Source organism: Myotis myotis, unplaced genomic scaffold (assembly GCF_014108235.1).
Source record: "Myotis myotis isolate mMyoMyo1 unplaced genomic scaffold, mMyoMyo1.p scaffold_m19_p_4, whole genome shotgun sequence".
NCBI classification, from domain to species: Eukaryota; Metazoa; Chordata; class Mammalia; order Chiroptera; family Vespertilionidae; genus Myotis; species Myotis myotis.
In genome coordinates, this window is record NW_023416346.1 from 28,490,457 (window position 1) to 28,634,635 (window position 144,179).

A 144,179-nucleotide genomic window follows, 5' to 3' on the forward strand; every position below is an offset into this window, starting at 1 on the left:
AGCTCTGCCTTGGACATCTCCACATAGGCTACGCAGACAAGGTCAACTGCGGTCTGACCCAAGTTTCAGAGGAATGCCCTGTGACCCTCCCAGGAACATGGCAAGATAAGCAGCCTTGTGAGGAACTTCCATTTGTCATCCACCTCCCAATCTTGTAGGGGCTACCATGGAGCAGTTTCTCACCTGCCTCCCTGGTGCCGGTAAGGCAGGAGACTTTCAACCTTGCCTCCTCACTTCAAATATAAAATCATTTAGCTGGAGTGCGGAGCCAGCTCCTTCTGAACAGGACAACCCACCACTTGTGTCATCTGTCCTTTCTGGTTTGGGGTCATCCTGTGGGACTGGGGATGAGGGAAGCTGACATCAGGATCTTGCTTATACTAAGTAATAAACTATCTGTATTCACTTGGGCTGTTTCCTTCCTAGCAGAATCTATGACAAATCCAACCTAGCAGCTGTAGTAGTTGTCATTTAGGGACTGCTTGATCACTTAACAGTGCTAAAAACCATGAGGAAACTAAAATAGAGGTAATGTAATGGGGAGTGACTTTGAGGCAGTTAAGGGAGATCAGGGAAAGGTTCACCAGGGTGATATGTGAGCCAACCAGGGGGACCTGGGGGGATGGAGTGATAGGCAGAAAGAACAGCAATTACAGAGACCCTAAGGCAAAGGTGAGATGATTGGCAGGTTTGAGGCACTGAAAGAACAGCAGTGTGCTTGAAGTGAGCAAGGTGGAGAAGGATAAATGAAGTTAGACAGGTGAGCAGTGGCTAGTTTACAAATGGGCCAAAGGACAGACTGAGTTTTCAAGTGTTAAGCAGGCAAGTGATATAATCTGAAATATATTTTTCAAAGATAATCATCCAAAAAGAGAAAAGAAAAAGATTATAGTGTCAACAATACAAAATTTAAAACAAAATCCTTAACTGCAGTGTGGGGACAAGAGGGGAAGCAGGGAGAGCAGTTAGGAGGCTCCAGAAGCAAGCAGTCCCAGTGTTCTTGCTAAGGTGATGGAACACAGAAGGGGAGTGGTTCTGGAGCTTGCTCAGCATGCTTGCGGTACAGTGGCAGCCAAGGTGCTTGAGGCATTGAGGTGGGAAAAGAGTACATTATTTGCCATTGTAAGGACTTTGGTTTTCATTCCAAATATGGGAGCCACAGGAAGGATTTGAGCCAAAGAGTGACTCATTCTGACTAATGTTTTAGTTAGGATCACTTTGGCGGCTGTGTTAAAACTGTGTGTCAGGGGAAGGGGAGCAGAACTAGAGATCTGGTAAGAGGCTACCGCAATAATCCAAAGAAATGCTGGCCAATTTATCATGGTAGCCTTCCCTCCACTAATTTAACCATTGAACCTCTAAAATGGTCTCTTATGTGAAATGTGTTATGAATAAATAAAAATAATGTACCAGTCTATAAAGCACTTAGCACAGCATCTGACACACATTAAAAGTATTTTAAATAGTGGTTACTACTGGCATTGTCAATTTTATTCCTGAACCCCTGCAACTACTTGCAGAATGGCTTAGAGGTGCTTATGTCTTTAAAAATGCAAAGAAAATCTTTTCACTCCTTACTTTATTTTTATTTCAATTTTATTAAATTTATTTTTATAAATTGTTTATTTTTAATTTTTTATTGAATTTATTGGGGTGACATTGGTTAGTAAAATTATATAGGTTTCAAGTATACCATCCTATCTAATAAAGAGGTAATATGCAAACCGACCCTCACTCCAACACACAAGATGGCCACCCCCATGTGGTCAAAGATGGCCACCACAAGATGGCCAGCAGGGGAGGGCAGTTGTGGGTGATCAGGCCAGCAGGGGAGGGTAGTTGGGAGGGACCAGGCCTGAAAGGGAGGGTAGTTGAGGGGGACCCAGGCCTGCAGGGGAGGGCAGTTGGAAGGGACCAGGCCTGCAGGGGAGGGCAGTTGGGGGTGACTAAGGCCTACAGGGGAGGGCAGTTGGGAGGGACCAGGCCTGCAGGGGAGGGCAGTTGGGGGGGAACAGGCCTGCAGGGTAGGGCAGTTGGGGGCGACCAGGCAAGCAGGCAGAGGCAGTTAGGGGACAATCAGGCAGGTAGGCAGTGGTAGTTAGGGGCGATCAGGCAGGCAAGCAGGTGAGCGGTTAGGAGCCAGCAGTCCCGGATTGCGAGAGGATGTCTGACTGCTGGTTTAGGCCCGATCCCGCAGGCAGTCAGACATCCCCCGAGGGGTCCCAGATTGGAGAGGGTGCAGGCTGGGCTGAGGGACACCTCCCCATGCACAAATTTTGTGCACTGGGCCTCTAGTTGTTTAGAATTAACATCACTATGTTTATGTTGTCTCTTGATATAATTGTTCCTCTTCCCTTTCTCATAAACATCACTGTCTTTGTATCCTAATTGGAACATTATTTGGGTTTCTGCCTGAATCAGTGCTTCCCAAATAGCTATTCTTTGATCTCAAATAAATGCTTGCTGCTTCTCACTTTGAACTGCTTTTTATTTTTAGGTTAACAGTTACCATCTCAGCACCTTTTGCATTTGTATTCCTACTGCAAGGAACTGTCTACACCTAGCCCTTCATGTGACTGGTTTCTTTTCCATTCAGTTGAAGCTCAAGCAAGACCTTCCCTAACCACCTAACATATGGTGCCTACTCCTCATCCCTACCCCCATCCTGTTACATTGCTGTTTTAGGTTCTGCACAGCCTGCCACTATTTGAAATTCTTATTTACTATCCCTTTGCCCAACTAGAATGAAATCTTCATGAAACCACCTTTCCCTGTCTTCCCCAGTACCTGGCCCATGGAGGATGCTCAGTGTGTTTCTAGAATCTCAAATGTAGGAAAGGACATTAATTGATTAGCTTTCCAAGCTAATTAATTAGAGCAGTAGCCAGATTATCTATAAATCCTTTATACATGGAATTAAAATGGGGACCTACCTATATTTATAGGTATAGTACACATATAATATTCTAAGCATTCACCGTACAAGAAAACATGATGGGTTCAATACATATGAATTTTCCAGGTCACCACCTCTTCTTTAATCACCAACATTCCCTTGGATAGTAACATTCCTAAAACAGATCCCAAGCTTCCCTATCTCTTATAATCAAGCAAATTTCATTTTCTTTTCCTTACGAGCATCCCTTATTATACAGAGCTGTAATGAAAGTATAGCCCTTAGGGGTTACTGAGGTGTGACATTTATGACCATTTGCTCCTATGCTAAATGAAAAAATGGCCCCAAGAGGCTACAACTTTTTTCATTGTAATATCTTTTTCTACCTTTGACAGACAGTTCTCCTGAAAATTACTGCTGTTGCTGTCAGCATCTCCCTTCCCCCATCTTATAAAGGGACTATATTCTGTTCAACATTGGTTAAACAAATAAAATATTAGAGTTGTATGCCCAAAAATAAGGTTAAAGAAGGTCTGAGGAACATTCTTATTAGAAAAGTACATGAGCTTTAGGCGGTTCCTTCCTAGCTGTTAGCTAGATTTCTTGTTGGGTTTGCCAACCAGCTAAAACATTACTTAACCAGAAACTAAAGAGCTTACATGAGTCAGAAGGAGAAACAGTTCAGCTTCTTCATGATACTGAAGCAGGAATCAGACAGATTTTGGGTTAAATCTCTGCCTCTTACTAGCTGTGCACCTAACATCTCAAAACATTCATTTTTGAAGTAGCAACTAATGTTTATGAAATACTTGGTATGTCCCAGGCCACTGTCCTATTTTACCTGTGCTATCTAATCTAATTAATTCTCACAATAAGTCTGTGAAGGAGACAGCATTATCCCCATTAGTCAGTGGAGTAAACTAGTCCCAAAGTTAAGTAACCCAATGTCACATAACTATATAAGCCACGGTCAGGACAGTCTAAAACCAAGCTCTTAGCTATTCATTATTTCAACAACAATTTGAGCTTCTACTATCTTTGAGAGACTAGGTAAACATACATCAGTGAACAAGACATACAAATTCTTGCCTTCCTTATGGAGCTTACATTTTAAGATGTGGGTTGGGGGGGGAGACAGTGAGCAATAAATACAAATGTAAATTATACAGCATGTTATTAGGTTACACCACTCAAAATTGCCAATACCCAAATACCTTTACCTACAAAAATGATAATTTCATATGGTTCAACCTAATAAAGATGGTGAGTGCAACTGAAGAGATTGGGTAAGGAAGATTAGCAATGGGAGGAAGATTAGTTGTAAATTACTTCAGTGAGGTGACATATTGGAACAAGGGTGGGGGCAGAATCAGGAGTTATATTGAATACTACACTCACATGTGGTAACACTGACCTCAACTTCATAGGGTTATGAAGATCAAATGAGGTAACAAAAATGAAAAAGTTTTATTAACTAGAAAGTTATAGGGCAATAACAAATTATTATTTAAAGTTCCCTACTTTGCTGCTGGGAGTTGTAGCAAAAATTTTAAGCTATAAATATAGCTAGATGGCTCACAAGTTGCTAGTTCATACCTTACCTGGAACAGAGAAGCAATTAAGAGGTGTTTTTTTTGTTTGTTTTAAAACTTTTCTTCCTCCTCCCAGAAAACAAAAGGTATTGTTGTTATTATTCTTTAGTCTATACCAGTGGTCGGCGAGCCACATGTGGCTCTTTGGCCCCTTGAGTGTGGCTCTTCCACAAAATACCGACTTCTGCGCATGGGCCACGAAGTTTCAATCGCACTGTACATGCGCGCCCACACATGGTATTTTGTGGAAGAGCCACACTCAAGGGGCTAAAGAGCCGCATGTGGCTCGCGAGCCGCAGTTTGCCGACCACTGGTCTATACAAAGAAGGTAATCGTACATGTCTGAAAACAAATTGTTGTGATGCAGATGAGATTACAATCTAAACAATTTCCAACAGAATTCCAAGAGAAAGTCATATCATTTTAGCATAGTAAAATGTAGTAAGGTATACCATTTGTATGAAAGTTAATGTCTCTGAAGCAGGTAAGAATTTTGCCAGTTCCACCTATCCATTCTATCAGACAATCATCATTCGCCATGCTTGGTAAAGATTACAATTAAACTGGTTACTAAAACTTAACAGACAAGGAAAAGGAAACCAAAAGAAAACTACACTAGGTTAATTTGTAGAGAAATGATAGGTATGCATAGTTTCTTTTAAAGAGACAGCCTTTATTTTAAGGATTTTTACACTGATGAATTCAAAAAGTGGTAATGTTATTCTGGAATTTATTGATTTGTATTTAAAAGGAACTGTTGACAAAGATTCACTGAAAATAATGTGAACAAGCGGGAAAATAAAGTTAATAATACTGAAATACTACTTAAATAATTCCAGGACATATGGTTTATCTGATATAACAATATCTCTTAGGTGCTGTCTTAGATATAAAACCTGACTGCTTTTTATTCTTCTAAACACACAGTGGTATAATTAACAATATTCAATCACTTCTGTACTTTCCTGAATATATAAAAATCAAAATACCAATTAAAAACTAATATATCTTCTCTTTAAATGTTTCTTACAGATACAATTTCAATATTTTTATTCAATAGTGGTGTGGTTTAAGAGATTTTTCATTCACAAGTCAAATAACAATCCACCCAAAGGAAACTGATAGTCTTTAGGTTCATAGTGCAAATAAAGAGTTCAGGAATGCAGCAACTGACATTTCTAAATTACAAAACATATAAAATTCTTAGAAGATACATGCAATAAGCTCTACTAAGCAGCTGGCCACAGAACTAGAACATTTGATAACTTTACTGGTGATTTCAATAGGACTCCAGATGTTTCCAAACTCAACTTGAACTCTCATCTTAGGCTTTGTATTTTGCTTTTCCAGTTTCACTAATAACACAAACATGCTAAAAAATAAAAATCCAGAAATTCACATTAGAAAAGTGTGTTCTGAAGTGAAAGGCAAGAACAGCAATTTGCATACCTTATAAGAATAGTATTATGCTGCAGGCATTTTTATTAAACAAACAGAGGTTTGTGTAGTCTTACTAATCTTCCTCACTTATGCTCATAAATTTATTCTCAGAACTCCTGCCTCGATAGTAGGAGGCGGGTATTTGAAGGAGAGTGAATTAAAAGACTTAAACTAGTTCATTTACTTCTTACTTATGAGCACATCTATCATCTGAAATAATAATGGGACAGTTAGTGTATATTAAAGCTGTTCAACTATTTCATCCAGAAAGAAGTGTCACCCTAGCCTGGCCAAGTTCCAGCTCTAAGGACGTCTTTACTTGACTTCAGCTTTATGTGACTAATGGGAACCATCAGTCTGTTCAAATTATGAGGTGCTGGAAAGAGAAAACAATTCTCTTTCGTAAATTTTTATATGGGTTCTGAAAAATGATAGTGAGAAAAAGAAGTTTTACTTACGTTCAAATCCCTGAAGTATTCATTATAGTCAAGGGCATATCCTACAACAAACTTGTCTGGAATTTCAAATCCAACAACTAAAAGGAATCATAATTCATCATTTAGATACAGAAAATATCACTTTTTTAAAAAATATTTTTAAATTTTACTTGAGATAGAGAGAGAGGGGAGGGGGAAGGAGGGGAGAAGGAGGAAGAAAGAAAGAAAGAAAGAAAGAAAGAAAGGGGGGGAGAGGGGGAGAAAAACAGAGAAACATGCAGCCATTGTTCCATTGTTCCACTTATTTATGCATTCATTGGTTAACCACTGTATGTGCCCTAACTATGGATTAAACCCACAACCTTGGAGCATCAGGATAATGCATCAACCAATTGAGCTACCCGGCAAGGGTCAGAAAACATCGTTTTCATATCAAATGTGCCTTCTCTACAAATATTCTCTAATGTAACTCTAAACCATCCTATCCTACATAATAAAAGGCTAACATGCAAATCGACTGAATGGCAGAATGACCGGTCACTATGACACGCACTGACCACCAAGGGGCAGATGCTCAACACAGGAGCTGCACCCTGGTGGTCAGTATGCTCCCACAGGCTCATGGCTGGCGAGGGCAGTGGAGGTGGCAGGAACCTCTCCCACCTCTGTGGCAGCGCTAAGGATGTCTGACTGATGGCTTAGGCCTGCTCCCTGCAGGGACATCCCCCAAGGGTGTAGGCCGGGCTGAGGGACTCTCCCCGAGTGCACAAATTTTGCGCACTGGGCCTTTAGTTTCTTTTATAAAATTAGTTTGGGTTAAAGATAGCTAAATGATTGACAATAAGTAATTCACTTACAGTCTGGTCTATATCCAACACTTCGAGGGGTCCTTTTCACCAACAAGCTGTTAATTAAAAAATGTGACATGTGACATATATAGACACTACAGAGCATTACAAAAGAGAACATTAATGTTCTGAAACATGGTTTCATCTGAAATTAGCATACCATGATCAGTTTTAACATACCCAAAGAAAGTCTATGAAACACAGAGCTAAATAAATCAGAGGGATCACTGGGCAGGGGCAGCGATGAGTTCACACTACAGATGAGGCCTTTGATTGATTTCCACCTGGAACATGATGGACTGTTCTGAGAGCTGCACCCCAACTACCCACGCACCCATCGTAAGACAGCTAATCAGGAAGATAAATGGGTGGGGAGTGCCAATGAGCAGAGAAAAGATAAGTGCTCTCAGTCCAGAATCCCTAGAAATACAATCCCTAAGCCACAAAGAATGTAGGAGTGGTGAGCATCACCTTTCAAGACTTTTAATAGTTTGCTTACAAAGAGGAATTCTAGGTTAAAAAGTAACTAGCATGCTAAAGGAGGTAGTATTTATCTTTGAGAGCAAAAACTGCAGGTAGGATGAGTCAACTCTAACAAAAGCTAATTTTGTAACTCAAGTGCTGCATGCTGAAATTTTTAGCCATTAAAAAAAGTGGTAGATGGTACTTTGAAAGCCTCGTTGTGTGTTAAAGGAAGTCCCAATAAAACTTATGACTTCATACCTTCCTAGATAAATATATTTAAAGAGCTGGAGAGGACCTAAAGTGATTCTCAACCTTAGTTGCACCTGAGAACTTAAAAAAAAAACACAAAACCTCAACTACCCAGGCCACACCCCTGACCAATGACATCAGAATCATTGGGGATGGGACACAGACATCGGTTGTGGGTTTTTTGTTGTTGTTTGTTTTGTTTTTAACTCTTAGGTAATTTCAATGTGCAGCTGAATGAGAATCACTAGCCTAAGCCTTAGCCTCCAAGGGATCATCTATTCAAGTCCTTCATGATTCTCTTCCAGTCATTAAATAGAGGGTATGTCTGAACTCAATTTCCATATAGAAATTTTAAAAAAGTCATTCACAGAAAAACCCATCCCTCTAACTACACTCACTCGGGAACACTCCAGAAATGATATCAGCAAACTCAGTGCCAGCTATACTAAGAGTTCAGTGGAAGTTGGCACTTCATATGCCTATATATCTGAATGTTTAATAAAGGTCCATCTGTAAGGCATGACTGTAGCTCGTTTTTTAAGTAATTTCCATGCTTTAAATGGATAACCACTCCAGAGAAGATACTCAAAGAGCCAATAAGCAAATGAAAAGAATCTCAAGATCATTAGTCATAAGAGAAATGCACAATTATTTACAAAGGATACTGAGTTTGAGATTACATTACTTTTTGAAGATAAAACGGCCGTTGAGAACATTTACCCTAACACAGGAGCAATTCCTTAATCCTCTTTCAAATGAAGAAAATATCCTATGACAAAATGTTATATATACCTTGCAACCTTGACCATCTTCGGATTATGCTGCTTGACCAAGGACAGCAAGGTTTGCATTGTTTTGCCAGTGTCAATTATATCCTTAAAAAAAAGACATTTATATGGTAAATAAAACCATCATAACTTTAAATTCAGTCATTCTATAAATACAACATACCCAAACTTCATGTATAATTGGAACAATGCCAATTTTTTCAGTGCAGTAATTCTCTCCACAATTCATACACTAGATATTCTAGAATCTGTAAATAACCTGGCTCTCAGCAAGCAGTAGGAATGCCAGTCCTCAGGACTGGATTTTTGTAGGCACCAAGAGGTCAATGAAACTAATCTTATGTGTGTGTGTGTGTGTGTGTGTGTGTGTGTGTGTACATGCATGTGTTATTTGAGAATTATGCTCTGCCTTCCATTATAAAAAGTATTTCAGATTTTTTTCATTAATTCAAGATTGGGATGCTCTCCCCTCTAACTCTCAGATGCACACTTTCGGAAATTCTGCTTTATACCATCTTAAAAGTATCCAAATTAATAAGGTTTTACTATATAAAATGTCTTTATGTGAAAGTCAATCTTAGTAAGTTAATCAAAAGTAGGACATTATTCAAAACAAGCCCATCTCTAATTGGGAAAATATTTATTTATTTATTTATTTATTTATTTATTATTTTAAATATATTTTTATTGATTTCAGAGAGCAAGGGTGAGGGAGAGAGAGATAGAAACATCAATGATTAGAGAGAATCATTAATCGGCTGCCTCCTGCACACCCACCACTGGGTACTGAGCCCCCAACCCGGGCATGTGCCCTTGACCAGAATCGAACCTGGGACCTTTCAGTCACCAGGCTGACACTCTAACTACTGAGCCAAACTGGTTAGGGATATTATTTTTTAATCCTCAGCTGAGGATATTTTTCCACTGATTTTTAGAGAGAGTGGAAGAGAGAGGGAAAGACAGAGAAAAATATTGAAAAATCGATGTGAGCGAAACACAACGCTTGGTTGCCTCTTGCATGCACCCCAACCAGGGCCTGGGAAGGGAGAAGCCTGAAATCAAGGTACATGCTCTGGACCAAAATTGAATCCGGGACCCTTCAGTCCGCAGGTCGACACTCTATCCACTGAGCCAAACCGGCTAGGGCTGGGAAAGTATTTCTTAAACCATACCTTAATGCTCTTCAATGAAAATACTCTACAAATGGTATAAAGCAGTGCTTCACAAAGTGGGGTCTGTGAGACATCAGAAATATCATGGCTGGAGACTAGTAAAAATGCAGATTTTTGAGCTGTAGCAGACAGAATTCTGTTCTGATGGTCTCCAAGACACTCCTGCCCCAGGTGTACACACCAGGAATAATTCCCTCACAAAAGAGGGAACTGTGAAAATGACAGGATGGTCACTCCCCTGATTAGGTTATATTGTGCAAGATAACTGTAAGAGACTGGAGAGCGATTCTCCTGCTGGTTTTGAAGAAGTCAACTGCCATGTGAGAGGACCATGTGCTACGACATGAAGATAGCCTTTAGGAGCTGAGAACAACTTCTGCTCAGCAAAAAAAATGGAGCCCAGTCCTGCAACCACAGGTACTAAATTCTGCCAACAACCTGAATGAACATGGAAGAGAACCAAAAGCCACAGGAGCCCCAGCATTGATTCAGCATGGTGAGACCCCGAGCAGAGGACCCAGCTAACCTGTACTTGTACCCCTGACCCACGTAAACTGATATAATAAATTTGTGTTGTTTAAATCTGCTAAATTTGTGGTAATTTATTAGGCAGCATTATCCCAGAGAAAATAAATCAATCTCAAGTGGAATTAATGAATCTACATTTTAAGAAAGCAACCCATTCCCAGGGATATTCATGTACACAAAACCTTTCAAAAGAGTTATCATTTGTTTATCTTTTAATCTATAAGCTAAAGTTTCTAAATAATCTTAAAAACAACAGAAATAAATTCAGGTTTACAGTTGCTCTTAAGCCTTAAACTATTTTACATAAAAGAATGAGAATTCATTCCATTGGTGGGAGTATAAAGTATATACCACTTTGATAAGTAATTTGGCTATCTACATATATAAAAGCCTAAGTGACCGGCCAATTGGCCAGTAGCTATGATGCACACTGACCACTAGGGGGAAGACACTCAACGCAGGAGCTGCTAAGCTGTGCTGACTTGGCAGCTGAGGTTCTCAGGTGACGCTCCAGAACCAGAGAGGAGGGAGCCTGATTCCAGGGTGCGTCACCCAAGAACCTCCCTCTCGCAATCTGGGACCTCTCGGGGGATGTCAGAGAGCCAGTTTCGGCACGATCCCTGCAGGCCAGGCCGAAGGACTACACAGGTGCATGAATCCATGCACCAGGCCTCTAGTAATAGTATAATTGAAAATGTACAAATTCTACAACCCAGTCATTCTACTTTTAAGTGCCTGTATCTAGAAGGAACTCACACAAATGTGCACTGGGACATGAAAAGGGCACTCATAGCAGCCCTGTTGTAGAAGGAAAAACTGCAAGCAATCTTGCTATTTGTAGGGCATAAATTGGTTGATTCATACACTGCAATGCTATGTGGCATTTTTACGGACAACTGACTCTATATATGTAAAAATGAATAACCTCAAAACCAATTTTGAGTGAAAATAACAAGTTGTAAGAGAGAATATGTATAATGTGGCACTATATAAATTTTTTAATCAAATATATATTGTAGCCCTGGCTGGTGTGGTCCAGTGGTTGGGTGTTATCCACAGGTTGCCAGTTTGATTTCCAGTCAGGGCTCATGCCTGGCTTGCAGGCTAAATCCATGGTACGGGGCATGCAGGAGGCAGCCCATCGATGTTTCACTCTCACATCAATGTTTCTCTCTCTCTCCCCCCCCTTCCCTTCTCTAAAAGTCAATTAAATATATATATATATATATATATGTGTGTGTGTGTGTGTATCTAGATACATGTATGCAATAGAAGCATTAAAAACATTCATGTGAATAATATACATTAACTTTATTTATTCTTTAAGAGAGAAGAAAGATGAAAGGAGAGAGAGAGAAATAGAAACATTGATTGGCTGCCTCCTGCACGCACCCTACTGGGAATCAAACCCTCAACCTGGGGAAGTGGCCTGACCTGAAATGAACTGGCTACCTTTCAGTGCATGGGATTATGCTCAACCAATTGAACCCCAAGGGCCAGGGCTAATATACATTAACTTTAAAAGAAAAAAAAGCCCAGCCAGTGTGGCTCAGTGGTTGAGCATCAACCTATGAACCAGGAGGTCAACAGTTCGTTCGATTCCCAATCAGGGCACATGCCTGGGTTGCAGGCTTTGGTCTCCAGTCGGTTGGGGGAGGGGGTGCGCGTGCAGGAGGCAGCCAATCAATGATTCTCTCTCATCATTGATGCTTCTATCTCTCTTTCCTTCACCCTTCCTCTCTGAAATCAATAATCAATAAAAATATATTAAATATATACATACACACACACACACACACACACACACATATGCAGTGAGTGGCCAGATTATTAGGACCGGCCAGATTATTATGACCACCTCATCAGTACTTCGTTGGGCCACCTTTTGCCTTCAATACTGCAGCGATTCTTCTTGACACTGACTCCATGAGATGTTGAAAGGTGATGCGAGGAATCTGACACCATGCCTGATGAATAGCACTGTCCAGTTCTGTGAGATTTGATGGTTGTAGAACCAGTTGCCTGATGGCTCTTTTAACTTCGTCCCACAAATGCTCAGTTGAATTGAGATCTGGTGATTGTGGGGGCCACCTAAGCAAGGTAAAGTCTCCCTCATGTTCTTGAAACCACTCCTGCACAATACGACATGGCGTACTGTCTTGTTGGAAGAAGCCATCTCCATTGGGATACGCCATCAACATGATAGGATGAACTTGATCAGCAACGATACTTAGGTATGTTGTGCTATTCAGACGTTTATAATGGTCTGGCCCTCTAGCAACTTCAGCGCGAAATTATAGCTAATTTGCCTACAAACATCAGGTGGTCATAATAATCTGGCCATTCAGTGTATGTGTGTGTGTGTGTATTTAAAAATAAATAAAAGGAAAAAATTCAAGCCAAAAGAGAAATATACCAAAACTTTCCATTATCCAGTACAAATTTGACAAGAAAAAAAAATCTTATTTTCTTATAACACAAGCCTACCATCAAAATTGATGAAGAGGAATTTCTTTCCCTAGCTTACCTTTAGGACTGTGCATACTAAGTTAGAAAACATAAACACTATATTAAAAGTATGTAGAACTTACTTCAACAATCAAGACATTCTAGAAGAAAAAGAGAAATGAAAATCAGTACAATGAATCAGACAGTGTTTCTAATTATAACTCAAATCACATCATAACAAATTCCATCTGTTGGGATTTAGAACTCTTTAATATGAAATTTTCACTGCAATAGAATTTTTAAAAATAAAATTTGACCCATATGTTCATTTTTTAAAAGTTTGTACTGCTTAAACAGAGGTCTAATCTTGGGAAAGTCATAACATTTTTCAGATCATCAGTTTCCTATGTGTAAAATGAGGGACTTGAATGAGTATGTATATAACTCTAAAATTCAAGAACTATAATTTAGAAAATAACTCCAAAATCATGCATTTAACTTACCATATGGAATCCAATTCAAAATCTATTTACTCATTAAACTAAAATTGTTCTGCATTTTCTGGATAAGTTCTTATTATTAGATTAAACTAAAAAGGGTACCAATCTTTGCTTACTCCCACCAAAAACCTTCACCCCAATTTCTATGCCTCAGAATTTTATAGCTGAAAGAACCCTTAGAGAAAATACCATCTAACTACTTCCAATGTATAGAATAGTCCTATTTGTTCTTGTGTTAGTTATAGGAATAAAGTAGCATTTCACATACTGGTTATAATCACTGTCATAAGATCCATACTATATTGTTTATTTTCGTTCTCATTTCTCTGTCATATATATATATAGCACTAGAATTTTAATGTTCTATATATTCTTTTAAGTCAGTGGTTGCCAAAGTAGGGCACACAAGATACATTGGGTTGCAAGAAATAAATATTAGAACTTTTAAAAAACCTCACTTTGTATAATCAATAACTTTGCATATACTTTACAATATATATTACTACCAAAGTTCATATTTATTCATCTCTTCATGTCACAACTAATTTGTCTTTCAATAGATACTTCAATCCAAATATTTAATAAAATTGAATATAATAATTAACTGACTAATCATTGTTTCACTACCTACTCTGTGGTTCTTTCTCAAGATTTACATTACCATAGCTAGCACATCTGAAGGATAATATTTTCCTATCAGTAACTGGCTCACTGTGGCAGCAATGAGCACCACTGGATGAAGTTGTAGTTTGAAAACATCACTGAATTTGGAGACAGAGAAACTGGATTCTAGTCTTGGCTCCAATACTAAGTAGCTACGGAACCTTGGTTAAGTCATAATTATAGACTTTAACTGGTATGAGACATTTTATACAAATAAAAGTCCAGAGACATCAATACTGTTTTAAAAAAATAAAAAAATAAGTAAAATAATGAGAATTGCTATCATTGAGAGCTGATTTTGTGTCAAATAGCTACATCCTTACTTATTAAATGAAAAATTTGAAGCTCAGAGATCAATGAGTTGCCTAAAGTCACAAAAATAGTCAGAGAGTAGAGATTTGAAGAGGTGTTTTCACATATTTTAATCCATTAAGTGCACAAAGGGGGTTGTGGAATACGTATCTGCACACACTATGTTCCAAAGAGATAAACTAAAATAGAAAGTCTAAATAACCCATAATCTAACCACCAAGAAATAACTTCATCCAATTTATATCTTGATTTTTTCCACAATAAATGTGCTTTAGTGTGACTATCATGAAAAGAAAGTTATTTTAGATACGTTTTAAGATCACAGAGTTACATAGTGGGACAGAGCCATTAAGTGGGAAAGGCAAGGTCAAATAAAAGCACAGAATGTGAAGGCTAGACCCCTTCCAGCACTAAAAATTGACTGCAGAAGTAAGGGATTCAATTGACTTCAAAATATGGGCAAAGCATGCTGAAAAGGAAGGAGAATAGGTCTGGCAGTGGTGTATTGGATGGACAGAGAGGAGAAGGGATCAAAAGATTAAAATTTCTCCTTTAAGAGTTTTCCAAAGATGTTGAAGAGGATTTCAGTTTGGCATGACTCTGATATGGGACCACAGAATTTTTTAAATATGTTTTTATTGATATCAGAGAGGAAAGGAGAGGGAGAAATAGGAACATCAATGAGAAAGAAACATTGATCGGCTGCCTCCTGTACTGCACGCTCCTCACTTAAGATCGAGCCTGCAACACGGGCATGTGCACTGACCGGGAATCAAACCTGACCTCCTGGTTCATGGGACGACACTCAACCAAACTGAGCCACACCTGCAGGGTGGGACCACAGAATTTGACACAAGTGCTGTATGCTAAAGTTTCCTTATAGATACTCAGTCAAATAAGCTGTGAACATTAAAATGTAAAAGCCACCTGGCTGGTATAGCTCAGTGGTTGACCACTGACCCATGCACCAAGAGGTTACAAGATTCCTGATCAAGGCACATGCCCAGGTTGTGGGCTCGATCCCTGAGAGGGGTGTGCAGGAGGCAGCCGATCAATGTTCATGCTCATCGATGTTTCTATCTCTCTCTTCCTCTCCCCTTCCTCTCTCAAAAAAAACAATGAAAACATATTTTTTTAAAAATGTAAAAGCCAGATGACAAAAGTATTTTGGAGAATGAAAGATCTAGATTCAAAAACAAGCTCTACCACTTACTGACAGTGTGACTTTGAGTAAGTCCTTCAATTTTGCTGAGTCTTATTTTCCTGATCTGTAAAATGGAGCTAATAATATACACCTCACAGAAACACTGTGAAATGTTTGAGATTATGCCTTTATATTAGGCACAGGGTCTATAAGTAAAAAAATAAATGGCAGCTTAAAAACGCAGCACTCCATTATTGGTTACTCAAAAATCATGTCATGTATTAGAAGAAAAATGTTCAAATATCTTAAGATCTCTATTAGTTCAGCCAATTGTTTATACTGCAAGAATTTTGATGTTTAAAAAACTCTTTGAAGTTTCTTAAAATAATAGTTATGTTTGAATTTACTGAGTGTTCTAACTCCAGAAATTGTTGTAAGAACTCTACATGCATTATTTCACTTAGTCTTCTTAACTCTATGACGTGCCTGCTGTTATCATCCCCAGCTTACATATGGGAGACAGAGAGATTAAATAAACTGCCCCAGGTCACATGTTAGGAAGTACTGAGCCAGGCTTTGAATCAAGGCTGTCCAGCTCCAGAACCCACACTTTCAGCCACTACATTTTGCTGCTCCTCTACCTTTTCAGAAACTATGCGTGCGCTGGCTGGATAGCTCAGTTGGTTAGAACATTGTCCCAATATGCCAAGGTCTTGGCTTTGATCCCCAGTCAGGCACATACAAGAATCACCCAATGAATACATGGATAAGTGGAACAAATTAATGTTTCTTTCTCTTTTTCTCTTCCTCTCTACTTCCCTTCTCTCTCTCCAATCAATTTTAAATAGATGGGGGGGGGGGGGACCTGTGACTATTTTTTAAAAAGACTGCTTTTCCCCATATATATATTTTTTTAAGGATCCCAAATTAGATCACCACAGTGGCAGATAGCAGTACTTGGCAACATGAACTTTTAAATTTAATGTTGGATTCCGCTGTCTCTTTGCTATATGACCTAGAGAAAGATACCTATGTGCATAAATAACTATGTAAACTGCCTCTTAGTGATTGATTGGCAGCATAGTGTTACTAATTGACTCTTGGTATAAGGGCTTTCTTCTCCTTCAAGATACATACCTTTCCAGTTAAAGTTGAGAGATCATCTCCACCAATCACTTTTATGTCCCCTGTTGATTGGTCATTCTAGAAAAAAAAAGATATATATATATATATATATATATATGCATATATATGTATATATGTGTGTGTGTGTGTGTGTGTGTGCGCGCACACACACACATATATATACACACACACATATCTATATTTCATATTACCGAACAGGAACTAGAAGATTTAAGAAGTTAGCTATCTAATGTCATAGCATTATGAAATTCTAAATGAACACAGTGTACAAATTATGTTTCTAGAAATGAACGACTAGATAACTTTTAATTAGAGATTAGTAAAAATTAAAAAGTCTTAATTGGCCATTACTGACTTGATGCTTTAGGAGCCCTAAAAATATGGTGTACCCATGTTCAGGTGGGCAGTATTATAGCAACTACCCATCTTCAGTCACAGTAAGTTCTGAACCACGAGGGAAGTTATTAGCATGGCAGGTGTCTGGTTCTGGCCCTGAACCATTCCCATGAGTCAAGCAAGCTAAAGGGTCGGTCTGTATCACACTCAACCCCAAAGATATTTCCCTGAAAAGTCTAGCCCAGGTCCAATTCATTGTCAGCAAAGTCTGGGAAATGAGGTCTGATCAGTAGTCCTTTAAGGTATACCTCTTTAGGCTCCCAGTTTTCTGATATCACAGAATCAGTAGAAACTCTTATAGGAATTTCAAAAGAGAATGTTCTACACCCACTGTAGTGGATGGTGATAATGATTATAATTTGGCTGCACTGGATTCAAGACAGAAAACTAGGTTGAAAGAGCAGGTGAACAAAACAGATTGGACTTTCCCTACCAGACAGCAAACCATATCAAAGCTACAGCAATTACAATGGTGCTGTATCAGTACAGTAACAGACAAAGAAATCAAGGAACAAAACAGAGCCCAGAAGCAGATCCAGAAATATATGAGAATTTAGTATATGATAAAGATGGTATTTTAAGTCAGTAAACAAAAGATTAATTATTCAATAAATGGTGCTTGATCAACTAGTTATCCACTTGGGAATAAAGTAAAGTTTTATCCCTACCTCACAGCATACACAAAAATAAATTCCAGATGGATTAAAATCTAAATGTAAAAAATAAAGCCATAAGCAGAATGGAAGAAAACAGAATATTTTCACATTCTTAAGAAAAGGTAAAAACCTAGGCATGATATGAACCCAATCTGAAAGAAAAGATCTGTAACAAATATTCCTATTATACACTGGACTCCAAGGATAAGAACCAAATGGGAAAATGGAGAACAAATACAAATACACAATTCACAGAAGAGAAGGCATAACATAAAATGATATCTATGATGATATCTACCTGAGAAACAAATACTAAAACAATGGGATTCTACTGTTCACCCATTCACACTGGCAAAACTTAAGCCTGATGATATATGTTCGCAAAAGTGAGAGAAAAAAAGCACTCGTTGGCGAAAGAGCCCATTTATAATGTTGCAAATTCTATAGCAACACCTATTAAAATTGTAAATATGCATGCCATTCTGCCCCAGCAATCCCACTTCCAGAAATTGATGCTACAAAAACACTCACAAGTATGCAAAAGTACATACAAGGATGTTCACTGTTATCAACTGTTTATAAAAAAGAAATACTGGAGACAACCAACATGTCTATTAACAGGGAACTATTTAAATTAAGTCCATCCACACAAGTAATACTATGCACCTACTGAAAAGAATCTGATAATCTATCCAAACTGACAAGGAACAATGATAATTAAAAACACCAAGTAGTAGAGCAAAGTACTACCTATAAAACCAATTTTGTTTAGCACTTTTTAAAAGTTTATAACAGCAATTATATCTAAATGGTGAAAATGGGGATAACAAAACTTTTTACTTTTATTTACTTCTATTTTTGTTATATGCTTCCATATACATATCCATTTTTTATTGAGTGTTTTTTTTAAAAAAAAAACACCAATGTGCCCAATATTGTTCAATGTTGCAAACTAGACAGATGTTTGACTTCTGATATAAAAAAATCTTGCCAATTACTTCTCATCTTAAGGCAGTTATGCACATGCTTTATGCTAACTAACTTAAAACCCAGTGTTTCAAATACAGAGAACTGTTAATAGCAAAAAAATAACAAAACCTGAACCTTTCAATGTGACGCATACTAAATGATTTACACTGTAAATCAAGTTGAACAGTGACATCTTCTGTAGAAATTTGGTACTGCAGTCCAACTTCAATTGACTTTTATAGAGAAAAGATCTGAGAACTAAAAAGCAAGGAGACAGAAAAAAAAACAACCCTGTGATGTAAAGGCTATGGTAATACGGTAAGAGATAAGAGAACTCTAAGCATTCAAGATAATGCTGCTCCATTAGCACCCAAATCTCCATATTCCTGTTTGCTCTAAGGTTTTTAGCTTAAATCAAGTCTCTTCTGAGGCTTTTTTTTTTCTTCATGTAAACATAGCCATTCTTTAAATGGAGGCTAATAAAGAAGATTCCTTTAAGCAAAAATGTGTAAAGCCCTAGCGGGTTTGGCTCAGTGCATAGAGGGTCGGTCTGTGGACTGAAGGGTCCTGGGTTCGATTCCAATCAAGGTACATGCCTGGGGTTGCAGGCTTGATCCCTAGAAGGGGGCGTGTAGGAGGCAGCCGATCGATGCTTCTCTCTCATCATTGATGTTTCTCTCTCTCTCCTTCTCCCTTCCTCTCTTAAATCAATAAAAATATTTTTTTTTTAAAAAAAGAAAAAATGTGTCAGTCCATGTGCAGGTAATAAGTGCCCAAATTACATATAAATGACATCCATGGATCAATTACCACACCAGGAGAATTTACCTCTCTCCCTTCCTGTCTGAAACAAGCTTCCCACTGTATCCCTGCTTCATTACATTACTGAATGATCCTTATGTGCTTCATCTTGAGATAATAGGACTGGCACAGTAGAGAGGAAAAACCCTCTCCCCTGCCCCAAGTTGCTTTTCCTTCTTCTGTATCCTTCCACCTCCTCATTCCTCGCAGCCAGAGAGCCCAATCTGTCCTAAACTCAGAGTGTCACTGTCAACTACATAAAATTCCCAGAGAAGCAATTTGGGTCAACAAATACATACCCTTAGCACCTGTGTCTCCATTTTGTCCACCTTTCTTGAGTCCAGGTGTAAAAATGAGAAGGGAAACAGAAAGGAACTGTGTTTATTTCTATTTGTCTATCACTAGAAATTTTGAAAAATCTCTAAAGTAGTAACAAGACCTGCAGCTTGGTATAGGAAAAGAGAGAAAGCTGTGTAAAAACACATAATGAATGGGCTGGCAAAAGAATTGCTGGAACAAACAGATTGAGACCATAAGGAGAAGATGCAGAGAGGCCAATCACCAAGGCCACGGTCCCAAGAGGGCAAGACAAGGAGTATTAGGTAGAAAGTCTGGGCTTAGCAATTAGTGGCTTAGCACTATGCAGAGCTTGCTTTTTCCAGTGAACTTCAGATCATTCTTTCAGGTCTCTAGAATGAAGTCATTGGGGAAAGTCCTTCCCTCTACATCCAGTTGGGCCTCAGGTCCACCACACTCAATCACGTTTTCTCTTCACATCATAATATCAACCACCCTCTGTCCTTTAACTGTTCTCCTATACCCTGATCAAACATCAACAAAAGTGAGAATATTAGAATCATACACTTTTTGAGATAAACTCTACCTCAGATGAAAAATGTCAGATATCCAATTTTCTAAAATGATATGCAGAAAAAAATAAGTCTGGAAGGATATATGCTCAGATAATAAATTAATTTATTTACCTGTATTTTATGAGTTCTTTTAATTTTTTTTGTTCTGTTGTTAATCCTCACCTGAGGATATTTCCCATTGATTTTTCAGAAAGAGTGGAAGAGAGAGGGAGAAACAGAAAAAGAGAGAAGCATCGGTGTCAGAGAGACACATCAAGTGCTTGCCTCCTGCACGTGTCCTGACCAGGGCGAGGGATCAAGCCTGCAACCTATGTATGTACCCTTGATCAGGAATTGAACCCGGGACCCTTCAGTCCTCGGATCAATGCTCTATCCAATGAGCCAAACCAGCTAGGGCTTCATGAGTTGTTTTAAAGGAACACATTCCTTTCAAAAAGGTCTTTTAAGTTTAAAACTATGCTGATGTAGCAGGACCCTTATAGATAATCTAATCCTACACTATTCAATACAGTAGCTACTAAGCACATGTGGCAATTACTTAAAATTACATAAAATTAAAAATTCAGTTCCTCTGTTGCACAAGACATATTTCAAGTGCTCAAGAGCCACATGTGGCTAGTGGCTCTGTATTATACAGTATAGATTAGACTATTTCTGTCATCACAGAAAGTTCTATTGGTCAGCACTGCTCTAATCAAATAAAAGATACCATTTAGCACAATTTAACACTAGAAAAGTTTGAAGAGTTAATACTGATATTTAATACCGGGTATTTTCAAGTACACCATTTTCAAAGCTTCAGAAATTATTGCATTTTATCTTTATGCTTTTCATTCAACGTCTTTTTGGAACTAGGATCTGATAAAATACCATAAGCATGTTCAATAGAAGCACTTATCATAGCTTAAGATAGTACCTTGAAGACAACATATGATCAATGAGTTTGCTAAGTGAATTAATCTATTTCCTCAATTTTTTTTACAAAAGCTGTAGCCTCACGGGACAAAACACTGCCTTTCTATTCTACAAATCAGGGTTCTTATACAAAACCTCAGTTGCCCGACAAGGACTACATCAAAGTGAAAATCCACAGGAAAGGGCTAGAAAGTGTACTTTTGACCCTAGTTCTGTTAAAGTTTCCTTACACCACGGATAGTATATATGCCCGTTCCTGTCAACTGAAACTAAACAAATTCTTTCCCCCAGCCATGTCTATGGTCTGAATTCAAAAAGTAGGAGAAAGGTATAATCACTTTACTAGCTTTATATACATATAAATAGACATATTTATATAAGATAAACTTTATATTATCTTTAGTGTCAAATTCAAAGAGGTATACTTATACAGTGGGGCCTTGACTTAGGAGTGTCCCGACTAATGAGTTTTTTGAGATACCAGCTGTCTCTCTGCGGATTTTTTGCATTGAGTTGACAGAGTAATTTGAGTTAACGAGCTCCTTAATGAGCTCCTTAACGAGCTCAGTCTCAGAACGAATTAAACTCGTAAGTCAAGGCCCCACTGTATTTAAATTCAACTGTTTTGCGGGGGAAGCATACCTCAACGAAATTGACTAAAGACAGAGGAAAAGGTCAGACTGAAAGTTACTGACCTAAGAGATACTTTAAGAAACTGCTGCAATTTTTCTGTATTTTCTTTAACAAACTTACTCAAATAGCCACGTTCTTACAAATTACTATAAATGAATTTGAATTTTCAATATATTAAACAGAAAGCCTAATCAAGCTACTAATCAAGCAACTTCTGAGATCAAGACTGAAAGTTATAGCCCTGGCCAGTTTGGCTCAATGGATAGAGCATCAGCCTATGAACTGAAGGTCCCAGGTTCAATTCCTGGTCAGGGGCACATGTCCAGGTTGCGAGCTCAATTCCCAGTCTGGGGCATGCAGGAGGCAGCCGGTCAATGATTCTCTCTCATCATTGATGTTTCTATCTCTCCCTCTCCCTTTCTCTCTAAAATAAATAAATATATATTTTAAAAAGACTGAAAGTTGCCGAAACCGGTTTGGCTCAGTGGATAGAGCGTCGGCCTGCGGACTGAAAGGTCCCAGGTTCGATTCCGGTCAAGGGCATGTACCTGGGTTGCGGGCATATCCCCAGTGGGAGATGTGCAGGAGGCAGCTGATCGATGTTTCTCTCTCATCGATGTTTCTAACTTTCTATCTCTCTCCCTTCCTCTCTGTAAAAAATCAATAAAATATATTAAAAAAAAAAAAAGACTGAAAGTTATAGCTTTATGAACCTCGAATGCAATTGAGGGAAAAATTCCATAATTGGCAAAATAGATTTTGTGTGCATGCAAAACTAATGACTAGCAGAGAATCCTATATAATAAAGAGGTGATATGCAAATTGGCTGTCACACCCTCACACAAGATGGCCACCCCCATGTGGTCACAAGATGGCCGGCCCCGGCAGGGGAGGGCAGTTGGGGGTGACCAGGCTGGCAGGGGAGGGCAGTTGGGGGCAACCAGGCCTGCAGAAGAGGGCAGTTGGGGGGGACCAGGCCTGCAGGGGAGGGCAGTTGGAGGTGACCGGGTGGATAAGGGAGGGCAGTTAGAGGCAATCGTGACTGGCAGGGGAGCAGTTAGGTGTCAATAAGGCTGGGAGGGGAGTGGTTAGGGGGTGATCAGGCTTGCAGGCAGAAGTGGTTAGGGGCAATCAGGCAGGCAGGAGGGCAAGCAGTTGGGAGCCAGCAGTCCTGGATTGTGAAAGGAATAACCAGCAGTCGGACATCCACCAAGGGGTCCCAGATTGGAGAGAGGGTGAAGGCTGGGCTCAGGGACAACCCCCTGCCCCAAGTGCACGCATTTCATGCACCAGGCCTCTAGTCATAATAATTAAAGGCCAGAGGCATCACGACTGAAACAACCAAATGACCGGTCACCAGGAGGGGCATGAAGCACCTCTCAGGCCCACTCCCCACCTCAGGGCGCCGGCAGTGTCCGTGGAGTGTGCAAGGCATAGCTGGGCAGCGGACAAGGCCCTGATGGCAGGCTAGGTCTAGGGGACCCTACATGTGCATGATTTAATTGTGTGCTGTGCCTCTAGTGAAGAAATAAAAGGAAGCCCATATTAGAGGATCCAAGTCAGTTAAAAGTTTTCCCAAATAAGACTGAGTTCTGTAGTTAAAGGCTTGGGTTCAGATCAAAGACCTGTATGATCTTGGGCAAGTAACTTAATCCTTTCACACCTCATTGTTGTTACATGTACATGGAGATAATAACTCATATCTCAAAAATCAAGCTAATTTTCCCTTTGCTTAAGGCCCACACAAAAATATTCCCACAAAAAATTTACTGGCCTGACAACTTTTCCTACTGAGGCTTCATTATTTTTTATTCAACTATTTTAGTAAAAAAAAATACTACAAAATTGAACTCACAATAGAGAAAATATGTTTGCATACTTATCAACTATTTAATTTTTCAGAAAATCACAGTGTTTAGGGATAGAAAAGGGCATTAAATATACTTTACTAAAACTTCATTGTTCTAAGATACACATTTACATTTTTATACCTCAGAAATCAACATATTACAACCGATCACAACTTACTACCATAATTGACAGGGTCTTTTTCCTTAGAAGCACAAAAAATAGTGGTCTTAAACTGATTTAATTTAGAATTAATGAAATATGGTATTTGGAATCCCCAGTCAATTTCCCATCTAGGCACTAAGCAAAGAAAATCCTGCCTAGCTTCTTTGATAAACAGTATGTAAACTATAATATACATGTGTGTATATTCTAAGAAAAAATTCTTTAAAATATTAGAAATAAAAATGGTAGTGAAATTTAGGGTGACAATTCCTTTATAATTTTGTGGTTCTATGTTTTTATATTAAACATGTTTTTTAATCAGAAAAAAATACAATTTTTATTTTGGAGAAAAACCAGATGGGGCATGCTGACACTGTTATGGCTCTTTATATATCCTAGGAATATTTAATAGTTCATTGAGCATTCCTTTAGGATTAGTACAGATCAATGTTTAATTCACTATTTCAAACTGTTCAAGATAGCATTTAAAACTATACTAACATCAATGTTACTGATACTGCAAACAATTTTAAATTTTCATTTTACAAGTTAATCAAATTAAGTTGCCTATATTTTATATGGACATGTGAATATTTTCCATGACAAACTGAAAAATTAAAGTACATGGATGGTATTCTTAATTTCTATTGCTTAGCAGTAAGCCTACACAGAATTTCACATAAAACAGAATGGATATTATTTTCCTCTAAGTGAAAATTAATCTTAAAATTCACTTTGCTTGTGTTTAAATTTGCACATTTTTTATCAGTTGAGGAGTTCAGCTTAATAATCCTCTAAGATCTAAAACTAATGAGAAAAAAACTAAAAGTAGAAAATTAAATTAAAATGTCAAAGTGTTCCTTTGCTTCGAATTGCTCTTACAGCTATAAAATACTTTAAAAAAAAAAATTAAAGCTCCCTTACATGTTTTTACGAGTTTTCTTTTCAAAGAAAGAACATTCTGCCCAAATTCCCAGAGGAATGAAGTATCAGTCATAAAGTAACAAGATTAATTTTTATGTGTGTGTGTGTGTGTGTGTGTGTGTGGATAGGGTGCTTAAGAAGATCAAAGAGAAATCATACCATGGACTTAAGTACATGTTTTGACTCTAAGCAACAATATATTAGAAACTAGGCAGCTTTCAAAAAATAAAATACTGCCCTGGTTGGTCTGGCTCAGTAGGTAGAGCATTGGCCTAAGGACTGAAGGGTCCCGGGTTCAATTCCAGTCAAGAGCACATGCCTGGGTTGGGGGCTCGATCCCCAGTGGGGGGGTATGCAGGAGGCAGTTGATCAATGATTCTCTCTCATCACTGATGTTTCCATGTTTCGCTCTCTCTCTTCCTCTCTGAAATCAATAAAAATATTTTTTTAAAAGATGTGTCTTTTACATATCTATGTTTCCCTCTCTCTGTCTCTCCCTCTTACTTCCACCCTCTCTAAACATCAATGTAAAAATATCCTCAGATGAGGCTTAACAAAAATAAAATAAAAACATAAAAAGATTATCATTTAAAAATAAAATAAAAACTGGGCAGCTATACTGTTGGCAGCTATGCTGCCTAACATTAAATCTGAGCATAAACCATCAAAATAAACGAATAACTTCTGTTAAGTAAAAATCCAAATTTTATATTTAAACAAGTCTTTAATTCAAACAAGACTAACAAGTTAAAAGGAACTTATAAATACAAAGTAATGTCATGATGTATGAGCATAAAGGGCTTTGGTGGGATAGGGAAAAGGTCTATAATACTTAAGTCGTTATCTAATCACCCACTGGACTGATGAAAATGTGAAAAAGGTCAAAGACTTGAGTCAAATAGATAATTAACAAAAAGAATGAAGGTTGAAAGCTAAATGTAGATAAGTGGTCTTATTCTTAATGAAATCAAACATTCACATGATCAAAGAAATTGTGGATGAAATTCATGTGTAAAGATCAAACTGAATCCTAGCCAGTTTGGCTCAGTGGATAGAGCATCAGCTCGAGGACTGAAAGGTTCCAGGTTTGATTCTGGTCAAGGGCATGTACCTTGGTTACAGGTTCCTCGGCCCTAGTCAGGGTGCGTGCAGGAGGCAACCAATCAATGTGTCTCTCTCACGTCAATGTTTTTCTCTGTCTCTCCCTTCCACTCTCTCTAAAAATCAATGGAAAAATATCCTCGGGTGAGGATCAACAACAACAACAACAACAAAAAGATCACACTGATTTTGGTTCATCCAGTGTCAATATTCTGAAGCATTTGAGATCATGTAACACTGCACAGTGACTGTGAATCAAAAGTGGTATTTCCAATGTGCCAACGTTCTCGCTCCATGTGTGCTTTTTAGGAAATAATTCTTTTTTTAATATATTTTATTGATTTCAGAGAGGAAGGGAGAGGGAGAAATAGAAACATCAATGATGGGGGAGAATTATTGATCAGCTGACTCCTACACACCCTACACTGGGGATCGATCCCACAACCTGGGCATGTGCCCTTGACCCGAATTGAACCTGGGACCCTTCAGTCCGCAGACCAACACTCTATCCACTGAGCCAAACTGGCTAGGGCTAGGAAATAATTCTAGGCCCACCTTATTTATCAGACTTAGCTCCAAATGCCTTTCGATTTCCCCGCAAACCAATCTAGCTCCAGAGAAAATATCTGCCAGCAGTAAATATAGTCAAAAGAGTATCACCCAAGTCCCAACAGCAATTCTTAAAAGATTTTTTAAAAACTCCAAAAAACAGCCTGGCCAGTGTGGCTCTGTGGTTGAGTATCAACCTATGAACCAAGAGATCACAGCTGATTCCGGGTCAGGGTACATGCCCTGGTTGCGGGCTTGGTTCCCAGTGCGGGGCCTGCAGGAGGCAGCCAATCAATGATTCTCTCTCATCATTGAGGTTTCTAACTCTCCCCCTCTCCCTTCTTCTCTGAAATAAATAAAAATATATTTTAAAAAATTAAAGTTAAAACTACAAAAAAAACCCAAAAATCAAAAAACCTTTAAAATAAGTATATAACCTCTAAGGTGACTAATTTGGGAAGAAAAAAAAAGACAATATTGCCCTAGCTGGTTTTGCTCAATGGACAGAGCATCAGCCTGTGGAACAAACGGTCCCAGGTTCGTTTCGTCAAGAGCAAGTACCTTGGTTGCAGGCTCCTCCCAGCCTGGGCCCTGGTCAGGGTATATGCAAGAGGCAACCAATCGATGTGTTTCTCTCACATTAATGTTTCTCTCTGTCTTTCCCTCTCTCCCTAAAAAAATCAATGGAAAAATATCCTCGGGTGAAGATTAACTAAAAAAAAAAAAGACAAAATTCACTTGGATATAGAGTACTATTGAATATATCTGAAAATCTCACTGTGAAAACTGAAATGAACATGTAAATATAGTTTGCAAAGCTTCAAAAACATACAGAAAACCTATAGTTGGTGTTTTATTTTTAATTTTTATTAAATATACTTACACAGTAGCTCTTCAGTCTGATAAAATCTACAGTCATAGGAATGGATCTATCACTATTTCTGTTCAGTGCTTTGATGTAATCCAGCAGGTCAGCAAAGAATTTATAGCCCCCCTTGAGCACACAGAGGGCTACAATGTGATGGCCTCCCATCTCCTTCATCACATCTCGAGCAAGCCGCTCGGTCCTACAGAAATAAAATTAGGAACTTAATAGAAAGTAATTTATATTATAATAGAAATACACTTAAACTTTATAACAAACATCCCTTAATCATTAACTTCCACAAAATACATCCTTTGCCCCCATGAAGTATATATCCTTATTTCATAAAGCAAAAATTTCAAAAACCCTCAAAAGCCAGGTTCACTATAACACTTAATAAAATTTTTAATGCAATTTAAAATAAGATACCATTTTCACTTACCAGATTGGCAAATTCTAATTAAATGAAATTTACCTGACAATATACAATATAAGGAGAAATTGTGAGGAAAACAGTATTTGCATATATCATTGGGAATATAAATTAACATAACTTTCTGAAGGATAATTTGGCAGTATCAAAACAGGCTGAGGAGAACTCTACTCTTATTTATAGCCTCTACAGTTAAAATTCACAGTACATATGTATCGATATTATAATTTAAAATAAAAAACAAAATAACCTGACACACAAGGCAAGTACTTAAATATCAAAGTTCCTCACTATAATTTATTTAAGGGGAAATTTCAAGCTAAATGTGCATAATAATCAAAATCTGACCTTGCTTTCATGTGATTCTGTCCCAGTCCATTACCCTGTTCAGGGTTGAGAAATCAAAGACTGTGACTAAAGTTCATTCTTCTAATCTCCTTTCAATGTTTACTTTATTTTACTCCCTACAGATTCCCAGTATACCATAATTTATGCTGGGTATTAGTAAACCCTCCCTGCCTTTTTTGTAAAGAGGCTTTTAAATTTTTTTAAATCTATTTTTTGACAAGCTGGTCCAGTTTATGGTCAAATATCAACTACTTAAAACAATTGCTGACACCTGAAATTAATATAAGACACAAACTTCAATTTAAGATCTTACTAACCTGTCCATAATTAGTCCATGAGGAATAAACACCTTTTCCAAATCCTCCACGTAATGATTAGGTATACAAAATAAATCTAGGTCATAACCTGGTTCATCATCACTAATCTGAAAAAGAAATATGGCTGTTTCGATGAGAGCATTACAAGATACAAACATTTAATTAGATTTAGATGTTAAAAACCTTAGCCTATCAGAGAAATTTAGGTATCAGATATCAAGAACTTTCAATAACTTTCTAGTATGATAATGAATTATACTTATATCAGAAATCAACCATATGTTTTATTTTTTTAATGTTTTTATTTTTATTGATTGCAGAGAGGAAGGGAGATGGAGAGAGAGATAGAAACATCAATGATGAGAAAGACCCATTGATCAGCTGCCTCCTGCACGTCCCCTACTGGGAGTCGAGCCCACAACCTGGGCATGTGCCCTTGACCCGAATCGAACCTGGGACCTTCAGTCCACAGGCCAACGCTCTATCCACTGAGCCAAACCAGCTACGGCTCAACCATATATTTTAAAGATGAATAGTTAAGATGACATGATATGAATAGTAAAATGACATGATATGAAATTTCCTTTAGTTCGTTAAAGAGAAAAAAACTTCAAATAGCTAAGAAAAATGTGGCAAATCTTGATAATACTTTAAACAGGAGTCATGAGTATATGGGGACTCATAATATTCTTTCCATTTTTTAATGTTTGAAAATTTAGTTTAAAAAAATATACTATAGTCTATCAAAATATTACTGAACAAAGAAAACATGCTATTTCCCACCCCAAATCCAAATACCCTTTTCTCATCTCACAATAGAAAAAAAAGTTATTTACTTATTTATTTATTTTTAATCCTCATCCAAGGATATTTTTCCATTGATTTTTAGAGAGAGGGAAAGACAGAGAGAAATATCAATGTGAGAGAAACACATCAATTGCTTGTCTCCTGCACTCGCCCCCACCAGGCCCTGAGCCCAGGAGGAGCCTGCAACCGAGGTACATGCCCTTGACCAGAATCGAACCCTGAATGGAACCCTGGTCCTTTCAGTCTGCAGGCCAACACTCTATCCACTGAGACAACTGGCTAGGAAAGGAAAAAAAAAATTAAGTGATCTCATTTGACTTAGGGTGGAGGGCACATGGTGCAATATACAGATCTTTTAACATATAAACCCACACCTGAAATCTGTATGTTCATGTTGACCAATGTCACCCCAATCAATTTAATAAATACAAATATTAAAATTAAGAAGTTAAGTGATTTCTTAAAAAAAACAAACTTCTGCCCTAACTGGTTTGGCTCAGTGGATAGAGCATTGGCCTTAGGACTGAAGGGTCCCAGGTTCAATTCTCAGAAGTTTAGGGCAGAAGTTTGTTTTTTTTTAAGAAATCACTTAACTTCTTAATTTTAATATTTGTATTTATTAAATTGATTGGGGTGACATTGGTCAACATGAACATACAGATTTCAGTAGGGGATGTGCAGGAGGCAGCTGATCCATGTTTCTCGCTCATCGATGTTTCTAACTTTCCCTCTCCCTTCCTCTCTGTAAAAAAATCAATAAAACATATAAAAAAAAACACCAAACTTCTAGAAGTCTGAAATTGTTATAATCCACTCATGAGGTGCCTTCATACTAGAAACTCCAAGATGGCTTGAGTAGGACCATATATTGGTTGTTTTGGTATGCCCAGCCTCTGGCATACAAAATATTTAATAACAACACTAATGATGTCATACCTGCAATGGTAAAATGTACAATGATTAATTTTATAAATATTATATATGCATCTATACGCAGAGAAAATATATAACAAAACCATGAAAACTATTATCTTGGGGAGGGGAGTTACAGAGATTTTATTTAGTTCCTTCCTTATATCATATATTCCAAATTTTCTTCGGTGAAAATATATATATATATATATATATATATATATATATATATATTGCTTTTTAAAAAATACAATAGTCTTTCTTATAAATCATTTTTGGCAATGTGTGTGTATATATACACACACATATATATAAAGTATAGGGAAAATTTAAAAGATATATTAAAATAAATTCTACAAACAAAAAACTAATACAAACTATAAAAGGAAGAGGAACAGGGAGGGAGAGATGGGGGAAGGAAGGATAGGTGGGTGGGTATGGAGGAATATATCAAACAATGGTCAAATATAACAAGTGGGAACTTGCCACTTTGTACACTTTAATATGGATTTATTTTTTTCACTTTCAAGTTCAATTTTTTATTATAGTTGATTTATATTTCTCATTCACCATTATACTTAATGCTTATTCAAAGAAATAAACCCGAATTATAATACTCTATCTCACATGATATTTATGACTAAATAACTTCCAAATCACATTCAAGAAGCTCATGATATGAGCTCTGGCAGTTTTCAAGAAATATTGGTCAGATCATAATTAAATCTTAATGTATCTATTAATACCTATTAAGCACCTCTTCTCCTTCAGTCAGCATCATATTAGGTAGGTGCTTATGGACAAGTAACTTGGCTTTCAGTAAATTAAAAAAAAATTATATTTAAGATGTAGATTATTCACAGAATTCAGAATTCTATTCTGAGAAATTTGAGGTTCATGTTTTCTCCCTTCCTCTCAAAAGTTCTGTTTTGAGTTCTCCAGATTCTGGTGGAATTGAAGGTACAGTGATGTCCAGCTGGTAGTACCTACACACCACTTCAGTCTGCACACATGGCCAGGAGGCTAGCTGCGATTGTAAACCGGCTCAGGCCCATGGGCATGTTCTGACAACAGCAAGTAGTGCACAGACACTGGCTCAGCAGCTGGTCTGAGGGCAGTTGGAAGTCAAAATTGATTTGTTTTTAAACAAACATGTATTATTTTCATAAGCAGAAAAAATTCCATTGGGGGGAGGAAGATTTTGCCAGATCCTCATAGAGGAAGTTCTAATATATCATGTTTATTTCAAAACATTCACTACACAAATAATGGAAATGGGACATTTCTGTCACCTACAGGAACATTTCAAGAGTACTTTGTAACAAGTACTACTTTGATAAATTTTAGAAACTGAAATTTAGTTCAAGTTTTCGGAAAAGAAGAAAGAACGTGCTAGATCCTATAGATGAAAGAATAAACATTCATTTCGGGTTCATCAGAATATATCTGCTACTACCTGACATGAATGAAAATGCACCATTTCATAGTGCTTTAAAATCAAGATCCAGACAGCCAGTTGGCCTGGAAGTCAAATCCCCGCCAGTATTACCTACAACAATCTAGGCTTAACTACAACAAGACTGTGCATAAAGACCACTAGGAGTTGCACCAAGAAAGCATAAAAAATGCGGAGACAAAGAAACAGGACGCAGATGTCAGAACTGGAAGATATAGAGCTCAAAACCACACTTTTAAGGTCTTTCAATAATTTTCTAAAAACTGCCGATAAATGTAGTGAGATCCTCAAAAAATCTAATGAGACCCTCGATGTTGTGATAAAGAACCAACTAGAAATTAAGCATACACTGACTGAAATAAAGAATATTATACAGACACCCAACAGCAGACCAGAGGAGCGCAAGAATCAAGTCAAAGAATTGAAATGTGAAGAAGCAAAAAACACCCAACCGGAAAAGTAAAATGAAAAAAGAATCCGAAAATACGAAGAGAGTGTAAGGAGCCTCTGGGACAGCTTCAAGCGTACCAACATCAGAATTATAGGGGTGCCAGAAGATGAGAGAGAGCAAGATATTGAAAACCTATTTGAAGAAATAATGACAGAAAACTTCCCCCACCTGGTGAAAGAAATAGACTTACAGGTCCAAGAAGCGCAGAGAACCCCAAACAAAAGGAATCCAAAGAGGACCACACCAAGACACATCATAATTAAAATGCCAAGAGCAAAAGACAAAGAGAGAATCTTAAAAGCAGCAAGAGAAAGAAACTCAGTTACCTACAAGTGAATACCCATATGACTGTCAGCTGATTTCTCAACAGAAACTTTGCAGGCCAGAAGGGAGTGGCAAGAAATATTCAAAGTGATGAATACCAAGAACCTACAACCAAGATTACTTTATCCAGCAAAGCTATCATTCAGAACGAAAGGTCAGATAAAGAGCTTCACAGATAAGGAAAAGCTAAAGGAGTTCATCACCACCAAACCAGTATTATATGAAATGCTGATAGGTATCCTTTAAGAAGAGGAAGAGGAAGAAAAAGGTAAAGATACAAATTATGAACAACAAATATGCATCTATCAACAAGTGAATCTAAGAATCAAGTGAATAAATAATCTCATGAACAGAATGAACTGGTGATTATAATAGAATCAGTGACATAGAAAGGGAATGGACTGACTATTCTTGGGGGGGGGAAAGGCGTGTGGGAGATGCGGGAAGAGACTGGACAAAAATCGTGCACCTATGGATGAGGACAGTGGGTGGGGAGTGAGGGCGGAGGATGGGGCGGGAACTGGGAGGAGAGGAGTTATGGGGGGAAAAAAGAGGAACAAATGTAATAACCTGAACAATAAAGATTTAATTAAAAAAATAAAATAAAATAAAATCAAGATCCAGAGTGCCAAAATGGCTTCCCTGAAGCTTACCCTTTGCTCCAAGTTACTCACTGCTTCTGACACAAGCATAAACCAGGACCCAACCAGAACCTGAAATATGCAACACTTGTAAAGACTACTGCTTCTGTGAAAATGGCTGTGTCTGACTACAGGTTTTGCAAATAGCCTAAGAACTTTCAGAGTCTCAGTTAATGTAAATTCTGCCCAGAGTTCATCCCAGCCATTAGTCTATTACAGACAGACCAGCAGGGATATACCCCAGAATAGGAATTCTATCTCTTTCAACATACCAAGTTAATTTCCAATTAAAAAATTTCTTATTTTCAATCAATATTAGATTTATGCAGGGTGACCCCCCAAATGTATATACACTTTAACAACTGATAGCTGCTAAATAAAAATGAAATGTATTTTAATAAACACTTGCCGGGGTCCAACCCCAGCAGGTCCAGGGGTCCCCAAAGGTGTGGACGGAGTCAGCGAAGAAGGACACGGAGACAGTGTTCAGTTGATCAGCAGCCTAGCCAGGATCTCCAGCCAAGTTCTGGTCTGGATCTCCAGAGAGGTTCTGCTTAGGATCTCCAGCCAGGTTCTGTGTCCATGTTCTCATGCTAGGTTCTCCAGCCAGGTTCTGTAGCCATGTTCCCTCACTAGGTTCTCCAGCCAGGTTCAGTCCAGGTTCTCCAGCCAGGTTCAGTCACCAGGTTCTAGTTAGGTTCTCTTGCCAATTTCTGTAGTCAGGTTCAGTCCAGGATCTTTTGCCATGTTCTCTCCAGCGAAGTTCTTCTGTCTCTAGAGAACGTTCTGTGTAGGTTCTGTGCCTAGGTTCTGTCTCTCCTCGTTCTGTCTTCTTACATCTGTATTTATACCAGTTGATTCCAATCCTATCAATCTCTATTTCAAAGGTTAGGGCGTTTCTTATCTCCATTCCAGGGAGTAAAGATTATGTAGCTTAAGCATGATTGTTCGTAGTTTAAGTGATTAATTACCCACCTGGCACTTAGTTAAGAGGTTTTATTCCCTCCCTAACTTCAGGGGAAAATCCCTACCTGGGGAAACAACCTTTCTCAGAGACCTTGGTTAAAACACATAGTGCCAAGAAGGTGAGCAAACATATTAAGAACAGTATGCCATATATGCCAGGTCCCTTGAAACAGCAAGCATGGACCGGCTCCCGGCAAACACTGCCTCTATAATTATTTAAAGTGTGTACAGTGGTGCCTTGACTTACGAGTGTCCCGACTAACGAGTTTTTTGAGATACCAGCTGTCTCTCGGCCAATTTTTTGCATTGAGTTGACAGAGTAATTTGAGTTAACCAGCTCCTTAACGAGCTCGGTCTCGGAACGAATTAAACTCGTAAATCAAGGCCCCACTGTATATACATTTTTGGGGACACCCTGTATATCACATTTACTGTCAAAGGGCTAATTTATTAGATCAAGCATAAAAAACATGTTAAGAGAAAGGAAATCAAGATGGCTGCATAGGTAAACACCGGAAATTGCTGCCTCGCACAACCACTTCAAAAATTACAACTAAAAGACAAAATGGACATCATCCAGAACCACAGGAAGGCTGGCTGAGTATAAATTCTACAACTAGAAGGAAAGAGAAAAGCACACTGAGACTCAGAGGAGGTGCGGAAGTAAAGTGCAGAGGTACGGAGACGCACGTGGGAAGGGCTGGCAACTGAGGACACAGTTGTCTTTTTCAATCTGGAGGGAGACACAAGCTCCCGACTGCTCTGAACTCCAGTTCTAGGTGAGTCTCTAGGGACCCAGACTCATATGGGGAGAAACTGGACTGTCTGGCATTGGGCAGAACTCAAGGGCGGCTTTCTCTCAGAGGTGCTTGCAGTGATTACTGCAGGACACTGAGATATGGGGCCTCTTAGGGTAGGGCTGAGGATCAGCCATAGCTGCTTGCTCCGCCCTGATGATTCCCTGAGACCCCGCCTCACCCAAGCTGTGCTCAGAGGCCTGGCCCTTTTCAATCTAAAGTTACCTAACAAACTGCAGCTGGGTCAGAGAGACCCAGAACATCCAAAAAAAGGCCCAAGGCCCCACAGAAGCTTGCATTGCTTCATAGCTGGGCCTCATCTGGGCACCTCCAAACCCCAAACAAAGAAGAGGAATCTGCAGATCTCTTCGTAGCTCCTCCTGGGTAGCCTCAGGCAGAGGCTAAATTAGCACCTCCTTAGAGATCCAAGAGCCAGTGTGCTCAGTGGTCAGAGTGGGACCATCCAGATTACAACTCCTCAGATCCATAAGGGACACACTCAGGGGGCAGACTCAGTGAACACCAAGCCCCACTGAAGCAAGTCTTGCCTTATAAGTGTGTCTCCAGCACAGAAGTTCTCCCACTGCAGACACAGCTGATTCTCACAGCCAATTGGCCTGGAGGTCAATTCCTCCCAGTGATACCTACAACAATCAAGGCTTAACTACAACAAGACTGTGCACAAAGCCCACAAAGGGGTGCACCAAGAGTGTCCACCTCAGGTAATTGGGGAGGCTGAGCCACTGGGCCCTATAGGACACCTAGCACAGAATGCCACTCTGTCAACACAGGGAAGCTGCCAAAATGTGGAGACAAAGAAACAGGTCACAAATGACAGAAATGGAGGAAAGCCAACTACTGGATATAGAGTTCAAAACCACACTTGTAAGGTTTTTCAAGAATTTTCTAGAAACAGCCAATAAATTTAGTGAGACCCTCAAGAAATCTAATGAGACCCTCAAGGTTATGAAAAAGAACCAACTACAAATTAAGCATACACTGACTGAAATAAAGAATATTATACAGAGTTCCAACAGCAGACTAGAGGATCGCAAGAATCAAGTCAAAGATTTGAAATACAAAGAAGCAAAAAACACCCAACTGGTAAAACAAAAAGAAAAAAGAATCCAAAAATATTAAGATAGTGTAAGGAGCCTCTGAGACAACTTCAAGCATACCAACATCCGAATTATGGGGGTGCCAGAAGAAGAGAGAGAGCAAGATATTGAAAACCTATTTGAAGAAATAATGACAGAAAACTTCCTCTACATGGTGAAAGAAATAGACTTACAAGTCCAGGAACCGCAGAGAACCCCAAATAAGAGGAATCCAAAGAGGACCACACCAAGACACATCATCATTAAAATGCCAAGAGCAAAAGACAAAGAGAGAATCTTAAAAGCAGCAAGAGAAAAACAGTTACCTACAAGGGAGTACCCATACGATTGTCAGCTGATTTCTCAACAGAAACTTTGCAGGCCAGAAGGGAGTGGCAAGAAATATTCAAAGTGATGAATACCAAGAACCTACAACCAAGATTACTTTACCCAGAAAAGCTATCATTCAAAATTGAAGGTCAGATACAGAGCTTCACAGATAAGAAAAAGCTAAAGGAGTTCATCACCACCAAACCAGGATTATATGAAATGCTGAAGGGTATCCTTTAAGAAGAGGAAGAAGAAGAAAAAGGTAAAGATAAAAATTATGAACAACAAATACATATCTATCAACAAGTGAATCTAAAAATCAAGTGAATAACCTAATGAACAGAATAAACTGATGAATATAATAGAATCAGGGGCATCAAAAGGGAGTGGACTGACTATTCTCAGGGGAAAAGAGGTGTGGGGGATATGGGAAGAGACTAGACAAAAATCGTACACCTATGGATGAGGACAGTGGTGGGGGGGTAAGGGCAGAGGGTGGGGTGGGAACCAGGTGGAGGGAAGATATGGGGGAAAAAAAGAGTAATAATCTGAACAATAAAGATTTAATTAAAAAATAATAATAAAATTAAATTTAAAAAATATTTTAAAAGTTAAATAAGGAGCAACTTATTTAAATGATGACAAAGCACCAATTTCACACTTAATGAAAAATCCAAGTCTTTTAAATTCATGCCCTAGCCGGTTTTGCTCAGTGGATAGAGCATAGGCCTGCAGACCAAAGGGTCCCAGGTTCAATTCTGGCCAGGGGCATGTACCTTGGTTGCAGGCTCCTCCCTGGACTGGGCCCTGGTAAGGGCTCTTACAGGAGGCAACAAATCGATGTGTTTCTCTCTGTCTTTCCCTCTGTCTTCCACTCTCCCTAAAAATCAATGGAAAAAATATCCTCAGGTAAGGATTAACAAAAAATAAATTCATAGTTAATGATCAAATATTAGAATACTAATTTTAAATGGTGAGGTCCTTACTCAGACCTGTATTATTACTAATACTCAAATACTTGAGTACCTACTATGTTTTACAGACTACAGAGAATTAGGTAAACATTAACATGGCTACCCTCAAAGAGCGTACAGTATAGTAAAAGACATGACATGTACATGAATAATCATAAGACAGAGTATTAAAATGCTAAGTATTGTGGGAGTTTAAGGGGGCACTCAAACTCACTCAGAAGTCTCACCTGCACCTAGACCAAAGAGAAGAAATAATGTAAGATACAATCCAATAAATAGGAACTTGTTTTAATCATCCCAAATACCAAAGCTTCAGATTAAATAGGCCCATAACCTCAATCTCTACAAGAGCTAGACATGTACTTGGTGCCCTTTAATCTTATAAGCTATTTGTCCCATCTGATATTGGTTAATATCTGATATTAATTAACCTTATCTAATATGGATTAGTTAACAATGCAGTGGCTGCTTTGATAGGAAGGGATTTCAATATACTCAATTATATTAACATGCATTTAGTATCCACCTTGATTAAGGCACTGTGCAATATTTGTAGAAGGATACAAAGATTATTAATTTGTAGTACTCAAAAAGTTTGCAATATAGTAGAAAAGGCATACATACATACATACATACATACATACATGGGACTAACTATACGGCACAATAAAGCTTATAAATTGTACCCAAATCTAATTTGACAAGCCCACAAACTTTTGATTGTCAAGGCAGTTATATGTACACTAGAGATAAAGCTGGAACCCAAGGTCACCCAACACCAGTGACTCCTTCCAAAAGAAATATCAAGCTCAAAGTTATTATATTCTGTTGCCTAGGTTGTAAATTGAGTAGACTGGCATATCTCTGACACTGAATTAGCACAGCCTTCTAAGTCACCTAGGTAACAATAGTATCCACTTTCTGTATGAATGTAAGTCATATCTGTTTTATTATTTGTGTCTTGGTGTTACATATCTAAGCATGTGGTTATTACTGATACCTTCTAAAAGAATAATATTAGTCTGCTTAGGATGCCATAACAAAATATCATAGACTGGGTGGCTTACACAATAGTAATTTATTTCTCACAGCTTTGGAAGCTGGGAAGTCCAAGATCAAGGTGCCAACAAAGTAGGTTTCATTCTGAAGCCTCCTTTCTTTTCTTTTTTTTAAATACATTTTTATTGATTTCAGAGAGGAAGGGAGAAGGAGAGATAGAAACATTAATGTTGAGAGAGAATTATTGATGGCTGCCTCCTGCATGCCCCCTACTGGGGATCAAGCCCACAACCAGGCATGCATACCCTTGACCGGAATTGAACCCAGGACCCTTCAGTTTGCAGGCCAGCACTCTATCCACTGAGCCAAACCAGCTAGGGCTGGAGCCTCTTTTCTTAATTGTAAGTAGCTACCTTTCACATTGGGGGCTACCTTCTCCTATAAATCCAGACTAGAGGATGGGGTTGGGGGAGGGAGCTCTCTTTTTTCTTAAATGGCAAGGGACCTTTCTTTGCCCTAGCTGGTTTGTCTCAGTGGATAGAGCATCAGACTGCAGACTGAAAGGTCCCAGGTTCGATTCCAGTCAAGGTCACATGCCTGGGTTGTAGGCTCGATCCCCAGGAGGGGGCGTGCAGGAGGCAGCCGATCAATCTCTCTTCCTCTCTGAAATCAATAAAAATAAAAAAAAAATAGCCCTAACTGGTTTGGCTCAGTAGATAGACCATCGGCCTGCGGACTCAAGGGTCCCAGGTTCGATTCTGGTCAAGGGCATGTACCTTGGTTGCAGGCACATCCCCAGTAGGGGGTGTGCAGGAGGCAGCTGATCCATGTTTCTCTCTCGTCGATGTTTCTAACTTTCTATCCCTCTCCCTTTCTCTCTGTAAAAAATCAATAAAATATATTTAAAAAAATAATAATAAAATAAAATAAATAAAAAGACAAGGGACCCAACATCATGACCTTTTCTAATCCCAATTTTCTACCAAAGGCCCATCTCCAAATACCATCATGTTGGGGATGTTAGGGCTTCAAGACATATGGGGGGGAGGGAGTGGGAACAAACATTTATTCCATAACAAAAACTTAACATTGCCGAAACCGGTTTGGCTCGGTGGATAGAGCGTCGGCCTGCAGACTGAAAGGTCCTAGGTTCGATTCCGGTCAAGGGCATGTGCCTGGGTTGCGGGCACATCCCCAGTAGGAGATGTGCAGGAGGCGGCTGATTGATGTTTCTCATCGATGTTTCTAACTCTCTATCTCTCTCCCTTCCTCTCTGTAAAAAATCAATAAAATATATTTAAAAAAAAAAAACAAAAAAAAAACTTAACATAAAATGGCTAGTGATCACAACGAAGGTTCTGGATGGCTCTGGGGAGGACCCAACCCTAAAATATTTGGGGAGAGCTCTCTGGAAGTACCACAAGTGGTGACAAATGAAAATGCAGTTTCTTTCCAGATCCACCTTTCCCATTATTGCCATTTCTGGCTGAACTGGAAATCAAAGGATAGGTTAATAGCTCTGAGCTACTTAACACTTAGCCAGACATTTCAGAAATCTGAATGCATCTCTTCAGAGTTTTAGAACAAAGCTCTCAAATTCTAACCTACCTGTAATATACTTGTTAATGATAAAATCCAGACAGGTACTTTTATTAATATGAAAGATTGAAAAATATACATAAAAATTCTAATTACAAAGATATATAAAATTATAGTAAGCAAGGAATTTAACTCGAGCTAAGATAACACTTGCAACATCAATTTATCATCTGTGACTAGGATTGCTTAAGTCTCTGTGTGGTAAAAAAAAAAAAAAAAAAAAAAAAAAAAAAAAAAAAAAAAAAAACAATGTTTTTGGGTCCAAACAAGACTGAATGGAAATTAAGAAGTGAGTCTTAAAATGAGCTATATGAGTTAAAAGATATACGATAATAGATAAAACAGATCTTACTTTTTTTTCCTAGTAACCAACATTTCTAAGCTACTAGAACGGGCAGAAATTGCTAGGTGGCATATTTTTATATTTTTACCTTTTATATTCAGACTAGAACAGTGACGGTGAACCTATGACACGCGTGTCAGAGGTGACATGCAAACTCATTTTTTTGGTTGATTTTTCTTTGTTAAATGGTATTTAAATATATAAAATAAATATCAAAAATATAAATCTTTGCTTTACTATGTTTGCAAATATCAAAAAATTTCTATATGTGACACGGCACCAGAGTTAGGTTAGGGTTTTTCAAAATGCTGACATGCTGAGCTCAAAAGGTTTGCCATCACTGGACTAGAAGCCCGGTGCACAAAAATTTGTGCACTCGGAGGGTCCCTCAGCCCAGCCTGTGCCCTCTCGCAGTCTGGGACCTCTCGGGGAATGACCACCTGCTGGCTTAGGCCCGCTCCCTGGGGGACTGGGCCTAAGATGGCAGTCAGACATCCCTCTGGCAGCCCGGAGCCCTCAGGGGATGTCCACTTGCCAGCGGGGAGCAGGCCTAAGCTGCAGTCTGACATCCTTAGCGCTGCTGAGGAGGCAGGAGAGGCTCCCACCACCACCGCTGTACTGGCAGCCGTCAGCCTGGCTTGTGGCTGAGCAGAGCTCCCCCTGTGGGAACACACTGACCACCAGGGGGCAGCTCCTGCATTGAGCATCTGCCCCCTGGTGGTCAGTGTGTGTCATAGTGACCAGTCATTCCCAGTCGTTCTGCTGTTAGGGTCAATTTGCATATTACCCTTTTATTATATAGGATGCTTGAAAATTCTCAAAACACACTAAAGCAGATATGTCATCCCCTTAAGATAATATGCAATATCAGAGTATCGTAAAACCAAAATTATGAATTACTGATACACATATTCCTAAATGTGAAAGTAATTTAAGCTAGTAGTGTATTCATCTTCCAATTTTATGAATCTTACAAATAAATTACACATATAACTTGCTTTCCCTCCCTTCTAATGGTTAAAGAATTAAAAATTTTATAACAATGTAAGCATTATAAAATTAAAATCAGCATTCTTACCTATTCAATTCCAGGATAAATTATTAGCTGCTCCTAGATAAGTGGGCTCATAACTACTATATGTGCAAGGACATAAATTTATCCAACACTATGGTCTTTCCTTTTATTAGTGTGCACTGTGGAATAAGTATATTCATTCTGGGCAAAAAGTATATACCTATCAATTATCAGAATCACAGTGTGGAAGATAGTAATTCCATAGCAATTTGAAGTATCTGTCTGAATTCTTATTAGTTGCAAATTATTCTAAATGCTAGCAATTTGGTTATCACTGGCAAGAAAAATATTGATTGATATTAACGAGGATGGTTGATAATTTCAGAACATATAAATTTACTGAATCCACACAATATAAAATTACAGAAAGAAAGAAGAATATATAGTTCATCTTTAGCATCTCTTCACACAGGGGAAAATGGCATGGCCCAGTTACTGCCTAATGAACTACAGAAAATTCCATGGCCCCTCTTCTCTGCTAATGTGATTGGTCCTTTTGACTTTTTTCCTACCTCCTTACAAAGGACTTCCCACAATACAGAGATACAAATAATGGAAAACAATTAAAATGGATCTATAACTATGTGCTACATTACTCAATTTGCAGAATAAAACCTCCAAATGATCTGCTCCATTTTTTGGTCACAAATAATAATTTTGGTCTACACTATTGTCGGTCTAAACCAGTGATGGCGAACCTTTTGAGCTTGGCATGTCAGCACTTTGAAAAACCCTAACTTAACTCTGGTGCTGTGTCACATATAGAAATTTTCTGATATTTGAAACCATAGTAAAACAAAGATTTATATTTTTTATATTTATTTTATATATTTAAATGCCATTTAACAAAGAAAAATCAACCAAAAAAATGAGTTCGCATGTCACCTCTGACACGCGTGTCATAGGTTCGCCATCACTGGTCTAAACCCTGTTATAAATAAAATAGGGTAGCCCTGGCTGGGTGGCTCAGCTGGTTGTACACCAAAAAAAGTTGCAGGTTCAATTCCCGGTCAGGGCACATACCTGGGTTACAGGTTTGATCCCCAGTTGGGGTGCATATGGGAGGCAGCCAATGAATGTTTCTCTCTCTCTCTCTCTCTCTCTCTCTCTGTCTCTCTCTCTGCCTCTTCTCTCTCTCTTAAAAAATGATAGGATTGTGGATCAAAAAATGCACTATTTTATCAATTCTGTGAAAATTATTGGTAGGGTAAGATTTAAATCTGGTTAGTACAGGATTACATTTCTAACATTACCATCCTGAAATTTAGAAAATATAATATTCACATAATGCATATTTGATGTTTTACATCAATTTGCAAAACTCCAGGAATTTGCTCTTAGTTCAACTATATCCAAGCTTATCCTGGCAGTTTAATGACAGTTATAAGCAGCATGGGTTATATCAAGCATATCTGGGGGACAATTTCATCAAAGTGATGTTGGGCATGTTACTTCACCAATTTGTGCCTCCAAGGTCATACTAGTATTTATCTACCTCACAGATACCTATTATGTAACTTTGGGACAGTTACAGTCAATAATGTCTGCAAAATATTTACCTCAATTCCTGACTAATCTATAATACTAAAAGCGTAATATGCTAATTAGACCAGATGTCCTTCCAGACGAAGCTGGGGCTGTGAGGGCCAAGCCCCTTGCACAAATTTCGTGCATCGGGCCTCTAGTAATAAATAATTAGCCACGACTGTCACTACTAACTTAAAAGTAAAGATGTTAAGAACAGACTCTGGGGCCAGATAACTTAAGATTCATATCCTAGCATTGCTGAGTGATCTTCGGCAAGATACTCAACCTCTCTTGAGCCTCATAAATTATTTTCTAAATATCAAACTGTAACAATACATAGCAAGCACTATTGCTAACATGCAGACAATTTCTGGGAAGGAAATAAAAAATAGAACAGGAATTTGCAAATCAAAAAGATAAACAAAATTAGCACCAGCCAGTTCTAGCCATAATAATTCACCCTATGCTGGGGCAGGCATCATACCCAAAGGTAAAAGCATCCAACTTCTTCAGCAACTGAATAAAAACAATCCCCACCATTTTTTGAGTACCTACTACTAGTACAACATTTAAGTGCATGGGCTCTTAAAGAGACCTAGGTTTAAATCTGAGCTCCTCTTAATAACTGCGTGATGTGGGTATGCTATGTTGAGGTTAAATTACTTAACCTCTCTGAAGCTTGAAAGATTCCTTCTCTGTAAAATGGTAATAATCATATTACTTTTACAGGGATGTTTTGAGGGTAGGCCCATGTAGGTAAACACAATGGTAACTATTATTACTATTACCAGTCAGGACCCACACAAAGGTTGATTCCCATAAATCATTTTATAATCCTTTCAATAACACCATGAGGTAGCTAACACTTCAGTTATACCTAAGGACACCAAGATGAAACAGAATTTGCCACCCCAAAATAGACTTTTTGGGTATATTACTATAAACTCATTATTTTCAAGAAACAAAAGACTCAGGAAAAACCTTTGACCTTCCCTGGAACTACCTAAAAGAATTTAGATAGAGGGGAGCAATCATCATAGACAGCTATAGTTTAATATGAATTAAGTGTAACAGACAGGATTCTGTGTCCCATTGTTAAAGATGGCCCAGCAAATGTTTATTTACCAAACATTTACTTTTCCATCTCCCTGCAAATTGCCATCCTACTTTGAAGTCCCAAACTACAACTCCCTCTTCTCCTTAGCTCAAGATCACATATAAGCCTCAATTACTATGGAACCCCTGTATGTACATTCATAATAAATTTGGTCATTTTCTTTGGTTAATGTCTCATGCTAATTTCATTATTAGTCCAGCAGAAGAATTTAGCAGGTAGAAGGGAAATTATTTTTCCTCCCCTAAAACACTTAAGCCAAAAAGTGAAATAAGTTGCCCAACACCACACAACTGATTTCTAGGCCAGATTCCATTAAGAACACTGCTCTTGCCCAGGCCAGAGCATTTTGTCCCCTGCAGCTCAGTTAGTTGGAGCATCCTCTCTTGCACCGAAAAGGTTTCAGGTTCATTCCCAGTCAGGGCACATACCTAGGTTTCGGGTTCAATCCCTGGTCCAGATTCATAGGGAGGCAACCGACTGATAATTCTCTCGAATCTCTCTTTCTCTCTCTCTCTCTCTCTAAAAAAAAAAAATCAATAAACACGTCCTCAAGTGAGGATTTAAAAAATAAAAGAACACTGATCTTTACCTGAACTCACAATGCCTAGTAAGAAATAGAATCCTTTCTTTTATAGGGCTCAAATGGTAAATTATTTTTATTGCCCTGGTGGGTGTGGCTCAGTTGGTTGGGTCACATCCTAGGCACCAAAAGGTTGCCAAAAGGACACTGGTTGGATTCCCAGTCAGGGCATAAGCATGAGTTTCGGTTCAATCCTTAGTTGGGGAGAATGCAGGAGACAGCTGATCAATGTTTTGCTCTCCCCCTCACCTTTCCTCTCTATAAAAATCAATAAAAAATTTTTTAAACATTATTAAAGTATTCATTCAACAAACCATTACTCAGAATGCCTTACATGTCAAACGCTGTACTATAAAGGCAGGGTTACAGTGGTGATTCCTTCCCTTATAAAGTTTATGTTTTATTAGGAGACAGTCAACAGGTAATCAGGAAACTGAGCAATACAAAATGATGACAATGATGCAGGCTAAGTGTTGGGAGGGGTTGGCTATTTTAACAAGCATGATCAGAAAGGTGAGGGGGGAAGGGGAGCAGCTTGGTTTGTTCTAGAAATAAGAAAAGGAACCAATGAGGTTGGAGACGATGTGAGAGGCTGCTTATGGAATGAATGTCCCTGAAGATAAGGATGAGATAGACATTTTTTTTGTCCCCTGCAGCCTCAAAGAGCATGGGATATGGTTTCAAGCATATCTGAATTCCAGGTCTGTCACCTCTACGCAAGCAAAATCACCTAATATCATTTCATTATTTCCTTCGTGAATAAAAATGTAAACATGGTTACCGCTACCAAGAGTCCGGTAGGGATCAGGGAGGCACAAATATTTGCTGAACTAGATGAAAACATCAGTACCCACGTGTCCTCTCATGTGGTGGTTTCCAGCCTGGGCCCTCCAAAGGGGTACCCGGAAGCCATCACTTCCATCCCCCAAATGTACAGAAAAGGGCCTCTCCCTCACCCCACCAGATCATTCTCGAATTGGCCCACGGCCCCTCTCCCCCAGCACACTCGCAAATAGCACAAGTCCGCCAACACGCCATTCTCCCCTACCCGTCCCCCCCCCCCACACACACACACACACGCACACTCTTCCACACGCTTTCCCACGACTCTGCAAAGGAGGCACCCACCCCGGCCTCCCCATTCCGTTCCCCGCCGTCCTGGTGTGACGTAAAGCTGAACCCAGAAAGCTACGGCCGCCCCCCCACTCACCCCGCTCCCGGGCTTCCCCGGGTCACCCTGGGCCACCCTGCCCACGCCCGCACCGCAGGCCCCGTGCCTCATGGGCTGGCTCCCCCGGCCAGGGCCGGACGGGCCAAGCTGCTCACCACAACGCTGGGGCTGCGAGTCGCCATAACGGAACCGGCAAACGCACCGGCGGAGGGCAACCTGAAGAGGAAGAAGCCGGCGCAGCGCCGAAGAGGGGGCGGAGGCGAGAAAGAGGCGGCGCCTGCAGGAAGCGGAGAGCTTCGCCCAATGCTCTTTTCAACCGTTGTCCCCACAGCTCCGCGCTGGGAAGCAAGTTCCGCCCCTGAGGCCGCCCCCTGCGCGCCGCCCCGCCCCTGAGTTCCGCCCACACGCCTGCCCCGCGCTCCCAGCGCGCGTCTCTCTGCCCATTGCCACGGTCACGTAGGGGCCCTGGGAATTTACTTGTGGAAGAAGTGGAGACGGTTCTCTGCACGTGCAGCTTTTAACCCTCTTTCCCCCAGTCTCCCGTTTAGATGGCTCCCACATTTCCAAACCTACGGCCGCCCGCATTTCTTCCTAGTGGCCCTAAGACCCGTTCCAGCTCCATAGGGTTCAGTCACCACATGATTCCACTTGCCCGGCGTCCTCTCCCCAACACCTTAAACTGCATTGTGGACTCCATTTTCCTGGCTTGTGGCCCAATTCTCACAAACATCTTTAGCTGGTTGTCAGAGTTGAGACCTAGAGCCCTAGAGTCAACCAGATCAGGGTACATACAAATCGAAGGGGAACACTTAACTGCTCTGTGACCTTGTGCAAATCAAACTCTAAGTTTGTATTTTCTCTCTGTAAAATGAGGTTATTAATAGGATCCTTGTGAGTAGTAAAGGACATGATATACATGTGTATATGTATATGTGTGTTATATATATGTATATATATATACACACATTGTTGAAGAACAATATTCAGCTGAGTAAATCTGAAGATCTAATTGCCTTTACTAATTCATGAAACTCCTTCCACCACCATTTATCCTCCATTGACCCTCTCCTACCTCCCCCCACCCCTCTTCCCTCTGGTAATCACCATACTGTTGTCTGTCTATGACAGTGGTCGGCAAACCGCAGCTCGCGAGCCACATGCAGCTCTTTGGCCTCTTGAGTGTGGCTCTTCCACAAAATACCATGTGCAGGCGTGCACGTACAGTGCAATTGAAACTTCGTGGCCCATGCGCAGAAGTTGGTTTTCGGCCTGGGTGAGTCTATTTTGAAGAAGTGGTGTTAGAAGTGGAGGGTGTCGGTTGGTCGGGCGACGGGAGATGCTGCGGAGGGAGGCCGAGGGATAGCAGCGTGGGAGAGGTGCACGGGATTCATGCACGAGTTGAGTGAGTCAGCCAGTCAGCAGTCTCCTTGTGCAGTGGTTAGTGCTAGTTGTGTCCGCAAATTGCGCGTGGGTGACAAAAGATAGACAAAACAAGTATACAAGACGAGTGTGGATGGGAGAGTTGGAAGGGGTCGACCTCAGGGAATGTACCTCAATCAGATTGAGGACGTTTTTAGCAAAGGCCAGCTTAGGAGTACCCTAATTAAGTTAATAACAATGTACTTACCTATATAGTTTAAGTTTAAAAAATTTGGCTCTCGCCGTAACCAGTTTGGCTCAGTGGATAGAGCGTCGGCCTGCGACTGAAGGGTCCCAGGTTCGATTCCAGTCAAGGGCATGTACCTTGGTTGCAGGCACATCCCCAGTGGGGGGTGTGCAGGAGGCAGCTGATCGATGTTTCTCTCTCATCGATGTTTCTAACTCTCTATCCCTCTCCCTTCCTCTCTGTAAAAAATCAATAAAATATATTAAAAAAATAAAATAAATAAAAAATAAAAAAATTTGGCTCTCAAAACAAATTTCAGTCGTTGTACTGTTGATATTTGGCTCTGTTGACTAATGAGTTTGCCAACCACTGGTCTATGAGACAGTTTTTGTGTGTGTGTGTGTTTGGTTTCTTTGTTTAATCCCTTTACCTTTATTACCCAGCCCTGCTACTCACACCCCTCTGACAGCTGTCGGTCATTTCTCTGTATCTATGGGTCTGTTTCGATTTTATTTTGTTCACCAGAGGCACAGTGCACAGATTGGTGCACTGGTGGGGGGCGTGGCCTGCGGGATCAGCTGCTGTGGGAGCACACTGACCACCAGGGGGCAGCTCCTGCATTGAGCGTCTGCCCCTGGTGGTCAGTGCGCATCATAGCGACTGGTCGACTGGTCATTCTGGTCATTCTGCCATTCAGTAGCTGGGCTTTTATATATATAGATTATACAGATGATGTACTCCTGAAACCTACATAATTTTAGTAACCAATGTCACCCCAATAAATTCAATTTATAAAGAAGAGTATAAAGGGATTGGACTGGTAATAAATTTTGCCAAGAAAAATAACTCATGAATCAGCAGCATCCCAGAACTAGAAGGGCTCTCCAATGAGTTGTACAGAATGCAAGGTTTATATAAGCAGAAAGAGGGTGGGACTAAGAAGTTAGGAATGGATTATTTCAGGCAAGGTCTCCATCCCTTGGGGAAGGCAGGGAGTCTAATCAGGCAGTTTACCTACCTAATGACCAGGAATTTCCAGACTGATTGTTTTAAATTTTCATTCCTGAGAGAGGCTGAAACTGTTAGTTACTAAGTTTTTGTTTGGTGGTGTGGCTTAGCAAAAGGGACCCCATTTTGGCTTGATGTTTACATGTTATATTGTACAGTGCCTTTTTAAAACAATTTATATGGTACAGCACTTAGGACAATGCACAATCAATAAATGGGAACTATTGCAATTACTGATGTTTATTTTTGCCTCCACAAGTCCCTATATGGAACTGGAGAAAAAATATTCTCCTATGTTCAGATGTCAGGTAAGCAAATAACAATTGTTCCTTTCCTAATGTACTCATCTGTATAGCTCCATCACCCACCATAATGTGGAGTCCATAGTTGGTGGCATCCATGATAAGGCTACTGAGGGATATGGGATGATGGGAGACTCATGAAACTGAGAAAGTCATTAAATTTCTCTGAGCCTCAGTCTCTTCATCTAAAAAATGAGAATAATAATTTCTGCTGTCAAAGGGTATTATGAGAACTGTAAAAATCATTTTTGTAAAGCACCTAGCATAGTACTTGCCACATAGTAGGTGCTCCAGAAATAGTAGCAGTTATTAATTTTAGCATACTAGTATATGAATGTGTGAACTCCATACTTCCTTAGTTTCTCTGCCTCCCCTATGTATCCTGGAGAAGCAACAGCCTATAATGGAAACATTACATTTGGGCTTTGAACTGAGATCTGAGTTCAAATTCTGAGTTCATCACTAACTAGAGTTATGACTTTGGACAGTATCCTTAACCTCTGTGTGCCTGTTTCCTCATATGTCAAATGAGGATAATATCTCCATCACAGGTGAGGCTTAAATAAAAGAATACAAAAGTGCCTAGCATAGTGCTTGCTACAATAAATGATAATCCCATTGTTATGTGTTCCATATTTTGGTCTTAAACAATTCTTCACACTAGCCTTCTGGCCTCTAAGACTTCTTACCCATTCCCCTGTTGATGGATATATGGGGAGTTTCTAGGTTTGGGTTATTACAAATATTGCTACTATAAACATGTTTTACATATCTTTCAGTGAACATATGAATGCATTTATATTTGGAATAAACCTTGAAGTTCATATCAGCACCTTTTTATTATCCTTTTAAGAAACATGTGTTCCACCGGGAAGTTAATTCAGAGAACTTCTGGTTATACATTCAGCCTGTGACACATGCAGACTCAGCTACCCCCATTTGTTACTAAATTAGGCACCCAGCACTTCAGAACCTTGCTTCTAGCTTGCAGTTTTTTTCTGTTAACCTCTGTGTTACCACATATTTCTGTTTTTTAAAGGAGATTTGAAATAAAGAGTGATAGCCCCATGACTGTAAAGACAGAGTACTATTTTCAATCCTGTCACACTGTGTGACAACTTGGGGCTTTTACTTGTGTCTAAAATTTAAAACAGCAAGAGAGTGCAACCTGCAAGACATAATACTTTTGTTGTTGTTGTTATTCCTCACCCAAGGATATTTTCCATTGACTTTTAGAGAGAGTGAAAGGGAGGGGGAAAGACAGAGAGTGAGAAACATCGATGTGAGAGAGGCACATCGGTTGGTTGCCTCCCACAGTCACCCAGACCAGGGCCGGGGATGGAACCTACAACCCAGGTACAGGCCCTTGACTAGGAATCGAACCCAAGATACTTAGGTGCATGGCTGATGCTCTAACCACTAAAAAACACTGGCCAGAGCAAGATATAATACCTTTGTTTGGTAAGTAAAAATCTGGTTCATATATGAAATATTTTATTAATATACTAGAGGCCCGGTGCATGACATTGATACACTGGGGCAGGGGGCGGGGGGGCTCGGGGAGAGTAGGACTGTCTCTCAGCCTGGCCTGTGCCCTTTCACAGTCCGGGAGCCCTCGGGGGATATCCAGCTCACTACAGTGGGACATCCTTAGCGCTACCACGGAGGCAGGTCCCGCCACCGCCCCTGCGCTTGCCAGCCATCAGCCCGGCTTCTGGCTGAGCAGTGCTGCCCCTGCGGGAGTGCACTGACCACCAGGGGGCAGCTACTGTGCTGAGCATCTACCCCCTGGTGGTCAGTGCGTGTCATAGCAACTGGTCGTTCTGGCGTTCAGTTTATTATATAGAATTTAAAATAAAAATATTGCCCTGGCCTGTGTGGCTGAGTTGGTTGGGTATCATCCCATGCACTGAAAGATTGCTAGATGCATCCCTGGTCAGGGCACATTCTCAGGTTTCAGGCTTGACCACTGGTAGGGGGCATGCAGAAGACAGCTGATGGATGTTGCACTCTCACATCGATGTTTTTCCCTCTCCCTTCCTCTCTAAAAATTAATAAACTATTTTTTCTGTTCTTTTTAAATTCTTTATTGTTTAAAGTATTATATATGTCTCCTTTTCCCCCATTGACCTCTCCCCAGCACCCCAAACACCCAGCACATGCCATCACCGCCCCCCCAGTGTCTGTGTCCATTGGTTATGCTTATATGAATACATACAAGTCCTTTGGCTGATCTCTTACCCGCCTCCCCCCGACACACACACACACCCTCCCCTGATCTTCCCTCTGAGGTCTGAGGGTCTGTTCGATGCTTCTCTGTCTCTGGATCTATTTTTGTTCATCAGTTTATTAGTATATTCCACAAATGAATGAAATTTGTGAAATATGAGTGATATTTACTTTTCTCTGACTGGCTTAGCAAAAAATTCTCCATATCCATCCATGCTGTTGCGAATGGTAAGAGTTCTTTCTTTTTTACAGCAGTGTAGTATTCCATTGTGTAGATGTACCACTGTTTTTTAATCCACCCATCTGCTGATGGGCACATAGGCTGTTTCCAAATCTTAGCTATTGTAAATTGTGCTGCTATGAACATAGGGGTGCATATGTCCTTTCTGGTTGGTGTTTCTGGTTTCTTGGGATATATTCCTAGAAGTGGGATCACTGGGTCAAATGGGAGTTCCATTTTGAATTTTTTGAGGTAACTCCATACTGTTTTCCACAGTGGCTGCACAAGTCTGCATTCCCACCAGCAGTGCACAAGGGTTCCTTTTTCTCCACATCCTTGCCAGCACTTGTCATTTGTCGATTTGTTGATGATAGCCATTCTGACAGGTGTGATATGGTACCTCATTGTTGTTTTGATTTGCATCTCTCAGATGATTAGTGACTTTGAGAATGTTTTCATAGGTCTCTTGGCTTTCGGTATGTCCTCTTTTGAAAAATGTCCATTTAGGTCCTTTGCCCATTTTTTTTTAATTGAAATGTTTATCTTCCTTTTGTAAAGATGTATGAGTTCCCTATAAATATTGGAGATTAGACTCTTATCAGAGATTAGACCTCTAACAGAGTTTAAATTGGCAAATATGTCCTCACATGCAGTGGGTTTTCTTGTTGCTTTGTTGATGGTTTCTTTTGCTGTGCAGGAGCTTTATATTTTGATGTAGTCCCATTTGTTTATTTTCTCCTTAGTTTCCATTGTCCTAGGAGCTGTATTGGTAAAGATATTGCTACATCATATGTCTGATATTTTTCTGCCTGTGGATTCTTCTACGATTTTTATGGTTTCCTGTTTTACGTTTAAGTCCTTTATCCATTTTGAGTTTATTTTTGTGTATGGTGTAAGTTGGTGGTCTAGTTTCATTATTTTGCATGTATCTGTCCAATTTTTCCAACACCACTTATTGAAAAGACTGTCTTGACTCCATTGTATGCTTTTGCCTCCTTTTCAAATATTAATTGAGCATAACTTATGGCTTGGGTCAATTTCTGGGTTCTCTGTTCTGTTCCATTGGTCTATATGTTTGTTCTTGGGCAAGTACCAGGCTGTTTTGAGAACAGTGGCTTTGTAATGTAGCTTGATATCTGGTATTGTGATCCCTCCAACTTTGTTCTTCTTTCTCAGGATTACTGCAGTTATTCGGGGTCTTTTTTTTATTCCATATGAATTTTTGGAGAGTTTGTCCTAGGTCTGTGAAATATTCCACTAGCATTTTAATGGGGATTGCATTGAATCTATAGATTGCTTTGGGTAGTATGGACATATTAATGATGATGATTCCACCAATCCATGAAGATAGTATATTCTTCCATTTGTTTATGTCTTTCTCTATCTTTCTTTTCAATGTCCTGTAGTTTTCCGAATACAGGTCTTTTACCTCCTTAGTTTAGTTTATTCCTACGTATCTTATTTTTTTGTTGCAATGGTAAATGGGATTTTTTTGTTTGTTTCTCTTTCTGTGAGTTTATTATTGATTTATAAAAAGATTATTGATTTATAAAAAGTCATTGATTTCTGGGTGTTAATTTTGTATGCTGCTACATTGCAGAATTCAATTATTAAGTCTAATAGCTTTTTTATGGAGTCTTCAGGGTTTTCTATGTACAATATCATGTCATCTGCAAATAATGACAGTTTTACACCTTCTTTTCCAATTTGGGTAGCCTTTTATTTCTTCTTCTTGTTTGATCACTATGGCTAGCACTTCCAGTACTATGTCAAACAGGAGTGGTGAAAGTGGGCATCCCTGTATTGTTCCTGTTCTTAGGGGAAATGAGTTTAGTTTTTGCCGATTGAGTATGATGTTGGCTGTAGGTTTGTCATATATGGCTTCTATTATGTTGAGGTATGATCCCTCTATTCCCACTTTGCTGAGAGTTTTTATCAATAAAGGGTGTTAGATTTTGTCAAATGCTTTTTCTGCATCAATTGATGATTATGTGATTTTTGTCTCTCAGTTTGTTTATATGGTGTATCACATTTATTGATTTGCGGATATTGTACCATCCTTACATCCCTGGAATAAATCCCACTTGGTCATGGTGTATTATCTTTCTAATATAATGCTGGATCCGATTTGCTTGAATTTTGTTGAGGATTTTAGCATCTATGTTCATCAGTGATATGGGCCTATTAAGTCTCTTTCTTTGCAGGGTCTTTATCCGATTTTGGAATTAGGGTAATGCTGGCTTCACAGATAGAGCTTGGAAGTGTTCTTTCCTCTTGAATTTTTTTGAATAGTCTGAGGATGGTAGGTTTTAGTTTTTCTTTGAATGTTTGGTAAAACTCCCCTGTGAATCCGCATGGCCCAGAGCTTTTGTTTGCTGGAAGTTTTTTGATTACTGCTTCAATTTCCTCCATAGTTATCAGCCTATTCAGATTATTGGATTCTTTCTGATTGAGTTTTTATTATTATTTAAATCTTTATTGTTCAGATTATTACAGTTGTTCCTCTTTTTTCCCCCATATCTCCCCTCCACCTGGTTCCCACCCTACCCTCTGCCCTTAGCCATCCCCCACTGTCCTCATCCATATGTGTACGATTTTTGTCCAGGCTCTTCCCACACCTCACACATCCCTTTCCCCCCGAGAATTGTCAGTCCACTCCCTTTCTATGCCCCTGATTCTGTTACATTCACCAGTTTACTCTGTTCATCAGATTATTTATTCACTTGATTTTTAGATTCACTTGTTGATAGATATGTATTTGTTGTTCATAATTTTTATCTTTACCTTTTTCTTCTTCTTCCTCTTCTTAAAGGATACCCTGCAGCATTTCATATAATACGGGTTTGGTGGTGATGAACTCCTTTAGCTTTTGCTTATCTGTGAAACTCTTTATCTAACATTCAGTTTTGAATAGCTTTGCTGGGTAAAGTATTCTTGGTTGTAGGTTCTTCCTATTCATCACTTTGAATATTTCTTGCCACTCCCTTCTGGCCTGCATAGTTTCTGTTGAGAAATCAGCTGACAATCTTATGGGTACTCTCTTGTAGGTAACTAACTGTTTTTCTCTTGCTGCTTTTAAGATTCTCTCTTTGTCTTTTGCTCTTGGCATTTTAATTATGATGTGTCTTGGTGTGGTCCTCTTTGGATTCCTTTTGTTTGGGGTTCTCTGTGCTTCCTGGACTTGTAAGTCTATTTCTTTCACCATGTAGAGGAAGTTTTCTGTCATTATTTCTTCAAATAAGTTTTCAGTATCTTGCTCTCTCTCTTCTTCTGGCACCCCCATAATTTGGATGTTGGAATGCTTGAAGTTGTCCCAGAGGCTCTTACACTATCTTCATATTTTTGAATTCTTTTTTCTTTTTGTTTTTCCGGTTGGGTGTTTTTTGCTTCTTTGTATTTCAAATCTTTGACTTGATTCTTGCGATCCTCTAGTCTGCTGCTGGATCTCTGTATAATATTCTTTATTTCAGTCAGTGTATGCTTAATTTCTTGTTGGTCCTTTTTCATATCCTCGAGGGTCTCACTAGATTTCTTGAGGGTCTCACTAAATTTATCAGCAGTTTCTAGAAAATTCTTGAAAAACCTTAAAAGTGTGGTTTTGAACTCTATATCCAGTAGTTTGCTATCTTCCATTTCTGTCATTTGTGACCTGTTTCTTTGTCTCTGCATTTTGGCTGCTTCCCTGTGTTGATAGAGTGGCTTTCTGTGCTAGGTGTCCTATAGGGCCCAGTGGCTCAGCCTCCCCAATTACCTGAGGTGGACACTCTTGGTGCACCCCTTTGTGGGCTTTGTGCACAGTCTTGTTGTAGTGAAGCCTTGATTGTTGTTGGTATCACTGGGAGGAATTGACCTCCAGGCCAATGGGCTGTGAGAATCAGCGGTGTCAGCTGTGCTGGAGACACCCTTCTGGGGCAAGACTTGCTTCAGTGGGGCTTTGGTGCTCACTGAGTCTGCCCCTTGAGTGTGTCCCTTATGGATCTGAGGAGTTGTAATCTGGATGGCCCCATTCTGACCACTGGGTACACTGGCTCTTGGATCTCTAAGGAGGTGCTAATTTAGCCTCTGCCTGAGGCTACCCAGGAGGAGCTACAAAGAGATCTGCAGATTCCTCTTCTTTGTTTGGGGTTTGGAGGTGCCCAGATGAGGCCCAGCTGTGAAGCAATGCAAGCTGCTGTGGGACCTTGGGCCTTCTTTTGGATGTTCTGGGTCTCTCTGACCCAGCTGCAGTTTGTTAGGTAATTTTAGATTGCAAAGGGCCTGGCCATTCATATGCAAAGGCCTCTGCTAGCAGCTTGGGTGGGGCGGGGTCTCAGGGAATCAACAGGGAGGAGCAAACAGCTATGGCTGATCCTCAGCCCTGCCTAAGAGGCCCCGGGTCTCAGTGTCCTGAAGTAATCCTGCAAGCACCTCTGAGAGAAAGCCGCCCTTGAGCTCTGCCCAATGACAGACAGTCCAGTTTCTCCCTGTATGAGTCTGGGTCCCCAGAGGCTCACCCGGAACTGGAGTTCAGAACAGTCGGGAGCTTGTGTCTCCCTCCTGATTGAAAAAGACAACCGTGTCCTTAGTTGCCAGCCCTTTCTGGGTGCACCACTGTACCTCTGTACCTTATTTCTGCACCTCCTCTGAGTCTCAGTGTGTTTTACTCTTTCCTTCTAGTTGTAGAATTTCTACTCAGCCAGCCTTCCTGTGGTTCTGGATGATGTTTGTTTTGTCTTTTAGTTGTATTTTTGAAGTGGTTTTGAGATGCAGCAATTTCAGGTGTTTACCTATGCCGCCATCTTGGTTCTCTCCTTCCTGATTGAGTTTTGGAAGGTGGTGTTTTTCTAGGAAATGTCCATTTCTTCTAGGTTGACCAGTTGTTTTGGAATAGATTTGTTCATGGTATTTTTTTTAAAATCCTTTGTATTTCTGTGGGGTCTGTTATTTTGCCTCTTTCATTTCTGATTTTGTTTATTTGGGTCCTCTCTCTTTGCTTCTTGGTGAGCCTAGCTAGAGGTTCATCAATCTTTTTTATCTTTGAAAGAACCAGCTCTTGGTTTTATTTATCTGTTGTATTGTTTTTTTTTGGTCTCTATGTCATTTATGTCCACTCTGATCTTTATTATTTCCTTCCTTCTGCTCACTCTGGGATTTTCTTGTTGCTCTGTAATTCTTCAAGTTGTAGAATTAGATAATTTATTACCAGTTTTTCTTGGTTTTTGAGGTCCCTCTCAGTACTGCTTTCATTGTGTCCCATAGATTTTGGATTGTTGTGTTCTCATCGTCATTTGTTTCCAAAATGTTTTTTATTTCTTTTTTCATCTCTTAAGGAACCCAACCACTATTTAATAACATTCTATGTAGCCTCCAAGTGTTTGAGGTTTTTATTGTAGTTGATTTCTAATATTATGCCATTGTGATCTGAGAAAGTGCTTGATAAGATTTTATTCTTGAATCTGAAGAGACTTTGCCTGTGTCCCAATATGTGGTCTATCTTTGAAAATGTCCCAAGTGCACTTGAGAAGAATGTATATATCGTAGCTTTGGAGTGAAATGTTCTGAAGATGTCAATTAGTCCATCTGATCTAGTGAGACATTTAGGACTGTTGTTTATTTGTTGATTTTTTGTCTGGAGGATTTATCCAGTGATGTCAATGGGGTATTACAGTCCCCTACTATGATTGTATTGCTGTCAATCTTTCCCTTGATACATTCCAGAATTTTTTTTATGCATTTGGGTGCTCCTGCATTGGGTGCACATATATTTACCAGAGCTATATCTTTTTGTTGTATTGATCCCTTTAGTATTATATAGTGGCCTTCTTTATCATTTGTTATAGCCTTCACTTTGAGGTCTATTTTGTCAGATATAAGTATTGTTACCCCTGCTTTTTAAAAAATATATTTTATTGATTTTTACAGAGAGGAAGGGAGAGGGATAGAGTTAGAAACATAGATGAGAGAGAAACATCGATTAGCTGCCTCCTGCACACCCCCTACTGGGGATGTGCCCGGAACCAAGGTACATGCCCTTGACCGGAATCGAACCTGGGACCCTTCAGTCCTCAGGCCGATGCTCTATCCACTGACCTAAACCTGTTAGGGCTCAGCTTTATTTTTCATTTCCATTTGCCTGAAAAATATTTTTCCATCCCTTCACTTTCAGTCTGTGTGAGTCCCTTGTTCTGAGGTGTGTCTCTTGTAGACAGTATATATATTGGTCATGTTTTCTTATCCATTTAGTTACCCTATGTCTTTTGATTACAGCATTTAAGCCATTTACATTTAAGGTTATTATTGATACTTGTTTGTAGCCATTTTTATTCTTTATGCCTGTGTTCCTTCCTCCCTTTCTATTTCTTCTTTTTACAACAGTCCCTTTAGCATTTCTTTCTTTGTTGGCTTGGTAGTGATAAACTACCTTAGCCTTTTTTTTTTTTTTTGTCTGCAAATCTCCTGATTTCCCCTTCAATTTTGAATGATAGCTTTGCTGGATAGAGTATTCTTGGATTCAGTCCCTTGCTTTGCATCACTTTGTATACTTCATTCCATTGCCTTCTGGCCTGATGTGTTTCTGTTGAGAAATCATTTGATAATCTAATGGGAGATCTCTTGTAAGTAACTTTCTGTTTCTCTCTTGCAGTGTTGAAGATTTTCTCTTTGTCGTTAATGTTTGCCATTGTAATTATGACGTGTCTTGGTGTGCGTCTTTTCGGGTTCATCCTTTTTTGGACTCTCTGTGCTTGTGTGAATTTTTTCTTCCCCTAATCAGGAAACCTTTCTGTCATTATTTCTTCAAATAGGTTTTCTAATCCTTGCTCCTCTTCTTGTCTTTCTGGCACCCCTAGTATATGGATGTTACTTCATTTCATGTTGTTCCAAAGCTCCCTTAGGCTCTCCTCCTGCTTTCTAATTCTTTTCTCCAATTGCTGTTCAGGTTGGGTGTGTTGTTCTGTCTTGCCTTCTAACTCCCTTGTACTGTGTCCAGCATGGCCAGGGTGAACCTGAGGAGAGGCGGTGTAGGATTAAAGAAGACAGAAAAGAGAATATAGTTTGGTCCAGGTAAGATCACTGTTCCTGGATGAGGAAACAGTGACCCTGCTTGTAAACAGGATCTTTATTTTATAGTCAGATCACACAAAGCAAAACAAGGGCAAGATGTTTACAATGTTCTTGCAAATTTCAAATCTGCTTCTTTCCTGTTGTTGCCTTTCTCTGCTCTCTATCAAGCTTTGTTTAGGCAGCACTTGCTGCACCCCCTGCAACCCACATCCCTTAGCTACCTAGGACTGCAGGGTCAGACTATAAGGTCAATTTTTTAAAAAATATATTTTATTGATTTTTTACAGAGAGGAAGGGAGAGAGACAGAGAGTCAGAAACATCGATGAGAGAGAAACACCAATCAGCTGCCTCCTGCACATCTCTACTGGGGATGTGCCCGCAACCCAGGTGCATGCCCTTGACCAGAATCAAACCTGGGACCTTTCAGTCCGCAGGCCGACGCTCTATCCACTGAGCCAAACCGGTTTCGGCAATATAAGGTCAATTTTACAACCATAACCTTTTGGCTATAATTGTGCTGGAAGGGCTTTGCCCTCAAAGCTGGGACTTGTATGTGGCTTTACCACAAGTTATTCCGAGGCTTAAACCTGTCTGAACACTGTAGCCACTCTCAACACTCCCTAATTCGGTCCTCCTCTTCTTCTAGTCTACTGTTGAAACCTTCCATTGTGTTTCTTATTGTAGCAATATCACTTTTTTTAATTAAATCTTTATTGTTCAGATTATTACATTTGTTCCTCTTTTTTCCCCCCATAACTTCCCTCCTCCCAGTTCCCGCCCCACCCTCCGCCCTCACTCCCCCCCCCATTGTCCTCATCCATAGGTGCACGATTTTTGTCCAGTCTCTTCCCGCATCTCCCACACCCCTTTTCCCCCCAAGAATAGTCAGTCCATTCCCTTTCTATGTCCTTGATTCTATTATAATCACCAGTTCATTCTGTACATCAGATTATTTATTCACTTGATTCTTAGATTCATTTGTTGATAGATGCATGTTTGTTGTTCATAATTTGTATCTTTACCTTTTTCTTCTTCTTCCTCTTCTTAAAGGATACCTTTCAGCATTTCATATAATACTGGTTTGGTGGTGATGAACTCCTTTAGCTTTTCCTTGTCTGTGAAGCTCTTTATCTGACCTTCCGTTCTGAATGATAGCTTTGCTGGATAAAGTAATCTTAGTTGTAGGTTCTTGGTATTCATCACTTTGAATATTTCTTGCCACTCCCTTCTGGCCTGCAAAGTTTCTGTTGAGAAATCAGCTGACAGTCCTATGGGTATTCCCTTGTAGGTAACTGAGTTTCTTTCTCTTGCTGCTTTTAAGATTCTCTCTTTGTCTTTTGCTCTTGGCATTTTAATTATGATGTGTCTTGGTGTGGTCCTCTTTGGATTCCTTTTGTTTGGGGTTATCTGCACTTCCTGGACTTGGAAGTCTATTTCTTTCACCAGGTGGGGGAATTTTTCTGTCATTATTTCTTCAAATAGGTTTTCAATATCTTGCTCTCTCTCATCTTCTGGCACCCCTATAATTCTGATGTTGGTACGCTTGAAGCTGTCCCAGAGGCTCCTTACACTATCTTTGTATTTTCAGATTCTTTTTTCATTTTGCTTTTCTGGTTGAGTGTTTTTTGCTTCTTCGCATTTCAAATCAAAGACTTGATTCTTGCGCTCCTCTGGTCTGCTGTTGGGTGTCTGTATAATATTCGTTATTTCAGTCAGTGTATGCTTAATTTCTAGTTGGTTCTTTATCACAACATCGAGCGTCTCATTAGATTTCTTGTAGATCTCATTAAGTTTATCAGCAGTTTCTAGAAAATTATTGAAAGACCTTAAAAGTGTGGTTTTTAGCTCTATATCCTCCATTTCTGTCATGTTTCTTTGTCTCCGCATTTTTTATGCTTTCTTGGTGCAACCCCTTGTTGTCTTTGTGCGCAGTCTTGTTGAAGTTAAGCCTTGATTGTTGTCGGCAATACTGGGGGTGATTTGACCTCCAGGCTAACTGGCTATGAGAGTCAGCTGTGTCTGCAGTGGGAGAACTTCTGTGCTGGATCTCTAGGGCGGTGCTAATCTAGCGTTTGCCTAAGGCTATCCGGCAAATGCCTCTGTGCAGGGCTTGGGTGGGGCGGGTCCCTGGGGATCTACAGGGCGGGTGGAGCGAGCAGTTATGGCTGCTCTCAGTTCCATCCCCAGGGGCTCTGCCTCTCAGAGTCCCAGCAACTGCTGCAAACCTCGGAGAGAAAGCTGCCTTCGAGTTCCGACCGAAGCCAGACAGTCCCGCTTCTCCCGTTTGAGTCTGGGTCCCTAGAGGTTCGCCTGGATCTGGAGCTCAGAGTCTGGGACTCCCTCCCAATTGAAAACAACAACCGCGCCCTCAGCCGCCAGCCCGCTCCGCATGCACTCCAAACCTTAGTATTTCACTTCAGCACTGCACCTCCTCTGAGTCTCGGTATGCTATTCTCTTTCCTCCTAGTTGTAGAACTTCCACTCAGCCAGTCTACTGTTATGAATCATAATGTAAATATCTGATATGCAGGATGTATTTTCATTGTTTGTGACCCACAGGCTGAGAACTGCTGCTCTGGGTAGTGTGGTCCTGCAACTGAAGTGGTGGGCTTGGTGGGAGGGGAGCACACTCCAGGAGTCACAGGAGCCTGTGGCCAGGGAGGCTGGAGTCCCAGAGTCTGTGGGTCTGCAGATGAAATAGCAAGTCTTTGGTGAGAGTAGCTATAGGGTCCGGTATGGTGTCTGAGGCCAGTGTGGGTGGTGGTGAGGCTGGGCTCAAGATAGTGTGGTTTCTGTGCCAGAGACAGCTTCCCTGGGAATGCTTGCAGTGGTAGCAGGGGGCTCCCTGTCTAGTTGAGCCTGGTCTGCCAGCCTCCAAGACTCTTAACTGTCTCTCTCTCTCTCTCACACACACACACACACACACACACCATGTCCACACACAAATCTTTTGCTCCCTCCCTCCCTCACACTCTCTCCCTCACTGCTTTCCTGTCGGCCATCCTCTGACCCCTAATAAACTACTTTTTAAAAATAAATAAAATTAAAATGTAATCCTTAAAATTTCTATTTTAAAACTAAAGACAAAAAATCAAGAAAATAATGGTTGTTACTAATTCTTATAGAAAAAATTGTCATAAATACAAAATAAGTTTGTTATTTAATTTTTTCACTTTTTGTTTAAAAATTATCTACAGTGGTTGTCAAATATGGCAGGTATGACATTGCTCTTTACTGGAACATCTGCATGAAGAAAGAAATAAGGAGAACATGAGTATAACCCAAAATTCCCATCTTCACTCCTACCTATCTAGAAATAATTTTATAGTTTACTTGTTTGGACACAAAAGGAATTACATGTGCACCACAACCAATTCCAAGTATATTTCTCTTCCACATGTTTCTGCATTTAGTCAGAACCTTGTTTTTACACTGGTGCTGTGTTTCACCTAAATTTGTACTTCTATGAAAAAAATTATCACCACAAAAATACTTATTCTAAATGTTGAATTTTAAAATGGAATTTACAGTAGCTTTCTCAATAATGTCAGATATTTCACCTCCATCAATAAATTTCCATAAGCTTTACTTTTGTTCCTTGAATTGGATAAAAAAAAAATGAACCATTATTGGAATTAAGTAATGTAATATTAATTGTATATCAACTTGGGTGGGCCATGGTTCCCATATATTTGATCAAACATTAGTCTGGATGTTTCTGTGAAGGTGTTTTTTGGATGATATTAATATTTAAATCAGTGGACTTTTGAGTAAAGCAGGTTACCTGCTATAATGTGGGTGGGCCTGATCCAATAATTTGCAGGCCTGAATAGAACAAAAGCTGACCTCCTCTGAGCAAAAAGAAATTCTTCCAGAAGACTGCCTTTGGACTCCAACTGCAACTCTCCCTGATTCTCCAGCCTGTCAGCCCACCCCATCATATTTTGGATTTGCCAAGCCTCCACAATTGATTGAGCCAAGTCCTTAAAATCAATTTCTCTCTCTCTCTCTCTCTCTCTCTCTCTCTCTCTCTCTCTCTCTCTCTCTCTAGCTGCACCTTAGTAAATCATCATCTTTGGGCACAGTCTTCTTAAAATAAACACAAACCGCAGATGCTCTCGCCAGAGATTTATGTCTTCTGGTTTTCCTGTGGTCAGTGATATAAATGTCCCCATGCATGTGCATGGCAAATGTTGACAAATGTTTAGTTCATGTTACACATTCATGATCAGTTTTCTTGAGTGACAAATTTGGTGTTTAATTTTTCATTAATTATGCACTTCCATTTTTGAACTCACATGTTGAAAGGATAGGTTGCAATTTTTTTAAAAGGTAAAAATAATAAAATAAGATAAAATAAAATAAAGGGTTGTTGCCCTGATCTATGTGGTTCAGTTGGTTGTAGTGTCAACCTATACAACAAAAGGTGGCAGGTTCAATTCCTGGTCAAGGCACATACCCAGGTTATCAGTTCAATTCCCAGTCTGGGCACATGTGGGAGGCAGTTAATCTCTCTCTCTCTCTTCTCTCTCTAAAAGTTAATAAAATTTAAAGACTAAAATATAAGGGTTGTAGATTTGCACTATATAATAAATAACATAACCACTGTACCAAGAATATTCAGACTACTAGCTATATGTTCTATGGCAGGATGCCTCAGCCTCTATTTCCTGAATCCATTTTACATACATGTAAATTTACATAATTTCCTACCCCCACTGGCCTAGCAACTGGCCTAGCAGCTGATGGCCTGGCACCTTCCTGTATCTTGTAGGCCTTGACATGGGCAAACCCAGCTGGCAGCCCCTGTCCAGCAAGAGACACAGTGTTGAATACTCCTCCCCTCCCCTCAGCCAGAATAAGAATAAGTCTGTTGTCTCTAATTCCTAGTGTCTGCGTAGTACAGTTGCTTTATCAGTGAACACCCAGCATGCTGTCCTTGAGAGGGACATATTAGTTATACTGTAATGGAAAAGATTAGGAAAAGGGAGGAAAGTTATCACAGGTTGTTGGTTAGGTTTAACTCTGTGTTAAAGTGAGAAATTGGTTCTCTGTGTATGCATCTCACAAGCTAGTAGAGGAGAGCAAGGTAGAAGCAAGAATTAAAAATGATGGCTCAACAGACACATCCTGGCTTATTTTGCTTAAACTATTAATACTTACACATCGTGGGAAAGTGAAAAATCTGGGACAAATGCTAAATTGGCCAAGACGCCAGGATAACAGACATAAATTGGGACTGGCCTGGGCCAAGTGGAATGGAATGTATAATCCCTATAGGGCCAGGGTGGGGGTGTTTTCCAATGCTGTTGATGGCAGCTCTTAAACTGTGGTATCCCAATCTCTGACCACAATTTTCTTCCTCTCCAGTTCTCTTTGGCCACCATGCCTAGGATAATAATGCTTCAGACTCATAAGAGATCTCCAATTCTCCAGTCTACAACCCTGCTCCTGGATTCCCTTACTTCCTAGTTCAGTTTGGATTCCACTCTAACAACTCTCACCAACTTGGGAAGACCTTTGTACCCATCCAATCTTGCTCAGCCAAATGGCAAAGCCACACTATGGCTCACATCCACAGCCTGTTTTGTTTATCCCTACTAGGCTACAGAGTGCTGCTGGAGAAAAGTGCCACAGCTATAGAGATTGGTTCCTCTGTAGACTCACAATCCCAAACCTTAACTGTGTCCAAAATACACCTCTAAAATCCTTTACAAGCCCTTGGTAAATTTTTCCTTATTCTCTTCAATAATGTTCTGAATATCTGTCCCCCTTCAACTTCATCATTCTCACTCTAGACTCAGGTCACTAACTTATGAAGGGTTGGAAGGAATCAATCATAAACCACATCAATATCCTTCTATCCACATCTAAACTGCTTCTTCCTCTCCAGGCCCAGACACTTGCTGTATCTATTTTATCACTCCAGTTTTCTCCTCAACAAACTCATTGCAGCCTGTCTTCTGTACCCATCATTACACCAAACAGCTCTAACAAAGAATACCATTGACTGCTATAATGACAGATCCAATGGACACTGTTTCTGGTCTTATATAACTGTTCTTTGTATTGCATTTGATACTAATTATCACTTTGTTCTCAAATCTATTTCTTTGGCTTCTGGATACCTGTCTCCTAATTCTTCTACTTCCCTATCTCTTCTTGCTTTCTCTCTCAAAGTTTACAGTTATCCTTCCCTAGTATTAAAATTCAATAAAACTACACCCAATATAATGATCAAAATTAGGATATTAACTCTGATGTAGAGTATTAAATAATATAGGACCCTTATTTAAATCTCACCAATAGTCTCATTAATGTTATTTTCCTGGACCAGGATCCAATCCAGGAGTACATGTTGCATTCCCTTAAATCTCCTTCATTCTGGAACACTTCCTCAGTCTTTGTCTGTCATGACCTTGACATTTTTGAAGGGCACTGGCCAGTTTTTCTGTAGAATTTTCCTGAATTTTTGTGTCTGGGGTCATTAAATTTCAGGCATTCCATCTTGGACCATAAACACAACAGTAGTGATGGTGTGTCCTTCACAGAACTTATTATCAGAAGACACATGCTATTGATTTGTCTCATTATTGATGTTAATTTGTATTAAGGTAGTGTCTGCCATGTTTCTTCACTATAAAGATAAGATTTTTCCCTTTGTAATTAGTAAGAATTATGAGGAATGATACTTTGAGATTATGTAAATATTTTGTCCATCAAACTTTCACCCACTAATTTTAGTATCTATTGATGATTCTTCACTGAAATAACTTTTACTGGGGTGTTTGTCTAATGTCAGTTTTCCATTAACATCAATCCTTTTTAATTTACTAATTGAAAAGCCACTGTAATGAAGAGCTTTCCCTCCTCCCCTTTCAGTTTTATTAAATTACTAGAGGCCAATTGCATGAAGAGATTCATGCAATAGGCCTTCCCTTCCCCTGGCTGCCGGCACCAGTTTTCCTCCGGCACCCGGAACCCAGGCCTTCACTGCTCCAGCTGGAGCCTTCCGTCTTTGCTCTGCCACTTCACGCCGATGTATGCAAATTAACCACCATCTTTGTTAGGTTAATTTGTATACTCTCCTGATTAGCTGGTGAGCATAGTGGAGGGATGGTCAATTTACATGTTTGTCTATGATTAGGTAAGATTTACATGGACTCAGAGATTCCAATGTTATCTTAGGTAATGAACCATTAGTAGCAGTTATTGTTTTGTTGCTCAAATTGCCCAAGATTTGACTATTGGGAGTCCCTCTATGATGGCTCCTATGTCTTTTTCATCTTTCCCCATAATTTTTTGAGCATTTAATTTCTGGCACCACAGGATACTCTAGGCTCATCTTTTTTGTTGTTTTTAAAGGCTCATATTATTTTTATTTTAAATCTGTATTGTTGAGAGTATTACAGATGCCCCCCCCATTTCCCCCCAGTGTCCCACTATACCAGGTTCCTGCCCTGCCCCAGGTCTTCACAACCCTATTGTCTGTGTCCATAGGTAATGCATATCCTATCTAATAATAGACAAACATGGTAATTAACCGTACCTCCGACACGCTTCCCATTGGCTAATCAGGGCGATATGCAAATTAACTGCCAACCAAGATGGCGGCCGGCAGCCAGGCAGCTGAAGCGAACAGGAGGCTTGCTTGCTCCAGTGAAGGAGGAAGCCAAGGTTCCCCGCCTGCCGCTGCCGGCCTCTGAGCTGCAGTCTAAGAAACAATGTTGCAATTATAGAACCTAAACAAACTCCAGAAACCTGCTTTCAGCCAGCCGGGCTTCAGCCAGCAGGATCGCAACAGTGTTACAATTATAGAATCCAAACAAACCCAGATCCCTGCTTTCAGCAGCCGAGGTCTCAGAGCTGGAGCCAAGCCTCAGAGCTAAAGCCAGCTCTCAGCTCCAGTGACAGCCATAGAAGGTAAATAAATCCCAGAATTAAAAAAAAAAGAAAAAAAGGAGAGGTTGGGAGCTTCAGTCACCCGCCAGCCTGAAAACGGCCCTCAGCCCCTCACCCAGACTGGCCAGGCACCCCAGTGGGGACCCCCATCCTGAAGCAACAAGATGGCGGCTAATTTGCATACTGAAGGCGGGCAGCAGCGGGCAAGGCTGTCCAGTCCGGGACCCAGATCTGTGACCCTACCAGGCGAGGGGCAGTGCTTGAGGCTGTCCGCAGTCTGGGACCGGATCTGTGACCCTGCCGGGCGGGGGGCAGTGCTTGAGGCTGTCCACGGGACCAAGACACAGATCTGTGACCCTGCCAGGCGAGGGGCAGCGCTTGAGGCTGTTCGCGGTCCCGGGACCCATATCTGTGACCCTTCCAGGTGGGGCGGCAGCTCGCACAGGGGTGGATTGGCCCGGGTTGGGTAGGGCAGGACACCTGGCTTCCGCCCAGCCCCAGTCACTCTGGGCAGGTGAGCCGCGCAGAGAGCCTCTGGACAGGGGAGGCAGGCCGGCGGAAGGCGGCCTGTACTCCCCATATGGCGGTGGTGACAGCTGTGAGCACGCCAAGCGGAGCCTGTAGGCTGAGCTGAAGTAGCGCCTGCAGGCCATCAGCACCCAGGAGTGGCTGCGCAAGATCCGCCTCCTGGTCCAGAAGGTGCAGGATCGCAGGGACAGCCACCGTGGTGGGCCAGACTGACGTCCTCCTGGCCGCACCACGGGGGTTTGCGGATCTGCCAAGCCAGAGGCCTCCGGTGTGCACATGCCCCCCTGGCATGCGAACATCCCCCAGCACACTGTCACCCTCCCACGCCTGCAACAGTTGCAAACCAAGGCGTGCACAAGTTCCCCCCGCCTCTCCACCGCACTTCCATCAACCCAGCATGCCTAACACCCCCACAGGATGTGTACACATCCCCTCTGATGTGCTCACGTCCTTTGGAGAGTGTCTGGGTGTTCTGGGTGCTGAGGGTGGGCGCCTGTGAGATGACAGTGAGAGGGCGGAGTGGTGATGCCCTGTTCCCACAGAGGCCAGTGCAGCTACGAGATCACCTCTGGGGGGTTAATGCAGGTGCTGAGGCAGGAGCAGGTGAAGACAGACACACCTGGTGGGTGCGGGCGGCCCTCACTGAGGTGCCTTTGGTCAGGGTTCAAGATCAAGAACCCAGAGGCAGAGAGGAATTCCGTCCTCTCAGTGAAACAGTGGGATAGTCGGGGCGACTGTAGAGGAGGAATGTGCACTCTGGGTGCCACCACCCATGAGCGAAGGCTGTCCTGAATGAGCTTTGCTTGCTTGGGGCCTAGCACACTCCTGCCGGGCAGCGGGTAACAGGACGTGCTTTTCCGAATTAATGAGAGAAAACATTGATTCTCCTGTTGCCCACGAAGGTGGAAAGTGAAGTGGGGAGACATGTGGGGAGTGAGCGAGGTTCCCTGTCTGGGGGTTCCTAATCTTCTGTTGGTTTCTTTCACCACTGACTAGAGATATACAGGGTGTCCCTACTAAATGTATACACACTTTGAATACCTACTAATTCCAATGGGTTTAAGCATAAGAAAGAAACAACAATGGAGCTGTTATCTGTTAAAAGTATGGGCACAAACAGGCAGTTGGACATTCCCTGAGGGGTCTCAGATTGGAGAGGGTGAAGGCCAGACTGAGGGGCCCCTCCCCCCCCCCACCTCAGTGCACGAATTTCGTGCACCGGGCTACTAGTCTTATATAATAAAAGGCTAATATGCAAATTATCCCCATGGGCAGGAGTTTGATCGAGAGGGAGTTACTCTTGCGCTAATCACCAGGGGACAGCGCAGAACACGATGGGTGTCAGCAACGTGGCGCTGGCAGTGGGTGGCAGTGGAGGCGCTGCTGGCCCTGATGGGCCCTGATGAGAGCGGGACTGAAGCGGGATGGTGAAGCAGGTGAGCAGGTGGCACCAGGCCAAGACTGGTGCAAGCAGGGGCCCCCAATCGCCCCACCGGTTGACCCACAGACAGCGACCAGCAACGATGGTGGGGGTGAGGCTGGCAAGCAGGTGGAGCCAGGCCAAGGTGGGTGCAAGCGGGGATCCCGACACCCCACAGATCAGCCCTGATCACCAGCCAGGCCTAGGGACACTACCCATGCACAAATTTCATGCACTGGACCTCTAGTATGCATATAAGATTTCTGGTTAATCTCTTCCCGATCCCCTCCTTCCCTCTCAGATTTGTCAGTCTCTTCCATGTTTTCATGCCTCCAATTCTATTTTATTCATTTATTTTGTACATTAGATTTCTTGTTCATTTATTTTGATTCTGAAATAATACCCCTCAACATTTCATGTAATACTGGTTTGGTGGTGATGAACTCCTTTAGATTTTTTTTGTCTGTGAAGCTCTTTATCTGACTTTCAATTCTTTTTTAAAATATATATATTTTTTATTAATTTTAGAAAGGAGGGGAGAGTGAGACAGAGATAGAAACATCAATATTGAAAGAGAACCATTGGTAGACTGCCTCCTACATGCCTCCTACTGGAGATTGAGCCTGCAACCTGGGAATGTACCCTGACCATGAATCGAACCATGACCTCCTGGTTCATAGGTTAATGCTCAACCACTGAGCCACACCCAGTCTGGATGACCTTCAATTCTAAATGATAGCTTTGCTGGGTAGAGTGATCTTAGTTATAGGTCCTTGCTATTCACCTCTAAATATTTCTTGACACTCCCTTCTGGTTTTTAAAGTTTCTGTTGAGAAATCAGCTGACAATTGTCTAGGTGCTCCCTTGTAGGTAACTAACTGGTTTTCTCTTGCTGCTATTAAGATTTTCTCTTTGTCTTTAACCCTTGACATTTTAATTATGATATGTCTTTGTGTGAGACTCTCTTGTGCTTCCTGGACGTGTAAGTCTATTTCTTTCACTAGGTAGGGGAATTTTTCTGTCATTATTTCCTCAAATAAATTTTCAATATCTTGCTCTCTCTCTCTCTTCTCTTTCTGGCATCCCCATATTGAGAATGTTGGTACACTTGAAGTTTTTCCAGAGGCTCCTTACACTACCTTCATATTTATGGATTATTTTTTTTCTTTTTGTTCTTCTGATTGGGTGTTTTTTGCTTCCTCATATTCCAAATCACTGATTTCATTCTCTGAATCCTCTACTCTACTGTTGAATCCCTGTAAATTATTATTTTTTTTTAAAAAAATTGACTTCAGCCGAAACCGGTTTGGCTCAGTGGATAGAGCGTCGGCCTGCGGACTGAAAGGTCCCAGGTTCGATTCCGGTCAAGGGCATGTACCTGGGTTGTGGGCACATCCCCAGTAGGAGATGTGCTGGAGGCAGCTGATCGATGTTTCTCTCTCATCGATGTTTCTGACTCTCTATCTCTCTCCCTTCCTCTCTGTAAAAAATCAATAAAATATATTTTTAAAAAAAAATTGACTTCAGAGAGGAAGGGAAAGGAAGATAGAAACATCAATGATGAGAGAGAATCATTGATCAGCTGCCTCCTGCACACCCCACACTGGGACTTGAGCCCACAGCCCAGGCATGTGCCCTGACAAGGAAGTGAATCATGACCTCCTGGTACATAGGTTGATGCTCAACCACTAAGTCACACCAGCCAAGCATGTAAATTATTCTTTATTTCAGTTAGCGTATGCTTAATTTATGACTGGTCCTTTGTCATTTCTTTGACATTCTCACTAAGATCCTTGAAAGTCTCACAAAGTTCCTTGAAGCTTTCATTTAGATTGTTTTGAACTCTGTATCCAGTAGTGTGCTTCCATTTCTTTCATTTGTGATATGTTTCTTTGTCTCTGCTCTATGTATTAGATAGAGCTGCTATGTCTCCTGGAATTGGTAGAGAGGCTTTGAAGAGTATGTATGCTGAAGGGCCCAGTTGTTCAGCCTCCCCAGTCACCTGAGCTGGGCACTCTAGGTATAACCTTGTGCAGGCTGTGTGCACAGTCTTGTTTTGTTGAGCCTTGATTTCTGTTGATGTCACTAGGAGGAATTGATCTCCAGGCCAATCGGCTGTGAGGACCAGCTGCAACTGCAGTGGAAGAGCTGCTGTGCAGGAGACACCCATATGGAGCAGGACTTGCTTCAGTGGGGCTTTGGTGCTCACTGAGTCTGTCTCTTAAGTGTGTCGCTTGTGGATATGTAGAGTTGTAATCTGGCATTGTATGAAGCTGTCCACATGGTGCACTGGTTCTGGGGCCTCCTGGGAGGTGGAAAGTCAGCCACTGCCTGGGGCCACCTGGCAGGAGCTACAGAGAGATCTGCAGATGGCTGCTACTTGTATAGGGCTTAGAAGTGCCCAGGCAAGGCCGAGCTGTGAAGCAAGGCAGGCTGGTGCTAGTGCTGGGTCTTGGACCTTTTTGATTGATAGGTTTGAGGCATGCTGATGCCAGCTGCTGCTTGTTTGAGAGATTTTAGGAAATTCTGAGCCACGACAAGCCATTCAGATGGAAAAGCTGCTGCAAACAGCTTGGGTGGGACTGCCAATTAGAAGGGGTGGAATTTCAGGGAATCACCAAGGCAGAGTGAACAGTGTGGGCCAACCTGATGGAAACTCAGATATGGCTTCCAGTCAGCTCTGTGACAGGGGAGGTCCCAGCACAGGAATAATGACCCCTGTGAGCAATCTCATCTGGGAGAAAGCTTCCCTTGTATTCCTGCCTCAATGCCAGACAATCCAGTTCCTCCCCATATGTCCCAGATTCCCCAAAGCCACCTCCCAGCACTGGAGCTCAAAGGAAGCTGAACCATGTAGTCTGTGCACCAGCCCTTTAAGATGAACTGCCTGGGTCTCCAGCAGCCTCTGTGTCACTCAGCCACAATCCTGCTGATTTTTGCAGCCTGAAGTTATAGGGACTTCTCTTCCCAGTTCTGGAACCCTGGGCTGGGGGTCTGGTATGGGGCTGGAACCCCTTGCTTCTTATAGGAGGCCTCTGCAGACGAGATATCACTCCCATTTTTTAAAAAAATGCCACATGTGGGTATTGGACCAGCCCATTTTCACCTCCACCCCTCCTTCCAGTCTCAGTGTGCTCTATTCTTTACTTCTCTAGTTGTAGGACTTCCATTCAGCCAGATTTCAGGTGTTTCTGTATTTTAGTTGTAATTTTGATGTGGGTGCAGGAGATGGAGAGTACCGGCATTTACCTACACTGCCATCTTGGTTCTCTCTGTAGGCTCATCTTGTACTTTCACTGCCCTAGTCTTGGAATCTTCAATTTTCCTAAATAGCCCTGGTTCCTTTAATCGGTAACTGGTATTAGTAACCAAGCTCTGGGCACTAGGCTATAACATTTAATTCATAATGGTAAAAACCAACAGTGTCTTATAAGCTTTTAAAGAGTACTTATGGAGATGGAGCCTGAGCACTATGGCAGCCACACTCCTCTCCAAAAGAGCTCCCCAAGGGAGCATCTGGTTTGATTCTAGTCCTTCTGTAGAGGAAACTAGAGCCTCAAGGATGTGCTGAGCTGCTGCTTCACCCAGATGGAGCTTGCCCTGCTATGGGGGTCATTTCCTGTTGGGCAGTCCTGGCAGCTTTCTCAGTGTGGGGAGTGGGGAATGGCTCTCAACCCTGGAGGAGCTTGGGGCTCATTAGGAGGCAAAGGTCAGCTTTTCCCTCCACTCCTTCATATATTTTTAATGAGCTCAACAGTAAACTATCTTATAGTTCAGGCTCACAATATTGGGAAAGTTGTAAGTCAAACACAAGGAGCTCAAGTTCCTTTAATTTTGTATAAGTCAAACATGACTCTAGGAAATTGTGTATCTTTTCAAACAGGGTAGTGATATATTCATGTTCCTGTGTAGGGGATTACAAGGTGACTGTGAACAAAACGACTTCTAAAGATTTTGCCTGGAGGTCACGGTTCGATTCCCAGTCAGGGTACGTGCCGGAGTTTCAGGCTTGATCTCCAGTAGGTGGGTGCAGGAGGCAGCCAATCAATGATTCTCTCTCATCATTTATGTTTCTGTCTCTCTTTCTCCCTTCCTCTCTGAAACAATAAAAATATATTTAAAAAGATTTTATTGTTGTTTAATATAGCTCTGTTGCTTGATAATTACAGCACACACTGTACAGATTTTAACATCCTGATGATTTAGCAAGACCTTCTCTGTTCATAGTATGTTCTTGCCTCAGTGTTATCATACACCAAGTAGTTACAGGAAGGTCCATATATTTGTGTACTATTTACTAATAAGGTACTCCACTTACCTTCATTCTGATACTTTTGGTTACTATAATAAATGAAAGACAGCTATTTGGTCTTTCAACAGGTTGTCTCTGCTCTCCCTTCACGTTTGCCTAAAGGTCCCTGCTATCAATCAGATAGAGTTGTGTTGTCCAATATAGTAGCCACTAACCACATGTGGCTATTTAAATCTAAGTGTAAATGAATTAAAATAAATAAATAATTTGGTTCCTCAATCCTACTAGCCACATTGCAAATGCTCAATAGCCACTTGTAGCTAATGGCTACTATATTAGACAACACACACATAGAGCATTTCCATCATTATAGAAAACTCTGTAGGACAGCTTTAGGCTAGAGTGGGTGTTCTGGAAGGAATGACAAAGAGCAGCCTCAGAGCTTCGGTAGGAAGAATTCTACTAGAAGCAGACTTCCTGGTGTGAGCTAATACTGCTATGAGGTACATAAAACTGACAGACTATTCCAGTGCACCTACGACTCAGGATTTCCAGGACTATTTTAGCCCAGAGTCAAATGACTTCATGAAAGTGAACTGCTACTCTAAGTGGAAAATGCAATAGGACTGAGTAAATCTAGTTGCAGTTTTAACCTTAAGATGATTTCAAACAAAAACTCAAGAACATGTGTTTGCTTCTCTCTCTTGCTTCCAGATCTGTGGAAATTTAAGTAGGAATAGCAAACACTTAAATTGCATTTTTTTAAAAATTGAAGGTTTGTGGCAACCCTGCATTGAACAAGTCTATTGGCACCATTTTTCCAACAGCATTTGCTTACTTCATATCTCTGCATTATATTTTGGTAATTATCACAATATTTCAAATGTTTCCATTATTATTATATTTGTTATGGTGATCAATCAGCAGCCATCAATATCAAGGCAAGACCCTACACCAGCAAAAGGAGTATGACTCACTAAAGTCTCAGATGATGGTTTGCATTTTTAGCAATAATGTATTTTTAAATTAAGGTATGTACATTGTCTTTTTGAACATAATACTTTTGCACGCTTAATAGACTACAGTATAGTATACACATAACATATATTCAATGGGAAACGAAAACTTCATGTCACTTGCTTTATTGTGATATCGGCTTTATTGTGGTGGTCTGTAACCAAACCCTCAATATCTCAGGTATACCTGTATTGTGATTGTACTTTTAAACATCTTTTGTGATATATATGAAATGATATGATGTCTTGAATTTGCTTCAAAATATCCCATAGTATGTGGGAAAGGTATAGATAGAGAAGATTTCTTGATAATTCTTAAATTATCTGATTAATGTATTCATGGTAAGAACATTCTGCAAGGCATCTAGCAATATGCGTTATTGGACTTTTAAGAAATGTGCACAAAAGTTTGACTTGGGAATTTCTGTTTATCATGAAATAATCAGACAAGGGCAGAAAGCTATATGTATAAGAATGTTCATCTTAGCATTATTTCTTTTTAGACATTTATCACCTAAGCATCCTGTAAGAAAAACAATGTTACCTTTAACAGAATGAAATAGGAATCTCAGATGGATGAGGACATGAGATACAAACAAAATAAAATGGTGGCAGCTCAAAAGGCCACTTTCCTATTTGTGGTGTACTTCAGTGGAACGGTTGGGAATCACCCTGACTCCCAACCCCTTAATTTCTGAATGGGGAATGAGAGAGTTCTATCTAGGCCACCTGATCCAAATATAGTTTATACTCTTTCCTCCAGATGTGGTACCTTAGTGAAATATCCTGATTACTCCCCAAGTTTACTCTTGTTCCCTGAGTTTGGACCTTCTTCAGGCTTCTTTAGTAAAAGCTGCTGTTTCTGATGATGTGTTTACTTTAACAAATAATTTCAACATTATAAAAAAGTTGCAAGGATCCTACAAAGGACTCTTGTATTCCTTCACCAAGATTCACTAACTTGTGACATTTTGCCTCATTTTATCTACACAGTTTTTCTGAACCAGTTAAAATGCAGACATAACACCCTTTCTATTTTCTAAGAACAAAGACATTCTCTTATATTCCGGTAACTACAATTATCAAAAACAGATAATTGACACAATAGTATCACCTAATACGCAAACTAAAATTAAATTTGGTTAGTAGTCCCCCATGTGTCCTTCATAGCAAGAATATTTTTTTTTCCTGAACCAGTATCCAATTCAAGATTTGTCTATTATTTTTAGTTGTCATGTCTCTTTAGTTACCTTTAGTCTGGAATAGTTCTTCAACATTTGTTTTTTAAGACACAGACTTTTTTGAATCTTACAGGCCAGTTGTTTTGTGGCATAGTCTTCAATCTGGGGTTTTCTGCTGTTTCTTCATGATTAGATAAGAGCTGTTTGCAATAGCAAAATAATAGCAAAAACAAGCCCTGGAAACAGCTTAACTGTCCGATGATAGAAAAATGGTTGAAGAAACTATTGTACAACCACAAAATGGACCATTATGCAACCAATAAGAATGAATACAATTTAGTTGTATATGAGACATTTAATATAATTTACATATATGCATAGAAACCTTTGAAGAGTTTACAAAAATATGATGGCCTACAGTTAATAGGATTAAGGGAGATTTAAAATCTTTATTTACTTATCTGGATTTTATAATTTTGGTATTATGAGTGTCAATTCTGTGAATAATGAAAATATAAAAAAAACTTTTAATAGTGACAGGATAGTTTGTTTTCATATCTGAAGGGTCACTGTGTGGGAAAGGAAGTGTTTATTACTTTCCTGTTTTAAAAAGGAATAAAAAGCAGCTATCTACCACAAATTTGATAATTTCACTTAAATCGCTTTATCTCATTTGCTCTTTTATAAAACCCAGTAGTTTAAGAGAGATTATCCTCATTTTGACAGATGGTGTTGGGGTTGAGGCTGAGAGCTGGAAGGTATCTTGCTCAGTTACTGCTTATTAGTGGCAAAACTAGGCTTCAAACCCAGATCTCTTAGACCACAAAGCCATACTTTCTCCATCTCACATTGCTCTCATGTGGCCCCTTTTAGCTGTCTTCTGCCTGACTCCATGTGGATATGGGGCTTGGAATTTTGACTACAATTCCCCAGCTTTTTTCACCATATTACCTCTGTGATTTTTATACATTTTATAAGTAGGCAAACGCCTTAAGTTTTTTTTTCTACTAAATAAGAATTATATGTGTGTGTGTATATACTAGTATATACATACATATATATGTATATATATGTATGTGTGTATATATATATACTAGAGGCCTGGTGCACAAAAATTTGTGCACTCCGGGGGGGGGGGGGTGTCCCTCAGCCCAGCCTATGCCCTCTTGCAGTCTGGGACCCCTCGGAGGATGTCCACCTGCTGGCTTAGGCCCGCTCCCTGGGGGATTGGGCCCAAGCTGGCAGTCAGACATCCCTCTGGCAGCCCGGCAGCCCTCGGGGGATGTCCACTTGCCAGCAGGGAGCAGACCTAAGCTGCAGTCAGACATCCTTAGTGTGCTGAGGAGGCAGGAGAGGCTCCTGCCACCACCGCTGTGCTGGCAGCCATCAGCCTGGCTTGTGGCTGAGCAGAGCTCCCCCTGTGGGAGCACACTGACCACCAGGGGGCAGGTCCTGCATTGAGCATCTGGCTCCTGGTGGTCAGTGTGTGTCATAGTGACCAGTCATTCCCAGTCGCTCTGCTGTTAGGGTCAATTTGCATATTACCCTTTTATTTTATATATCTATATCTATATCTATATATATATATATATATATATATATAATATATTATATATATATAATATATATGTTTAAAATATATATATCTTTTAAATATATTTTATTGGTTTTTTACAGAGAGGAAAGGAGAAGGATAGAGTTAGAAACATCGATGAGAGAGAAACATCGATCAGCTGCCTCCTGCACACTCCCCACCGGGGATGTGCGCAACCCAGGTACATGCCCTTGACCGGAATCGAACCTGGGACCTTTCAGTCCACAGGCCGACGCTCTATCCACTGAGCCAAACCGGTTTTGGCTGTTTAAAATATATTTTATTGATTTTTTACAGAGAGGAAGGGAGAGGGATAGAGAGTTAGAAACATCAATGAGTGAGAAACATCGATCAGCTGCCTCCTGGACACCTCCTACTGGGGATGTGCCCGCAACCAAGGTACATGCCCTTGGCCGGAATCGAACCTGGGACCTTTCAGACCGCAGGCCGATGCTCTATCCACTGAGCCAAACCGGTTAGGGCTACCCTTTTATTATATAGAATAGAGTCCTGGTGCACGGGTGGGGGCCGATTGGTTTGCCCTGAAGGGTGTCCTGGATCAGGGTGGGGGTCCCGCTGGGGTGCCTGGCCAGCCTGGGTGAGGGGCTGATGGCTGTTTGCAGGCTGGTCAAGCCCCCCAGTGGGGACCCTCACCCCATGGGGGTTTGGCCAGCCTGGGTGAGGGGCTGGTGGCTGTTTTCATGCTGGCCACAGCCCCTTTAGGGTAGGGGTCCCTGCTGGGGTGCCTGGCCAGCCTGGGTGAGGAGCTGATGGCTGTTTTCAGACTGACCAAGCCCCCCGGCGACTGAAGCTCCCAGCCTTTCCTTTTTTTATTTGCTCCAGCTCCATGGCCATGGCAACTGGAAGCAGGGATCTGGGGTTTATTTACCTTCTATAATTGAAACTTTGTTGCCTTGAGAGGAGGCAGCAGCCAGCCGGGAAGCTTGGTTTCTTCCATCGCAGGGCAACCAAGCCTCCTGCTCACTCCAGCTCCGTGGCCATGGCAGCTGAAAGCAGGTATCTGGGGTTTATTTACTTTCTATAATTGAAACTTTGTTGCCTTGAGAGGAGGCAGCAGCTGGCCGGGAAGCTTGGCTTCCTCCATCATTGGGGCAACCAAGCCTCCTGCTTGCTCCAGCTTTGTGGCTGCCATCCACCATCTTGGTTGGGTTAATTTGCATATAGTCACTCAGATTGGCTGGTGGGTGTGCCTTAAGGCATAGCGAAGGTACGGTCAAGTTGCATGTTTGTCTTTTATTAGTGTAGATTGCTTTCTGATGTACTTAAAGCTTTGAGTTGTATTTTTCACAAGCAAGTTGGTTAATCAACTTTATTACCTCCTGACACCATTGGCCTCAACTTCCTACTTCTCCCCTTTACCTTCACCCTTTTATCTCCCTGGTCCCTACAGTTCAGTCCCCCTAATATCTGAGGGTCTTTTCTTTGCCAAGTAAAGACCAGATTTTGCATGGATTCCTATTAAGTCTTTTCTAGTAGGGCGGGGTTAGGTAGAATGTTTGTGTAGGGTCCCAGCCAATTGAAGAACTTTTCAATCTTGATCCTGTCATCTGATGTGTTTCTTATATTCTTGGGTCATTTGCAAGAGCAGATTAGCAGAGGACCATGTGATGGTGCCTGGACTGTCAGGGACCTTAGAGTCTAGAAGTCAAGTAAGATAAGAACTGAAAAGGAACCATTGGCTTTAGCAATAATCACTGGTGATCATTGCTGTAGTGGTTTTAGTGTAGTTGAGTGAAGTAGAGCAGTATAGATAGAAGTGATTTGACTTTTAAGAAAATTATGAATCATAATAAAACCAGAAGAGAACACAGGAACAAGGTACAGTGTATCAGGGGATAAGTCTGTGTTTCCTCTTTCAATCCTTAAAAGTCTATGTGTGGAGTACTACTTTAACCTGCATTTTAAAGATGAGATAATGAAAGTGGAAAGATTCAGTAACTTAGTCAAGGTTACATGGCATCCGAACCAAGGCCACCAAAATCTAGAATCCATATGTTTACATATTTTTCCTATTTGCTATTTTAAAATGTATCTTTATTGTTGAAAGTATTACAGATGTCCCCTTGTCCCCCGCCTCCCCATTGACCCTCTCTACCCTGCCCCTGCCCCATATGCTTATGCTTTAATAGTTTCTCATTATACTGAGGACAAGTAAAAAGGATTGAAGATTGATGTGGAGAACTTGAGACTAAACACCAATGTATGTGGTAGCATCAGTCTGCACTGTTGTGGTTTCCTTTAGCAGGTCATCTTCCCTAGATGTAAGTATGGGGTGAACTCTGGGCACAGGGGAGGTAAGAGGGTGGAAGAATTAAGAGAAGTGGGAAGTTGAGGCCAGTTGTGTCAAGAGGTAATGTAGGTGATTAATCATCTTATCCAAACTGAGTAGTTAAGAAAGTGAGGCCAAGCCCTGGCTGGTGTGGCTCAGTTGATTGAGCGTTATCCCATGTACTGAAGGGTGGCTGGTTCTATTCCTGGTCCTGACACATATCTAGGTTGCAGGCTTGACCCCTGGTCAGGGTGCTGAGATCTATGTTTCTTTCTCACATTGATGCCTCTCTCCTTCTCCCTCTCTCTCTAAAATCAATAAAAACATATTTTAAAAAAAGAAAGCGAGGCCAAGAACTGCCCAATAAATAAAATGAAGGAACAAAGAGTCTGATAAACATGGATACAGAGTGGAAGAAGTTAGGGATCTAGGCAAAAAGTTAAAAAGAAAATCAGTAGAATCCAAACTAGCTTATCAGTAGTAAGAATAGAGAGAATGGATCCAAAAGACAGAATAATAGATTCTGAGGAACTCAGCAAGTAAAGGCAGATATCAAAGCAGACCAACTGTAGCATTACTGAATGATGGTGTCATTAACAAATAGACAAAATTCAGGATAAATTGAGGTCAGGACAATTATGTTTGAGACACATGCTTGAATAGCCAGCAGTTTGGATAAAAATGTCTAGGAGACTCAGCATGAAGCTTCAGTGGGTAGAGCAGACTGTGGCTATGGTTTGGGGCTCTCAGTAGGACACACATGTGATAGCTGTGGCAGACCATGGTAACAGGTGTGAAAAATACAAGATGGCAAAGACCAGAACACTATGGAATATTTCCATCAGGGTAAGGAGAAGAGTCAGGAAAGGAGTGGTCTTGAAAGAGGGGTACAGATAAGGGAAAATAAGGTAAGAGAATTTCGGGGGGGGGCATGAAAGGAAAAAAAATATGTGACTGTTTCAAGCTTTTTGTCAATCTTTTTAGGAAGTGGCCTACAAACAGTTAAACAATTGGCTGCATTTCCAAGTTTCATGCAATGGAGTGACCCCAGTTACTAAATGCTATAAAGGCTGCCTAAATCTTCTCTCTCCTACCCTGCCTTTTCCCAAGGGAAAGAATATCTGCCAAGCCTTTTTCCTAAGCAGCATGTTTTCTTTAAACCCTCTCCCTGCCCTCAGCCTCCACCCCCAGCATACTGGATAGCCTCCCTAAGCTGTTTGGGCACATGGGATAGGCTGAAATGCTTAAGAACAACTCTTCTAAGGGAGGTCCAGAAAGACAGTTGTATTTGAAGATAATGCCAAAATTCCAGCTCTCTGATCTGCAAACTTTCAAGAAATTGCTTATCTTTTGTGTTTGTTCTCTATCCGAGAACATGAGACCAGGGCCCAGAGAATTATTGCTTTCTGGTAATACTAAATCAATACTAAATATAGAACATAAGCCTATTGGGCTTAAGGATCAGGACTATTTGAAAATAAGCCTGTGTTAAATGGTCTGGCTAACCACTGAAATGAAAATGCCAGCAGTCTCCAGGACCCCTACAGTTTGAAATTACAAAAAGAACTCATCCTGTTTTGTTGCCCCTCCTTAAAGTCATAATTATTTCAGAAATATATGAAAAAAGAGTTAAAGAAAACATGATTAAAGGTACAACAGTAAAGATTATTTTTGTAATGTTATACAACTGACAATTTTTTTTAAATAAAATAGTTGTTTGGCCAATGTTATACACAACTAATTAGCACCTAATGTGATTTTGAGAACTAGAAAAAAACTAATTTTCATGTGGCATCAATTCACTCTTGACTACATTCAATTTATTCTTTAAAAATTTTTTTTTATTGATTTCAGAGAGGAAGAGAAAGGGAGAATGAGATAGAAACATCAATGATGAAAATCATTGATTGGCTGCCACCTGCATGCTCCCTACTGGGGATTGAGCAACCTGGGCATGTACCCTGACCAGGAATCAAACCATGGTCTCCCTGTTCATAGGACAACACTCAACCACTGAGCCATACCCAGCTGAGCAATTTATTCTTTATTTAGAAACTTTTGTTGATTGACCACTGTAATTGAATATTAGTGTCACTTTGCCAACAATTTATTTATGCATTCATTGGTTGCTTCTTGTGCTCTAAGGCTGGAACCTGCACTGAAAGGTTGCTGGTTCCTTTCATGGTCAGAGCACATGCCCAAGTTGCTGCCTCAGTCCCTGGTAGGGCATGTGCAGGAGGCAGCTGATTAGCTCACATAGATGTTTCTCCCTCTCCCTCTCCCTCTCCCTCCCTAAATTCAAACATCTTTAAAAAAAAATACATACAGAACAAAACCTTTTAATTTTACCTTTCCACACATGAAATATAATGTCCAGTTTCTCAAAAATAATTAATATTCCACTTTGAGATAAATCCTATATGGTCTTTCTATCAAAATCAAAACCTCACTGAATTTACTAAAAATGTGTATGATTTTTTTTAAAGGTACCATATCTCTTTTCATTCAAAAGCACTCCTTTGGAGTGGGGAAGCAGGGAAGCTTAATCTCTATAGATGGATTCTTTATTTTCATTGTTGACATTACAGATGTTCCTTCCCCATCCTTTGCCCACCTCCAACCAGCCCTCGCCCTCCGTATAGATGCCCTTTTAAATTGGTACACTTTTTATTGGATCAAAACTTTAAATATATAGTCTTTACTTCTGGAGCTTTAGTCTAAGGAATTACTTGCATTAGAACATGAAGATATATGTGAGACATAAAACAATTCCAGTTCATCCATACACTGTGATACTGTTAAACAGAATGTGAGGAATCTAGTTGTACTGATGATACCTTGTAATGCTGTTCAAAGAAGACAAGGTGCAGGACTATAGGTACAGCATGATCCTACTTGTGCTGAAAATGTGTTTGTTATATATGCACACGAGCATTTAGAAGACTACACATCAAATACGGAGGAGTAAGCTTGTAGAAAAGGGAAATTTTCATATTTTGCTTTATATATCATTGTATATTTTAATTTTATACAATGAAGACATTACTTTTTAAAAATTCAGGTAAAATTTACCCTTTTAAAGTGTATGATTTGTGGGTTTTAGTATACTCACAAAGTTGTATAACCACCACCACTATCTAAGATGTTTTCATTACCTCAAAAAGAAACACTGTACCTGTTAATAGCCATTTCTCATTCCTTCCTCTGCAGCCTCTGGAAACTACTAATCTGCATTCTGTCATTATGGACATGCCTATTCTGGACGTTTCATATAAATGGAATCATATAATATATGACCCTTTGTGCCTGGCTTCTTAGTATAATGTTCCCAAGGTTCATCCATTTTGTAGCTGGCATAGTATTTCATTTCTTTTTATGACTATACTAGAGGCCTGGTGCATGAATTCGTGCACCAGAGGGGTCGCTCAGCCTAGCCTGCGGGATTGCTCTAAAACCGGATCTCCAACATCCCCCGAGGGGTCCCGAATTGCGAGAGGGTGCAGGCCAGGCCAAGGGATCCCACCGGTGCATGATCAGGGCTGGGGAAGGATGCAGGACGTGGGCCAGCTGGGGAGGGACCGTGGGAAGACTCCAGGGCATGTCCAGCTGTCCCACTCAGTCCCAATCGGCCAGACCCCAGCAGCAAGCTAACCTATTGGTCAGAGCATCTGCCCCCTGGTGGTCAGTGCATGTCATAGTGAGCAGTTGAGTGGCCCTAGCATATCATTAACATATTATGCTTTGATTGGTGAACAGATGACTGGACACTTAGCACATTAGGCTTTTATTATATAGAATGTGAATTTTTAAAAAATATATATCTTTATTGATTTCAGAGAGGAAGGGAGAGGGAGAGAGAGAGAGAAACATCAACGATGAGAGAATCATTGATTGGCCACCTCTTACATGCCCCCTATGAGGGACTGAGCCTGCAACCCAGGCATATGCCCTTGACCAGTATCAAACCCATGACTTTTTAGTCTGCAGGCTGACACTCTATCCATTAAGCCAAAACCGGTGAGGGCTAGGATGTGAATTTTATAAATAAAAAATCTATAAATAGCTCTGATTTTAAAAATACTTATAAACAGAAAAACCTTACCCTTTTGTATAAATCCCTTTATAAAAACTCAGCAGCTCAAAATCCAGTGTCCATATTAAACTACAGTTTATTTCTATTGCCATGTTCCTAACACTCCCTTGAATATCTACTCCATCAGGTCCCATTTTATCCAGCTGCATCTTCTCTGTCTCCCTGCCACTGCCCCTACTTCCAATATAAAAACACATTTATACCCACAAAGAGGTAGATATAGCCAAAGGTATAATCTGAATGTCTATGGATGTCTTATCTTTTGACAGGACCCAGATCTGAATGACTGACTTGACTTAGTACACTAACCATATACAGAACCGGTCTTCTATAGTGTGGTATTTTGTAGTTTTCATCTTCTGAAAAAAAGTCAAGAATAAAATTTTTCCTTATGTCCTTAATGTAGTTATGTCATTATTTTAATAAGGCAAAATTATGTAACATGGGTTGATAAGTAAAGCAGCACCGTGTCTCCATAAGACTCCAATATATAAATACTAGAGGCCCGGTACACAAAAATTTGTGCACTCGGGGGGGAGGGGAGGTCCCTCAGCCCGGCCTATGCCCTCTCACAGTCTGGGACCCCTCAGGGGATGACCACCTGCTGACTTAGGCCCACTCCCCGGGGTATTGGCCCTAAGATGGCAATCAGGCATCTCTCTGGCAGCCCAGCAGCCCTTGGGGGATGTCCACTTGCCAGTGGGGAGCAGGCCTAAACTGCAGTTGGATATCCTTAGCGCTGCTGAGGAGGCAGGAGAGGCTCCCACCACCACTGTTGTACTGGCAGTCATCAGCCTGGCTTGTGGCTGAACAGAGCTCCTCCCATGTGAGAGCGACCTGAACACCAGAGGGCAGCTCCTGCATTGAGACTCTGCCCCCTGGTGGTCAGTGTGTGTCATAGTGACCAGTCATTCCCAGTCTTGCTGCTGTTAGGGTCAGTTTTCATATTACCCTTTTACTGTATAGGATAGAGGCCTGGTGCACAGGTGGGGGCCAGCTGGTTTGCCCTTAAGGGTGTCCCGGATCAGGGTAGGGGTCCAGCTTGGGTGCCTGGCCAGCCTGGATGAGGGGATGATGGCTGTTTGCAGCTGGTCACACCCCCTTCAGGGTGGGGGTCCCGCTTGGGTGCCTGACCAGCCTGGATGAGGGGCTGATGGCTGCTTGCAGCTGGTCACACCCCCTTCAGGGTGGGGGTCCCCACTGGGGTGCCTGGCCAGTCTGGGTGAGGGGCTGAGGGCCGTCTTCAGGCTGGCGGGTGACTGAAGCTCCCAACCTCTCCTTTTTTTCTTTATTCTGGGATTTATTTACCTTCTATGGCTGTCACTGGAGCTGAGAGCCGGCTTTAGCTATGAGGCTCGGCTCTAGCTCTGAGACCTCGGCTGCTGAAAGCAGGTATCTGGATTTGTTTGGGTTCTATAATTGTAACACTGTTGCGGTCCTGCTGGCTGAAGCCCGGCTGGCTGAAAGCAGGTTTCTGGGGATTGTTTAACTTCTATAATTGCAACATATTTGCTTAGACTGCAACTCAGAGGCCGGCAGCGGCAGGTGGGGAACCTTGGCTTCCTCCTTCACTGGAGCAAGCAAGCCTCCTGTTCGCTTCAGCTGCCTGGCTGCCGGCCGCCATCTTGGTTAGCAGTTAATTTGCATATCTTGCTGATTAGCCAATGGGAAGGGTAGCGAAGTTATGGTTAATTACCATGTTTCTCTATTATTAGATAGGATAAGCTGGATTGGATCCTGGCCAGGTGGCTCAATTAGTTGAGCTTCGACTCATGTACCAAGAGGTCACTGGTTCAATTCCCAGTCAGGGCACATGTCTGGGTTGGGAGCTGGATAGTCAGTAGAGGGCATTCAGGAGGCAGCCAACAGATGTCTTGCTCATCGATGTTTCTCTCTCTCTCTCTCTCTCTCCCCCTTCCCCTCTCTCTCTAAAAATCAGTAAAACAAATATAATTTTAAGAAAAGATGTCCCAGCCAGCATGGTTGTGGTTGAGTGTTGACCTATGAACCTGGAGGTCACCATTTGATTCCTAGTCAGGGCACATGCCCAGGTTGTGGGCTTGATCTCCTGTGTGGGGTGTGCAGGAGGCAGTCGATCAATGATTCTCTCATCACTGATGTTTCTATCTCTCTCTCCATCTCCCTTCCTCTCTGAATCGTTTAAAAAATATAAAAAAATAAAATAAAAACAAAAATTTGAAAAAAAAATGGATTGGGGTTTTCTCTTACAAAGACAAACTGGCCATTTGCTGGCTGTAGAATTCTCTTAGGAAATTCTACCAGATTTATGCTTTGGAATGTCCTCAGCAATTGCTGATGAGTGCAGCTGAGAACCAAAACAAAGGAAAACACCAAACACAACAACCCAGCTGTCAGTAGTTTAAATTAGCTAAAGAAAACCACATACATCCTTTCTCCATAATTTTATAGTGGTAATTAAAATGAAACTAAATTATGGATTTTACACACACACACACACACACACACACACGCATGCATGCACGTGTGCGCAAACCACTATTAGGTAACATTTTCAGAAAAGCACACCATCAAAAGTTCCATCATTAATCAGAACCCACTGCTTGATATTTTCCCCCCTCTTGAGTAGGAAGGCAGGTTGGGAATTGTGTGTATAGAATGAGCATATTCCACTAATTAAAACTTTGATTTCTGCCTGAATATGATCACCTCAATATATGAGTACGGTACTAGAAGCAAGCTGTCCATGGTAAAGGGAGTAAATTTAAATCTATAAAGTGAAATCCCTTCATGACAAAGATATTAATTCTGTACCCTTATTACCAATCTGATTAACTATATTAGGAATTTGGGTTATTTTCAAAATCACCTTTTAACTAAGTTGTAGAAGGTGTGATTTAGGCCATAGGTACTAGTATCTGAATCATCCTATCTAATAAAAGACAAAAGGGTAATTGACCATACCTTTGCTACACTTCCCATTGGCTAATCAGGGTGATATGCAAATTAACGGCCAACAAAGATGGTTAATTTGAATATGTAGGCTCCAAGTGGTGGAGCGAAGCCAAATGTACCCAAAGCCTCAGCGGAGCCAAGGCCTCACGGCCCAGGGATCAGCGGAGCCGCGAGGCCTCACCACGCTGGGATCAGCGGAGCCAGGAGGCCTCACGCCCCGGGATCAGCGGAACCAAGAGGCCTCATGCCCCCGGGATCAGTGGAGCCCCGAGGCCTCATGGCCCCAGGATCAGCGGAGCCAGGAGGCCTCACGGCCCGGGATCAGCGGAGCTGCGAGGCCTTATCATGCCGGGATCAGCAGAGCCGGAAGGCCTCACCATGCCAGGATCAGCGGAGTCGCGAGGCCTCACGGCTGTGGGGGGGCTCTGGCCAGAGCCCAGCCAGAGCGAAGGCCTGGGTACCGGGTGCCAGAGGAAAACTGGTGCCAGCAGCCAAGGGAAGGGAAGGCCTATTGCACGAATCTCTTCGTGCAACAGGCCTCTAGTATAATAATAAGAGAACTAAGATGTAATGCAGTTCTATTGTATTTGAAAGATTGCTGTCTCTCCATGATAAAACCTTTTATGTTGTGAAACTTTGAACTAAACTCAAATTCAATAAAGCAAGACTAAAAGGAACACAATACTATTGCTGTTACAAATAAGCTTCATTATACCCTTTCACAAAAAAGACATACATACGAACATGAAAGTCATAACTCATTTATTGAATGAATAGTATATGCAATACCAATAAAAGGAAGCTAGTGCTACAAACTACAATTTTGAAAATAAAGCCAATATAACAGGAACAAAATATACATAACAAGAGAGGAATGTTTGATTTTGACCCCTAATGCATTCCTTATCTTTACAATTAACCTAAATGTCTGTTAGAACAAAACTGTATGCCTTGGTCTAACTTGAACGCTTTTAAAAAAAGCAACATTCTGGAAGAACACTTTTCTTTTGCTTTGAGATATTTAAGATTCACACATTTGTTCAAGTACATAGATTCTGATTCAACAGAGATCTATATAGCTTGTTATTCTCTTAACATCTTGAGTAGCATGTACTCCTGAGCAAGTACTATCTGAAATTCTAAAATTGCTGACTTTTGAAATAAAATGTATCAGTTGTGGGTTTTTAATAAATTGAGATGAAAGTAAAATTCACTTCCCCCCCCTCACCCCAGGAACAAAGAGTTCTTATTAAAGTATAGAAACTCAAGTCTATCTTTCTACTCTAAAGAACATTTCTTACTAACATTTCTGGTAAGGCAATAAATGCCCCAGAATAATCTTCAATATACGCTTGCAAAGATTACACTGTTTAATATCAATAACAAAAACAAAACAAAAATAGGAAAAAAAGGAAAAAAGAAAAGTTGCTTTAAAATTTCAAGCTAAAATATGCGTAAAACACAGTCATGGCAGTATTTTTTGAAATGATGTAAATGTCATATACTTATCAAATAATGTCATGCTTATTAAAACTACAGTTAAGGACTTAAGAGATGAACAGTAAATACACTGCTGAGGTCCATTTTTCTAAATATTCATACCACAATGTACTACCCAGAAGATGATGATGCTACTTGGGAACATAAGTACTGTACAATTTTTACATTGTAAGGCACTTTTACTCAGCATGTGACAAATATGGATAGAAAATAAAAATATCGGAGGTTTACAATCAAAGTTGATTTTTTCATGTGACTTCAATTTACATTTCAACTTTTAATGAAAGACTATTTAGCCAATCACACCACAGTGAGAAAAATAGGTAGCCAGCCACTTACCTAGCCAACCAAAAGGTAAAGTGCTATTCTGGTTGCTAGTGGCAGAGAAAGGGTTGAACAAACTCATACAAAATCATACACTGGATTACATAACAAATCCATCAACTAACAGCTATAGTATTTGAAGTTTATTACATGATTATTGACTGGCCATTATTACCCCTGGCACCTTCCATTTTTCCTAAAAACATCATTACAGTAGTTGTCCAAAAATGAAGGTGCTCTATTGTTTCATGGGTAAATCGATGGCATACAATGTAAAAAGGATCTAGACACAGTGATTCAAAGATTTAAAATAATGAGTTTCAAGCTGCTGTAAGGAAATAAAGTACAGATCCTTTGGGAAAAGTCACATAGCTTGGTAAACAAACATCTTGATCTGTCGTTGCACTTCAAGTCATGGTGAATTTTGTAAATTCATCACATACACATAAAAAAATCCAATGGCATATTTAGAGCAAGAAGAGCAAAACATATAGGGAGAGCAACCCACTACTAAAGCTAGTTTCTTTCTAAAAATAATAAAAAATGGTTAAAATAAAGCAATCATGGAGTCCCTTGATTTAAGTAAATGTGTGAATACACACTTGACAAATGTGTCTTTAAGGGACTATCAGTTAAAAAAAAAATCAGTCATTAAGCACAGTGTAATTTTCCACCTGTTATATCTTAAAAATGGTTTCCCATAAGATACAAAATATCTTGATGCACAGTCATGTTAACATGATTTTTTTGTTTGCTAATTTGCTTTAATGTGGTAGGTTAATCATTCAGAAATCCCTACCCTTGATAATGAGGTGTTATGGTAATATTAGGCAGATCACAACTAAAGTTTTTGGTTTTGCCATAAAGAAATATATAAATGTGCTTCAGAAGATAAATGGAAGAAAGTATCACTAGCTAGAAATGCCAGTGTGAAAATCCTTTCTAAAAGGCTGGATTCTTAGGCTTTGAGAAACAATCCTGATGATCCATAAAACAACGCCGAGCCCTACTAGAGGAAAAGCAGGGCACAAAAGCCAATTTAATAGATAAGCAAAGCACTGAATGAAAACATTAAAAAAATATTAAATAAAGTTTCTAACATAGTGGTCACAAAATTAAAAAATAAATACTGTTTAATGTAAAGACTGTTTTTTACTCTTAGAGCACATGAGACCTCCTTACATACTTTGGGCCAATATATGAAGTGTTCCACACAACACGGCACTTGAAAGGAACGGGTTTCAGACATGGTAGCTAAAGTCCTTAGTGAGTGGTAACCTTTTAAATCTTAAAGAGGTTTAATTTGCTGTTGCCAAATGTTAGTTTAAACTTGAAAGGATCCAATAATTTTGCTAGAAGCTCTTTGTATAACATGAAAAAAGAAGAGGTTTACTGTGAAGAGGATTTTGGCATAAGCACTGGAGCTCATAGCTTATAATCACCAGTTGCTTGAGTCCATGCTGGTCAGTGAGAACAACTTTACAGGAACCAAATGAAATGCTTTAGCACACTTCTTGGAAGAAATATTTAGCAGTTGCTGTCAAAGCCAAGAGAAAAAGAAAGTTCTCTTCATTTCTAGCCTTCATTACTTGAGTGTGAAAAAAAATTCACAAATTCCCATGTGTTGCGACCAGAGGTGTGTTTGCACTGTAAAGTGAAATTTGCTTATGCTTTCCCTTGAGTATGAATCCACTAAACAAACTCAGACACTCTAAACAGAACTTTGTTCAGTACAGAAATATAGCTTACTTCATTGCAATATCTGCTTTAACTGTTGACACTATACACAGGGTTAATAGTGTTTCAATTGCTTCCCAGAAACTGCAAACTACAGCTATGTAATATCAACATGTCAAACTCTGCCATCTAGTGAGGAAGGCTCATAAAACAAACAAGACGTTTTTAGGCAGTTCAATGAAGGATCTAAGAGTTGGGCAGTAAAAAGTTACAAACCCTTTTTGATTTTAGAAAACAGTGAAAAGAGAATAGTAGTTATGGATGTCTTATTCATTCCCAGTTTTCTAACTCTGTCCCATGAACCTGTTTAAAAGATGATAAAAAAATGTAAAATATGATGCTTGAGGGGAACACAATAAATATAATGTTATTGAGGAGGGAGGATATTTTACTGACTTGACATTACAATTACATTTATTGATAAAGTAGATAGCTTGTTTTTACTGTTACAAAATCTGCTAGTTTAAAAAACTATGCAAGCTCATACAATCCTCAGCATTCTAGTGACATGCTCAACTAAACATAATAGCATTAAAAAAATCATACCGCACACCATTACTTCAACATGTTTTTATCAATGTGTATTGTATTCTGACAACAGATCCGATATAATTAACTTTCATACCTAGTTTCCATTAAGTTGCTGCTGAGTTAGTCGTTGCTGATCAATTTCTAATCTTCCCCGGCTTTTACTCTCTCGTTCCTCATCTTCTTCATCTCTTTCATCATTTCCACTATGATTTTTACAATATAGTCTACAATGATGAAGGATAAAAAAATCTCAAATTGTTTTGCTTCTGTTCATGATAATATATTTATGTCATTAGTGGATGAGGTTGGTGCCCATTTAAAATATGAGTTTCCTCATTCACCCTTAAAAACACTTCACAATTAGTTACATACAGGTCCATTTCTATCTAAAAGATAGGAAAGTACTCTATTAATGAGGTATTAAAAGTTCATCTGAAATAAAACCTTTGGTTTAGGATAAAAGCTATCAAATAAACCCAAATATAAAGCAATTTATCATTTTCCCCAATGAAATTAAAACCAAAGTTTTTGATATAAAATAATATTGCATGTCAACTGTAATTAAAAATAAAATTTTAAAAGAGTTTTAAGGCTAAAGAAATAAAAAAAAAGTTTTGGCCAACTTGAAAATATCAATTTTAAGGTATAGAGATGAACACTCAAATTCTGTAATGTTTCATATTCATTATTTAAAAGCACATTCTAGGAAATTTTATATAACTAGAAGCCTGGAGCATGAATTCATGCATGGGTGGGGTCTGGCCGGCCCGCCTTGATGGAGGCTGATTGGGGCCGGCCAGGGAGAGGAGCTGTGGGCAGTTGGCCGGCCAACACATCCCTGATGGGGGTAGGGGGCCTGCCAGAGGGGAGGGGCCGTGGGCGGTTTGCCAGCTGGGATGAAGGGCTGTGGGAGGTTGTGGGGGGGGGCAATTGGGGCCCCCATTGGGCTGGTTGGCCGCCGCAGTGTACATCATAGCGATTGGTCATTTGGTCGCTTGGCTTTTATATATATAGATTACTTTCTGTTCAAGATCTCATGTAACAATTTTATTCAAACTCTTCAAATGCCTTTTCATTATTAGTGTCCTGGTCTTCATTAGAATAACTTTATGGATCACCTGACAGTTTTCCAGGAACTACATTTGGCTATGTCTCTTTTAATCTAGATTGGTTCCTCTAAAAAATTTCCCCTATGATACTCTTTTGAGAAGAGTTAGATTAGATACCTTGTCAGCTATACCACACTCTGGATTTGTCTAATCGTGGTAATGTTATTTGGTTCTCCCTCACACCATATTTCCTATAAACTGGAAATAAAGCCCAAGGGCTTGGTTAGCTTTAGGTTCAACTTTTTGTATGCAATCCTGCATACTTCAGGAGGCATGTAATTTCAGAATGTTCCATTTTAGTGATGCTGTTTGATCATTTGGTTAAGGTGGTGGTGACAGCCAGAGTGATCCATTGTAAAGATAAGTTTTCCCCTTTAAAATTAGTAAATAATCTCTGAAGTGATACTTTGACATCATGTAGTTCCAACAATCTTTTATTTGTACTCAGAAGATACAGTATAACTGAAATTCTTTGTTTTTTTTTATGAAAATGGCAATGCAGGTGATTTTGGACCAGGATTTAGGCCACTTTAATGTATATGTACCAATATATATTTTTTTATAGCTAACCAACCCTACTATAATCAAAGAATGGGCTGATCGGAGCTCAGTTTTAGGTAAATTAAATCATGTGCTGCATAACAATGTTTAAGTCTATGACAGGCCACATATAGGAAGGTGCTCCCATAAGATTATAATGTAGCTGAAAAATTCCTATCACCTAGTGACATCATAGCCACCATAACATCATAATGCAACGTATTCTTCACATTTGTGGTGATACTGGTGTAAATAAACTTACTGTGCCGCCAGCTGTATAAAAATATAGCACATAATTATGTACAGTACTTAACAATTGATAATAATAAAGGACTACTGGTTTTTGTATTTACTATACTATACTTTTTATTGTTAATTTACACTATACTCTTTCCACTTATTAAAAGAAAGTTTGCTGTAAAATAGTATGTTGTATTACGCAGGCAACTGCCTCATCATACATCTCACGTTTACAGTGTCTCTTGATTGCATCATTTTCTCTTGTATTGTTTTGTAGAGTAACATGCTGTACAGACTTGTAGCCTAGGAGCAATAGGCCATACCATATAACCCAGGTTTGTAGTAGACTATACCATCTAGGTTTGTATAAGTGCAGTCCATGATTTTTGTACAAGATGAAATTGCCTAGCCACCTGTTTCTCAGAACATATTCATGTCCTTAGGTGGCAGATGACTGTATACAGGATGAGAAGACAGAATAATTCTTAAAAAATGTTCAGTGGATGCCCTCTTGTGGTCAGCAATGGATAAAAGATGATCATGTAGGAATTCATCAGCCACAAATGATCTAGAACTGAGTTTAACATGAGAAGTTTCTAACATGTACATAGAATAAAAGATAGGCATGGGGTTGTGGGGGAACAACAATAACAACTGACTTCTGACCTAGTTTTGTTCATTACTCCTTTATTCTCAAAATTTTTCCAAAGAACTATGGAGAATTTGTACTCTTCAAACACTGCACATTGGGAATCATGAGTTCAAATACCAAGAGTGAGATTCCTACATATTGCAGCTATGAAGTATCTTCCCCAAAATATAACCTGAATATAATTAAACCTCTGAACCAACTTATAGTTTATGGGAAATATGGAGGGGTAGAGAAATGAGGCAATAGCCTCATTAAAAAAGCAAATAGAGCCCAATTGGCCATGGCTCAATGGCTGAGCGTTGACCTATGAACTAGGAGGTCACATGGTTGATTCCCGGTCAGGGCACATGCCCGGGTTCGATCCCCAGTGTGGGGTGTGCAGGAGGCAGCCAATCAATGATATTCCCTCTTCACTGATGTTTCTTTCTCTCCCTCTCTCTCTCCCCCTTCCTCTCTGAAATCAATAAAAAAATATTTTTTTAAAAAAGCAAATAGAAAAATCTAGAATGTAAGACTTTTAGAGGACAACTTATTGAGGTTCTTCAACAAGTAGGGGCAAAAGTTGACATGGAGCAGAGATTTCTCTAAATTAAGAGAGACTTAAGTGACACATCCATCAAATGCAATGTATGTATTGAGATTTGAACAAAGCAAATCTAAAAAGATACTTTTAAGACAATTGGAGAAATGTGATCTGAATATGAGTTGATGCAAAGAACTTATTTTAAAAAGTGTGACAATGGCATAGTGATTAAGTAAGGAACACCCATATTTTAAAGAGATGCATACTGAAGTATGTAGGGATAAAATAACGAAATCTGGGATTCTGCTTTAACATATCCCAGATCAGTGGTCGCTAACCTTTTGGACTTCATGGACCACCAGTGGTCCGCAGACCACCAGTGGCGACTGCTGCCCCAGATAATATGCTTTAATCTGGGTATATTAAATCATAGATGAAACAACTATAACAATAACTTAGTACCCCTGAGATAGGGAGTTGATGTAGGATTCTATTTTTGTATACTTTCAAAATTTTTATAATAGAGTTTTATCTAAAAGGATAAGCCCTTTGTTATTCGAACAAATTTTAATCTTTTTATGGGATTATTTTTCACTCAAGTACTATTTCCCATGGGCCCATTACATGTCCTTCACCAATCTAGACATCAAGGCCACAGCTGTCGATTGGACAAACAAGATCACTGCTGTCACAGAACTTACTTTTTTATGGTGGGAGACTGAAATTTAAAAAATACATATTTAAATAGTTTAAAAATATAATAAAGATAATAAAATAGGATTAAAAACAATCATTATATATGAGGGGAAGCATGGGACTTGGTTGGAAGTCTGTAAGGAGGATTCTTTGAAAGGTCGGAGGCCTCTAGGGGAACCTTGCCGAAGGTGGCAGACCCTGCCTTGACTTTTCCAAACAAGTCTGAGCCCGTGGGTGCTTTACTGGAATCTTTATGTTTAGACTCCAGACGTCCTTGCTTAAAGGACACTGCAGATGCATGTGTTTTCTCAACAATATTTACCCTGCTGATAGCATTTAGAAGTTAATTTTAGTTCAAGCTGTTGCTACAGTAAAAGCCTACAGTAAAGGTGAACATGGCTGTCTGGTTCCTTTAGCCAGGCAGTCCCTTAGCCCTCTCTTTCACAGAAACATGTGTCAGAGTAATCATTCATCCAATCATTTATCTGTCGCTCAGGGTCTGCTGGTCAGCCCTGGCAACTATATAATCTTCCTTTGCCCTTTAAATATAAATATATTCAGGATCCAGAAAAGGCTGGTAAAACAAGCCACACAGAATGAAGCCACTTCATTCAGAAATATTCCTCCTTGTATTTCCTATTTGTCTATGCTTCTTTCCCTAAAGTACTGTATACATACGGACTATCATTTGAATTCAATGGTCTCTATGATAAAATAATCTGGAATCCACATAAGTAGATTTTAGAAACACATTTAAATGTAAAAAAAAATAAAATAAAAAGAGCCATCATGGATCCCAGTGCAAATATTTTTGTTTAGAGCTGGCCACTGCAACATGGTTTTCTAATAGTTAAAAAGTAAAAACTACCTAAATGTCTAAGAAAGGAGTTGATTAAACAATCTGATATACCCATGCAATGGAATATCATGCAACCATTAAAATGGTGATGTCAAACTAATGTCACAGAAAAAATGTCTTGGGGATAGTAAGTGGAAAACAGACTATAAAACAGTATAATAAAATCTTGTTTTTATAAATATGCACACATTTATGATCACACAAATGTCTGAAGAAAGTATTCCAAGATTTAAAATTGTTATTTCTAGTGACAGAATTAAAGTTGACATTAAGTGTTTTTCCTTATCTATTTTTTTCCAAAATAAAAACAGGTAACTCTTATAATAAAAAATACCTAAATAAAATTAAAATATACAAATTCTCCATATATCAAATTTTAGATGTTTAAAATGGGTCTGTTATTTTAAAATATTAATGGCTACTTTAAATAATGATGTATTACTCATAAAACTATCCAAATACCACAGTATAAAAGAGACTATAAAATTGCCTCTTCACCTCCATCCCTCTGCAATGAATGAGAGGTAACAACTGTTTACTAAATAAACAGAACATTTTTCTATGTAAATGAAAATATACACATATATTGTACACATCTACAACTTATCCCCCCCCTTACTCTATCACAGAAATACCTCTTTACAACTCTATACATGGAGCTACTTCATTCCTTAATTGCGGCATAGTATTCCACTAAATGCATGAACTAAAATTTATTATGTCTCCTGATGAACATTCTGGTTTATTTTATTTTGCTATTGAGGGTAAAAGATTAACAAAAATCTTTTCCCTTTCTGCATGAGAATTTCACCTTTGGTTAACTCTCTGGCTCTGTTCCACTGGCAACTTTGAAAAATGGGTGTGTCAACTATTTCACTAAGCTATGTTACCCTCAAATTGGTAGACTCTATCTTCATTGGGAGAATTATAAATATTCTGATAAGAAGCCATCTTTGGTCCTCTTTATGATATAACCTGAAAATTACCTATCCCTATATAACTTATAAGAGGCACTGGCTATGATGGGGTATGAGGCTTTTAAGCCAAGGTGGTGGATCCCATGACCACTCCATGTGGATCAGGTCTTATTAGTCCTGAGCTATACTGCTATTCTGACTACTGCAAGGACTCCTACGGAAGTGGAATATTTGATGTTACCCTCCTGGCATGCTACAGTTCCTGTCTTGAGTAGACTGATGCCACCTATGGTAACCTGCTCAGTCCTTAGTATAGTTGATTCTAAAATGCCCTAGTACAGTGGTCGGCAAACTCATTAGTCAACAAAGCCAAATATCAACAGTACAACAATTGAAATTTCTTTTGAGAGCCAAATTTTTTAAACTTAAACTATATAGGTAGGTAAATTGTTATTAACCTAATTAGGGTACTCCTAAGGCTTAGGAAGAGTCACACTCAAGGGGCCAAAGAGCCACATGTGGCTCGTGAGCCGCAGTTTGCCAACCACGGCCCTAGTGGATATGGCAGCAATCATTAACAATAATACAATGACACTCTTGCACATATATCTTTGTACTATATTATCTGCTCACTTCCCTGAGATAAATCCCTACAAATAGACTAGCAGCAAATGCATTATTTCAAGGTTTGGTCTCCAATAATAAACTGCTCTCCTAAAAAGTTGTACCAATTTACATTCTACCTGAACATCCCTTGAGAATGCCTGTGTCTCTAGAACCTAGCTAACCGTAGCTAATATGAATCCTACTAATCTTTGCCCATCTGATAGGCAAAAATTGCTAAGATCTTGTCTTAATTTGCATTTCCTTAATTACTAATAAGGTTGAACAGTTTTTCACATGCTTATAACCAACCCATGGCTATTTCTTTTACATTTCTAACTAGTTTTTATTGCAATTGTTTTTAAAAATTCACCTCATATGCATTAACCTTACTGAGCAATTAAGTTTAATAAATTCAGAGTTGATTCCTTTGGATTTTCTTGGTAGACAATGGTATCAAAAACACCAACAGCTTTTTCCCTTCACAATATTTATTATACATTTTTCTTACTATTCTTGTTACACTGGTTTAACACTCCAGAAGAACACTAAAAACAATGTTGGTAGTTGGCACCTTGTCTTGTTCCTGATTTGAATGAAAGTATGTTAGTATAGTGGTTTTCAATTAGAGATGAACATGAGAATCACCTGGGGAGTCACAAAAATACATAGTTTGGGTCTCTGCCTACTGAATTTAAATCTCTGAGGGTGGGGTCCAGGCAAAGAACATTTCTAAAGAAGGCCCTATCCTCCCCCAGGTGATTCTGAGGCTCAGCCATGAATAAGGACCATTGTCCTTTTAACACTAAATAAGCTATTTGCTGTTTTTTTCTCATAAACATTCTATTAAGACTCCTAGCTTATCAAGAGCACTCTTGTTAAGTTTAAAATTCATGGATAGTAAATGGTATCAAATATTCTTTCACTATCCACCAGGAGGTGATAGGATTATTCTTTATTAATTATAATGGACCACATTAATATACTGCCTAATTTTGAACAGTCTTTAAATTGTTAGAAAACAGCACTTGATTTTATAATATTTTATTTAGGATTTTGGTATATATATATTTATAAAATGGTCTATTGTTTTTGTTTTGTTTTAAATGTTATTTTTTGTCAATTTTGGTGCCACAATTATGCAAGTTTCACAAAATGAACCAAGAGGTTTTCCATCTTTCGCTTTGTGCTGGGTGGACCTCTTTAAATAACACTGGAATTATTTGTTCCTTAAAGGCTTTATAAAACTCACTTGAAAATCATCTGTGCCTTTATTATTAAAGAAGGTTTTGCAAATTTTATAATACAGCATTAGCACCTCATGCAGAAACTCAAATGACACGGTGATTGTTTATGTAAATTGTTTTGTACACAAAAGAGTAAACCCTGAGTCACTGGTTCATTGCATACTGAGAATGTGAGAGTAAGGAAGTGCTTTATAATTTGCACAGGCAAATAAAAAATTCAGGGATCCCTACCAACTTATTCTCCATTCAATTAAATACATGGAATCATTATAGATGCACATTGATAACACTAGCCCAATGCAGCACATGGAAGACCCATAAAAAAGAGGGTAGCTTATAATCTCAAACCGTCAAAGTTTACTCTTTCATCATTCTTCTGAGTATCTTTTGACTTGTATCTTCATAACCCTATCCTATTCTAAGCTCCCAACAATTGTCACCTAGACCCTCAGCAGTAGCCTCCTAACTCACCTCCCCATTTGTACTCTTGCTTCTGCCTACAACACTTTCCCAACACCCCCACATTCATTTTCACCCTTCATATCTCAGTTCAAGCACTATGTCCTTAAGGAAATTCCTAAACACTCTCCCACTATGGACTAGGTTAGGTCCTCCTTGTTATGTGTTCTCACAGGGCTTGGTAATGTATCCTTTATAGTACTTATGTAGTTTGTAATTGTGTACTCAGCTATGTGGCCAAAGAATTAATATGTCTCTCTCACTAGACTGTAAGCTTCATGAAGGCACAATCCATGTCTGTTTTGATCATTATTGTATGCTCAAATCCTGGTACAATGCCTGGCACATAGTAAGCATAATAAATACAAGTTGAATGAATGCTAATTCAGGGATGCGTAGTTAGAGGAAAATGCTATTTGCAGTACTCATTTCTTATACAGAGTCCTCAGTATTCTATACTTTGCTAAATACCACCTAAAAATAGTGATTAAGTAAACTAATGCCATCTATTTAAGGGCGGTTACTTACTGACAATGGAAAATGGACAATTGTTCTCTTACTTGTAAATTCCTCGTGACATATTTTCAATGTATTTAGCTTTGTCTTGTACTCCACAGTGGTAATGGTAAGTCTTAACACAGGCTTTTATTTCACATCCAATAGTAGCACCGGGCTGACTGCAAAGTGTACATTTCTGTTTAAGGGAAGAGAAAGAATAATCATAAGCAGTATTTCAAACTCTATGCAATCTCATTTTTTTCTATTTTAGCCATATTTCAGCCAAACATTCCAGCTTACAAAGAAAACAGCCAATTTTCTATTAAAAAGTAATGCACTGAACTTATATAGCAATATATCAAATAATGCAGCAATTTCAACCATACTTTGATAGACTTTCTAATATTAAGTCATCCCCTGTTAGAGATATGACATATAGACATAAATTAGACACTTCTTAATACTGCCAAACACAAAAAGAATGGTATTCTATATTTTAGTGGTCGGCTTCTTTTCTTCCCTGAGATCAGTTCCTTTCCTATTATGGAATGAGAAGATAGGGAAGCAATTCCCCCAGAGAGGGATTGCTACCAAGTAGGCAAAAGGGCAGAGGGACACTGAAAGAGCTGAAGTATTTTCAAGACCTCGATCTGGCCTAGATCAGCTTTGCCTTAAGAATGTTAGAGATTAAAAGGTGACTGATGACAAAAGGATGTCATAGTCAAAGAAATTTGAGAAATGTTAGTTTTAAACAGATTGTTCCATGGAAGGACTTCTCACAATATTTTCTCCAGGAAGGAGGGTACAGTAAACAGTTACCAAGTTTACTGAACTCCAGATACTCTTATTTTTGGAGGGCTGGGGGAGCATCTTGATGGGCTAATTTCCTTTGGAGCACACTTGGGGAAATGCTAGGTTATTGCTTGCCTTAACATTCAATAGTGCAGAGGTAAATAGTTGGTCAAAAGAACTGAATTATTATCCCTATTTGGACTTTAGCTTATATGACACAACAACATTGCTCTGTATGATATGATGAAATGATTTCCCCTTTTTTAGTCTATACATTGTTTTAAAGAAGTTTCATTTTTAAAAGTGTAATCGAAGTATAAATAAACTGAAATTGATTTAAAGGGAATAGAGAACATCAACAGTCTTCACACCTTCAAAAGTGTGAATTAAACTTCAAAAGTGTAATTCCCCAAACAAATGGTCATTCCTAATGGATTCAGACAAAGATCATCAATGTTTGAAACCACTAGATGAAAGACTGAAGGGGAATTTCAAAACAGAGGGATCAGACTCACTGCCTGAATGCAAAGATCAGGCATTATGAGTTGTCTGATGTGATAAAATATGGATTATATAGTACCACCTGTAAAGTAGTTCTTACCCCCCAAAATGCTGAAACTAAATCTAATCAAGACTTTACATCTAACTTCATTTTAAAAGAAAATCTAGCAAATAGAGGCACAAGGTAAATGGCATCATGAAAAAGCAAACAGACAAATAAAAGCATGTGGGATAGTCTACAAGGCAATTAAGTTTCTTCAACAAGTCAATGGCATACAACAAAACCAAACCAGAAACAACAAAGACAGGGAAGAGGGTGTGCCCTGGATCACTGAAGGAATGCATAAAAACCACATGTAATGTATGAGCCTCCTTTGGGTTCTGATTAACGCAAATGAATTTTAAAAAGATAGTTTTGAGACAACTGGGGAAATACAAATACAAACTGGGTATTAAATGACACTGAGGACTCATTGTTAATTTATAAAGAATAATGACATTGTGGTTAGGTAAGAAAATGTCCAACTTTTAAGAGATACATACTGAAATATGTAGAGGTGAAATGATATCAAGTCTCAGCTCTGCTTTGAAATACTTCAAGCAACAAGATTAAAAGGCATAGATGAAACGAGTGCCGCAAATTCTTGATAACTGATGAGTCAAGGTGATGGATAGACGTGTGTTACTAATCTTTCTAATTTTGATATGTTTGAAAATTTTCACAATTAAAAAAATTTCAAAAATTAAAGTCATTTCTAGAGGTAATTGCTTTCTTAATGAAAAGATTTTGCATTCCATTGATATTTTATAATATTCATAAACTGTAAAGGAATGATGAATAAAGATGCCAATATTACTTAAAGCTATTTATTAGTAATTCAGTATACTTAAAAACATGAGACTCAGGCCCATTTCAAAGAAAACTTTAAGGTTTTGATAAACATTTTAAGAAACATACTATGTATGTGAACTTTAACTAAACAGAAGGCTCTGAAAAAACTCTTCCTTTTATAAAAAAAATGAATTACAACATGGGGAAGTTCTCAATGCTCTATTGGGGTTTTGGAATTTTTCTTTAGGCAAGCTTAAACAATATTAACATTTTAAACTTAATAAGTAGCATTACATTCACATCATTTTTTATTAAAAGACTCTCAAATACCCTGAAAAATAAATCTCATTATAATTCTCTTAAGTAATGAAGTTACATAGAAAAAGGAATAAGTTTCAGTAACATCATCATCCTTTATTATATTACAAATAAGTCAAATAGATACTGTGCTTTAACTACTTTATATTAAATTTTTTGATGGCTGGATAAATTTAGAAGTGTTCTATATTTAAAGCAGAACATCAGAAGAGAAACGTTGCATAGCATAAATATAAAACCACAGACCATTCTCTTTCCTCGCTTAATCTCCTGCAGAACAGTTTTAATATCAAAATCTCCAAATTCTGCTCTTGATGTTGTTGTGAGCTGTACTGTGCCAGAAGAAAATAACTAGAGAAGAAAAAAATGAAAGAACATTTAATATTCAGAATCCTTTTTAGAAAAAGATTAAACATAATAAGAATGTATTACATTATTTCAATGTCCTGAGAAAGAGGACTTTTCCTTAATAATCAATTACTGATTCAAATATTTTTAATATATTACTATGTCTGATTGAAATATAACCCAAAATAAAAAGAATGAAATAAAACTAATGTTGCCAGTATGGAGCCAAGATCAAATACTTTATTAAACAATGTAGATTTCAATAGTGTCACACTGTCATCTCAACTATTACATTTAGACAAAGTTTTAAGAAATAGTTTCAATTGGCAAATTTCACCCATTGATGCAGATCAGTATTACCTGAGGATTTCTTTCCCCCAAATAAGACATGTTTGGGATCTACTCCAGAGATACATATTTTGGAAAAAACTCCCAGGTAAATCTAATATGCATCTCAAGTTAAGAACTTCTGGTATAAATAATATATATTTTAGAACCTAATCATATATGGGATGAGTAATTCAACACAATCTATCTAAATAATAAACATTTATGTGTATTTATATTTCAGACCTATAACTAAGGATGCAACAATAAGATATAGTTCTTATCCACAAAGAATTTAAGAGTCTATTAGGGAAGAGAGGTTCACAAATAGCTGCAATACAGTGTATGAGGTATAATAAGAGAGGCATTTACTTGGTTATAGTGGAGACTGAATATATCTTTCATAACAAGTTTATAAAGCTGAAAGTTTTACAGTTTTGAGTTAATTATAGATTATCTAGAATATGATAAGTATAATCAGAATTGATTTAAATCCTACTAAATTATAGAGGCTACATATTTTTAAAAAGCTGATTTATGAAGATGTGGGACTACAGGATAGCCTATGTAACAAAACCCTAATATGCAAATTGACCAAACAGCAGAACGACCAGTCACTATGATGCACACTGACACCAGGGGGCTGACGCTCAATGCAGGAGCTGCCCCCTGGTGGTCAGCGCACTCCCACAGGGAAAGTGCCGCTCAGCCAGAAACCGGGTTCATGCTAAGGAGCAGCGAGCCCGGCTTCTGGCTGGCAAGCACAGTGGCAATGGCGGGGAGCGGGCCTAAGTTGGCAAGCGGACATCCTCTGAGGGGTCCTGAACTGCGAGAGGGTGCAGGCCGGGCTGAGGGGTCCCCCACCCCCCTCTGTGCCAGGACACAAATGTCGTGCACCAGGCCTCTAGTACTATTCATAATTATAAAATACTAATGCTGGGGGGAAAGTGCCATACTTGATTACTAGCTAAATGCTTTTCAAAAAACTTGGGTTTAAAAGCACATAAAAGAAACTATGCTTACCATACACTTATAATGCGCAGCTGCCTTCTTGGCATTAAATATATGCAGCTTTCCTCTTGCTTCATTTTCTTCCTCCCCTACATGACAAAATCCACATTTAGGCCTGGTGTCACTAGGGCTGCTTCTGTGTGGAGACCTATCTCTCTGCAAATGAAAAGAGAAAGAAACTTTTTTAAAAATCCATGAAAATATGATATTAGTAACCTCAAGCTTAGTTAACATTTCAAATGAGGAATTTTACCTATAAACACAGTTTAAATGAAATATTCATAATGCAACAAAAAGTAAGAATAAAGCATTTTTCTACTTACATAGGAACTACTTTCCATTTCATCTGTTCCATGGGAGGATGTGGACCTGGTATCTTCCGATAGCCCTTTAAAATTAGTTTTTCGTGGCCTTCCTTTGCGACTTTTCTTTTTACTTTTAGGTGATGAGGGCTCCAGTTCATGTTCATTAAAACTTTCTTCTAAATCAGCTGTTTAAAAATGAACAAAAACTTTACATGGACCAATCTAAAAATGAGCATTAGTTCATGAGCATTAGATCATAGCTTTCTCCTTAGAATAAAACTGCCTTTGGAAATAAGGAGAAATGGTCTGTGATATGTTCAATATAGCAACCTAAAGTTTCACAAAAATGCAAAAAAATCAAACAAAAATACTTTTATTATAATAATTGAAAATTATTTCATTGAACTTATAATTCTATAAAAATGGGTTTTGTGATCTTGTCTACATAATTCAGTAAACATCTCTAAACTCTAATAAATTAATTTTAAGAATTAGCTCATTTTTTTTTTACCATAGGTTTTAGAGTCTTACCTCACACTGTTGGTGAAATCAGAACTTACCTAGAAAATAAACTTAGAACAACTTGGAAAACTAAATGAACATAAAGTAGGTATATCTGTGCTGTATAATATAGTAGCTACTAGCAACATGAGACTTTTTAAACCTTCAGTTTCTCAATTGCCTTGAAAACATGTGGCAAGGTGTGTCTCTAATGGACATCACAGACAGAATGTTTCTATCACAGAAAAGTCTGTGACAGTACTGCTCTAGACAGCTAGTTCTGTAAACTATCATGAAAATGAAATGATCAAATTTAACAAGGAAATCATCTACAAATGAACTAACTGAACAAGTAATTAAACAAGTATCCTATCTAATAAAGAGGTAATATGCAAATTGACCATCACTCCAACGCACAAGATGGCCGCCCCCATGTGGACACAAGATGGCCAGCAGGGGAGGCAGTTGAGGGGGACCCAGGCCTGCAGGGGAGGGCAGTTGGGGGTGACTAAGGCCTACAGGGGAGGGCAAATGAGGGGGACCCAGGCCTGCAGGCGAGGGCAGTTGAGGGGTGACTAAGGCCTACAGGGGAGGGCAGTTGGGGGCGACCAGGCCAGCAGGGGACGGCAGTTAGGGGTGACCAGGGCAGAGGGAGCAGTTAGGCATCGATCAGGCTGGCAGGGGAGTGGTTAGGGGTGATCAGGCTGGAAGGCAGAAGTGGTTAGGGGCAATCAGGCAGGCAGGCTGGCGAGCGGTTGGGAGCCAGCAGTCCTGGATTGTGAGGGGGATGCCCGACTGCCCTTGAGGGGTCCCAGATTGGAGAGGGTGCAGGCTGGGCTGAGGGACACATACCCCCATGCACGAATTTCATGCAGCGGGCCTCTAGTTAACTATAAAAGGAATTTCTAACGTAAGCAATAGAAAAGCTATGTTGTAGGTTAGCAGTACATACTTTAATGGATTAAACAAAGTATATGTAGAAATTTTAGAACTGCATTTCCCAGCAATTTGAAAGTAATTTCTACCATTAATGGAAGGTGTTTCATTTAGTTATTCACTACAAATATTTTATTTATTGAAGGCCTACTACATATAAGGCAATGTATTTAGTTCTAAAAAGGTATAAAAACCAAATGTTCACTTGATTTGGGGTCAAACTACAGAAACTTTAAGGCACAGAGCTAATACCTTCTTCATTTCTTTTGTACCATTAGTTATTGATTATAATTCCAGGGACTAATTTTTTCAATGAAAAAAGCATATCAACTTCTATGCAGATCTTTCCTAATAAATACAGTGGGGCCTTGACTTACGAGTTTAATTCGTTCCGAGACCGAGCTCGTTAAGGAGCTTGTTAACTCAAATTACTCTATCAACTCAATGCAAAAAATCAGCTGAGAGACAGCTGGTATCTCAAAAAACTCATTAGTCGGGACACTCGTAAGTCAAGGCCTCACTGTACTTGAAAATTTTTATTTTACAAATAGAAGCATATTTATTATGATTTTTTTAAAAAGGGTAATTTGTCCTGGTTGGGTGGCTCAGTTGGCTGGAGAGTTGTCCTGTACACCAAAAGGTTGCGGGTTTGATTCTCAGTTAGGGTACATACCCAGGTTGCAGGTTCGATCCTTGGTTTGGACAGATACAGGAGGCAACAGATCAAGGTTTCTCTTTCACATCGATGTTTCTCTCTCTCCCTTCCTCTCTCTTGAAAAATATATTTAAAAAAAACATATTCTCGCCCTAGCCGGCTTGGCTCAGTGGATAGAGCATCAGCCTATGGACTGAAGGGTCCCAGGTTCGATTCCGGCCAAGGGCACATGCCTGTGTTTCAACTGAAGGGTCCCAGGTTCGATTCCAGCCAAGGGCACATGCCTGGGTTGCGGGGGTCGATCCCCAGTGGGGGGTGTGCAGGAGGCAGCCGATTAATGATTCTCTCTCATCATTGATGTTTCTATCTCTCTCTCCTTCTCTCTTTCTCTCTGAAATCAATAAAGAAATATAAAACAAAAACAAAACAAAAAAAAACATATTCTCAGGTGAGAATTAAAAAAAAGAAAAAGGTAATAAAAGGTAATTCAATTAATATACCTAAATATATAAACTTCAGGAATTGAGAATTTTAGACTGTTTGCACAACAGTTAATAAAAATTTGCATCAATACAATTTTACATAACTATTGTAGGATTTGAGGGAGAAAACAAGGGGAAAATGTAAAAGTGGATAGTATTTTACAGGCAATAAGACAAATTCATGTGAATAAATCTCCTTGTGAAGACACACAAGTCAATTAAAGATATCTTCTGATCTTAACTCTATAGCAAATTTCATATCAGAACATACCACCTACTTTAAACACTCAAACTGACAATTTTCATACAGAATTTAATTAAAGCTGCTAGAATTACTTACACTGGCTAAAAATTAAAAATTATTAAAATGAAATATCATAAACAAGTATTTCAATCATTCTGATATATCACATCTGATATACATAATATTCTGTTTATAATGAAATAATCACTAACACTATAATAACACTATATTAAACATCTATAAAGCAATGACTTCATTATCAGGCCAATATGTTTAGTTTTCCACATGGCATATTTATCTGTCCTAAATATGGAATCATTCAGTATAAAATTTTAGAGGACTTCATAACAGCAACAGTAAAAAACAAATCACAATTGATAGATTTAACTTTCAAACTTGCGAAAGTAAAAAAACTGATAAAATTACAAGGCAACTGAAAAAATATCTGCTGCACCTATGACAAAGGATTAGTATCCTTATAATATAAGCTCTTAAAGATTGACTCCAAGAGAAAAATGGATCAAACACATGATCAAATATCACAGAATATAAACATGCTTTTAGAAAGTTTGACTACTCTAGAATCAAACAAGTATAAATTAAGTAACATATCATTTTCACTCCTCAAAATAGCAGACTTAAAATAGCTGTAAAAAGCTACAATAAACCCAACAACGTGTTAAAAATTTATATATATAAGAGCCCAGAGACCAGAATGGCGGAACGACCAGAACAACCAGTGGCTATGAAGCGCACTGAGGCAGCCAACCAGCCTTATCCGAGCCCTGATTGGCCCTCCCCCCAGCCAGCCCGGCCCCTGATCAGCCCCCAACACCCTGATCAGGGGTGGTGCTGGCCAGCCATCTGCCCACAGCCCCTCCCCCTGGCTGGCCTCGCCCCGATTGGCCCCCTCATCCTGATCAGGGGCAAGGCCGGCTGGCCAACTGCCCTCGGCCCCTTCCCCCCGCTGGCCCAGCCTGATGGACCCCCATTGGGGCAGGCCGGCGGACCCCACCCATGCACGAATTCATGCACCGGGCCTCTAGTAAAAATATAAAGAAGCCCCACAATAATGTTCAGATAGACCATGTTTCTGGATGAACAGGATCAATAACAGAATAGTATCAGTTCTCACTAACCTAATTTAATAAAACTCCAATAAAATAAAAACATAAATTGATTCCATGGAAGAGTAAAAGTAAAATTCACAAGACTATCTTTAAAAAAATTATATATGTGTGTGTGTGTGTGTGTGTGTGTATATATATATATATATATATATATATATATATATATATATATATATTTTAGAGAGAGGAAGGGAAAGAGAGAAACATCAATTGGCTGCCTCCCGCCAGCTCCCTAACCTGGAATCGAACACACAACCTGGATATGTGCCCTAACAGGGACTTGAACCTGCCTTCTATTGGTGTGTGGGACGATGCTCCAACCAACTGAGCCACACTGGCCAGGGCAAAAATACACTGTAAAGCAACAGCAGTTAAAACACTGGCACAGGAAAAGTTATCAGCAGAAGAAAAAGCAAGATTGAAAATTGTCCAATAGAAATTGCATTTGAATTAAAATCTACACTTAAACCTAATCTTTTCAAGCATTCTCTCTTTCCACTGTTATGGTCTTTTTAGATTCCCAGTAAGCCTCACTACATATATTGAAGTAAAAGAAATTTCATAATAATAATAATAAAAAAATAGACCCATGTACATATATGAGGATCCAGACCAGTGGTTCTCAACCTTCTGGCCCTTTAAATACAGTTCCTCATGTTGTGACCTAACCATAAAATTATTTTCGTTGCTACTTCATAACTGTAATGTTGCTACTGTTATGAATCGTAATGTAAATATCTGATATGCAGGATGGTCTTAGGCGACCCCTGTGAAAGGGTTGTTCCGACCGCCAAAGGGGTCGCGACCCATAGGTTGAGAACCGCTGATCCAGACTATGATAATGGTGTCATTTGAAATGAGTAGGGGAAAGACATAATGGCACAGTTGGCTCTACATTTAGAAAAAATTGAGATTCATTTCTCATACCATAGGAAAATTAGAGATGAATTTAAAAATCTAATCATAAAAAACTATAAATGTAACAGAAGCAATGAAGGAGAATATTTTTTATAATCTTAGGGTTGGGACACCTAAGAAGCCATAAAGAAAAAGATTGAGAGATCTCACTAAACTTGTGTGGCACAAGTACCATATACCAAATGCAAAAACAAATGATAAACTGGGAAATCATTTGCATTTAGTGACAGAAGAATAATCCTATATAATAAAAGGGTGATATGCAAATTGACCCTAATGGCAGAACAACCGGTGGCTATAACACGTACTGACCACCAGGGGGCAGACTCTCAATGCAGGAGTTGCCCCCTGGTGGTCAGTGCACTCCCACAGGGGGAGCTCTGCTCAGCCACAAGCCAGGCTGATGTCTGCGAACACAGTGGTGTGGCGATGACGGGAGCCTCTCCCGCCTCCTCCGTAGCCTAAGCCGCAGTCGGACATCCCCTGAGGGCTCCCAGAGGGATGTCTGAATGCCAGCTTAGGCCCGACCCCCTGGGGAGTGGGCCTAAACTGGCAGGTGGACATCCCTCGAGGGGTCCCGGACTGCGAGAGGGCTGAGAGACCCCTGCCCCCGAGTGCACGAATTTTTGTGCACCGGGCCTCTAGTATATATATATAAAGAGCACTACAAATCAACTTTAAAAAGACAAGCTTCAAGAAATAATAAGCAAAGGATAGGAACTGGCAATTCACAGAAGAAATATAAATGACTTAAAAAAGGTAGCAAAAGCCCAACCTTACTAGTGATAAAATAAAGGAAATTAAATGAGATAAGTAGGAAATTGGGTACTCTCATACACTGCTGGTGGCAGCATAAACTGGGTACATGTGACAGTAGTTATTTCCAATGTTAAACGCATAGACCCCTTCGCCTGGCAACTTCATTTCTAGGACTCTATCATATAGAATCATACACACACACACACACACACACACACACACACACGTATAAGGGAGATCAGTTTTATATATACTTGTGAAAAATAGATATAACTGGTTTTTGTTAAGAGAAATCCTTAAATAAATCGCACTTCTATTTATTTTAGGGGACATAACTTAAAAAGAATGAGTTTTATCTGTATGCACTGACGTGAAAGAATGTCTGTGATATACCACAGAATGACAAAAGCAAGTTGCATAACATTACTATATATACTATGATACCACTGTTTTTTAAAAGTATTTATCGTATATAATAAAAGCCTAATATGCTAAGTATCCGGTCCAGTCAGCTGTTCAACCAATCAAAGCATAATATGCTAATGATATGCTAAGGCCTCTCAACTGCTTGCTATGGTGTGCACTGACCACCAGGGAGCAGACAGTTGATTGGCTGACCAGTCGCTATGACGTGCACTGACCACCAGGGGGCAGATGCTCCAACCAGTAGGTTAGCTTGCTGCTGGGGTCTGGCCGATCAGGACTGAGAGATACAGGCCGGACATGCTCTGGAGCCCTCCTGCAGTCCCTCCCCAGCTGGCCAACCTCCTGTGTCCCTCCTCGGCCTGGATCGTGCACCGGTGGGGTCCCTCGGCCTGGCCTGTGCCCTCTCACAATCCCAGACCCCTCAGGGGATGTCAAAGAGATGGTTTTGGCCAGATGATGGAACAACCAATTGCTATGATGCGCACTGACCACCAGGGGGCAGATGCTCAACACAGGAGCTGCCCCCTGGTGGTCAGTGCGCTCCCACAAGGGGAGCACCGCTCAGCCAGAAGCCAGCTGATGGCTGGCGAGTGCAGCGGTAGTGCTAAGGATGTCCAACTGCCATCAGTCAGACATCCCCGAGGGCTTCCGGACTGCAAGAGGGCACAGGCCAGGCTGAGGGACCCCACCAAGTGCACGAATTTCATGCACTGGGCCTCTAATATATATATAAGATTGTACACATGTAAGATTGTACACATATAAAAAAGGCTCTGGGAAGATATACACCAAACTGTTATTACTAGAGAATGTGATTTCAGGGTGAAGAGAGTAACTTCTTAAACTACTTTAATTTTAACAGTACTATTTTTTTAAATTTTACTTATTTTTAAACTTATTTTTATTGCCGAGAGTATTACAGATGTTTCCTAATTTCCATTCTCCACCCAGATCTCATCCTACCCCAGGCCTTTACTGCACTGTTATCTGTGTCCTTGGGCTATGTATATATGCATAATTCTTCTTTGATTAATCTAATTTTTTTAAACAATGGGAAATTTACTACCTTTGTAATTAAAAGAATTTATAATATCCAATGTGATGAAAGGAAGGGGGTAAAGTCATTCACTGTTGATGGGAATATAATCTAGAAAGCAGTATGGGAACAGTCTTTCTAGAAAGCAGTATGGGAACCTTAAAAAGATTGAATCCTTTGACCCAGTGATTTTACTTTTGGGAACTTTCCTTTAAAAAAATTAATTAAAAATGCACATGAAAATGTGAGTACAAAGCTAGTCACAGAACCTTTGTTTAAATTTTTCATGGTTAGTTATTGGCTTTCTTTTCCCAATTCAAACTTGTAAAAATGTTTTAACCTTTTATAAAATACTAGAGGCTGGGTGCACGAATTCGTGCACCAGTGGGGTCCCTCAGCCTGGCCTGCGGGATTGGGCCGAAACTGGCTCTCCAACATCTCCCAAGGGGTTCCAGATTGTGAGAGGGCACAGGCCAGGCTGAGGGACCCCACCGGTGCACGATCAGGGCCGGGGAGAGATGCAGGAGGTTGGCCAGCTGGGGAAGGACCGCAGGAGGGTTACAGGGTGTGTCCAGCCAGTCTCACTCAAGTCCCGATCAGCCAGACCCCAGGAGCAAGCTAACCTACCAGTGGAGTGTCTACCCCCTGGTGGTCAGTGCACGTCATAGCAAGCAGTTGAGTGGCCTTAGCATATCAGTAGCATATTATGCTTTGATTGGTTGAACGGATGACCAGACACTTAGCATATTAGGCTTTTATTATATAGGATTTTTTTTTCTTTCATTATAAAAGATCTGCATAAAAGAAGTAAAAAAATCTTCCTTTCCACCTTCCAATTCCACCTGTTCTGCACTCCCAGCTGACACCCTAGCTTTCTTGCTTCCCTTTCTTCTTACAAACTCTCTTCCCTCCCTCTTAAGGTAACCACTGTTACTGTTTCCTTTCTCAGTCTCAAGGGTTGAACCTGGTTTTGAAACCTGTTATCTGTCATAGACTTTGTGTCCTTAGATGTGAGACCTACCTCAGAGGACTCTTGAGTTAAATGAGTTAGTAGTTCATGGAAAGTACTTAATTCAGAACAGCGCCTGGCATATAGAATGCTATCAATAAATGTCAGCTACTATTTTCTCTGTGTGTGCAAATGTGTTTTTAAAAGTATGTACAGCCCTAGCTGGTTTGTTTCAGTGGATAGAGTGTCTGACTGCAGACTGAAGGGTCCCAGGTTCGATTCCCGGTCAGGGCACATGCCCGGGTTTCGGTCCCCAGTAGGGGGCATGCAGGAGGCAGCCGATCAATGATTCTCTCTCATCATTGATGTTTCTAGTGCGCTCTCTCTTTCTCTCTTCCTCTATGAAATCAATAGAAATATATTTTTAAAAAATTTAAAAAAAGGATGTACAGACAAATGGCATTCTAAGAATACTGTTCTGTATCTTGCCCTTTTCCACTTCAGATACGAATTGGAAATACTCAGAGTTTTGAATATACCATATATGCTATGCAGTCTGCATGCTTTATCTCATTTGAGCCTCACAACAACCCCATGAGGTTGTATCAGTCACCATACCCATCCCCCACTTTATAGATAAGGAAATAAATTCAGAAGTGTTAAATAATTTTGCCCAGGGTCACAAAGCTAGGGAATGGCAGAGCTGGGACAAATATATGTCAGTGAGTTACTACATGCTGTTAAAGTGGTAATACCTATTGTCATAGAAATACACATTTCAAGTTAGAAAAAGAATAGTTACACATGCTTAGGTATGCACAGAATTGCTCTAAAAGGATACATAAGAATCTGGTAGTAGTGGCTGATTTTAGCAAAGGAATTTGGAAATTGAGATGCAAGGGCAAGGATGGGAGAAAAGCTTACTTACAGTGTACTGCTAATTTTTGTACACTGTTCCTATACCTATTCAAACAAATTAATTTGATAAAAAATAAAACCTTACCTTGCATTCACAGCTGCAAACTAAAAATCCAGGTTGATAAGGTAGGTGACAAAAGAATATTGTCCTCCTTCTATGCCACACCAATCCTCCCAATCTTTATGAGCACAGCCCCCAGATGTTTGTCACTTCAGAATGGCCAGGTTAGCCTTCTGATTGCCCCTATGAGGCACAGGAGTGACCAATTTACCAGGAAACCAACTCTCCTCCTAGTATTATAAAATCCTATCTGTCCCTTTACCAATTCATTTCTCCTTCCTAATCAGTATTTTGCTCATCTTCTACCTCCTTGGTTTAAGCTATATTTCCCTCCCCATCCTAAATTCTCACATCAGTTAAGAGTATGAAGAAGAAAGAACCCCTGGACAGAAAGTCAGAAAACTGCCATTTACTGGGTCTTAACTTTGTAAAGTTACTTAACATTCTCAGGGCAAAGCCTTGCAGTATATCAAATGGCAATAATTATTAACATCTTCCTGAAAAGGCTGCTTTAAGACAATGTTTGTGAAAAAAAAAAATGCTTCGTAAACTATAAAATTCAATTCAACTGTTAATTATTACTCTTGTTATATCTCAAGTAGATTGTAAGCTCCTTGTCCCCGGGAACTACTTTTCTAAATTCCCTAATGTGCCCACACCTAGCAGGCACTCAATAAATGCTTGTTGGATTTTTTTAAGAGAAAAAAAAAAACGCCAAACATTAACACCACCTCTGCTTTGAATCTTTAGGGCTCCTACAAAAGGAAGACTGAGGTCACCTGCCCTGTCTTCTCCAGTGGAAATGTTATGTGCATTTGCTCTGCATTCTCTATGTCACTAGTAAACTCTGAATTCTGCTTTTTCAGTAAAGATATCAGATAATTTTTTTATTTTATGCATATATATATGCATATAAATACATAGCACAGTAAGGATGCTAAAATGAAATATGATGTCTGGCATTTAATTCAAAATAATACAGATGGAGGAAGTGGGTGGGAGTATAGATGAAACAAGATTGACCATGAACTGATGACTGCTAAAGCTGGGTGATGGGCTTTGTTTCAAACACACTCTTGCATATGTTTGAAACTTCTTACAATGAAAGTTTGTGAAGTGTGCTAAATCAAAGGTGAGCATAAATAATGCCTGGCACAGCACTTTGCACTGCACATGGGTAGTCAATAAATCTGGTGAATCTATGAAAGAATATGGAGTCAAATCTAATAAAGAGCACAAAATGAATACATTACTAAAATTTTCCAAGTTAAATCACAAATGCAATTTAAATGCTATTATCTTCCAAGGAAGAACACATGAAAAAAAATGATTGGCAATAAAGGTGGGTAGTTTTCAAGGAGTAATAGCATAGAACATAGTATTTACTGAGCAGTCACTATATGCCAGGAACAGTGCTCAGAGCTTTATATGCATTACTTCATTTAATCCTTATAATAATCCTATGAGGTATTTTTATAATCACCACCTGAGGATATGTTTATTGAATTTTTTTAGAGAAAGGAAGACAGGAGGCAGAGAGAGTGTAAGAGGAAGGAAGGTGGAGGGAGTGAGGGAGTGGAAAGGAGAGTGAGAGAAATATCAGTGTGAGAAGGTTGCCTCCCATATGTGCCCTGACTGGGGATCGAACCCGCAACCTAGGATTGTGCCCTGACCCAGAGTCAAATCCACCACCTTTTGGTGTATCGGACAACGCTCAACCAACTGAACCACCCAGCCAGGACTGAGATGGGCTTTTCCCCCCATTTTACAGATATGTATCTATGGTTCTAAGGGATACTAAATAACTTGCTCAAGATCATGTAAATAGTAAGTGGCAGAGAAAAGATTCAAATACAGTGGGGCCTTGACTTATGAGTGTCCCGACTAACGAGTTTTTCGAGATACGAGCCGTCTCTCAGCCGATTTTTTGCTTTGAGTTGCGAGCTAAAATTCGGGTTATGAGCCAGCTTCAGATACCCCACCGCTAGTTGGCGCAGCGAATGTCACAGTGAACGCCACAACATCAGCCCAGCATCACGTGTCTCACTCGTTCACTTCTTGATTTGACATACGAGTAATTTGAGTTACAAGTTCCGTCACGGAACGAATTAAACTTGTAAGTCAAGGCCCCACTGTAGAGATCTGATTTCAAAGCCCATATTCAACCAGTGTATGAAACTGCCTTTCTAGTACTTCATAAATCTATTTAATGCTACCTAATTTAAAAGGTTTTGAAAGACTTTGACACCACATTAAAATTTCCCTTAAACTTCCACATAGTAAAAGTAGTGAAGATTTGAAGTTGTAGCATACTCTAAAGAAAATGAACAAGGGAAAGAAAATACTAAGGAAATATTAAAGTATGCAAAGGCTTTGAATTACACAAATGATAACATACTTTCAACATACTTCTAACAAAGCTTCTGAATTGTCTTAGGGCAGTGGTTTTCAACCTTCTGGCCCTTTAAATATAGTTCCTTATGCTGTGGCCCAACCATAACATTATTTTCGTTGCTACTTCATAACTGTAATGTTGCTTCTGTTATGAATCGTAATGTAAATATCTGATATGCAGGATGGTCTTAGACGACCCCTGTGAAAGGGTCATTCGACCGCCAAAGGGGTCACGACCCACAGGTTGAGAACCGCTGTCTTAGGGCATCCACCAGGTCTCTGAAAATCAAGGTCAGAGCCTCCAAGGTTAGACAGAAAAGATTCCTTTACATTCTCTCAGAACACGTGGGATTTTATGGTCACTGTCATTGTGGCACTTATCACTTACAATACCTTTTTAGGTAATTTCATACTTATTAAAATTTGTAAAAAAAATTTTCTATATATCCTTTACCCAAATGTTAATATCTTACCACATTTGCTTTAGCATTCATTCTCTCTAAAACTTCATATACTTTTTTTTTCTGAAAGATTTAAGAGTAAGAAGCAAATGCGATACCCCTTTACCTCTCTAAGTACTTCCATGTGTTACCACTGTATTGTAATCAGTTGGTCACATATCTGTCACTAAATTGTGTCCATCCCACCCTCAAAAAACTGAAACCCTGTTTTATTTATTCATATTGCTCTACTAACACTCAGTGCAAGAGAAGTTATAGGGCAACTAATTATCACCCCAAATAAGTGACATGGTAAATACCGTGCTTAGATTTAAGCCAAAGAAAATAAAGAGGTTACAAACATTTCTTGAACACTCATCCCATGCAAAACATTCTATATTAGGTAATTTAAAAAAAGAATAAAGCACAAGTTTGGCTCTTTACAATTTCAAGAACCTAAACTGAGCTTAGGTTACATTTGTGACCATGATAAATCCTATAAGTAGGTCCTCGGGTTACGTCAGAGATCCATTTCTACGGAGCAACATATTCGCCATAAGTCGGAACGCAACTACATAAGCACCTACGTCACTCACCTGGAGCACATACAGAGCAGTAATGAAGTGAAACAGTAAAAAAAATTTAAAAGAAAGACAACAATTCCTGACCTTTACTTGTGGTAAATTAATAATAAAAAACATAAAGCACATATGTACATATGTCGAAATGACAGAAGTTTTTTTTTATAAATAAATGGGAGATGGCGACATAGCCACGAAACGATGTATGTAGAGTCCGTAACCCAAGGACTGCCTGTACATTATTACTGTGAATGACTAACACTCAGCATCTATTCTAGATACCACTTTCTATCTCAGCACAGATTACTTTGCTCAATATAAATTATTAAAGACAAAGGCCTTAACCCCTTAATGAAAATGTTTTTAAAAGAACCACTATTCAGCCCTGGCTCAGTTGGTTGGGAGCCATCCCATGCACTGAAATGTTACCAGTTTTATTCCCGATTCCTGGGTTAGGGCATATGCCCCAGGTGTAGGCTTGATCCCTGGTGGTGGGGTGGCAGGGTGGCGGGGTTGGGGGTGGGGGTGGACTGTAGGAGGCAGCAGATCAATGTTGCACTTTTACATCAAGGTTTCTATCTCTCCCTTTCCCTTCCTCTCTCTCTCTGAAAATCAATAAACTATTCTTTAAAAGAAAGAAAAAAACTATTATTCATGTCATCATAGTTTCTTGTAGGAACTCAAATACTTAGTGATGACAAGCTATCATATTAAAACACTTCTATAAAACAGACAGTAGCATCAGTTACAAGGTAGAGCTATTTGCTATTATCTATGTTTGACATTTTTGAAATATTGCTTTAAAAAAGGCAAAGAATATACCTATTATCTAAACACAGGACAACAAAAGAAAAACATAAGGTGTAGGATTTAATTCTGATTATTCCTGTCCATTTTAATTTTGGCTATTCCTGGTCCACAGACTATGCTATCTTCTTCCCCTTCTTGTTGCTAACAATTACCAACTCCCAATCATTCTGCCTCACCAATCAGACTTACTTTCTTTTTACAAAAATATATTTTTATTGATTTCAGAGAGTAAAGGAGAGGGAATGAGAAACAGAAAAATCAATGATGTGAGAGAGAATTATTGATTGGCTGCCTCAAAACCCAGGCATGTGTCCTGATGGGGAATCAAACCATAACCTCCTGGTTCGTAGGTTGACACTCAACCAACTGAGACACACTGGCCGGGTACCATTTTGTTTTAATTTCCCCAGGTCAATGTTAGTTAAATTTCCCAAGACCTCTCCATTCTTCCTTCAAAATGCATCTGTCAAGTCCCATTTTTTTCTATCACCATTGCTACTGCCTGGAGTCAGGGTCATATTTCCTCATATCTGTACTAGGGCAACATCTTTCTAAATGATTTCCTCTCCCTGCCATACCGGCAGTGCACCAATCAGACTTTCTTTAGCACACAATTCATAGCCCTTTTCTCCATCTCAACCCCTGTCATCATCCTGGATGATTTCAACTGTCCAAATGGACAACCCAGCAAAACCTAACCAGTCAATTCTTTGATCTTCAATAATGTCCATTAACCTCCCAATCCATATAATCATCCAAAACAATTCTGCCTCTGAAATAACTCTATCACACACTGGGACCATAAAAGCTTGCTTTCCCAAGTACTTTCATTCTCATTACTCTTCAACTTTGTCAAGACCTCCAGGCTATAATTCCTTCCTGTTTTTCTTCTTTTCTTGCCTTCACATCCCTATCTTAGATTTCTCTCTTGCAAATACCCTAAATTCCCTCACCCCTTTATTTCTTTGTTGAGCCCACTAAGCAAAATCAGGATTCTAAAGTAAACAAATAGCCACTTTCTCTATGCTACACCCAGGATCCTGAATTGCTGGAGGAAAGCCACACAAACTGACTAATGATATCACTATGTAAATTCATGGTTACCAACCTCAAATGGGCTTTCAACAGTCTAGAAACATTACATTTCTCTAGGCAAACTTCCTCTCCCGGTCTTCACAACTATTCTTTCAAAGCTTTCTCCTTGGGGGGATAAGGACAAATGTAATACCTTAATCAATAAAGAAAAAAATAAACAAACAAACCAACAAAAAAAACCTTTTCCTTCAACTTCCAAACATCATTCTTCTTTCTACATTCTCCCTCAGAGTGAAAACAGACTGGTAGGAACTGCCTATCCTCTTCCTTAATTCCTATTACAGTGTAAATATCCTCCTATTATAGGACAATTGTTCCGCTTATACAATGAATCCTCCTTCCTGTACCTCCAATCTCTTCTTGTCTATAGGATCTTTTCTCGTAAGTATTTATGTATCAATTAACCACCCCCTCTCAAAAAGGCCAATTAAATGAAAGAATCCAATCTGAAAAGGCTATATACTGTACGATTTTAGCTATATCACTGTCTGGAAAAGTAAAAACTATGGGAAGAATAAAGAGATTCTAAAATTTAATATTTCAAAACACAGTTCATGTTATGTCAAACTAACATGATAGACTGAATTATACAGTATTTATCATTTTAAGTATTAGCAAAGTACGTATTGAGCCACAGATGGCAAATGATGAAAATGCCACAGGTACCAATTCCTCTTTGATGTACAGACTAGTACAGTACAATTTTCAAACAAAGACAGTCCCTAAAATTCAACCTTATAAACTCCCATCATAAATTACAATCATAAAGTAGGACATGTTTCCCATTAGAACAATGAAATAATGGGAAGTTCTGCTTTTGACAAAAAACAAATAAATATAATAACACTAGAGGCCCGGTACACAAAAATTTGTGCACTCGGAGAGTCCCTCAGCCCAGCCTGTGCCCTCTTGCAGTCTGGGACCCCTCAGGGGATGACCACCTGCTGGCTTAGGCCCACTCCCCAGACATCCCTCTGGCAGCTCGGGAGCCCTCAGGGTATGTCCACTTGCCAGCGGGGAGCAGGCCTAAGCTGCAGTTGGACATCCTCAGTGCTGCTGAGGAGGCGGGAGAGGCTCCCACCACCACTGCTGTACTGGCAGCCTTCAGCCTGGCTTGTGGCTGAGCAGAGCTCCCCCTGTGGGAGTGCACTGACCACCAGGAGGCAGCTCCTGCATTGAGCATGTGCCCCCTGGTGGTCAGTGTGTGTCATAGTGACCAGTCAATCCCAGTTGTTCTGCTGTTAGGGTCAATTTGCATATTACCCTTTGATTATATAGGATAGAGGCCTGATGCTTGGGTGGGGGCCGGCTGGTTTGCCCTGAAGAATGTCCTGGATCAGGGTGGGGGTCCCGCTGGGGTGCCTGGCGAGCCTGGGTGAGGGGCTGATGGCTGTTTGCAGGCTGGTCACATCCCCTTCAGGGTGGGGGGTCCTGCTGGGGTGCCTGGCCAGCCTGAGTGAGGGGCTGAAGGCTATTTGCAGTCTGGCCACAGTGGGGACCCTCACCCCATGAGGGTGTGGCCATCCTAGGTGAGGGGCTGATGGCTGTTTGCAGGCTGGCCACGGCCCCAAGCTACCCAAGCTCCCAGTGGAGGCTGGCAGGAAGCAGGTATCTGGGATTTATTTAGCTTCTATAATTGAAACTTTGTTGCCTTTTGCAGAGGCCACAGCCAGCCAGAGCAGGCGGGAAAGTTGGCTTCCTCCATCATTGGGGCAACCAATCCTCCTGCTTGCTTCCAGCTCCATGGCTGACGGCCGCCATCTTGGTTGGGTTAATTTGCATATAGTCACTCTGATTGGCTGGTGGGCGTGGCTTGGGTGCAGCAAAGGTAGGTCAATTTGCATGTTTCTCTATTAGATTAGCTATTCAACATAGATGAATGTTATAAAAATCAAAGTTCAATAAATATGAACTCTGTAATGCTTTACTGTTTTAGCGTGCTTTCTTTTTTTTTGGTTAATCTGAAAAGGAAAATGGTGGGGGCGGTGGTCTTGCAACCTAGTTCAGTATCTGGTTAAAACTGTAGTCTTAACTTCCCCACTCTGACTAACTTGGGTGGAGCTGCAGAACCTAACCCCAGTGCCCCACCAAGACTGACTTGGGTCAAGCTGTGAGCTGTGGGGACTCTCAGGGGCCTGCCACAGGAGGAGATATATAGGTCAGAGCCTCCCCACAAGTTCAGTTCAGGCTTTGGATCCAGAATTCCCCTGGACTAACAGATCTGTGAAATAAAGGTTAAACTTTCCTCTCCCAGAGTGCTGGCTGAGCATTCTCCCATTCATTCTGCACCAACAAATCCTCACCTGAGGATATTTTTCAATTGATCTTTAGAAGTATTGGAAGGAAGGGGGAGAGACACAGAAAGAGAAACATCCATGTGAGAGAGACACATTGGTTGGTTGCCTCCTGCAGGAGCTCTGACTGGGACCAGGGATTGAGCCTGCAACTGAAGTACATGCCCTTGACCAGAATCAAACCGAAGATCCTTAAGTCTGCAGGCCAATGCTCTATCCACTGAGTGAAGCTGGCTAGGGCTGTAATACTTTCAAATTGTAAAATTATGCTTCAAGTTCTACAATTTGAGTATAAACACAATGTGTATAAAAGTACACAAAACTCAAAAATCGAATCAATTGTATCAAAAATTTGAATTGTAGTAATCTTGCCAGTTACATTAAAAGAAAATTCATCTTGAAAAGTATGTATTTAGATAGTTCTCATTAATATGTTTCTCAAAGCATAAAGTGGTCAAAATTATTCAACTTTACATAGTCTGCAGTGACTTTCCTCCACCACTAGATGGTACTATCAGCTTCAGAAATCTAAAGAATAAAAGGGGAGATGTCTAAATGATTTGCTGCCATCCTCAAATTTCCTGCCTCAGTATGCTCATATACTTGTGTTCCTCAGGTCATAAGCCTCAATCCTTGGCTTGCCATATATGGTCACTACAATCTTAAAGGGAATCAAATAAATACACTGTTAAAATCTGAAGTAGAAGGTGGGAAAGCTTACTCTTAACTTTTCACAAAAGGTTTTCAATTCAATTCTAGAATTAAGTAAGGAAGAAACTGAAGAAAAGCACTATAAAAGTTGCCCTTGCCGGTTTGGTTCAGTGGACAGGACATCAGCCTATGGACTGAAGGGTCCTGGATTCGATTCCGATCAAGGGTACTTGCCCAGGTTGCAGGCTCGATCCCCAGTAGGGGAAGTGCAGGAGGCAGGCAATCAGTGATTCTCATCATTGATGTTTTTATCTCTCTCTTCCTCTCCCTTTCTCTCAGAAATCAATAAAAATACATTTAAAAACAAAACACTATAAAGATTTATCAGTTGCACTTTAGCACTTCAAAAACAGTTTGCTATTGTTTTCCTACTCTGTTTATGTTAAAAACAAGTTTTTGCTAACGACTGTATTTTTAACCAGCACTTTTTTAAAAAATATTTTTAATGATTTCAGAGAGGAAGAGAGAGGGAGAAAGAGAGAATCATCAGTGATGAGAGAATCATTGACCAGCTGCCTCCTGCATGCCCCCTATTGGGGATCGAGCCCCCAACCCGGGCATGTACCCTTGACCGGAATTGAACCCGGGACCTTTCAGTCTACAGGCCAATGCTCTATCCACGGAGCCAAACCAGCGAGGGCTAACCAGCACTTTTAAAGTATTTGGACTAATCTGGAGTCCAGAGTAGAAGTAATACCAGTTTGTATTATAAAATCAAGTTCTAAGAGATCAAAAAAGACCACAAATATCCTAACACTGATAATTAGGTAAATCTTTTCTTTAAAAAATATTTTTTATTGATTTCAGAGAGGAAGGGAGAGGGAGGAAAGAGAGATAGAAGCATCAATGATGAGAGAGAATCATTGGTTGGCTGCCTCCTGCTCGCCTCACACAGGGGATCAAGCCTGCAACCCAGGCATATGCCCTGACCAGGAATTGAACCTGTGACCTCTTGGTTCATATGTTGTGTGCTCAACCACTGAGCCATGCCAGCTAGGCTGGGTAATTCTTTATAAAGAAACAACTTCCTAAAACAACAGGCTCAAACTATTCTAATTCTAAGCAACACGTTCTAGGAAACTTAAAAAAAAAACAAAACACTTTGAAGATCATTAATCTAAATGGAAGGATAGAACAATATGAGATGAAATTTAAGCCTTTTTATATTACACTAGAGGCCTGGTGCATGAATTCATGCATGGGTGGGGTCCGGCCGGCCCACCCTGATTGGGGCCGATAGGCCGGGCCAGCCAGGGGAGGGAACACAGGAGGTTGGCTGGCCGGCCCCATCCCCTGGTCGAACTCCGGGCAGAACTCCTGATAGAGGGGACAATTTGCATATTAGCCTTTTAAAATATAGGATGTAAAAGTGTTAAAGCCACCTGTTTGAAAAAGTTTAAAACAAGTGAGAATTCAATTTGAGAACTTTCCCATACCTTTTAAAAACCAAGTATAACTTGGCTAACTTTACATAAAAATAATTAACCCGGTCTTGTATAAATTTAAATAAAAAGAAACTATAAAGTAATTTTAGGTTTATATTTAAAACTTGATTACTTCTTATCAACATGTCTGTATTAAAAAAAAAAAAAGTACTACAATGTAAATAAAAATTTAACAGAAAGCCCGGTGATGACAAAATGTACTAGTATCCTCAGTTCACATTTCTATATTAGACAGTAGGCCAATTATTAACTATAATCCACTAAAACATTTATATAAACACAGAAGTCCCTAACCATTAGCTTCATTTGATTAACTCTTTACAAAAACTTTAAGATAAAGTTTTTTAAAAAATTAAGATCTTTTTCACTATTGTACATTAGTTTATCCTAATGCTTTTCTTAATTCTTCAAAATGTATTCAATATTGAGGTACATCCAATGGTAAAAGTTAATAAAGTATAATTTACTCATATTTTACTCAAATTTCTGCTTGCAATTGACAATTGACTGAATGACGTACCTTCAGAGTTATGTGCAGTTTTCTTGTGTTTCCTGCAATAAACCCTATAAAAATGAAGAAATTAAAAATTATCAAGCAAACAAACTAAACCCATTTTTCAAATTTAAAAAATGAGGAATACACTTTACCCCAATTACAAGCTAGATTCCCAAAACCTTACTATTAAACTTTATATGCCATTTCACTAAGCATTAAATTATTTACCGAAAACACTCTTTACGATGATGAAATATTTTGAAATGGGGAAATTTTTTTAAAAAGCCTAAAGAAAGTATAACTGTTAAAAAATTTTAAAGAGAAGTTGAATAATTACATGTAAATTCCTTGTGAAGGTTTTTCTCGTATTTGAGCTTTATCATGCAATGCACAGTGGTAGTGGTACGTCCTGTGACATGTTTTCACATCACAACCAATTGTTGCTCCAGGACAATGGCACAAAGAACACATCTACAGCAAAACAATAAAATATTATTAGTGTGTGATTTTGCTAAGGCAGTGATATCAGGTTAGAGGCATATTAATCTCTGTCAAGGAAAACAAATTGGTTAATGAAAAGTTGTGTAACTTAATGCTATTTTTCTTGGGTTCATGCCAAGAAGTAATTCGAATACAATTCTACCAGGGGTGCTTTTTTCCCATGTTAAACAATAACAAAATTAATGGAATATTAATGTCTATTGTTTCACTGTGGTCAAGAGAAAATTTGAAATGTTGCAGATAAGGGATGTAAACTGTATAGAATTAAGAACTATTCACAATCCAGATCTTCCTAGAAATGTAAATTATAATTGGTGAAAATGCCTCATACCAGAAAAAAATTTCCTTTATATTTCCACATAATCAATGAGAATCTTTGGGAAAAAACAACCTTCACATACTATTTGGGAACCTGGTAAAATCAATTTTAAGTGAGGGAAGGAAAGAAGACAAAAAGAATTAGGTAGATTCTAAATACCTTAAGCTCTAAAAATATTTTGTGATGTAATCTGTTACTTACCTCTTGCATTATGAATTCAAACAAATAGATAAAAGAACAGACTCTTTCAACATATTTTAATATACCTTACCTTATGACTTTATTGAATAACTCATATTGTTTAACTAGCTCATGATCTAAAACTAGGAAAAATTATTTTTAAAAAGTAGCATAACAATTATGTAACAATGATTGTTAGTGGTTTGATTAACATATCACCATATATTGTGCAGAGTGGCCTTTTGATAAGACTATCTTCTAAGCCATAAATGCCATGCCAAAATAAACTCATAATAAGGTAAATCTTAAAAACTGCTCATTTGTTTTTAAATTGCTAGATACCTCATTCAAAACTGTCCTTATTCCTTTTTATTCATTTTAACATAAATAACATTTACCATCCTAATTTTAGATTACTTGCTTTAGATTGCTTTAGATTACCCTAAAGCAATTTGATTTACCAAGAGGCTAATATAGATTCCAATAAATTTTCTTGTAGTGCTCTAAGCAAGTCAAACACTCAAAATATTTTTCAAGCTATCATTCAAAAAATACTCATATATAAGTCAGAAACAGAAACATTCTCAATACAGGTACTTCCAAGAAAACATGAGGGCCAGTGTCAATTATTAATACTAGTGAAATACTCCACTTCCTTAAATAAATATAGAAACTTTTAGTAAATTACATTTCCTTTTTTAAAATATATTTTTATTGATCTCAGGAAAGGAGAGGGAGAGTTAGATAGGAACATCAATGATGAGAGAGAATCACTGATGGGCTGCCTCCTGCATGCCCCCCACTGGGAGTCGAGCCTGCAACCTAGGCATGTGCCTTGACCAGGAATCAAACTGTGACCTCCTGATTTATAGATCAGTGCTCAAACACTGAGCCATGCCGGTGAGGCAAGTAAATTACATTGCTAATCAAAACACATAGACTTATTATAGAAATTTTGGAAAACACAAAAGAGCACACACAAAAGATGAAAAATCACTCATACCAATCAAGCAGAGATTCTCTTTAAGTGTTGACTGCTTATGTGAAAGTATTTTCCATGTAATTTTGTATGTACCATTTTGCAACCTGTTTTTTTTCCCCGTTTTTTTTGCAACCTGTTTTTTTTAACCTAATAAATCGAACATTACCCCATTTCATTAAAAACTCTACTGCAAATAGTTCATCTTGAAATTACATCTAAAATGAGTTTGCATAAGTACATTTTGAAAAATGTATTAAATTCAATTAGCAGGCAAAAATGAAAGGAGAGATATTATTAAAAACTAGAGGCCCAATGCATAAAATTAGTGCAAGGAGCTCAGCCCCAGCCATCGAGGCAGCTGCCTTTGCCTCAGCCCCCGCTGTCATGGCTTCATCTGGAAGGTCATCCAGAAAGATGTCTGGTCTAATTAGCATATAACACTTTTATTATCACAGATTGTACTAGGGGCCCGGTGCACGAAATTCGTGCACTGGAGTGGGGGGGGGGGGCGGTCCCTCAGCCCAGCCTGCCCCCTCTCACATTCTGGGAACCCTCAGGGGATGTCCTACTGACAGCTTAGGCCCACTCCCTGTTCCTCTTGGGGAGCCGGCCTAAGCCACAGTCTGGCCTCCCTTTGTGGGAGGCGACTGGGCTGATCAGGGGAAGGCACCAGCCCCATCACCCCACTGCTGCAGCCACTGCCAGTCACCGCAGCCACCAAGGTGTTTTTATCAACACAGACTCCAGTCCCTTCACTATGAAAAAATGACAACTTTCTTTAGGCATTTTCAAGATGTGTCTTTCATAGGATATGACATTTCTTTCTTTCTTATTTTTTTTTATCCTCACCTGAGGATATGTTTCCATTGATTTTTAGAGAATGTGGAAGAAAAAGGGAAAGACAGAGAGAAACATCAAAGTGAGAGGAACACTTTGATTGGTTGCCTCCTGCATGAGCCCTGACCTGGGCCCCAGCCAGAGAGGAGCCTGCAACCTAGGTAAATGCCCTTGGTCAGAATTGAACCTCGACCTTGCGATCAGCAGGCCGACGCATTATCCACTGAGCCAAACCGGCTAGGGCAGGATATGACATTTTCAAGATGTGTCTTTCATAGGATATGACATTCCAGCAGCGGACCTTCATTTTTTTCTCCAGAAGTGTGGTGGAAAGACCCTAGATCACCTTTTTGGATTCTTATTACCCAAGTTACTAAGAATATTACCAGTGGCATACAGGGAACTTAGCCAATGAGCGGTCAGAAAAGGTGTTTCCTCTGTAGTTCACTCCGATCGCCGGCTCCGCCCCTGCCCAGGTCTACAGCCTCTGGCTGAGGCTTCAGGCCTGGACAGGGGACCCCCAGCTCCCTCTGATCGCGGGCTCCGCCCCTGCCCAGGCCTAACGCCTCTGGCCAAAGCGTTAGGCCTGGGCAGGGGACACTTAGCTCCCTCCGATTGCCAGCTCTGCCCCTGCCCAAGCCTAAGGCCTCTGGCAGAGGCGTTAGGCCTGGGCAGGGGCCCCCTCGGCTCTGATCGCAGGCTCAGGCCCTGCCCAGGAGCCCCCTAGCTCAGGCCCTTCCTAGGCTGCTCAGGGCCCACACGTGACCTACCTCGGAGTGACCTGGGTGCCCGATGATGTTCCCGGGACCCAGGCCACTGGGCACTTTTGTATGCAAATTAACCACCATCTTTGTTGGACTAATTTGCATACTCTCCTGATTGGCTGGTAAGCATAGTGGAGGGACAGTCAATTTACATGTTTGTCTATTATTATAGACTAGAGGCCCGTTACACAAAGAGATTCGTGCAATAGGCCTTCCCTTCCCCTGGCTGCCAGCTCCAGCCAGAGCCTTCAGTCTTCGCTGCTCCAGTCGGAGCCTTCAGTCTTCGCTGCTCCAGCCGGAGCCTTCAGTCTTCGCTCCGCCACTTCGCGCCTACGTATGCATATTAACCACCATCTTTGTTGGGTTAATTTGAATACTCTCCTGATTGACTTGTGAGCGTAGTGGAGGGACGGTCAAGTTACATGTTTGTCTATTATTAGGTAAAAACAGTATATTGTGATCTGGATTAAAAATGGCAGCAAAGTAGAAGGATGCTGCAGGGACATGCTCCCAGGAACAAGCTGGAATTACAACTGAAATATGGAAAGGCTTCCTGATTAATCAATGGAAAACTCACAGGAGAGAACCCTGATACCCAAGGACTGAAGGTGGAGACCACATAGAGACTGGTAGGAGGGGCGGAGGCGCAAAAGGGCTGGCTGGGCACCCACAGACAGCAACTGAAGTCCTGGAGAGTTATCTCAGTTGTGGGGGTTGCCATTGAGATCTAATCCCAAAGCGGGTTCCTCAGTAGAGAGCACCAAGCTGAGGAGGGTACTCACATAACATCTAGCTGTAAAAAGCTGTGGAGTGCTGTCTGCCAGGGAGTGGCAGCTGAAAGTTCGGGCACCCTCTTAAAGGGCCAATGCACAAAAATTCCCAGTGGAGCCACCCACCTTGTGCTCTGGCAGAGGGAGGGTGAAGTGGACTGGAGCTGTGAGGGCAGAACCCAGGACTGGGAACTCGGAGGATAGAGCTCAGAAGGCAGATACCCCAAGTTTCCTGGGCCGAGTCATTCCCTCACACAGCAGAGGACATCTTTCCCACATAGACATCTACCTTGCCTGGGGGAAAGGCAGTCAATACACCCTATTGGAAAACACCTTGTCCTGAGGCCACTTAACAGAGTAAAAGTAACAATTAGCCTCCAGGCAGAGGCAACTGCCCCACCCTATTGAAAAAACTCTTGCCACACCTAGGGACTACTGCCTGGGGGCAATTCAAGTCTGAATCCTATTAATCTGTAGGCAGAGGTGGTCTCTGGAGGCTGAGTCTTAGCCTGATCCAATTAGTCAGAAACAGCCTTTAATACTGTCCTGCACTAGAGATTGAGAGGTGTAGAGCAGGGGTCCTCAAACTTTTTAAAAAGGGGGCCAGTTCACTGTCCCTCAGACCGTTGGAGGGCCGGACTATAGTTTAAAAAAAACTATGAACAAATTCCTATGCACACTGCACATATCTTATTTTGAAGTAAAAAAAACAAAACAGGAACAAATACAATATTTGTATTTGCATGTGGCCCGCGGGCTGTAGTTTGAGGACCCCTGGTGTAGAGGAACTACCTAAAACATAGTCACAAACCCAAACAGACAACCAAAATAAGGAAACAAAGAAACAACCCCCAAATGAAAGAACTAGAGAATTCTCCAGAAGAGATAAATGAAGCGGAGATAAGAAATTTATCTGAAACAGAGTTTAGAATAATGATCTTAAAAATGCTGAACAGTATGAAAAAAGATATAGTAACTATAAAAAAGAACAGTCTGAGATAAAGAATGACATAACACAAATAAAGAACACATTGGAAGGAATACACAGCAGATTAGGGGAAGCTGAGGATCAAATCAGTGAATTAGAAGACAGAGTTGAAAATATCACTCAATTAGAGAACCAAAAAGAAAAAAAAAACAATTAAAAACAGAGGACAGCTTAAGGGAGCTGTGGGACAATGTGAAACGTAACACTATTAGAATAGTAGGTGTGCCAGAAGAGGCAGAAAGGGAGAAAGGAATAGAGAAGGTGTTTGAAGAAATAATGGTAGGAAACTTCCCTAACCTGGTAAAGGAAAAAGTCACACAATTTCAGGAGGCACAGAGAACCCCAAACAAGAAGAACTCAAACAGACTCATGCCCAGACACATCATAATTAAAATGCCAAAAATTAAAGACAAAGAGAGAATCTTAAAGGCAGCAAGAGAAAAGAAAACTGTTACCTACAAAGGAGTTCCCATAAGGCTGAAACCTGATTTCTCATCAGAAACTCTACAGGCCAGAAGGGAATGGCATGAAGTACTCAAGGTAATGGAAAGCAAGGATCTGAGACCAAGATTACTATATCCAGCAAGGCTATCATTCAAAATAGACAGTCAAATAAAGACCTTCCCAATTAAAAAAAAGGCTAAAGGAGTTCATCTACCCAAAGTATAACCAGTTAACTACAGCAACTTAGGACTGATACTTTTTTTTAACTGAGAAGAAGATTGCCACTTTTGTGAATTTCTCTCAAGGAAGAAAAAAGGAAGACATACCAATAAAAATGTTTTCAGAGAGTGAAAATTCTTTTCAAGTTTAGGAGCAGGAATTTTTCTCAATTAGAATTTATAGGATCTATTTTATACAACATTCATAAATAAACAAATACCTTCTTGCATATGAAATTCTGGCAAGGTACTAAAAAAATAGCAAAAATTATCCACAATAAAACTATAAATTTTAAATCTGTTTGTGTACCTATGAATACAAAATGGGAACATAATTATTACCTATAAGTCTACTATGTTATATTCCAACCCCTGAAATAATTTTTCCCCCAAACGCCTATGGGACTTAAGATACAGTATTCATGTTGGCTCTTATCATTTTACTTCCACATATAGCTTATTATCTTTATAAATATATAGATTTCTTCCATTAATTGTGTCTAGACTGGATTTTTTGGAAGACTAACACTGTTCCTTACAAAATAGTTAATTTTAAGCTTACTCTGTTATTGAAGATTTTAATATCTTAAGGCAAATCTTTTCTCATTCAAAAAATTGTTATATCTAGACAATCAATGGTGGAGATAAAATATAATAGTACTAGAGGCCCGGTGCACAAAAATTTGTGCACTTGGGGGGGAGGGGGGTCCCTCAGCCTGGCCTGTGCCCTCTCGCAGTCTGGGACCCCTCGGGAGATAACGACCTGCTGGCTTAGGCCTGCTCCCGGGTGGCAGAGGGCAGGCCCAATCCCTAGGTGCAGCCCTTGGTCGGGCTCAGAGCAGGGCCGATTGGGGAGTTGGGGCACTGCCCCCTGTCATGCACAGAGCAGGGCGGATCGGCAGGTTGCGATGCCACCCTCAGTCACGCTCAGGGTAGGGCCGATTGGGGGGTTGGGGCACCACCCCCTGTCACACTCAAGGCAGGGTCGATAGGGAGGTTGCGGTGCCACCCCGTCACGCACAGAGCAGGGCCCATCAGGGGGGTTTGGGCTCCGTACCCTGTCACACACAGAGCAGGGCCCATCAGGGGGTTGGGGAGCTCTCCCCTGTCACACACAGAGCAGGGCCGATCAGAGAGTTGGGGCTCCGCACCCTGTCACACCCAGAGCCCGCAGGGCGATCAGGGGTTTGGTCGCTGCCCCGTCATACTGATCCCGGTGCTGGGAGGCCTCGCTGCACCGCTGATCCAGGGGCCAGGACGCCTCTCGGCTCCCCTGATCCCGGGGACAGGACGCCTCTCGGCTCCGCTGATCCAGGGGTCCTGAGGCCTCTCAGCTCTGCTGATCCCAGCCGGGAGGCCTCTCGGCTCTGCTGATCCCAGCCGGGAGGCCTCTCGGCTCTGCTGATCCCTGGCCGGGAGGCCTGTCGGCTCCACTGATCCCAGGGCCGGGAGGCCTGTCGGCTCCGCTGATCCCGGGTCCCTGAGGCCTCTCTGCCCTGCCGCTTCAGGGCTGTTTGGCTTCGCTCTGCTTGGAGCCTGAGTATGCAAATTAACCGCCATCTTTTAGCTTCTATAATTGAAACATTGTATCTTTTGGAGTTGTTGCTTCAGGAGCTCAGAGCCCCTCAGCTGCAGAGGGGAACCTTGGCTTCCTCCATCGCTGGGGTAACCAAGCCTCCTGTTCTCAGCTGCCTGGCTGCCGGCCACCATCTTGGCTGACAGTTAATTTGCATATCTCGCTGATTAGCCAATGGGAAGGGTAGCGGTTGTACGCCAATTACCATGTTTCTCTTTTATTAGTGTAGATAGATTTCTTCCATTAATTGTGTCTAGACTGGATTTTTTGGAAGACTAACACTGTACCTTACAAAATAGTTAATTTTAAGCTTACTCTGTTATTGAAGATTTTAATATCTTAAGGCAAATCTTTTCTCATTCACATTTCTAATACCTGCAGATTTGGCATAATTATCTTCAGGTATGCCTGCAAATATTTAAACAGTCTGATCTAGGATTTGGAGAAGAACAATCAGTTGAAGCGGCACAGAATGAGTAGAGGCAAGAATATTTGGGGGGAAAGATTAGCTCTGTTAATAAACAAGATCAAAAATAAGGAAGAGAGCCCTAGCCAGTTTGGCTCACTGGATAGAGCGTCGACCTGGGGACTGAAGGTTCCCAGGTTCGATTCTGGTCAAGGGCGTGTACCTTGGTTGCGGGCACATCCCCAGTGGGGAGTGTGCAGGAGGCAGCTGATCGATGCTTCTCTCTCATCGATGTTTCTGACTCTCTATCCCTCTCCCTCTCTGTAAAAAATCAATAAAAAATATATTTAAAAAAAATAAGGAAGAGATAAAGATGTTGGGAAACCAGATATGTGGAACATTATGGAAAATACAAAAAAAGGACTTTATTTGAATAATAGGAAAATGGGGACCTCCACCACAGCAAGGTAGCAGTTGGTGGGACCTGAGTAATGTTATCCTGTATTCCACTTTACATAAAACATTTGACCTCCAATTTGTCACAGACCCTGGTGAGCCCTCAGCAGAATGACTGTTGGTTGCCATTTAATGTCATGCTTGCACTTTACCCATGGCTCTCTCAAATGTGGAAAAAGGAAAGTTAACCTGACAGAAACATGTTTTTCAAAAACAATAGTGGACCCCTTCCTTCCTGAGAAAAGGTCTGTCCCACATACCTAATATTTACTGAGGGCTAATTTCCTGTCCCCAATATAGGTATGTCAATTCTTAGCTTATCCTGCTTGTATCCTCAATTTTAAGTTCTTGATTTAAATAGAGGTAAAAATTTCTTCGTTGATAATTTGTTTTACTCCTCTATTCAGTTTGCTATCTAGTAGACCTAGTAAATCTCAGTAATCAATTACCTCTTCCAACATGGGGAAAGTGTAAGAAAAGGTCCCATTATTTTATTTCAGATGTTTGAATGTCATCTTTATATTATGGTTAGAATCTATACTATCTTTATTTATAAATAAAATTATATATATTTAAGGTATACAACATAATGTTCTTTTTGGGTGCTTTAGTTTGGTCAATCCTCACCTGAGGATATTTTTCCATTGATTTTTAGAGAGAGTGGAAGGGAGGGGGAGCAACAGAGAGAGAGAAGCATAGATGTGAGAGACACATCAATTGGTTGCCTCCCACATGTGCCTGGAACCAGGGCAGGGTCTGATCCTACAACCAAGGTACGTGCATGCTCTTGACCAGAATCAAACCCGGGACCCTTTAGTCCAAGGGCTGACACTCTATTCACTGATGCAAACAGGCTAGGGCACATGATGTTTTACTATACATATACATAGTTGAAATGATTATTACAGCCAGGCTAATTAATGTCCATTTCTTTATATAGCTACCATTTCTTGGTGCATGTGGTGAAAGCACCAGAAAATCTACTCTCAGCAAATTTCCAGTATATAATATAGTATTATTAACTACTGTCATCATGCTCTATGTGAAACCTCTAGACTTATTCATCCTACATAATAGCAACTTTATAGCCCTTGACCAACATCTCCCTAGGTTCCTCATCTCCCCACCACTGGTAAACACTGTTCTGATGTCTGAGAAGCTGTACTATGTTAAGATTAGGTTATGCCACATAACCAGAGTCTTAAGGAGCTGAGCCACTCATGAAAGACGAACCAAGTCACGCATGAGAGGAGATAACAGAAACTGAAAGGACCATGACTTAGCTAAAAGTCCCACAGGGGCCGAAGGCTGGGACATACCTGCTCCTCAGTCAATTGAACCAGGCAAGAATTGAAATTCAGTTTGCAAAAGGAAGAAGTCTTAAGGAATAAAAGGAAAAATACTGCTTTCTCAGTAGCTAAGGAAAACTCATCTAAGACCACAGATAGATATAAAGTAAAACTAAAATAAGATCAATATCTTCTAGAATAGGGGAAAAGAGAAGGCTCTTGGGGAAAAGCCGAAATCTGATGGCTAGATAGAGTCAAGGGAGAGAGGGCTCTCTAAGATTTAGATTTGCCCTGTTTAATTGCTGTATATCTATGATATACATCAGTAACTGACCACAGTATATAGATATAAATTCTCACAGCTAAGTAGTTACTGCTCTCAAGACACCTGTTCCAAGAAAATGGCTACAAATGTTCAGAGAATGTTCTTGAATCTGAAGGCAAAGAAAAAATACCAAAAGTGCTTGGAGTTGGAAACAGGGTACATAGGATATTTTTATAGGAAACGAGACAAAAAGTGAGAGCAGTTAACCTTACACTGGTGTTTGTTTTTAATAAAAGCAGCACAGTGTAGTTGGGGCAAGTTTTCAGAGCTGCCTAAAAATGCTCTTAACTCCGGGTTTATTGCTTTATTTATAGTAATACCTCACATATCCAACACAGAAAACAGAGTAAGTTCTGAATTATCTAGTTAACTGACAGTTATCCCATTTATTTGTTAAAATTTTCTAAAAGTAATACCATTTCATGGGAGGGTAAAACATGATCTTATAACCATTTCTGGTTTATCATTATAGCTACAATCCTATCTAATAATAGACAAACATGGTAATTGACCATACCTTCGCTACGCCTCCCATTGGCTAATCAGCGTGATATGCAAATTAACCACCAACAAAGATGGCGAATAATTTGCATACTGCAGGCAGGGCGGGACAGCGCCATCCCGCCTGCCCTGCCACCATCTGGGCCTGCTATCTGCAACCCAGGGCGGCAGGCGTCCCGTGTGCGACCAGACCCAGGGTGGCCAGGCGGGGCAGCGAAGGCTTGAAGGTGGCTCCGGCCGGAGCGAAGGCCTGGGTTCCAGGTGCCGGAGGAAAACCAGTGCTGGCAGCCAGGGGAAGGGAAGGCCTATTGCACGAATCTTTTCGTGCAACAGGCCTCTGGTATATAATAATTAAGTCTAAATATAAAGCTAGAAAGCAAAAATAAAATCTGAAAGCTGTCAAAGTCATTGAAAAGTGAAAAACCTGATAGATTAGGACCTTAAATTCCAAGTGCTTCTAAAATAGAGAACTTCTAAAAATTACTTATTTTACTAGAGTAACAGACTAAATCCAAGCAGTTGCTGAATAAATCTTTTAAAAAGTCTTTTGGAAATTGGAGGGTAATGAACTAAGTCTATTAAGTTCTTACTTAAACTAGTCTCCTGACCTTGCTCTGAATATCACATACTCCTATCCATATTTATGAATCATCATTGACAAGAAGTAAATTCCCTTATTGGAGCTTTTCAAGATTCTTTTTTCATCTGAAAGATCAGACAGACTTTTTCTGAGCTCAGATCATTAGGTTTAGGTTCTTTCTAAGGTGTAAGTCTTTCATGCTAAAATGTATGCTAAACTGTGATGCTGTTGCTATACTTCATTTGTGAAGAACCCCAAATATTCATTCATGCTTAAGTACCGAGTCACCCCCTCAAAACCAGACATGGACTATTTTTTATTATTGGTTTGCATTCTCCTCCATTAGCACAAATAAATAAGAAGTAATTATATAATGAAATAAATTGACAGTATTCCAAATTACAAAGAAGTATTAAATGAAGGCAAAGAAAAAAATGTTTGAATTAAAAAAAAAATTTAGCTAATTCAGTAATAGTCGAAGACCTGATTTTCTCCCTCATTAGACTTGAAGTTTCTCTTTGGACTTCATTCATTCTCCTTAATTACTTCCAAAGTAAAGCAAAATTGATTTTAATATAAACAATGTAAAATACCTGCACACAAGTTAGTCTGCATGTCATAATGAGAGCTTTTTAAAAAAATTCATATCTATATGAATACATTAATGATTCATGTACACTTAGTTACATAGAAAATTTACCTGTTTCCCTGCAAAATACCTTAAGGTGGAGTCCTGCAAACCCAATCCAGACCACCACATGTTTTTATAAAGTTTTATCAGAACACAGACATGCTCATTTTTTTGTGTATTGTCTGTGCCTATGACTGAGACTATATGGCTCGCAAAGCCTTAAATATTTATCTGGTCCTTTACACAAAGTTTGCCAACTCCTGTCCCAAGGCAATGGTCCATGCCCAAGAGTGTTCATTAAAAGTCACTTGGGACCTTTTGCAAAAGATACCTGTCTGCAATCCCCTATCTCCCCTTTCTGATTTCATAGTTGGCTAGGTACCACTGTTGGTTAGTAACACTATTAGTCACCTTCTGCTCCTTTGTATGCAGTTAGCAGTGCTAGCATTTTTACACTGTGGGTGCTCCATTTTGTCCTTCATTAATGCTAAATGAGTCACACACTGTAAACAGCACTGCCATTTAATACTTACTTAATACTTTAACCACTTTCTCCTCCTTGAAACTCTTCTCCCTTTGACTTCTACAGCATCACTTTCTCAGTGGAACACATTTCAAATGTCACTTTCTATGAAGCCTCTGCCGTCTCAGGTAGAATAATGGCGCTCTTTCCCAACTCTCCTGTGGCATTCTTCAGATACTCCTAAAGCTAAACTATATTCATTCATGGTTGCACCCAAAGTGTTTCCATTTGTGCACGGTACAAAGTAGACACTCAATTAAGTATCTAACAAATGAACAGATACATGAATTCTAGATGCAGGTCTTGACAAATAATATAATGCCTATGTAAACAAAAATAACACCATACTGGATGAGTGAAAGCTGAAGAACCAAACAAAACTCCTGTTTGAAGCATACACTGCTCTCTACCATCCTGAACAAATAACCAACCTGATTTTTCCCTCTAGATTTCTCTCCTTCCTTTTCAAACTGCTGGAGCTGCAAACAACACTAAAACACAGATTAACCAAAACAGGAATTTTAGGCTATACCATTACTTCTGTGGTCAATTTACACCTAGCTCATTATTAAGGCTTCACACTATTATCCAATTGAAGCTCTCTCTTTCAAATTCAACCAACAATTAATAAGTGGCCATTATTTATTAGAACACTATTGAGCACAACTGAGACATCAAGCACTGTGCTAAGTGTTTTCCATGCATAATCCTCACTTAATCCTATGCTAAGCAAGCAGAATAGTTTCTATTCCCCCAGAGTTCACAGATGAGTGGGGAAGAAAGGCTTGAGAACGTGTAACAGATACAGTGCATAGTGTTAAACTTTATGACAGAGGTAAAAGCTCAATAGGACTCAAAAACAGAGAAAACTGATCGAGGAGATGAGTAACACGAGCACATATGCAGCAGTAGAAACAAGCAGAGGATAATTGGGAAACAGAGGAAAGGGAATGAGTTAAGGAATGGAAAAGGTGACTTAAGATATGACTTCTGAAGGGTACGGTGAGGCCTCTGGATATTGTTTTCTATGCAGTAAGGAATCAGGAAGATTTTTACTCAGAGAGTGACATTAGGTTTTAAAAGTAGAGCTCAAATAATTACCAGTAGTATGTTGGAAGGGTGGGAAGAGGAAGACTGCATTTAGGAGGCCATTAAAAAAGAAAAGAAGGCAGAGACAACCCAGAAATAGAACCAAGTGACCGATGTGGAAGTATAAAGAATTGAAGGTAAAGAATTCGGAAAGAGAATCAGGTTTCAGGGTGGGGAGTTGACGAATATTGGTTTAGACAGGTTGAGTTTAAGATGCCTGCATGACAACTATGGATACCAGACAAATATGCAGCCATTATCTTCCATTCTCCACAGTGACTACTGTATATCACTTATATCCTGAAAAATAATGCATTGTCCTTCCCCATCCCCTCCAATCCAGCTGAAATTCCTTTTTAATATTTAAAGACCCTGCCCTAGCCAGTTTGGCTTAGTGGATAGAGCATCGGCCTGCGGATTGAAGGGTCCCAGGTTTGATTCAGGTCAAGGTCACATATCTTGGTTGCAGGATCCTCCCTGGCCCCGGCCCTGGTCGGGGCTCATGCAGGAGGCAATCAATCGATGTGTTTCTCTCACATTGATGTTTCTCTCTGTCTTTGCCTCTCTCTTCTACTCTCTCTTCAAATCAATGGAAAAATCCTCAGGTGAGGATTAAAAAAAAATTTAAAGACCCTGCAATCATCTCACATTACTCAATTCCAATCCACTACTGCCAGTCTCAATGACCCATTCTAATATACCTAATCTGTTTCCTTGACTTATCCCTTTTTCTTAACCTTACGATCTCTAGGAAGCAGTCTTAACTACCTAAATAGGCAAGAATCCTCACCCATGGGAAAATTTAAAAAGTGTATACTATAAATTGTCATATATGCAGATTCATGACATGCCCAATATCTAGATCATAAACTCTTGAAAATCATACATACTTTTTCTCTGAGGTGCAAAGCACTCCATTGGTACTGAATAAATAACAAAGTAGTGGGAGTGCAGGAGGCAACTGATCTATGTTTCTCTCTCATCAATGTTTTTATCTCTATTTGCCTTTTTATTTTCAGGGGCTATAAAAAATATCTTGAGTGTAACACAGAATCAGAATATTCTTATACAGTATGTGTATACAGGATTTTTGCCCTAAAAACAGTAAGTTAATGCTAATAACAGAATATATTAATATGAATCTGATTATGTCCTAAATGAGGTACTATGTCCATCTCTGTTAGAAAACTACTAAGCTCTAATCATGACATTTTTAAATGTGATTTTTTGTTAGGTAGCTTAAAATGCAGGCTAGTATAATCTAATGATTAAGAATTCTGACTTTGTAGTTAACTGGCCCTGGATTCAAATTCCAGCTCTGCCACTTACTAGCTATATAACCACGGCCAGGTTACTTAATTTCTCGAAGCCTCAGTTTCCTTGTCTGTAAAGTGAGAATGAATACCTTCCTATCTCACTGTATGATTATGAGATTAAATAGGATCATGTACTTAAAGTACTTATCCCAGTCCCTAACACATTTAGTGTTCAATAAATGTTAGCTGTTTCTACTATTGAAAAAAGCAGGAGAATATTCAGAGGATTTCTTAATACATGTGAGTAAAATTTAGTTTGAAAAGGGGAAAGTTTAGGAGTGACCTGAGGATAGTCATGAGATACATGAGGAATTTTTCATTTTAAAAAAATGTTTTTATTGATTCTTTAGAGAGACAGAGAGGGAAGGAGAGGGAGAGATAGAAACATTGATGAGAGAGAAACATAGATCAGTTGCCTCCTGCACTACTGGGGACGGAACCTGCAACCTGGGCACGGGCCCTGACCAGGAATCAAACCAGTAACCTCTTGGTGTGTGGGACAACATTCAACCAACTGAGCCACATTGACTGGGCAAGAATTTTTTTTTTTTAAATATATTTTATCGATTTTCCACAGAGAGGAAAGGAGAGAGACAGACAGAAACATCGATCAGCTGTCTCCTGCACACCCCCCACTGGGGATGTGCCCACAGCCAAGGCACATGCCCTTGACCGGAATCGAACCTGGGACCCCTGAGTCCGCAGGCCGACGCTCTATCCACCGAACCAAACCGGTTAGGGCTGGGCAAGAATTTTTTATCCTATATAATAATCCTCTATAATAAAGAGGCAATATGCAAATTGGCCATCACACCCTCACACAAGATGGCTGCCCCCATGTGGGCACAAGATGGCCACCACAAGATGGCCTGCAGGGGAGGGCAGTTAGAAGCGACCAGGCCATCAGGGGAGGGCAGTTGGGAGCGGCCAGGCCAGCAGGGGAGGGCAGTTAGGAGTGACTGGGCTGGCAGGGGAGGGCAGTTGGGGGGGGTGTCATGCCTGCAGGGGAGGGCAGTTAGGGGTGACCAGGCTGGCAAGGGAGTAGTTAGGCATTGATCAGGCTGGCAGGGGAGTGGTTAGGGGTGATCAGGCTGGAAGGCAGAAATGGTTAGGGGCAATCAGGCAGGCAGGCAGGCGAGCAGTTGGGAGCCAGCAGTCCTGGATTGTGAGAGGGATGCCCAACTGCCCTTGAGGGGTCCCAGATTGGAGAGGGTGCAGGCTGGGCTGAGGGACACCCCCCCCCCGGGGCACAAATTTCATGCACTGGGCCTGTAGTTTTTAATAATAAAAAAACAAATAGTTCCTTGATTGGAAAAGGATCTAGCATAAATGGCTTTAAATTAAGCAAGATGGCCCAGCTGAAGTGGCTCAGTGGTTCAGCATTGACCTATGACCAGGAGGTCACAGTTTGATTCCAGTCAGGGTACATGCCTGGTTGTGGGCTTGATGCCCAGTACGGGGCCTGCAGAAGGCAGCTGGTCAATGATTCTTTCTCATTACTGATGTATCTATCTCTCTCTCCCTCTCCTTTAATCTCTGAAATCAATAAAAATATATTTTTTAAAAAATTAAGCAAGATACTTGAGTTATACAGAAGGATTAATTTCTTGACTCTGAAATGTGTTATATAATACTGCTCCTGTTTCAGATTGCTTGGGTAGAATTACAATTTCTTGATATATTTAAGAATAGGACAAAAATCTTACATTGGATGGCTTCTAGCAGTCTTGCCTAGGAGTAAGGAAGGAGAATGAAATAGCCTTTTGAACTCCTTTTGTTCCTAGAGTCTGTGACATATCTGACCCAGGTGCTAATTAGAACAGTAACTATCTGATGTAGATACTCTTTTTTTTTAACATATATTTTATTGATTTTTTTACAGAGAGGAAAGGAGAGGGATAGAGAGTTAGAAACATCGACGAGAGAGAAACATCAATCAGCTGCCTCTTACACACCCCCCACTGGGGATGTGCCCGCAACCAAGGTACATGCCCTTGACCGGAATCGAACCTGGGACCCTTCAGTCCGCAGGCCGACGCTCTATCCATGGAGCCAAACCAGTCAGGGCTGATGTAGATACTCTTAATGACCTCACCACCAACTTCATCCAGAAAGAGTACATTCTTCAAATATACTGCTTTCAAGTGTCTCCTTAAAAAAAATGAAAATAGTGGTAACTCATAATTTTATTTGGAAATTTGCATTTCTTGGCTAGATGGTTGGAGAATAAGAGTAGGTGGTACAGATGTGGTGTCTCCATAAGGCTTCAACAGGAACTGGAAACCATTCTGGAAAAATACATATCTGTCTTAACTGCAAAAACAGAGTCTCAAATTATAAAAACCTCAGTACTCTGCCAAATTTCTCCTGGTCCACCTTGGGGCTATATAGTTAAAGGTGATGTAAAAAGAGATGAATACATTCTTGTGGAATGGTTTTTCCTCCCCTGATCCTTGTGGCAAACATGAAAACCTTGGAAATTTGCCTTTGGCAGCATGAACATAGAAACCACACAACCATACCTCCCGCTCTACTGCAACCTCCCATCCTCTCAAGACTGACCCATCTGGCCACCTATATCACTTTCCTATCAAGCCCTAACCGCTTCTCTCTCTACTTTTCTTTGGGGCAAGTGAGCAACTCCGGAGCCAACACCAAATATAGACTAGAACCTGCCTTGAAAGCACCCAGGGACCAGCACTCCTGTTTTCGATTATTTTCAATAAGTATTCATGACCCACTTTTCACCTAGAAATCTAGATAAACAGGAGCCAGGACAAACAGGCTCACAGGATAAAATGCTTTAAAAACTCAATTAGGGACACTGATTATCTAGTTTATATGTAGCTTATCTATCTACATGAAGTTCTTCACTTTTCTCTCCCTTCCTATTTGATTTATGGTCCTTTTATTACTTAGACAAATTTACAAAGGAAAAAGTAAAGAAAAAAACTAAAATTTGATATTTTGGTTACTTGATAATACTTCATATAAAATGATATAATGGAAGGAGCAAAACTAAAGGCTAAAAGGAGACTTCAAAATAATTTCAATGTTAAACATATAAATGCTACTCTAGTCCTGTCCCCTATGTAAGTTATTTAAATTTTGACATTTTGGGAGGAGGAAAAGGAGCAAAATTACATACTCAGGCTCCAAAGTTCTCTCCTTCTGCCATTATTCTTCAATGCCAGATGCCCACAGCCTCATCATGGCTTCAAAACACCTAAGGAAACTCTGTATATTTTATAGCACTTTTTGTTATGCAACATCACTGTTTAGTTAGCATTATCTGTTTACCATGGGTGAAAAAATAAGTTAATGACTTATCTAAAGTTACATAATGTATCAGTGGCAGAGTTATTTAAAAAATAGGCTCCGTGACTTCCCAGCCCAGCATGCTCTTCATTAGCTTATGATAATATTAGCTGGACCTTATTATTTAAAATTAATACCTAGAATGGTGGCTATTATTTATCAAGTCCTAACCACATGCCAGGCACCGTGTTTAGTCCTGTATAGTCTCTCTCTTAATTCTCACATTATCCCTGTGAGAAAAGTACAAGGACTGTTGTTATCTTCTTTTGGCAGGTGATGAAAACATGGCGTAGAGAAGTAAATAATTTGCCCAGGGTCAACCAGCTAATAAGTGACAAAGCTGGGATTCAAATACAAAACTTTTACTATAGTTTGTGGTTTTTATCTCCAATATTATTCCACTCCCTAGATCAAGGAATAAGTTATGTATAACTCACTACACTTGAGGAGGGGGGAATCAACTCCATACACTATACCATTAAAAATTAATCAAAACAACTTATAATAGTGCAACCTGCACAAAGTTCTGATGCTTTCTTCACACACAGTCCAAATAGATTAAATCTCCATTGAATTTACCAATACTGCCAGATGTATGCTGCTGCTTCATGTAAAACTAGGCCATATATAAATATATATATCTAAGTGACCATTATGACCAAACGACCAGCCGGTAGCTATGACGCACACTGACCACCAGGGGGCAGACGCTCAACGCAGGAGCTGCCCCCTGGTGGTCAGTGCGCTCCCACAGCCAACCTCCCGCGGTTCCTCCCCTGGCAGGCCGGCTCCAATTGGCCCTGATCGCTGGCCAGGCTGAGGGCCCCCCACCAGTGCATGAATTAGTGCACCAGGCCTCTAGTTTGTTACTAATATTGTAACAATAGGGACCAAAACTGTTCCTGCTCTAACTAGACAAAAAAATTGTAAAAAGTCAGGATGTGGAAGCATTTTCCAGACATTTCATAGTGCCAAGGAATAAATAATGGGCTAATAAGGCTTACAGTACACCCACCATCAAGTAAATAGTATTCTTTCTTTGTATCTGATTTTGTTTTTAAGGACGAGGAAATAAAAACATGCTGTTCTGGTTCTCAGGTCAGTAAGCCACAGTAACATGAAATCTAAAGCCACATTTAAACAAATAAAAATCAAATTAAAATGGAGCATTCTATTGGTATCTACAGTTTTGGGGGTGGGAAAGATAAACATTTTCAGTTAAGATCTCATTACAACAAAAACAGTCTGACTTCTAAATTTCCATTTGTGCCAGTACTGATTCTAGGATTTAAGACTATTTATCTTAAAGCAAATCTCAAATGTTGTCCTTGAACTTCTTATTATTTTTTCTAATACTAAAAGATTGACTACTTTTCAAAATAATTCCTGATCATCAAAATGATAGCTTCCACTTCCCATCAGATTCTTTGTGAAATGAGATTACTTAGTTCCCAAGAGCGGAGATATATGTTCTGTCAAACCCATCTTTAAAATAATGAAACACTTCTTAGTGAAGCTACTGGAGGTACATTTACAGATGCAATTTCACTAAGGAGTTCAAAGGAGAAAAATAATCAAATGAAAAGAAACTGTTTTAATGCAAACCATAATGTATCATAAATATATCAACTGAAATGACACTACTTTTCCAATAGAACAATATAGTATCTTGCCAATCTGGTTACTGGTAGTGAAGACAGCTATAGGAACATTACTCTAGCATAGCTTCAGAAAAACTGTAAAACTCACCAAAAGTTATCAAAAGTCATAAATGCTGTGTTATATACCTGAATCACAGTTCAATACTTTGTTCAGCAACTGCTGACATTTTTCTGTTGAAAGATTACTGCCATCTTCATTTGTAATGACAATTACTTTATGATAGGTGAAAATACATCAAAATTTAATTGTGAAAATATACTTAAATGAAAACTTTAACACATAATACATTCAAATTAAGCAAACTGCTTGTTTTCTAAGTCAATACAGCCTCCAAGAAGATTTTAATTATTTTTTAAAAGAACAAAAATGAATATTGATTCACTTCTTTTTTTACATTTGCTATTTTTAAATAAATTTATTGGGGTGACGCTGTTTAATAACATATAATTTCAAGTGATCCACTCCTTTTGTTAATTGGTAAGTAAGTTAAATCCAGCCTTGAAATTTGCTGGTTTGGGTAGAAAAAAAGACTGCAATTTAAAATTAAATTCAGTTAATAAGGTAATACACTTTAAAATACGCAATTTCTTTACTAATGAGCTTAAAATAAATTTTATTCGCAAGAAGAAATACCAACTTACCAGCTTCGTGCCTCTTTTAATTTCCTTTTGGACATCTTCAATAGAAAATCCACCAAGACTCTCATTATCAGAGTGTGATGATACCAAAGCAGATGAAAAGAGCTATAAATTACATTTAAAAAAAATTAAGGTTCATATATAAAGAAATTACAGTGAAACAGTGAATAAGATGTTAAACTTAAAAGGAAATATTCTTAAAATTTAACTGAGTTTTTCTTCATTTTTTTTAGAATTCAGGACTATTCATTGTTAATATTCTTATGGCTTCAAGTCTCTCAGTTGCTGCTGGTATACTTACCATGCACTTATGGTGTGCTGCCACCTTCTGGTTTTCAGATATTAGTAACTGTCCACATTCCTTGTCTCTATTTGACTTACAAAAGCCACATTTGCGCTGTCTTGTAGGCCCTTTTTTCTGTTCAACTGAACTTGACATGATTTTTAAGTTGCCTTTAGAATGCCACTTTATAAGCCCCAAGAAATGCTACAGAGAATAAGAAGAGCAACAAAATGGTTAATTTCGTTTAAAATCAGTGTACACATAGTCAGGTAAGTTGTTTAATATCGTAGTTAAGTTCTAATATATGCATTTTAAATGGCTTTTTAGTGATTTTAGACAAATCACTATTAAAACTTAAGATGCCTCCATAATGAAAAAAATATGTATTTATGTATAATCTAATGAAATTCAGAAAAATCAAACCGTTCCCAAATTAGGGGATATGTGAATTAGAACTATTTCTGCCTGGATAAGTAAAAAATGTACAATGTGTGATATTAAATCCATCATCTGCTGACAAAATTAATGCAACATATTTTTCATGTATAGGCAGATGCTCCTTCAAGGAAACAAAATATTATATATCTAAGAGAAGAACAAAAACTACAACTACACAATGCCCAGAATGAACAGAATTCTGTAATTCCTTAAAGTTTACATATTGGTAAACAAGAAAGAAATAAATGTACTTAATGATGACTTTGGAACACTTATTTTTAAACTTGAATTATTTTCAAGTTAAAAATCATGTATATGTCTTTAATAAGTTAATTTTTGCTATTGTATTCCATTTTTAAGTAAAGAAAAAAATTAGGCTTATAAAAGTCTATTCAAAAATGTAAACTTTAGAAATTAATTATTTATAAAAATAACTATTATCTGACTCAGATTTACTCCAAAAGTCTGCTTATTAAAGTTGTAAACTAAAAGTAGCATTCTAAATACAATAACTTTCACATTTACTTAGTAATATTGTATAAAGGTAGGAACATATTTCTGAATGAGTCTTAAATTCAGTCAAACTATAATTATAGGTAGGATAGTCAAACAAAAAAGGGAAGAAAAGCTCTAACATAATAAGGTTTCAGATTTAGATCATCAAGCTCAACACAGATTCTTCATAAGTATTAAACAAATGTAAAATCAGTTACTTGATTTGTGTAGTTTTTCTAAATCAGCAGAACTAAGCAGTTCAGGAACCAGGCTGCCACAAAATAAATCGCAATGAATAAAATCTCAAATTTTTGTCTTAAAATTTACTATATTTTTCAATTTTTGATATATTTTAATATTTTCATAATACCATGTTGAAAAAATAGACTCACTAACACAATATTGTAGCTTTCTGAGATGCACTTACCAAGAACAGTAACACTGGATGTCAGCAAGGTAGTAGGTACAAACCATTTAGCACTTGGTAATATAAAAATGCAGATACTTAATCAAAATTTAAAGTGAAGCCACAAAGAGTTCTTATCAATTTATATCTAGATTTTTCTTTTTAACAAAACTTCAAAGGCCCTGAAGGTCTCTGTGTAGATGGGTTTAACAAACTTTTAATGCCAATTTTAAATACCTCAGTCTTCCAAATGGCATAAAATGGTACTGTATTCACAGCACTGGTTATAAACTGTGAAACTGATTGAAAATAGGCAGCAAATACTTTTAAGATTAAAGGAGAAAAAAGAACATAACAAAGAAACAAAAGAAACAAAAGAGGAAGTGTGTTTGCATTTGATCAGGCAAATATGTGTTCAGTTGCTTTATCAAGAATATAGCTGCCAAAATCTTTAGAATTAACTATGCAAAACACAAAATTAATAAATAGCATCAAAATTTGCTATTTGTGTTCTAAATTAGTGTTTTTTTCTACTATGCAATAGCAGGCACTATGAAACCATTGTAATACATTCAGCATTTCTCCCGCTCATCCTTGGCCAGTTGAAAGGATGGCACATTGTGAATCTAATTTGTACAGGCATCATTAATGTGTAATTTCTATACAATGGTAGCTATCATAGGATATAAAATCGGCTTAAGATAAAGAAAATTCCTAAAGTAGAAAATCACTTTTTATTCTTGAGATTAATTCTGAAAATGGTACCCTCAAAATTTTATCCATATTGAATTCTGCCTCTTTCAGTTTGTAAACAGGTAAATTTCTCATCCTAATTTTGAGGACCTGCTTTTCTGGCTATCAAATATCCCAAATTCCAAGAGAAGAAAGGTA

The 144,179-nt window shown here is 39.7% G+C and overlaps 2 protein-coding genes across 10 annotated transcripts in view; both read right to left on the bottom strand.

Annotated features, from left to right (window-relative positions):
- Positions 1 to 5,140: 5,140 nt before the first annotated feature.
- HPRT1 (hypoxanthine phosphoribosyltransferase 1) lies at positions 5,141 to 45,905 on the bottom strand. 3 transcript variants are annotated; one of them, XM_036305545.1, is made up of 9 exons: positions 45,742 to 45,905; positions 28,421 to 28,527; positions 27,341 to 27,524; positions 16,620 to 16,685; positions 13,007 to 13,024; positions 8,720 to 8,802; positions 7,223 to 7,269; positions 6,387 to 6,463; positions 5,141 to 5,860 (listed from the first exon to the last, which is right to left on the bottom strand). In XM_036305545.1, exons 1-9 carry the CDS (start codon positions 45,766 to 45,768, stop codon positions 5,813 to 5,815), a joined length of 657 nt encoding a protein of 218 aa, XP_036161438.1. In that variant the 5' UTR covers positions 45,769 to 45,905; the 3' UTR covers positions 5,141 to 5,812. The 3 variants fall into 3 exon arrangements, with proteins under 3 accessions (XP_036161438.1, XP_036161437.1, XP_036161439.1); XM_036305544.1 differs by lacking the exon at positions 45,742 to 45,905 and adding an exon at positions 45,626 to 45,712; XM_036305546.1 differs by lacking the exon at positions 45,742 to 45,905 and adding an exon at positions 28,104 to 28,138.
- A 40,045-nt stretch (positions 45,906 to 85,950) lies between these two features.
- The window catches only part of PHF6 (PHD finger protein 6), a 60,241-nt gene continuing 2,012 nt past the window's right edge, over positions 85,951 to 144,179 (bottom strand). For 2 of the 7 annotated variants that reach the window (XM_036305000.1, XM_036304999.1), the window contains exons 3-11: positions 141,968 to 142,153; positions 141,670 to 141,771; positions 121,691 to 121,824; positions 121,378 to 121,421; positions 102,091 to 102,257; positions 101,780 to 101,923; positions 100,328 to 100,432; positions 97,701 to 97,834; positions 85,951 to 89,519 (exon numbers count right to left, since the gene is read on the bottom strand). In XM_036305000.1, coding sequence (XP_036160893.1) covers positions 89,390 to 89,519; positions 97,701 to 97,834; positions 100,328 to 100,432; positions 101,780 to 101,923; positions 102,091 to 102,257; positions 121,378 to 121,421; positions 121,691 to 121,824; positions 141,670 to 141,771; positions 141,968 to 142,105 — 1,098 coding nt within the window. In that variant the 5' untranslated portion in view covers positions 142,106 to 142,153 and the 3' untranslated portion in view covers positions 85,951 to 89,389. Of the gene's footprint in view, positions 89,520 to 95,360; positions 96,021 to 97,700; positions 97,835 to 100,327; positions 100,433 to 101,779; positions 101,924 to 102,090; positions 102,258 to 121,377; positions 121,422 to 121,690; positions 121,825 to 141,669; positions 141,772 to 141,967; positions 142,154 to 143,100; positions 143,147 to 143,309; positions 143,384 to 144,179 lie in introns of those variants that run through there. The other 5 variants (XM_036305001.1, XM_036304998.1, XM_036305002.1 and 2 more) reach the window with 5 other exon arrangements.

Coding starts and splice junctions, on each gene's coding strand:
- HPRT1 (XM_036305544.1), bottom strand. CDS start 45,697: ATGAGGCACGGGGCCTGCGGTGCGGGCGTGGGCAGGGTGGCCCAGGGT. Junction 7,270..8,719: donor AAGATGGTCAAGGTTGCAAG/GTATATATAACA, acceptor TTTAATTAACAG/CTTGTTGGTGAAAAGGACCC. Junction 6,464..7,222: donor TGTTGGATATAGACCAGACT/GTAAGTGAATTA, acceptor GATTCCTTTTAG/TTGTTGGATTTGAAATTCCA.